Here is a 144,179-nt window from a genome sequence, read left to right as displayed (position 1 = left end):
GCACACCACGTGATTTGCCCAACACACTGTGGGCCCAAGTTGACGATGTTCACGTGCAACATTTCTGTGAGCTGCAGCAACAATTCACCGTTTGCGTCGGTATAGCCATCTAACTCCGAGATGTGCCAATTGAAATCGCCAAGGATGATCAGCTCCTTATCACAAGCCACCATCTGCGCATCCCTGCAGACACACTCAAGTAGCTTGGCGTTCTGTTCGAGCTTGGAGGTTCCGACAGACAGGTACAGGACGCACACAGCGGTAGATATGCCAGACAGCTCTCCAGTGGCCCACATGTGATCAGTACATTCAGTTTCCTCAGCGCACCATTGGAGGCCACTACGACACAGCAGCCCGACACCTCCCCCTTTTCGACTGTGGCCGGTTCTATTGCGTCCCGCCCAGCACCACTCCGGGTTGATGGGTGGTTCTTCCAATTCCCGTAAGTGCGTCTCCACCACAGCATAGAGAGAGCACTGCTCGGCGTCCATCACGCGATATAGCTCGTCCCATTTCGGCGCGCGACGTGCTCCGTTCATATTCAGGAAGCCAATTCTGATGCTTCCTCTTCTTCGTGGACGGTGCCGGCGGAGAGGCCGGGTAGGCCTCATTGCGCCAGTAGGGGCCACTACGATGCCTTGTGGTGCCGGATCATGGCCCACGCCATGAGGAGCAGGTCGAGGTTGGCCCTGTGGCCCGTCCGGTTTGGATGGGGTATCGTCCGCATGCTGTCGCCAGCTGGAGGAGCATATTGTACCATTGTGCAGCTTCAGTGAGTTGGCAGGATCGCAATGCTTGTCATTACTGCTGGCTGGGTGCTGCACTTTGGTTATCGCGTAGTGAGGGCCACTCAGAGCGCCGGCCATTTCTTGGCCATTGCTTCGTGTAGGGCAGTTTCGATAAGTTGGATCAGGTTGTTTTGGCGCTTCCAAGGCCGGCGTCGCTCTTGGTGTTGAGGACGTCCAGTCGATGTGGGGTTGTTGTCGGCGGACGATATTCTCAGTGGTTCCCGTGCATTCTTGGCCTGGTGTACTGCCTTATTCTCTTTTTTTTTGGGGGGGGGGGGGGGCGGCTGCTCGACTAGGGGAGCGCGCCATATCGGTACCGGAAGCTTCCGCCTGTGGTTGTCACGTTGCCCTAAAAAAGGTCCCGCTACTCTGGCACATTGCTGACTGCTTGCTTGCTCTCCGCACTGTAGTGGATCCCCCCTTACGTAGCCACCCTGCTGGGTCTGCCTGGGTGAGGTCAAGGAAGCGTTTGCCTGATTTACGGCACCACTTCTTGAGCTTGGCATTTGCGAATATAGCCGACGCCCGAATCTCCCTACCCCGGTTCGCCAGTTCTGGGATCAAGCACACAGTGAGATCTCCCGCCCGACCGGGCCACTTTGACTGTAGGGTCTGTGCAATGTCCTCTGGTTTCCCTTTAAGCACGTCTTGGACACTCGCGTGGAAAACGTATTTGCGTGGCACGTTGCGCGTATTGTTCTCATATTCCACAGCATGTCCAACCGCTTCCTCTATTGTGGTGTTTCTGCCATGTAAGAACTCAATAGCGCCTGGCCGGCCAACTTCAGCTACAACTGCTGCTGCTACTAAGCCGACGTTGCTGTCGCCCACGACTATGACCTCCTTGGGTATCCCCTCTGTAGGGCACTCTTCTGTGTTGCGTTCCCGGTATGCTCTGGGTCGTCGCTGGGAGTTGCTCCTGCGTCTGCCCTTTCGAACGCCGCTCTTGTTTACTTCTTGTTTACTGAACGTTGTGGCGGTAGAGTACGCCATCTTGAAGTGTGAATACGCTAAGGGAACTGTCGGCAAGTGACGAGTCCAGGCGGTCAATGATGATACGCAAGGACGGGTCACGGCGCTGCTCGTCGGCGACATGGAGCAGTGGAAAAACAGAACACAGGCGTCAGTGTCAGACGCAGAGGTCGCGTCTTCGACTGGGTAGCGAGAGAGGCAATCTGCGTCCTGGTGTTGGCGTCCCGACTTGTAAGTCACTGTGTAGGGATATTCTTGTAGTCGGAGGGCCCAACGACCGAGCCGGCCAGTAGGATCCTTGAGCGACGAAAGCCAACGTACAGAGCGCATGATGGTCTGTGATTACTGAGAAAGGCTTGCCATATAAATATGGGCAGAACTTTGAAACAGCCCAGACGAGAGCAAGACATTCGCGCTCGGTAATCGAGTAGTTGCGCTCTGCAGTTGTCAGGAAGCGGCTAGCGTAGGCTATAACGCGGTCGTGTCTGTATTGGTGTTGCGCTAAGACTGCGCCGGTCCCGTAACCACTGGCATCGGTTCGGACCTCTGTAGGTGCGGACGGGTCAAAGTGGGCCAAGACCGGTGGATTGGTGAGAATCGTGATAAGGCGTGAAAACGCGGCAGCCTGCAGAGGGGCACCCCACTTAAAAGGCACGTCTTTCTTCAGAATTCAGTGAGGGGTCGAGCGAATGCTGCGAAATCTTTCACAAGCCGTCGGAAATAAGAACAGAGCCCCACAAAACTCCGGACCTCTTTGACAGACTGAGGTACAGGGAAAGCCGTTACTGCTAATTAATTAATTAGGGGGTTTTACGTGCCAAAACCACTTTGTGATTATGAGGCACGCCGTAGTGGAGGACTCCGGAAATTTAGACCACCTGGGGTTCTTTAACGTGCACCTAAATCTAAGTACACGGGTGTTTTCGGATTTCGTCCCCATCGAAATGCGGCCGCCGTGGCCGGGATTCGATCCCGCGACCTCGTGCTCAGCAGCCTAACACCAAAAGCCGTTACTGCTCGAACCTTCTCCGGGTCGGGTTATACTCCGGAAGCATCGACGAGATGGCCTAGCACTGTAATATGTCGGCGCCCGAAGTGGCACTTTGATGAGTTTAATTGGAGCCTAGCCTTGAGGAAGACGTCAATGATAGCTGCGACGCGCTGAAGGTGCGTCTCAAATGTAGGAGAAAACACAAGGACGTCGTCGAGGTAACAAAGGCAAGTTGACCATTTGAAACCTTGAAGCGGAGAGCATCATCCGTTCGAACGTGGCGGGGGCATTGCATAAACTGAACGGCATAACCCTGAATTGGTAGAAGCCATCTGGAGTGACAAAAGCGGTCTTTTGGGCGCTATAACATAAAGCTATTCGAAACTTTTCTGTTCCAATTATGCAATCAGCCCTCCGCCATTGTTCAAAAACTTTTTTGGACCACCTCCGCTTCACCTGTCTGTCACGCGACGTCACGAAAACCGCGATAGCTCCCCATCTGATATGACGTGAGCACACTGATTATGCATGACTGTAAAGAACAAAAGAAAAATAGTTGTTTATGATTCGACGCCTTTTCGCCATTAGCGCTCGGCTATTGGTCAAAAGTTTTGGGGGGACAACCACTTCACCTGTCTGTCACGCGACGTCACAAAACCGTTAGAACGCACCACGTCAAAGTGACGTGTACGCGTTAAAGATGCATTAATATTCCGAACAAAACTGAGTTTTCTTCTGAATTGGCACAGGCTGGCCCGTTCCGAAAGGAATAAAAGATGGCTGCCGCTGATCGCTCCGGCACTGGCTACTCGCCCCTGCTGGAGAGCATGGGTTTATTTGCGTGTAATAAAACTCTTTGCGTGGCCGTGTAATGTTTTCGAGAACTTTCGGCACGTTTACGACCTCGTTCTGCCAACTCTTCTTTGCTGAGGATCAGTTTTAGCGTCATTCTTAAGCTTCCGTTGCATGCCGCCGCGATTGTCGACGAGCCACCGCAAGCTAAGTAAAAGAAAGCGGACCAATCGCAGACGCCGGCACCACCCTCTTCATCCGGTTATCGATATTCAATCCACTGGCTCGGCCCCATATAATCCCTCTCCACTAGAGCGTGCTGCTCTCCTCTTGTCAGCCAATTAGATAAGATTAGCCCAGTGCAGGAAATGTTATTCGTTTTTAAAGCAAACAAAAGTGACCTCCTACAAACGAGGAGAGCGTTATATTGGTATACTCAGACAACCCTGCGGGTCACCGCCCGATGCTTGCGTCTGTGATTACGCAAATTTGACGTCAGAAGATTGGAATAAAAACATATTGGAATAGTTTTATGTTATAGAGCCCCCAAACTCTCCTATGTTATTCACTGCGTGCTTGGAAGCAGTATTCAAGCTATTAAACTGGAAAAGCTTAGGAGTAAGAATCGACGGCGAATATCTCAGCAACCTTCAATTTGCCGATAACGTTGTTCTATTCAGCAACAATGCAGACGAATTACAACAAATGATTGAGGACTTAAACAGAGAGAGTGTAAGAGTGGGGTTGAAGATTAATATCTTGAAGGGGCAGCACAATAAGACGAAGACAAAAGGCAGGAACACACAGGACAGCGCTGTGTTCCTGCCTTCTGTCTTCGTTTTATTGCGCTGCCCCTTCAAGATGTTCAACCAGTACCAACTCGCCCAGATGTCGATTATTCTACAGTATATGAAGATTAATATGCATAAAACAAAGATAATGATGAATAGCCGGGCAAGGGAACTAGAGTTCAGGATAGCCAGTCAGCCTCTAGAGTCTGTGAAGGAGTACGTTTACCTAGGTCAACTAATCACAGGAAACCCTTATCATGAGAAGGAAATTCATAGAATAAAAAGGGGTTGGATCGTATAAGGCAGACACTGTCAGCTCCTCACTGGAAGCTTACCATTATCACTGAAAAGGAAGGTGTACAATCAATACATTTTACCAGTGCCGACATATGGGGCAGAGACTTGGAGACTGACAGAGAAGCTTGAGAACAAGTTAAGGACCGCGCAAAGAGCGATGGAACGAAGATTGCTAAGCAGAATGTTAAGAGACAGAAAGAGAGCGGTTTGGATCAGAGAGCAAACGGGTATAGACGATATTCTTATTGACATCAAGAGAAAAAAATGGAGCTGGGCAGGTCATGTAATGCGCCGGTTAGATAACCGTTGGACCATTAGGGTTACAGAATGGATTCCAGGAGAAGGAAAACGCAGTCGAGGACGGCAGAAGACTAGGTGGAGCGATGAAATGAGGAAATTCGCCGGCGCTAGTTAGAATCGGTTGGCGCAGGACAGGGGTAATTGGAGATCGCAGGGAGAGGCCTTCGTCCTGCAGTGGACATAAAACAGGCTGATGATGATGATGATCCGAATCACAGACCTCTCGACGGGCACCTCGAAGAAATATCCCCAAGCGCCAGATATTGAAGGCCGTGCTTTTGTGTCTTGCAAGCTGCGGAAGCAAATTCAGCAGTTGAATCTACATCATAGCCGCCTGTTATCTCGACCGGGTGAGGTGGGTCTTCACCACAGGAATCGGGAAACGACAACGAAGTCGGGCATCGTGAATATGAAAAAAAATGTAGAAAAGATTGTATTCACTTCATTGGTACATGGATGTGACTCTCATCTGAGTCTCGAGCGGTTCCCTTTAACACAGGGGCCAGCACGGTCTTAAATAACCCCTGGCGGTCCTGTGGTCATCGCCGTCTTCTTCCGGAGCCTGTGGAAGTATTAGTGCTTTCGTCGTCCATCCTTTTGTGTCCGCTCGGGGAAAAGGGTGACTCCGTCTTGACCTTCGGTTTGTCTTTCTTCTTTTATCCTTTTGTGTCAGATCGTGGAGAATGGGGTGGCGTCATCTTGACCTTGTGGCCTGTCTTTCCCTTCACCAATCCTTTTGTGTTAGCTCGGGGAAAAGGGTGACTCCGTCTTGACCTTCGGTTTGTCTTTCTTTTTCTAACCTTTTGTGTCAGCTCGTGGAGAACGGGGTGGCGTCGTCTTGACCATGCATGTGGCCTGTCTTTCCCTTCGCCCAACCTTTTGTGTCAGCTCGTGGTAAATGGGGTGGCGTCATCTTGACCTTGTGGCCTGTCTTTCCCTTCACCAATCCTTTTGTGTCAGCTCGGGGAAAAGGGTGACCCCGTCTTGACCTTCGGTTTGCCTTTCTTTTTCTATCCTTTTGTGTCAGCTCGTGGAGAACGGGGTGGCGTCGTCTTGACCATGTGACCTGTCTTTCCCTTCGCCCATCCTTTTGTGTCAGCTCGCGGAAAAGGGTGACTCCGTCTTGGCCTTCGGTTTGTCTTTGTTCTCTATCCTTTTGTGTCAGCTCGTGGAGAACGGGGTGGCGTCGTCTTGACCTTGTAGCCTGTCTTTCCCTTCACCCATTCTTTTGTGTCAGCTCGGGGAAAAGGGTGACGCCGTTTCGGAGAAGCGGACAATTATGTTCACATGGGGAAGCCCGTTTGAATGCTTCGCACACCTGGCAGGTCTATCATAACACGCCATATGGTCAGTGGGCCTATTCAACTTGTCCTGGGCTGTCCAGGACGGCCCGAGATGCTTCATATGCAACGCTCGTTGGCTGAAATTAACGTTTCGAGCAGTCCGGGACTGTCATGGACGGATGATTCAACAGGCCCAAGCAGCTCCCTCTGAGTGGACGGAGAAAATTATCCAAGAAGGTCAGTTGGCCATTATGGTAAACTATGACGAAATAATATGGGATAACATTTGTTTTGTTGTTATTTTTGTTTGCCATCAGTGAAGCACAAAACTACAGGTCTTTCTCGCTTTTTTCTTCTTTACTACCGCGTCAAAAATGGGCAACTGTTGGTTTGTTCACCGTGGCGACGTTTTTGGCTACCAATTAAAGCCTTTGCCGCAGTTGGCGACTTTATTGGCTACTTTTTGGAATTTTTCGGCAACTTTTTCTCCCACACACCTGACAACCCTGATTCGGTTTTTCACGGACACGACAAATGCATCGGGGGGGGGGGGGGGGGGTATTAGAGGTATACAGCTTTGCTGTAAACATTGTCCGTATGTGATTTCCGGGAATTATTGTCATAAGTGCCCTTCGCTATCGAGACATACCAGCAAGTATTCAATTCATTGATCAATATATGGTGGAGCGTAAAAAATGAGAAAACAAATACTGAGCCCCCGGGCGTTCCTTCGAGAACATGCGCATTCGCGAGGCTGCTGCACGGCATGATCTCGGCCGTTCTACTGTAGTTTTCGTCAAATTCAGGTTCTCAAGGTTTCGTCGCTTGTCACGGCTTGTTTCGTAAATATATTAACTGGTTACATGTATCTGGTAAGACGTAATTGAGTTAGAGTGAGCGTTACCGAGTAAACGAAGCAGTCGTTAAATCACAAAAAAATCCAAATATTTTGTTGAGAACAAATATTTAATTACTTGTACTTCGTTACGTTCAAGTCTGATACTCACTCGCGAATACATTGACTCCTCCCTTACTCATTTCACAGGCGTGAGATAAAGCGTTAGTGAGTGACGAAGGTGTGTGGGTGGACGCGAGTCTATATGCATGTGAGTGAGTGAAGGTGAGTGAACGCAATTGCACGCGCGTGACTGGGTGCCGGCAAAGCGTGAATGGGAGCGACTATATCGAAACGCGACTAAGAGTGAGAGTGAGTACGAACGCTAGCCCATGAGTGTGACCGCACATGAGTGCGATCGAGTGAGCATAGGTACTCCGAAAAAAAAAATCGTTGAGTAATTATCAATATCCACATATTCTACCGACATGTATGGTGGAATCCGTTCGATCGCTCGCTAAAACCCAACGTGTGGCGAGACGGAACGGAACCTTGAAAGTCTCAAGCGACAGACGAAAAGAAGCGAATGTTTCCCGCGCGGAGAATGAGCAACAGCTTGTTTCATTTCCTCACGTCCTTATTCGATGCGCGTTTGTCCTGTAGCTTTCTCAGCCGTTGAATTTGATGCGCTGAGTAGGCTGTATGTATATCGATAAAGAAGAAACAAAGAAAGTGAGGGCGAATCGGTAGCCCGAAAGAAGTTTCCCAAATGAAGAAACGTTTGCTTTCTGCAGTGCAACCTTGAAGGATACTGCGGGGAACGCAATCTTTCTAAAAAGCAAGGTTGCTTAAAGGAGGATGTACACGTTTCGCTTGTAATATATATACATATATATATATATATATATATATATATATATATATATATATATATATATATATATATATATATATATATACGGCCGTGTTAAAACCAGTGTGTTATTTTGCTTGAACCGCGCAGCAGTCTACAATTGCCCTGCAACGCGTGCACCCTGGCGCCTTGCATTGTTAATTTGGCGTCGACACAAAGGGACCAGCCAGAATTTAAAGAAAGGGGCGGACAATAACGCTGTATGCTGTCTATCGAAACTGAAGAAATAACGCGTTTTTGTAACGGGCAGGCGTTGCAAAAAAAAAAAAAGTAAGTATGGAATAGTAGGTTACGTATTTATTTCACGACCCCTCCCCCGCCTCTTTTATCGATTGAGAAACAACCTGAGCCAGAACTTGTTTAACAAGTCGGAGTTACAAAAGCACTTCGTAAATAAGTGAAAACGAGCAGCCATTGCCAAGCCATTTTCGCTTTTATAAATACAAAATAAGCATGCTCTCACATGAAATCCCCTAAAACGGCATACAAAGGTAAGATGGTGCATAATAGGTAAGGCTACAATATATATATATATATGTATATATATATATATATATATATATATATCATCATCGGCCTGGTTACGCCCACTGCAGGGCAAATTTAGGCCTCTCCCATACTTCTCCAACAACCCCGGTCATGGCTATATATATATATATATATATATATATATATATATATATATATTATAGTGCAGCAATGCATATAGAGGGTGTGTCAAGACTGCCGCGCGACTGGGCGCTCGAGGCACTTTGTGTGTTTCGCGGGCTTCTTTCACGCTCGGAAAAACACTTTTATGTAGCACGTATTGAGCAGCAGAAAGCTATACCGGGCGTTTTTCACGTTGCTCTACAATTTTCTCATGGACACTTTTCATCTAATTAAAATATTTGAGAAGTTCATTAATTAAGACTAATTATGTAATTAGGCGGAATGCAAAAAAAGATTATCTATCTCCAAGCGGCGGCAAACAACACTAACTTGGTTCTGTCAGCTACGTGCCATTTGCATGCATTTAAATCTTGGTGCACGATAGTTGGAACACTGCGTATGCATTAAAGCTATGACATGTGAGCCGAGCTATTAAAATAAAATATATATTGCGAAGTCATTGTAAGATTAAAATCTAAGGCTATTGCCTCACTAATGCCTCACCCGGGCCCTTGGTTTCGAGAATTTTGCTGCGCCAACACGGTCCACATACGAGAAAATGTTCTGAAATCCTTGCCACTCTGACACACCTGCGCTCAGGTTTCGGCGTGAAAATGTAAGAAAGGAATTGGCAGACTCCACTGTAGTTTACTTTTACGTAAAGCGAGGCATTCGTGATTTCTAGAGAACTGCTGTACGAATAATGTAACCGTTGCGTAGCGAACGGTTATGTAGAGATTATATGCTGTATGTTGTTTATATTTATAGTAAGTAAGACAGAATGTTACCATTGGCAATATATCAGTTTGAAAGAAAAATAAAACCCAGTGCACATATCCAGTCGTTCCTGTGGCACATAATTTTAAACTACAATGTCACCGGGATCGGCCCACCAAAAGGGCGAGATACCCCGCCGGCCCACTTGCGACAATGTGGCTGCAGTCGGAGAAGAATGATTCGCATTAAATGAAAATGTGCGGTCATAATTTGTCCAGTAATAATAAACTTTGTTTTTCCGCTAAATGAATTAAGACAGAGCTTCGAAACAACACTTTAGCAGCCTAAAGATTTAGCTTTGCCCCTAAGAGTCCCTTTTAGGTATACGCAGGCCGTCACGGCCTTGGAGGGGTCGCCTGCGCAGCATGCGTCGACATGGTCGCGTGTAAACGACAACCACGAAGTCCTAAAAATGACGGCCTCTTTACCATTTCCTTTGCGCTTTATCTTTTGAACGCGCACTTCTATGTCCCGTTTGTCGCCTTCGCTCCCACAGCACATCCGACCGTGGCGAGTCGACCGAAAAGTGCGACGGGCATACGCGCATGGATTACAAAAAAAAGAAGGAACTGTCGTGGCTTTTAAGCCTGGCTCGCTGTTTCCGCTGCGAGTGCGCTAAAAGGGTAGGACCGCACGGATGCGCACGCCGTGTCGGACGGTTTCACGTGCCAGGCACTTCCTGCGTGCGCGCAACTTTCCAAAGAGGCTCTCCGCATCCCTTCGTGCCGCTCCTCTCATTCTTATGTTGTTCCCTTTTGCACACGATGCTTTAAGCGTGATGTACGGGGAGTAAGGCCTTGTCCTGTAAGCGTGACATATCTAACTATAAAAAAATTAAGCGAAGTCGCGTATTCTTAACCACCTAACTAAAACGCGCACACTATCAAAAGTGATGTTTTGTTAACCGCGTTATGCTCACAGCGTTGTTGCTCCATCTCCTTTTCCTTGGCCGGTACAAACGTTTTCGAACGCGGTTTTGTCGTCTACAGAGCTGTACTGTGCGTTCGTCGGGCTTGATATAAGCATGACCGTAGCTGACCCTTCTCCTCGCCTATCCCTGGACAGCGTGTGCGCTCATCTTAACGGACCTGTTGAGGACCGCCCGTTCTCCTTATAGTACGCTCCGTTCCCTCTCTGTCACCTGCTATATGACTGCTTGCTGCGTAAAACGAAAAGCAAGTAGAGAAAAAACGTATGCAAAGAAATTTAAAACACTTCTCATTCGCGTGCCCACGTAGGTCTAGCAGCCTTATTCACTGCGGAGAAGATGTTTATGGCTGAGCTATTGGGCTGCAAACAAGAGCAATATACACATCGGCTGGTTATTAGCACCACAACGTGCCGCAAGTGGGAACAAAATCAGCGAGTGAGCGCGTTTTTACCTTGCGCTGCCGGCGCCAAGGGCTTCTTTGGCAAGCGGCCACCCGGAGGTCTTGGACGTGTCCGGAATATCGGCCACGGAGTCGCTCGCAAATTCCATTGCCCAACCGCGTCGCAATCGACAAGTCCGGGAATGCACCTGACCTCGCAGTCAGCCGAACGCTGCGACCTTACACAGGACGAAGACGAGTTCGCGCGAGCGCTTACAGCTAGGCGGCGCTTGCATCTGGCCGTTTCACACCCTCCTCAATCGAGCAGAGCTCAGGCTTTCTCTGCAGCATGCAGGGACCTAAGGGCGATATGCATCGACACTTAATTCCTGCCGTCGAAGGCTAAATAAGTGCGTATAATATAATCTGTGTTATCTTACGGCCACAGGGTTGCAATTAAAGGTGTGTATTAGGGGTATGTGCTGGTGGAAGAAACGGTGACGCGATACGAAAAAAAAAAAGAGAGAAAGGAAAGGAAACCCCAAAGGTCTGTAGATTATCTTCTTCCGCCAAGTGTATACTGTCACACAAAGCCTCTTTTTTATTTCTTTTTTAAGGTATACATGTTCGCAGTATTGTTTCGGTTTATGTAACCGTTGCGTGCGACCAAAATAACAAAAGCACCGAAATCGCTGCGTTCTAACTTCTATTTCAATGTGAAAATGGAGTTGTATGACGACGGGGTGAATGGAAAAGAAAGCAAGGCGCCTTTCCCTTTGTTCATTTTCTTACAGGCGCTTAGTTTTGAGGCTAGAGCACAATTTTTGTAAAGTTACGCCTCGATTGCACGTAGCAATTTCAAGTACAATTAAACGCAAGACGTGTTCTACTTTGTATCTTCCCCTTCGCGTTTCATTCCGACGTGACAGCACATTTTTGCGGAGGTTAATTGCCATATATCGAGAGCGCGCGCGCAAATGCGTCTAATTACGTTTCCACGGGAGCAAGCACGTACCCAGGATTTTTTTTTTTTTTTCGAGGAGTTGGGGGGCCCAACCCAAGGTAACTTTTCTATGCAAATGAGGTATGGGGGTTTGTCCTTCGCGGTTTACGCACCTTTATGTCGGACGCTAAGATACACCTCTCCTTTACTTGGCAAACAAGGAACCACATCAAATGGACTCGTGCAGGAAAGAAACGCAGGAAGGACACTGCCAAGAACAAGTAGTGTATTGCCAAGTATTGCCAAAAACAAGACGAGTATTGTTATTTGGGAATTTGCATAGCGATGCGTGGCCGCCAGTACCGTACAGCCGCGTATAGCGCAGGACTCATGCGGTTCTAAACGCACTGCGCCCACCGCAGAAGGTTAGAAAAGTGCCCACATAGCTAAAGTAGAGAAGTGCCCATACGTCGGGCGGCTCGACTGATATCAACCGGGAGCTGATAGAATCATGTATGACATGATTAAAAACTTACACACAGACACACAGACGACATTTCTGGCACATTTCAACCCTATCTGGGCTGGCGCATACCTCCCATCCTCATGGAAGGAAGCTATTGTTATTCCCGTCTTGAAGCTGATAAAGACCCTTCCTTGGCGGCAAGTTATCGCCCGATAGCTCTTACAAGTTGCCTGTGTAAGCTATTTGAAAAAAATCATTAATCGTCGACTCATACATTTTCTTGAATTCAACAATATACTTGATCCCTATCAGTGTGGCTTCAGAAAAGGGTGGTCCACGACTGATCATCTTGTGCGCACTGAAGGAAATATCCGTGATACATTTGTACACAAACAGTTCTTCTTATCGATATTCCTCGATATGGAGAAGGCGTATGACACAACATGGCGATACGGGATCTTGCGAGACTTGTCGGGAATGGGCATTAGTGGAAGTATGTTAAACATACTAGAAAGCTATTTGTTCAAACGTACCTTCCGCGTGAAAATCGGCAATGTATTGTCGCGACCTTTTATAAAAGAAACTGGTGTACCCCAAGGAATTGTGCTTAGCTGCACGCTCTTTATCATGAAGATGAAGACGCTTCGTGCTTCATTACCGCCAGCCATTTTTTATTCCGTTTATGTAGACGGCATACAAATAGGCTTCAAATACTGCAACCTTGCAGTGTATGAGAGGTAAGTACAACAGGGCTTGCACAAAGTGTCCAAATGGGCAGAGGAAAACGGATATAAAGTGAACCCCAACAAAAGTTCTTGTGTGCTTTTCACAAGAAACAAAAGGCTCATTGCAGATCCCAATATCGAAATGTATGGGCAACAAATACCTGTGAATTAGCATTATACTTAGGCATTATACTTGACCCTAAACTAACTTTTATTCCACACATAAAGTAGCTCAAGGTTAAATGTTTAAAAACAATGAACTTACTGAAAATTTTATCCCACACAACATGGGGCAGCGACACGAAGGGTTTAATGAATCTTTACAAGAGCCTGATTCGATCACGATTGCATGGTGCCGTGATCTATCAATCTGCCGCCCCGAGCGCGCTAAAGATGCTAGATCACGTCCACCATCTAGGGATCCGAATGGCCACTAGCGCTTTCAGAACAAGTCCCATTGAAAGTTTGTACGTAGAATCAAATTAGTGGTCACTCCATCTGCAGAGAGCATACATCAGCCTAACATATTTTCTGAAAGTTCACTCTAATCATCAACATCTGTGTTCTAGTACAGTCAACGATATGACATGTGTTACACTCTTTCGTAACCGTCCCTCTGTAAGACAGCCCTTTTCACTGCGTGTGAGGGAGCTTAGCGTTGAAATGGATGTCCCACTTCTCAAACATCCAGCTAAGCTGCTACCGCGTTGGAAGTGGCAGCTGGTGCAATGGGATATATCTTTTCTACAAGTTACAAAGCACGCGCTCCAGAGATCGAAATCCGAACGCATTTCCTGAAACTCCAGTACAAGCACTCCTGCACGGAGTTCTACACAGACGCATCGAAGTCACATGACGGGTTGTCCTATGCAGCCGTCGGTCCATCCTTCTCGGGGTGGATGTACTGCATCCGGAAACAAGTTTCTTTACGGCTGAGGCCTACGCGCTATTGTCGGCTGTGAAGTATATAAGGAAATCAAGACTCCACAAATCAGTTATATATACAGACTACCTAAGTGTCGTGAAGGCCTTGATGTCATTCTGTAAGCACAAAAATCTAGTACTTAATGAACTCTATTCCGTCCTGTGTAAAGCGTATATATCTAACCATCATGTCATTATATGGTGGGTGCCTGGCCATAGGGGCATCGAGGGTAACGTTCTGGCAGACCAGATGGCCACGTCAACTGCATCGCATGCTGTTAATCCTACCGCTGCAGTCCCTAGCTGTCACAGATCTGAGGCCTTTCTTACGAAGGAAACTGCGAAACCACTGGGAACGCTTGTGGGACGTGGAAAAAAATAATAACCGGCACGTGATAAAGCCACAATTAGGTTTCTGGCCTTCTGCTACAAGATCACGCCGAACAGATGGCCTATTCTGTCGTCTCAGAATAGGACACACATTTGGCATCCATAATTTTTTACTCACTGGAAATGAACCTCCAACCTGTGGTAGATGCGGGGAGAGGCTGACCGTCCTCCACGTCCTCTTGGAGTGTCGGGAAGCCGAATCTGAGAGAAAGAAACATTTTCCCCTAGCATACCGGCAGCACATCCCCCTTCATCCTGTAATGTTCCTCGGCCCGGAACCGCTCTTTGACACCAACACAGTCCTAGGTTTCCTGAATGATGTTGTGTTACATGTTATTAGCCCCATACATCAGTAGCGCTTCCTCTCTTCAGAGGATGCCGCTGTGATAGTTGTTTCGTATAGCACGTGCCTCTAGGCCCTTGTGTTTCAAGGGCTCTGGTGAGGCAGTAGAGTTACAGCCAATTTGAGCATCTGACATATTTTGTATATCGCATAATTCTTTCGCATAGCAGCGGTGGCGTAGATGTAGAACACCCGCCTCGCGTGCAAGAGGTCCGTGGTTCGAATCCCGGTGCCGCGCAATTTTCCACCGGATTAAAAAAGAAATCCGCGTGTTGATAAAATTGCATAAACAGGCCTGGAGTGCGACCTGATCCCGGTGACCAGAACCGGCAACACACTCCCTCACCAGAGCAGGATTGGCCACCCTGATGCAGTACTTGGCCACAACCTCCTATTTGAACACAACAATCAAACCCCGGCCCTCAGTCCCCAGCAGCTCCGAAGCAACTGACCACGGCGGCGGTCAGACCTGCGACGCAGCAGAGGGTGCTAAGAATCCCTGGCTCCAGACAGGCCGCCATTGGAATCTGAATCTGGCAACGTTTATCGCTAGAACGTTATCTAGTGAGGCGAGTCTATAGATATATATAGCAGTGCTATTGGAGGAATTAGAGGGCAGTAAATTGGATATAATAGGTCTCAGTGAAATTAGGAGGACAAAAGAAGCATATACAGTGCTGAAAAGCGGGCACGTCCTGTGCTACCGGGGCTTAGCGGAGAGGCGAGAACTAGGAGTCGGATTCCTGATTAATAAGGATATAGCTGGTAACATACAGGAATTCTATAGCATTAACGAGAGCATGGCAGGTCTTGTGAAACTTAATAAGAAGTACAAAATGAAGGTAGTACAGGTCTATACGCCCCTACATCCAGTCATGATGACCAGGAAGTCGAAAGCTTCTGTGAACACGTGGAATCGGCGATGGGTAAAGTCAAAACAAAATACAGTATACTGATGGACGACCTCAATGCCAAGGTAGGCAAGAAGCAGGCTGGAGACAAGGCAGTGGGGGAATATGGCATAGGCACTAGGAATAGCAGGGGATAGTTATTAGTAGAGCTTGCGGAACAGAATAATATGCGGATAATGAATACCTTCTTCCGCAAACGGGATAGTCGAATGTGGACGTGGAGGAGCCCGAACGGCGAAACTAGAAATGAAATAGACTTCATACTCTGCGCTAACCCTGGCATCATACCAGATGTGGACGTGCTCAGCAAGGTGCGCTGCAGTGACCATAGGATGGTAAGAGCTCGAATTAGCCTAGACCTGAGGAAGGAACGGAAGCAACTGTTACACAAGAAGTCGATCAATGAGTTAGCGGTAAGAGAGAAAATAGAGGAATTCCAGATCAAGCTACAGAACAGGTATTCGGCTTTAACTCAGGAAGAGGACCTTAGTGTTGAAGCAATGAACGATAATGTTATGGGCATCATGAAGGAGGGTGCAATAGAAGTCGGTGGTAACTCCGTTAGACAGGATACCAGTAAGCTATCGCAGGAGACGAAAGATCTGATCAAGAAACGCCAATGTATGAAAGCCTCTAACCCTACAGCTAGAATAGAACTGGCAGAACTTTCTAAGTTAATCAACAAGCGTAAGACAGCGGACATAAGGAAGTATAATATGGATAGAATTGAACATGCTCTCAGGAACGGAGGAAGCCTAAAAGCAGTGAATAAGAAACTAGGAATTGGCAAGAATCAGATGTATGCGTTAAGAGACAAAGCCGGCAATATCATTACTAATATGGATGAGATAGTTCAAGTGGCTGAGGAGTTCCATAGAGATTTATGCAGTACCAGTGGCACCCACGAAGATAATGGAAGAGAGAATAGTCTAGAGGAATTCGAAATCCCACAGGTAACACCGGAAGAAGCAAAGAAAGCCTTGGTAGCTATGCAAAGGGGGAAGGCAGCTGGGGAGGATCAGGTAACAGCAGATTTGTTGAAGGATAGCGGACAGATTGTTCTAGAGAAACTGGCCACCCTGTATACGCAATGCCTCATGACTTCGAGCCTACCGGAATCTTGGAAAAACGCTAACATAATCCTAATCCATAAAAAAGGGGACGCCAAAGACTCGAAAAATTATAGACCGATCAGTTGCCTACAAAGCATTTACTAAGGTAATTGCAAATACAATCAGGAACACCTTAGACTTCCGTCAACCAAAGGACCAGACAGGATTCCGTAAAGGCTACTCAACAATAGACCATATTCAAACTATCAATCAGGTGATAGAAAAATGTGCGGAATATAACCAACCTTTATATATAGCTTTCATTGATTACGAGAAAGCGTTTGATTCAGTCGAAACCTCAGCAGTCATGGAGGCATTGCGGAATCAGGGTGTAGACGAGCCGTATGTAAAAATACTGAAAGATATCTATAGCGCCTCCACAGCCACCGTAGTCCTCCATAAAGAAAGCAACAAAATCCCAATAAAGAAAGGCGTCAGGCAGGGAGATACGGTCTCTCCGATGCTATTCACAGCGTGTTTACAGGAGGTATTCAGAGACCTGGATTGGGAAGAATTGGGGATAAGAGTTAACGGAGAATACCTTAGTAACTTGCGATTCGCTGATGATATTGCCTTGCTTAGTAACTCAGGGGAGCAACTGCAATGCATGCTCACTGACCTGGAGAGGCAAAGCCGAAGGGTGGGTCTAAAAATTAATCTGCGAAAAACTAAAGTAATGTTTAACAGTCTCGGAAGAGAACAGCAGTTTACGATAGGTAGTGAGACCCTGGAAGTGGTAAGGGAATACATCTACTTAGGACAGGTAGTGACTGCGGATCCGGATCATGAGACTGAAATAATCAGAAGAATAAGAATGGGCTGGGGTGCGTTTGGCAGGCATTCTCAGATCATGAACAGCAGATTGCCATTATCCCTCAAGAGAAAGTTTATAGCAGCTGTGTCTTACCAGTACTCACGTACGGGGCAGAAACCTGGAGGCTTACGAAAAGGGTTCTACTTAAATTGAGGACGACGCAACGAGCTATGGAAAGAATGATAGGTGTAACGTTAAGGGATAAGAAAATGGCAGATTGGGTGAGGGAACAAACGCGAGTTAATGATATCTTAGTTGAAATCAAGAAAAAGAAATGGCCGTGGGCAGGACACGTAATGAGGAGGGAAGATGAGGGTCATTAAGAGTTACGGAATGGATTCCAAGGGAAGGAAAGCGTAGCAGAGGGCGGCAGAAAGTTAGGTGGGCGGATGAGATTAAGAAGTTTGCAGGGGCAACATGGCCACAATTAGTACATGACCGGGGTAGTTGGAGAAGTATGGAAGAGGCCTTTGCCCTCCAGTGTGCATAACCAGGCTGATGATGATGATGATGATAATTCTTTCGCAATACATCTTAATGCTCACAGAAGCCATCATTTGTCATCGCCATAATCTTACTACACATAGATTTTACGCACTTTATAGCGACTAGATTTTAAAAGTCACTTTACAGCCACGTCACATCAACTTCATAGAAGTCATAACTCCACTATAAAGTCATTAACACTGGCGTGGCGCTCCTTGGCCATACCTGGCCCTTGCGCCACTAAACACCACACATCAATTCATTCATTGATAACTATAGAAGCGTCATTCAATACATACAGACTAATTCTCCACTTCCGGCAGCGTGTTCTCTACTTCCTTTTTAAATAAAAAGGTTTTGATCCGTAAATATTTTCACAAACAACACAAACATTTTTGCTTTTCCGTCCTGTTTGGTTCTTCCCTTGGTTCTTTCCCTTAGTATATCACGTAATTTCTGAACTGCTTGCGACTCTTCTTTCCGCTGCTAATTTTGCACGAAAGTGCTGTACAATTAAGGAAAAACCAGACGAGGTAACGGTTGACATTCATTTGCTTATCGGTTTATCGGTTACTCTGAAACGAGATAATTCTTCACTTAAATTTCCTTCGCGATGTGATAGACACGGATTTATTTTAGCTGTGTTAAACTATATACCGTTTACAGCGCTTAGTTAGCGGGTCACAAAAGAGGAGGCGCTACAGGCTCCGACGCCATGCGACGCCTTCTCAGTGCAGCCCAATGCCTGCGTTGGGTGGACAATGCGTTTTAGCAAATAAATGGTTTTCTGTCATAGATGAATGATTATTTTTGCTGGTTAGGCTACTCAACTTTGGAAAAGGTGTTTAGCTCCGATGCGAATGAGATATGAACAGTTAAGAGCGTTTAGATAAAGACAATTGATTGTCATTTCGTACATTTGTGGTGTGGCCACACTGCCACGCTTCTTAAAGATTTGGCGTCCGGTAATGCGCATTTTATTAACCGGTGGAGACGTCAGGGCTCGTACGTACGCGTAATCGCAATGGATTGCGTGTGCAGTCATATCGGTAAACCAAGATCTGCCGTGTAAATACATTTTCCTGCGTTGCATCAATTGCACAGGAATTAATCGGGTGTTGTTTCACTGCAAATTTTGTTCTGAGCACGTAAATCACAACAAAATATCCTTAATCGACTGCACCTTTCTTGGAGCAAAAAACACCATGCCACTTTGGGCGCAAAATTTTAACTACTTCTATCCTTTTTTAATCCGAATGACTAACCCAGCGACCGCTAAGATTTACGTATACTATAGTATAGTTTTCACCGTTCTCGCTGCTTATATGCATCTCCGGGGGCCACCAGTCCCTTGCATGTTCACAATAACCGATAGTTGCACGAGGCAATGAAAACAACAGACATTTTTAATGGCTCTGAAAACATTATCGACTGATTGTTCGCACATAACCACTGTCACGAAGGATTACACAGCACTGATCAGTGGTAGAGATATCTGCTTTTACGAAACAAAAATAGAAAAAGAAATACGTGCAGTCGGATATCGCTTCATTGGGGGACGCACCCGCATCGACATGCAGTATTCGCTGTGCGCCATCATGATAAAATAAGACCGTGTGTAAGTTATCTCCAGCACTAACGTTCCGCTTGCGCATTAGTTTAAAAGCGGTGCATCACTGCCGAATAATAATTCAAACAGAAATCGAGAACAACGCTTTCTGAATTTTTTATATACGTCGTCCGATACCGGGAAGAGGAGCCAGAAGGCGCTCAATGGTGGCGTGGTCACGTGTTCAAAGATGACAGCGCTCTTGCAGCGGCGCTATGAATGGTCTAGATTTGTTCATCAATGTGTTTAGTTAGGTCTAGGATACAGGTATGTCTTGGTCGCATTAACCATTACCGTTAGCTTGTTTTAGCTTAATGAGACTATAGCTTCGTGTTTGTTTGTTTTTTTCATTTCCGTATACAATTAGGCGCTTATAGATTTGAACATTACATCTGGCCGTACCATTCCTTACTCTTGTACACCCTATGTTGCAGCTGTATAATGCTATCGCAGAATGTTTTATTATGTTGCCTCAGCAGGACATAGCGTAAAGTAGCAAGAAAGCTTGGCGACAAAATAATTAAGCTGGCGGTACTTTCCAGTACCATATATAGGTCAATTGAAATGTGCATTTATACACCATATCACCGAAAATAAATTGTTTCTTACTCGTTTGATGGTCATGCGGCTGCATTTATGAAAGAAACGCAAGAAATTCCGATGGGAGTTCTTGAGGTCGTTACGTTCTCTTTGTAACACATGCTCTTTGTTTTTATTGTTCGATAACGGAAATACCGTGGGACCACAATATTAAGTCCAATCTCATGACTGTAATCGTTAGCTTTATTCTTTACCGAAAAATTACGGCGTTACATATCAAATGGTACATATATATATATACAGGGTGTTTCAGCGAACACTTTAATTTTTTTTTATTTCCTGTGGCAGATAGCAGAAGTGTGCTTTATGAGCTGTTCTACTTGAAGAGGCGGACATTACTTGCACCAGAGATTGAAATACATAATAAGCTAATTAACAAAAATCACTAATCAAGTTTCTAACTAATTACTTTATGGAACATATTGCAATTTGCAAATTCTAGCGGGTGAGACGGTGTATCCACTTGAAAAGGATTGTGTGAGTGACGACTGGTACAAGGGAGAAGAATACAAGATCAACGTCCTCATCCGCAGAGTGTACAAGATAGCACTGGGTCTACCCGAGTCCACCAGCACGCACTGCTTGCTCCAGCCTGAGCTTCACAACACGCTGAGCGAAATCGCCGAGGCACAGCGCACTTCACAACTATAGAAAGATTAGCGGGCACGAGAGTGGGACGCCAGATGATGGAAAGTCTCGGCATCCGTTACCACGCACAACAAGGCCAGAAAGTCGCCGTTCTGAACGCGATCAGACAAACGCTAAGAGTCGACCCGATTCCACGGAACGTCCACCCGGAACACAACCGGGGAAGAAGAGTGGCCAGGGCCAGAGCTCTCCTACACAGCCACGGAGACGAAACGAGGACACGGTTCGTTGTCGCCGCGGAACACGCAGAACGCTCGCGATTCGCGGTTGCGGTCGTCGGTTCGAGTGGCAAAATGCGCATAACGGCAAGTGTAGCGTGCGAGCGCGCAGAAGAAGCGGAGGAAGCGGCGGTGGCATTCGCCCTCACGGATCCGACGTGCACCACGGCTCTCTGCGACTCGCGACAAGCGGTCAGAAACTTCGCCAAAGGATGGATCTCACGGAGAGTGGCCCGAGTCCTGAGCACTCGACAAGTCCAGGGGGAGGTAGATTTTCAAACCAGAATCCAGTGGTTCCCGGCGCACATGGGAGAAGTATCGAAGACATATCGCAACCAAAACGAGACAGCGCACGCCAAGGCGCGCGAGCACGCGAACCGCACCGGCGACCATGGGACCGCACCAAAGACTACTTGACCAGCTACAACGAAATTACCAAGGCCTGGCCCGTCGAAACTTCCCTCCGCACAGCGACAAGCTGGACAGGGCGCAGACGGTGGCCCTCAGACAAATGCAGACGCTCGCATACCCAAACCCGGCACAATACCACAGGCTCTACCCCGGCACATACCCGACAAATATATGCAAGGTCTGCCACCCTGATATAGCCACTTTAACTCACATGCTCTGCGACTGTAACAAAAACCCCCACGGTGCTAACTCCGGAACCCTTCCGCCGCGGTGGGCCGCTGCCTTGAGCAGCCCCAGCCTGGGCGACCAACTCTGGGCCGTCCAGCAAGCCCGCGAGGCGGCGGCGAATCAACACCTCGACGTCCCCGCGTGGGTGACCTAAGGCCCCGTCGGCGAAATTTAAGCTCTGCAGGATTATAAATAAAGTTGTTACCAACCAATGACGACACCGTTTACGAGGTATGTGCCGTCAAACCTGCAGTAAAAAGACACTGTCATTTCACTTACTTTCTTTACAAAACGCCATTTTATGCAAGGCGGGTCCACTTGGAACTAATTCTCAGGATGACACCAGTTTCGAGATATTAATGCCCGAACTTTGCGGAGAAATGCATTGGCATTCAAGTTACTTTACTGGAACGCCAATACATCTCTCCGCAAAGTTCGGGAATTAATATATCGAAACTGGTGTCGTTCTGAGAATTCGTTCCAAGTGGATCCACCTTGCGAACTCCCCGGCTAGAATGTGTAAATTGCGATATGTGCCATAAGGTAATTAGTTGAAAAGTTCATTAGTAAATTTTTGTTAACTAGTCGATTATGCGTTTCAATTTTTTGTGCAAGTAATGTCCGCCGCTTCGAGTAGATTAGCTCAGGGACAAGAACTGTCCTATCTCCAACAGGCAATTTTTAAAAAATTTTGAAAGTGTTCGCTCATACACCCGGTAGAGATACAGGGATATAGCAATTTGATGTGAGCGACATGCTGGTAGTCGATAGCACATAACAGCCTCATTTATTTGACGGGGAATATTTGCGATGTGGCTCGTTCTAAGCGCGAGAAAGCGAGATAAAGCATCTCTTTTGCTGCCGGCCGGCGCTTGTCGCAGCTGCGTGATCATCGATGCGTCCTTTTAGCATTCTGCGCACGCACGAGGGCGACAAACGCATCCTTGACGCGCGCTGAGCGAATCTCTTGCGACATTCCGAAGAGTTCTGTCCCCGTCGAGCCAACAAGTTCCAAGAAACACTTTTTCACGCGCTTTGGCGCGCCTAACGCGCCAAAACATCATTTCTAATATAAGGACGCAGCAGCTAATCGCTCTACGCTTGGCAGCCGCAGACTCGTCCATTATAGGAGTGACCCGGCTCACTGGTAAACCAACTTTTTTTTCTTTTACCTCGTCGCATTGATGCTGCTTGTCCAAACGCCGGTTCTCGAAGACAAATTTGACTGTCATAATTTGAACAACCTTTCGTAATCTTTTATTTCGTTTTCTCCTCTTTTTACATTGAGATAGGCCGGCAATTAGGTACACACGATATAATAATAATAATAATAATAATAATAATAATAATAATAATAATAATAATAATAATAATAATAATCCTACTTCATGTCTACTGCAGGACGAAGGCCTCTCCCTGCGATCTCCAATTAACCCTGTCCTGCGCCAACCGACTCCAACTAGCGCCCGCGAATTTCCTAATTTCATCGCCCCACCTACTCTTCTGCCGTCCTCGACTGCGCTTCCATTCTCTTGGCACCCATTTTGTAACCCTAATGGTCCACCGGTTATCTAACCTACGCATTACATGACCTGCCCAGCTTCATTTATTTCTCTTAATTTCAACTAGAATATCGGCTATCCCCGTTTGTTCTCTGATCCACACCGCTCTCTTCCTGTCGCTTAACGTTACGCCTAACATTCTTCGTTCCATCGCTCTTTGCGCGGTCCTTAACTTGTTCTCAAGCTTCTTTGTCAGTCTTCAAGTTTCTGCCCCATATGTTAGCACCGGTAGAATGCATTGATTGTACACCTTTCTTTTCAATTATAAGGGTAAGCTTCCAGTCAGGACCTGACAATGTCTGCCGAATGCGCTCCAACTCATTTTTATTCTTCTATGAATTTCCGTCTCATGATCAGGGTTCCCTGTGATTAATCGAGCTAGGTAAACGTACTCCTTGACAGACTCTAGAGGCTGACTGGCGATGCTGAACTCTTGTTCCTTTGCCCGGCTATTCATCATCATCTTTGTCTTCTGCATATTAACCTTCAACCCCACTCTTACACTCTTACTGTTAAGGTCCTCAATCATTTGTTGTAACTCGTCCGCAGTGCTGCTGAATAGAACAATGTCATCGGCAAACCGAAGATTGCTGAGATATTCGCCGTCGATCCTTACTCATAAGCCTTCCCAGCTTAATAGCTTGAATACTTCTTCCAAGCACGCATTGAATAGCATTGGAGAGATTGTGTCTCCCTGTCTGACCCCTTGCTTTATATTTGTCTTCCTGCTTTTCTTGTGTAGAATTAAGGTAGCTGTAGAACCCCTGTAGATATTTTCCAAGGTATTTACGCAAGCGTTCTGTACGCCTTGATTACGTAATGCCTCTGTGACTGCTGGTATCTCTACTGAATCAAATGCCTCCTCGTGATCTATGAAAGCCATATAGAGAGGCTTATTGTACTCTGCGGATTTCTCGATAACCTGATTAATGACATGGATGTGATACATTGTAGAGTATCCCTTCCTGAAGCCAGGGTGTTCCCTTGGTTGGCTAAAATCCAGTGTTGCCCTTATTCTATTGGAGATTATTTTGCTAAATATTTTATATAATACTGGGAGTAAGCTAATGGGCCTATCATTTTTCTATTCTTTAACGTCTCCCTTTTTGTGGATTAGTATAATGTTTGCATTCTTCCAGTTTTCTGGGACCCTTGAAGTCGACAGACACTTCGTAGAAAGAGCCGCCAGTTTTTCAATCATTATGTCTCCTCCATCTTTGATTAAATCGACTGGTATTCGATCTTCTCCTGCCGCTTTCCCCCTTTTCATGTCATGCAATGGCGGAGGCAAAAGGCGTAGCGCATCAGAAACAGGACAAAAGAAGAACACATACGACACACACGTGTTGCGCTAACTTTCAAGATCCAGTATTTATTGCGGGATCGCAGCATACATATATACCCTTCGCCCGCAATATATACATGCTGTGATCCCGCAATAAATACTCGTTGTTGAAGGTTAACGCCAAACGTGTGTGTCGTCTGTGTTCTTCTTTTGTCCTGTTTCTGATGCGCTACGCCTTTTGCCTCCATCATGATATACCAACAAGCCAAACGTGCAACTTTAGACAACTTGCAATGCCCTTCTAACTTCATCGCTAGTTATAGAAGGAGCCTCTGTAACCTGTTCATTACTGCTTTGCATGGAGGTATCGTGGCTGCTTTGGGTACTGTACAGGTCAGTATAGAATTCTTCCGATGCTTTTACTGTATATTCGAGATTGCTGTTGATATTACCCTGCTTATATTTCAGAGCATACATCTTGCTTTGTCCGATGCCAAGTTTCCTTCTCACTGATTCCATGCTGCGTCCATTTTTTTACTGCTTCTTCAGTCTTTCTCACGTTATAATTTCGAATATCCCTTACTTTCTACTTGTTGATTAGTTTTGGTAGTTCCGTGAATTCTAACTGATCTCTTGAGTTGGACACTTTCATTCTTTGTCGTTTCTTTATTAGGTCCTTTGTTACTTGGGAGAGCTTACCTACTGGTTGCCTTGGGTGCCTTACCTCCCACTTCAATTGCTGCTTCTGAAGCCAGCCTAGTTACGGTTTCATTCATTGCCTCTATGTCGTCTTCATCTCTCTGTTCTAAGGCTGCGTATTTGTTTGCAAGTGCCAACCTGAATTGGTCTGCTTTTACCTTTACTGCGCCTAGGTTAGCCTGTTTCTTCTCGATCAATTTTACTCTTTCTCACTTCAAGTTGAGGTTAACACTAGCCCTCACTAATCTATGATCACTGAGCTTTACTCTACCTAACCCTTCTATATCCTGCGCTATGCTGGAATTGGCAGAAAGTATGAAATCAATTTCATTTCTTGTTTCGCCATTAGGGCTTTTCCAGGTCCACTTTCAGTTGCTACGCTTTCTGAAAAAGGTGTTTATTATTCTAAACTTATTCCTTTCTGCGAATTCTACCAGCATCCTTCCAATAGTGTTCCTAGAATCGACGCCGTAGTTGCCAATTGCTTGTTCACCAGCCTGCTTTTTCCCCACTTTTGCATTGAAGTCGCCCATTACTACAGTATACTGAGTTTCCACTTTTCTCATCGCTAATTCAATATCTTCATAAAACTGATTTACGTCATCATCATCGCAACTGGAAGTTGGAGTGTAGGCTTGTACTACCTTTATCCTATACCTCCTATTCAGCTTTATTACGACTACTGCTACCCTCTCATTAATCCTGTCGAATTCGTCAATGTTTCCCGCTATGTCCTTCTGGATTAGGAATCCTACTCCGAACTGCTTCTTATCTGGTAGTCCTCTATAGCAAAGGACGTGGGCATTTGTCAGCACTGTATAAGCCTCACAAGTTCTTCTAACCTCACTAAGGCCAATGATATCCCAAACAATGTCTGATAGTTCTTCAAAGAGTCCTGCCAGGCTAGCTTCGCTCGAGAAGGTTCGGGTGTTAAACGTTGCAAGGGTCAGTTTCCATTGGTGGCATGTCCGGCTCCAGAGATTCTTAGCATCCACTGCTGCATTACAGGCCTGACCGTCGCATTGGTCAGGTGCTCCGCAGCTGTTGGGGACTGAGGGCCATTGGGTAATTGAGTGAATCATTTGGGGACGGAGTGGTCGAATACTGCACCAGGGAGGCCAATTCCTGTTCTGGTGAGGGAGTGTCTTATTGAAGCTTAGTCCATGGGCCTTCCTAATTTGGTTGTACCTGGATTAGTATAGCCCCACTCACTCTCGGCATATTTTGCCGGTGTCAGGCGTCACTCCAAGCCAATATGCAGGTAAATGGTAATTACAGGTAATATACAGGTAATTGGTAATCCAATATACAGGTAACTAAATGCCAACAGGAGTTTATAAATAACAAATTTATCGAAATTAGTGCGCTTAAAGTTGAGAAGAGAATGTCGTGGCGGATTAAAATACTAACATATGTAGATTGCTCACCGTACACCCGTTGCATGTAACAAAAGGAAATGTCAAGAAATATGCAGGTCGTATGTATACATTGCTTCTAATTTAGCTCAGTTAGTTTATATTTGAGGTCATTTGCCAAGAGGCAGAAGTAAAGACGAAAGAAAAGTTATCTTTGATAAGGGTATATGCTTCCCTGCATGACATTCACATTGTGCATTTTACATGTGGGAAGTCGACTTAGGCTTCCTGCTATGATACGAGACGTGCGATACTCTCCCACAGCCTCGAGATTATTCCTGTTAAAATAAAGACGGTTTAACCACCCGATTGGTTCGAAACGCGTCTAGAGCTTTGCACGGTTTTGGACATTGTACCTGGAAAATATAGTAAGTATAGATACCGAAATATTTCACGTTGTAACAACGCACCATGAACCAAAACTGCCCCGAATACTATATAGGCATTTAGTTTTTGAAATATAAGCATGTAGGCATTAACTGCAGTACCACTACTACGCGTGGCCGTTGCACGCATCAGAGGGTACAATTCTTAAAACTGGCGCATACAGGACATGCATATGAGTGATATATTTATAGGACACGTACAAAATATTTTTTTTTTTTTATTTACTGAATACTGCAGAATGGTTCGAGAATAAGGAAATACATAAGGTTCAAGATAAGAATGGTTCGAGAGCAAACAAAAACTGATAATCTGTTCTCTGAGTAAGACACCGGTGCCACCGTTGGTAGCGTTGTAGCTGTTCCCCTGCATGGCTTTGGCAAAACTTGTTCTTTTTTTTTCTTTTTTATGACCAGTTCGTATGACACTACATATATGATTACCTTGCTGCCATGGTAACATTATGCATAGCTCGGGTCTAAGTGAGGAAACAGTTTCTGTTGTTAACGGTGACGCCGAGGTTTTGTTTATTCAGCCCCCTTTGTACTTTTTCATACACTCTATTAGGGAGTTTTAACTTTAGACCCGCCGTGGTGGCGTAAATTGTGGCTCTGGCGTTGCGCTGCTAAGCCCAAGGGCGCGAGATCAAAATCCCGGCCGCGGCGGCCGCATTTCGATGGGGACGAAATGCAAGAGCGCCCGCGTGTATACCGTCATTGGGTGCACGTTAAAGAACCCCAGGTGGTAAACAATATTCCCGAGTCCCCCACTACGGCGTGCCTCACAATCATATCGTGGTTGTGCCACGCAAAACCCCATAGTTTATTTTTGTGGTGATTCTGGTAAAGCCGCCGACGAAGAGGAGGACGATTCAAGGTCGATCCAAGGACGATCCAAGGAGGTGCAGACAGAAGGAGACGGAATGGTGGCTAATTGATATTAAAGAGTTTAATATGTGAAGCTTGTGTTTGGAACTTAATAACTTTAACTTTAGCAACGTTCCTTTCAGAATCGCTCGGGCAGATTGCGCAGTTCAACTCCTTGATCGATATGTTGCTAGAAGAGGCGGACATTACTTGCTCGAGAATCCAAAACGTATAATTGACTTATTAAACAAGTTTGACTAATTCGCTTTTCAAGTAATCACTTAAGGCGCATGTTGGAACAAGCCTGTTAGTTCACAAGGCAGGAATTCTGAGGCTCGGACCAGCTTCTTGATGCGCCTTCTCAATTTGTGCGACTGAACGCCTTGGAGTATCAGATAAATGGTACTTACAGTGCATTTCGTCGAAAGTTTGAAGGTGCTTACCTCAACACCGCTGCTAGTTTAAGAATCCGTTTTGTCTTGAGAACTCACCGCCTTGATTTCGTAAGCTGCAATGTATGTGCTCTGTGTGCTTTCCGTGCTGGTAGACCCGTAGATGAGGCTATCTTGGCGCTCTTGTGTTCGCGTGTGTATCGTGCTTCTTGATACTTTATTCTTGCTCTTCCTTTTTTTTATTGTTGTTGCTTGAGTAAATAATTTGAGGTTTCGGGGAATCCGGCTTTGACGTAGCGTACGTTCCCATGTTTCTACACGTAATTAAAAAGAAAATATAAAACAGGTTAATTAGTGAATTTTCGTTAATCGCTTATTTACTATTTTGATTTGTCACGCAAGTAATGTCCCCTTCTTTGAGTCATCCAGTTCAAGCAATAGAACTGCGTTGTCTGGCTACGAAATTTTTAAAAATATTGTTTATAAGAATAAAACAACGGGGCCCGTATTCACAAAAAGTTCTTAGCAAGAGCTGTTCACAAATGCAGATGCTAGTCAATCCTGATGCTGCACGTATTATTAACGAATGCGACCGGCCAATGGCGAAAAGCACTAAACAAACAGCTTAGTGAATTCGACCCCTGGTACACAGAATCCATTTTGGAGAAGTAATGTATGTGGTTGATTTGAGTGACTCGATTTAATGACGTTTAACGTCCCAAAGAAACACTAAGGCTATGAGAGACGCCGTAGTGGAAGGATCCGGATTAATTTCGACCACCTCGGGTTCTTCAACGTTTGTCTAAATCTAAGCATGCGTGTAAGAGCGCTTTTGCTTTCTGTCCCCATCGGGACGAGGAAGCCGAGAATCGAACCCGGGACCTCAAACTCAGCAGTAGAAATACGTAGTAGAGCTACGTAGCCACTAAACTACTGCTGCGGGTAAATGTGAAACGCACGAATGTTCCAAAAGGCAACCGATTCGAATAGTTGCATATAAGGAAGAAAAAAACAAAAAGAACGACAAATTCAGGTTATCGGGAGCAGTTTTTCTTTTTAATTTATGACTAAACTTTTTCCAACAAATTGCGACTGTGTAACTTCCCAAACGGAAACGGATCATATAGGATGGTGCCTGCTACAGCGCACAAAAAATGCCGTTTCATATGCAGTTCGAGAACATGCCGCGACCACGGCGGTCGCATTTCGACGGGGCCGAACCGCACAAACCGATCGTGTACGGCACATGCATTGGGTGCACGTTAAAGGTCGCCAGGTGGTCAGACTTTCCGGAGTCCCCCACGGCGGCGTGCCCCTGACCAGATCGTGGTTTTTAAACGTAAAACCCCATACTTTAATTTAATTTAATTTAGAGCATCCCGTTTAAAAATGGAGAGCCCTTTTGTACATCCTGCGTAGCCCCGGTGCTTACTAACATTTTCTTAACCTGTATTGACAGCACCTTGGAGCCGATTTTAACAGGAAAGGGTGTACTAAAAGTGTTCAGGTATGTTGACGATTTTTAATAGTTTTTAACAAACTGGACGTGTTGACTTACACAGATGGTGTTAGCACTGTTCTAGACAGCTTTAAAGAGGAGGGACGGGGGTTGGTTTTCACGCATGAGCTACCCTTGCAGGGGCGATTACAGTTTTTAGACATTAACATTACCTTGGGTGAAGATCATGTATGTTGGCAGTACGCACCTCGAGCACAAAAGGAACTTCTTCCTTATGCGTCGGCTCATTCAAAAACCGTAAAACGTTCCATTGCTAAACTTTGTCTTGAGTCTGCTCTCGTGAAATCGTGTGACCATGCAATGCGTGCGAGCTTTGACAAGCAAGTTGATAGGTTGGTTTCGGCGGGGTTCCCAAGCACGGTTATCACAGCAGTGGCTGAAGCGATCTTGCAAAAAATCAAAGGTGCCATGGTCAAGAAACCGTGCGCACAAGAAAAAGTAGCTGCGAAGCCGGAAGTGGTTCCGTATGTACATAGGATAGCCCACAATATGAAAAAGGTGGCAAACAGACACGGCGTCCCAGTCGTGTTTTCGGCTCCTCGAAAACAAGCTCAGCTCTGCGCCCGCGTGGCGAGCCAGGGTACGAGGAGCAACTGCACCAAAAAACATGGAAAGCAGTTTGTAAACGTGCTGCACCGGTGTGGTATATGAAATACCTTCGACCTGCGGGAAAACCTATGTGGGCCAAACGGGCAGATGCGTGAATGACCGTGCAGCTGAACATGTGCGGTCGCTGAAAGAAGGAGGTGCGCATCTTTCGCTACATTGCGCAACTTGCACTGCGTGTGACCGAGCGGCAGAACATTCGCCACGAAAGCAATGCCAGTACTGCAAGAAGTGTGAACCACGGTTCGGAGAGATAAAGATTCTTGGCAGAAGCAGGGAAACAAAGGCACGTGAGGTTTTGGAAGCCTTCCATATAAAGAAAAGAGGAAAAAACTGTGTTAGTGATACTTCCGTGACCCTCTTCAAAAGCGAAATGTCCTATCTAGAACGGTTCGGCAGATGATGCATTATGGTCATTGTGCGCATGTCTGTGATTTTCCTTATATTTGCTCATTTTTCGGTGAATAAAGATAGATGAAGTTGGCGCTTGTCCTGTGTCGTTCTCCCCACTTGTGATCGTCTAAGTTGGCACTGTTCCTTCCTAATTCAAGTATGTACCATCTAGCCCAAATGAATGTTGTCCTGAACTATGAATATCTGTCACTACCTTTTTTAAGGAGTGTCGATAGTTCCTGGCTAACTTGTGAGGCGAAGAGCTGCTGGGCAGTGGTTATGCTTCACCACCGTTGCACTTTCAGGTGAGATTGCTTGCAAGGGCAATCATTGCAAAGAAGGGGAAATAGTGGGAAAGGTGACCCACTACCTGCTGCCTCCCGCATTTGCGATGTCACTGGCCTTTATTCCTCAAAAGCTCATTCAGCAACGCATGTAAGTACGTAACCGAAAACATCGCGAATCACTTGCCAGCGCTTATGTTTGTATGTGTGACTATGCCTGTTTGTGAAAGCACCGTCCTTTTGAAGGAAAGTTAGTGTGCAATAACAACAAATGATGAAATCATGAAGAGATTTAAGACTGTCAGTGCGGTATTTATTAAACGACTCTGGGCTATGTCTAAGTGCAGCACTTCACATATTATTTGACTTTTGTTGTACTACACGGGTTTTATAACGCTGTCAGGTGCTACTTTTGCCGAAAGGAAGGTTGAACAACGTAAACTGTGTGGATGCAACTAATCGTAGAGCAGGAAATTCACCAAGAGAGAGAGAGAGAGAGAGAAAGAGAAACAGAAGAGAGGAATGACAGGGAGGTTAATCAGACGCGCGTCCGAGAAATTTGCCAAGCTTGCGGACGACGTTTTTCTTTCTTTTTTTTCTTTTTCTCCCCCCTTGGCCGGGTGTTTTTTGCCCATGATCACGCTTTTTGATCGTCTCAACAGATTCATGTCAAATCGTAGACGAATCCACGCAGTAGCCATGATTAAGATGGTGCTTGAACGATTGCGACGTCAGATTTTCCTCTAGTAATTGTAGTATGAAACCCCATGAGTGTATATAACCGAACATTGAGCCGCCATGCTATAAGACGAGGGTTACACGTCTGCTTCCGCGCGGTATACGCGGCCGTGTACCGCGCCGTGTTCTCTTTGCCACGCTATGCGCCGACCCACATATTATACTTGTTTCTGCTCTTCAAGCACCGAAAGCTGCTTCACGAGAAGGACTCGCTGCGCCGTCGCCGTATTGGAAGCACTTCGCGATGTTCGCAGCCAGAGCGCGATTGAGGACGCCGCTGCCACACGCTGTGTGCGTTTCATCGTGCGCTATTTTTGCGAGCCGCGCGGTCTCGTACACGCCACTCAACAACAAGTCGGCTCTCTTCTATCAAAAGCCCTGCTGCACGTCGAACCACCCTACAGTAGCTGACGGGCTTGTTTCAAGCCCTTTCATTTGCTTTCTCGTGACGAATCAAGCAGATAGATAGAGAGAAATTCAAACAACACGTCTGCCAAGGGCACGCTTCAAGACTGTCCGGAAGTAAGAGCTAGTACACTACAAGCGGGTTCCGCGAATGGCCTTGTCTTCTATTATTTCTCGCGCGCCTCGAACAACGCACTGCGCTGTCGTCATCAGTCTGAACATAGACAAGTAAAAATAAGATGTCGAACATGCATTCGCGTTTCCAACTTCGGCAGCCTGCACAACTGTCACAGCATAAGTGGCGTAGCCGGGAATTATATTCGGGGAGAGAGCAGGGGGGGGGGGGGGGGGCACATTTTCGGCGTTAAGTAAGTAACGTTATTTCGCTTCATGCGTAGGAATGAGCAGCTCCACAGAAATGCAAGAAATGTGGAGACCAAAAAAAAAAGACCGCACACACGGACACACACAGTAGAGAATCATAAGCTAGTCTCGTTTTAGCACGGTATGCTATATACAAATCTTGTACTAGAACGTTCTGTTCGTAGGGTGTGAGATATTTTTTCAGACACATTCTTGAAATGAGAGAGGAATGCTAGTGGCATTGGGGGCTGCGGCTTTTCATTTTCGAGCAAAATATAACAAGAAACGTCTTCGACTAAATTACTTATAACGTCGTACAACGGTCTTTACTGGCACGACGTAACTGCCATAGGGAACGTCATTCTGGGTCGAGGCGTGAAGGCGCTTCCCTGTCCCGTCGTTGTAAAATCCCATGACTAAAGTTGCGATATCACGCAGCTCAGCCGCCCCAACGATCGAAACTTGTGACGCTGTTGGCCTTCCAAGCTAAGAATTAAAAAAAATACTACAGTGGAAGTCAAGACAGACTGAAATTCGTTGCGAAATTCTAAAAATTATTCGATTATTGAACATACTAGCGGTTCATTAAAGATTCGCAGACTTTGTTCTGTAGAAATGCTGTGAATAGGCACTCTCCTCTATATAGTCGCAGCATGCAACGATATGTGCCGCTGACAAGCACAAATGTTTATAAAGGTTGAAAATGCAACATACACATAACGGCTGTCAAAGATGCTGTTGCCGTTGTACACGCGTAGTGCACCACCTATAGAGGCGCCACTGATGGCCACCTAGCGAGCGCTTTCGAAAGTACGCTCGGGATGCAGTAGCAGACAACAACGCTTTGTCTACCATCTGTGAAGCCACAAGCCTTTGCAGAAGTTCCTCCAATCACCACTAGCATTTCTTCAGGCTGATCAACCATCACGAAAATATAAGCCTTGTCGTTACCCGAAGTGACAGGCTCGGAAAAGGAGTTGTTACGATAAGCCTGGCCAAAAGCTATCTTCAGGTGAAGCTCAGTGCCTTTGAAGTCACGCAGACGAAGATGTGCTCAACCTGTTTTGACGCGAAACGTCTTTCACTTCGGTCAGCATAGGGCACGGAAGGAAGAAACAAAATAGGAGAGGTCCTGACGTCACGTTTTGAAGCCGGAAATGCAGCCATGTTGGTGTGCCACCTCTCTTTGCGCCTCCAATCAGCTCGCCGGAGCAGATAGGCGCGAGCTTTGAACTTGCATTGCTACGAGCCACCGTAAGTGTGTGTTGCCAACGCCCGTCAGAACAAAGCCTACGAAACTTCCGTATCAATTTTAGTGAAGCGGCCGCACTCCTGTGTTTTTCCGTGGCACGTTGAAGAAGACGGCGTAGACTCGCACCGTGATTGCTTGAGTGTCTCTGCTGCCGATTGACACACACAGACCCAAAACACAACTGTCAAGCTTACACACCACGATCCAAAGTCAGCTTGTATCGCGAACATAATGTGCTGCGAGAAAGACACGGGCCGAAAAAACTTATCTCACTTTTCAGAGGCCTAAAGCAGCAGCAAGAGCTTCAGGAGCACGGTTGCTATGACAACGCAGACGTTTGGCGTACCAGTCTCAGTGCTCCTTTGCGAAACACAGCATGTGACTTCCACTACACTTTCTTCAAGACGTCCGTGCTGGCCGGGGCCCCCCTCTCCTACGCTTTCCTTCCTCCATGGCATAGGGAATCGCTTGGTAAAACTACATGTAACGAAAACGTGTCCAATCAAAATTATTCAAAACTTTTATTTGAGGGGGGGGGGGGGGTTTGCACAGGGAAGAACTGGGGTTCGGTGAGAAAAAAGTAACTCTTGACGTTATACTATTATCGCTTATATTTTTTCAACTGTACTACCCACACGCCTCACTTTGGTATCGTTGCGTAGAGGAAAGAAGCCTTAGTAGAATAGTTTGCTGGGCCAGTTGGTGCATGGTGAACATATAACGGTTTCCAGCAAGTACGGACGCGAGCACAAGTAAGTAGAAACGTTCAGGACAACGCTGGACCGAGACTTACAAATTGAAACTGCTATGGCACTTGTGGCATTTGTGACATTTGTGTTAGTGCCACAGCAGTTTCAACTTGTAAGTCTCGGTCCAGCGTTGTCCTGTCCCTTTCTACTTACTTGTGCTCGCGTCCGTACTTGCTGGAAACCGTTATATGTTCACCATGCACCAACGGGCCCAGCAAACTACTCTACTAAACTGCTTTTCTTCTACCTTGGGCTCCTTTCTACGTGTTTCCTGTTCTACGGATCCCGCCAGCATTTGTGTTAGTGCCATAGCAGTTTCAACTTGTAAGTCTCGGTCCAGCGTTGTCCTGTCGGTTTCTACTTACTTGTGCTCGCGTCCGTACTTGCTGGAAACCGTTATATGTTCAAAGAAGCCTCATTCTATCATGCATGTGTCGCATGCACAGATGGCGCCGTTGTCGCGCCGCGCATGAAGCAATCGGAGCCAAATATTGGGGGCGATCTCCACCACTGGAAAAACTGGTGCCACCGTCGGCGTGACGTGGCATGAGGGATCACGTAGACACAGCGGCATCGTCGGCTGCTCCGGAAGCGCCGAAGCAAGCTGAAAACGAAAGTTTCAAGTCCCACCTGCGCTGCGGTTCTGATTAAGTGGTGAGGCTTTCCCGCCTTGGGTGTCTGCTTGACAACATTTGAAAGCACTATAATAGGTAGTGGCTGACTTTGAAGGCGTGCAGCATGGTAGGCTACTGCTCGGTGCCGCAGTGCCGGACGTACGCAACGGAGCCCGGTGTCAGCCTTATTCACACGTAGCCGCAGGGCAAGGAGCTGCGTGCAGCTTGGCTGTCGAAACTTAGAACCGGCAGACAGCCACCGGCTACAACTCGGGTATGCCGCAAGCACAGACGCGAGGACGATTTCTGCTACGGCGCCGGGACTGCGATGCTCGGTGAGTAGCAGGAAACGCGCACTGGGAAGCCCGCCCGCGCCAGCTACCCGGCTAATGTCATGACGGTTTGGACTATGAACTTGTTGATGCTAGATACTGGCAAGTTCACTGGAACGGAAAGGGAGCAGTAAGACGCACATTAAAAAAAGGCCAGGCATATGGTCATGTTTGAATTAATGCACTGGATTACGAAAAAGAACCAGAGGGAAATCGCATGCTGAGAAGACCGATAAACATACAGTGCAACGCAACTTGAGAAATAACATTGAAATGTCCAAAAATTTAGAATACAGAAAAAGGTTGAATCGTCGCGACGGTACATCACAGTCGCCGTAGGCGTCGAAGTCTCTATAACGAAATTATTTTTGAACAGTTCTGATAGCCTCCACGCAAAAATGGTTGCTAGTGTACTGTCAAATGCTCATATGCTGCGACCTAAAGCTCACGGCACGTTGCGAAAACGCGCTCACAGCGAAAGCAAAACATTGTGCGCGGACATGCATGCAGACGCGCAGTCGGTCGCTGCGAACCCGTGCAATCGCTGCATTGACGCTTCATTCTGTTATGCTCCATTTGGTTATACAGACAGCCCACTACAAGAACATATTTCACATAGTTTGCTCTCAACATTTGCCTACCTTCCGTGCAAGAAGCCGGTTCGGGAGCCTCCATCGCGGCGATCGCTCACAGTGGCGTTCACTGTACGTATTCGGTAAACAGATAGAGTCTGTAAACGATTCTGTGCTTTCACTTTGCCCAAGATTATTATTTCGATAGTAAAAAATTGGCTGAAGGCTTAGCTTGGTTAAGCCTGGAAGATTGCGAAAGCAATACCCTTGGCTGCGCCTTGGTTCGGCTGATGGTGTGGACATGGTTGCCCTTTGTTAAACTTATGGCTATACATCATCCGACATAGCGCAAGGCAGCGCGCCGACCACTGCGAGGAGCCGAGCTGTAGCCCCATTTATCCTCCTAGCGTGACGTCACACCAGCGAGCGCCCTCTCTCGGTAGCGCCGCAGCAGGGGCGCGCAAGGCTTCGCCTCCACCATCGATGCCGCGAGCTGGGGCCCCGTCTCTCGGTCTGGCGTGACGTCACATGGTCACGTGACGCGCAGCTGTGTAAGGAGGCGCCACGACCACCGATGGGCCGAAAGTGCGAGCAGTATTGCTTTCGCAATAAAAAAAAACTTGCCTCGTTTTTGAGAGTTCTTACAGAAATGTCTAGGAAGGCTACCGCGTGGTGTTTTTATTGAGCGCCGTAAGCAAAACCTATGATGAGCGCGCCGCGTGATCCCTAGTTCTACGCATGGGAGGCGCTTCCGACAGATTGGCGACTCCGTAAGTCGATTCTCGCCCCCAACAGCCTTTTGCTCGGTGTTCGGAGGCATTCAGCTCGGCAGTACGCTTGTCAATAAGAGCGGGAGTGGTCGCGTTTGAGATAGCTCACTCAGCCATAGTAAATATAACCCATCACACTCAAATCTGCACTCATGAGGAGGAGGCTTACAAGTATGCAATCTGTTATAGAAATTCTACAGTTTCTTAGCTATGGCGCCCCCGCGTTCGACAAGTAAGATCCAAAAATGGCGTGAACAGACTCGGGGCAGCAAGACAGAGGAATGCCATATCGCGCCTACCAGCTTTGACCATGGCGGGCCCAATATGAAAAGGGAGCGAGCTCTACTGCAAGATGGGACTGCAGGACTCCCTCTAGCTGTATCATAAGTTAAGCATGCAAGCTTTGTAATGAGTGAATAAATGTCACTTCTGTAATTGGTAGTAGGTGTTCCATATCTGTACCCTGGTGCCCATACATCCTCAGCAGTACGAACAAGACGTTTCACGTACCCTACTGCGGCTCCGTCCCCGATACAACCTATACCCGATAACCTTATTTCGAGTGCCCAAGACGCGAAACTGCAAGGGCGGATTTAATGCTATTAGATCGTCGACCATTCCCTCCCCCTCCCCCCGCCCCACGAAAACAAAAAACAAGAAGAAAACCTTGGTCAATGGCCAATAGCGTAGTTGCAGATAAAAGCGCTTGTCGCTGTAAAAGCTTTCCTTGAAAATATCAATATCTTAAGTTTACATTAAATTTAGTGTCTTCTACACAAACGTCACAATGCTACGTATTATACATGTGCCATGTAACCATGTAAGTCCATGCTTGTCATATGTTGCTAAGTTTATGTAACATGTCATGTATACTAAGTGCTTCTTTTCATACGGCACGCTTTGTTTTAAAGGAAACTGTCACGTCTAGGCCCCTGCCATTTTTGCAGATAGGCTACATGGCTAGGCGGACATTCAAGCACTAGGGAAGGTTTCCAGGATAATTTCACTGATTACCTAAAATGCGGCAATCAACTTTTTAATTTCTCACTTTAGGGCACACGCAGTTGCGATATTGAAGCCAAGGAGTAGTGAAGCCCTGTCTGTATAGTAAAAATCCGAAGTTTCGAGATATCCGTCTCCGAAATCTGCTAAAAAATTTTCCAGTAAAGATCGTCCCGAACTCTTAAAGGCACGCTTTTGGGAAACCTAACTGGAAACCGAATGTATTTCGTAGCACATTTTAAGATCGTATATCTCGAAAATGACGCGAGTCTTGGGATTTCTGCTAAGCAGGAATGACTTCACTACTCCTCGACTTCAATGTCGCAATTGCAACATGTGCCCTAAAGTTAGTGATGAGAAAATTAACTAGCACATGTTCGGTAATTAGCGAAATTGCCCTGAAAATGTTTCTTGTTGGTGATGTCCGTCTATAGCCACACAGCCTATCTGCAAAAGCGGCAGGGGCTTAGACACGATCAAATTCTTTTAAAATAAAGTCTTCTGCGTAAAATAAAACACCTGGTATATATGTGTGCTTGCGTTTCGTCCACTCGTCAACCAAACTGAACTTCTGTATGCGCTTCGCAACTGTACATGTTCATCTTCTGTGGCTTCCTGGACTTATTAGCAAAACTGTGTGCTCATGGTGTCTGAATGTATGTATTGTTTTTTGCAGCAAAACTTTTCTGATTTCATTTTGTTTGCTATGCGAGGAGAATCAGCGGGTACGTGCTTCATAAAGGCGCCCACTATTCCCGTTGCATCACGAACCTGGTGGACTAGCGCGCAATCACATATATCGTATCACTTATGTGACGCACCTCAACACAGTTCCCGATTTCCTCTATGTGAGGAGCAGGTTAAGTTAGACCACAACCTCGTGCTCCGTTTACTTCGTTTTGCCGCTTGTACGGTTTCTGATCACGGGTGTTGCGCTGCTGCAGCAGCCGGCGGTGCTTTCTTGTGAATCACGCCCATCGAACTATTTTCAAAACTCGCTCGTCAGCGGCATCACTGAACCAGCATTAGCGTGGATAACTTCTCACAAATCACCTTTGACGCCAAGTCGCTGTTCTGGCAAGCAATTGAGTATTTTAAAGATGGAACCTCAAAATGACTGCGTGGTACCAGTGAAGAGAGTCCTCTAAAATGACTATAGCTGAGCGCATAATGGCAACGACAGATGTCTCCGGAACTATTTGCTCAGATTTTTTCCTAGTGCTCGCCTGAAAGAAACACACAGATACTGCTGTGAGAACGACTGCAGAAAATAGAAGCGCTTCACTTATCGCGCTAACTAAGTCCCAATGAAATTTAATGCTATATTCAACTGTATATAGTTATATGTTCTGTTATGTAACTATGTGTAGATGCGTTTACAGAAGTGCCATTTTATACACTCTTCTGTGCCTTCCTTTACTTGTGTCTGGAACTTCGCAAATGTTCGTGATATTTGACTGCCTTCAGTGTTCTTTAGTGATTTTCGTGCTTTCAGATTTGTTTTGCCCAGCGACGAAAAATAGCCGGCGGCAGTGAAGGCGCCATTCTCTCTCCTCTTAAAGAAAGAAAGAAAGAAAGAGAAAGCCCGCTTGAGTTAATTCAGAATTTTTATTTCTTCGCCCTCGCAGCGATAAGAAGAAAGGCTAGAGAGTTAATCTTAACGCCATCGGCTACCTCCCCACTGCGTGGATAAGCCAGCCATTTCATCAAATAAAAACCCGCGTCATATGGCTTCCTTCGCTTCCAGAAACGGTTACGAGCCCCAGCTGACTCCCCAGTAGGCATGTTTACCGAGCGTAGCTTAATTCGAATGTTTTTTTTTTTTTTTCATCTTGCGGATGCGGACTTGTGATACTGTGTATACGCATGAAACTGAGCGTTAAAAGCGTTAAAAGGAGGCTAAGAAAATTAACTTAAGCTGTGCTATCGAATCATGCTTCTGCAATAGGAAAACAGCCATACTTACCACAAAAAGAGGATCGATAAGCAAAAAAAGAACACACACACACGCGCACACACACACACACACACACACACACACACACACACACACACACACACACACACACACACACACACACACACACACGCACACGCACACACGCACACCGCACACACGCACACGCACACACACACACACACACGCACACACACACACGCACGAACGAACGAACGAACGAACGAACGAAAGACGTGTGGCGAAGCCGCCTTGAATTTCCCACACGAGGTCGCCGTGAGGTTATGGATTTTGTTATCCCGAGCCTGATTAATTGTTTATCGGTAAAGAATGGCCACAAGATATTTAACAGGGATAGGCGGGCTAGTTGGTGGTCGATATTGGAATGCATCATGTAACCGCACAAAAACAAGGGACAAAGAAGGGCCTGTCCGCGCCTGTCTTGTGTGTTCCTTCTTTGTCCCTTGTTTTTGTGCGGTTACATGATGCATTCCACAAGATATTCTAAGGCAACCAAATACTCAAACTAAAAATTTTGAAAACTTTCCCTCGGCCAAAATGGCCAAAATATGATAAAATACTTTGAAATCCGTGACGTCCCGCTGATGTCGATCCGGCGCTCAGGTTCAAGAACAAAACATTTGCCCTCATTTCATCCAATAAAACCAAACCTTTTTCCGCTAAATGAATCTAAATAAATACTTGCAGCAATAATTTACCGGTGCGTGTAAACCGATTTGGCGTTGCTCTTTCCCTGCGAGTTTTTCTCGAGAAAGCTAGTCAGCATGCAGAGCTGAGCGAAACCCCTTCATTGTTGAATTTCCTCTTTTAGCCTCAAGTTCGTCCTCACACCGCCCTCGCCCTCACGCTCAATACGTTATAGCCTTCGGCCCTCCCCCTTTCTCGCCTTCACTTTGTCAGCCTCACGATGCAGAGATCACTCTCACTTTCTGGCGCGCCTTTGTAGGCGCAGTTATGCACTTCTTATAGCGAGTGCATAACGCTGACGTGCGCAAAACAGTCGGGAAAAAAAGGAGGCAGTGGAAATTTCTCGTTTTCGACAGTGTGACGACAGCCCTAAAATCTAAATTCGACGCTGTTTACAAGACAGATACCAGCCGCCGTTTGGCCACCTCAGCCATTTGTGTTTTCTGTGCCTTTTTTCTTTCTTTTTATTTACAAGCAATTGAAGAGCTCATATGTAGTTGACGCACAGCTTGCATCGAGTGGTTCAGAGTGCATCGCTCTGTTACTGCTCGTGACAACATGTTCCGACCCGTCTTCGCGAAAGGCTACAGTGCTCTCATATATTGCTATTACAAATTTCGCTTCCAGCTAACTTGTCAGTTAAATAAGTACAATGAAATTTGCGGAAAATCAATTTACGCTGACTTTCTGCACTTGTCAGATCGCTTTGCACATTTCGTGCGGTCTACATCGAGCATAAAGTGAGAGCGCGCGACTGCAAATATTCGGCGTTGGTGCGCGTCAACGCGAGCGCGCGCCAGGTCCCGGCCGTGCGCTACCGAATTGGCGGGCGATCAGCGGCCGCAGAGGCGGCAGGCCCGTTCATCGTCGCGAGCGAGACGGCGCGCACCAAGTCTGCGCCGCTTTCCCTTTGGCTGTTGACCGCCGTGACACGAGCCGGGAGTCGCGAGTTCCGTGGCGGCATGCTGGGCCGCGAGCCCCTCTCAGCACGCGGACGGAAAAGCTGCGCATGATTCGCGGTGGAGGTGATGGGGGAAGGAAGGTCTCCGTCGTGACCCCCGAGGGTCACGCAAACGCGCCACCGTACGTGACCCAGATTCGGAGAGAGCGAGCCGTCCTACAGTTCTTGAGGAGCGCCGCTCGGCCGCCGCATTTCCATAGCGAGAGTGAAAGCCGACCGGATCACAGCTACTCCGGAGATGCTCTTCTACGCAGTGCTCGTCTTCGCCGTCCTCTTGGGCCTCGGTGAGTCTCCGCCGTCGCGGCGCGCCGATCTTGCGCGTTGGTCACTGCAGCTCGGCCGGCATGCGGAGTGCCCAGCTTTGGCTGCGGGGGCTCTCCGCTGTCTTTGCTGCTGCTCGCGGCACTTTGAGAGCCCGAGTTTTTGGGTTAGGAGGGAGCACGCACCGAACAGCGGTTGTCGTTTTCGCACACCGTGTGGGAACCTATGTTTCGGTTTCGGTTTTTTTTTTCTCGTTTCCAAGTATTTATTCTCCGTGGGTGCACACGGTGCTGAGAGCCAAGATGACGCGATAAATTGTCGCCGTCTGACGATAGTCTCGTGAAAAGCGAGCATAGCGAACGCGCATTCTCTTGTCGTACAAAAAAGAAAAAAAAAAGTAAAGAACACGCCTTCGCTTAGATTCTTAGATATGTTCTGCAGATGTGCGTAATTTCTATGTTGGGCCACTTAATTGGCAGTAGTACTTGCTCTTCTTCCACGGGCTCACAAGACCGCCTATAGTCGTGTGTATTTTATCAAAAAGCACAGAAAGACACTCTAAGAAAAATACAATGTGTGCTGCATTTTCGAGCGCTTACATTTCTTTCAGGTGATATAAACGCCTCTTATGTCTAGGGCTCCAGGTAGATCATCTGCAAAAAAAAAAAAAAAAAACGTGCAGTTATAGCCAGTTTTTTTCACTCCTTCGTAATATATGTCATAATAAAGCAAGACATTGCGCTGTAGTCAATTCATTACGCTGGTTCAGCAAAGTGTCATCTATTATTATGGAGCTCAGAAGAAGGCGGGACCCAGGCGGGCCTGTGACCCTTGTGTCCTTCTTTCTTTTCGGGTCCTATTTAGTAACCTCATTTGATAAACCTATGTAAAACATATACACAGATGTTTCCGTAAACTCTTTTATGCTGTTGCTGAATCGTTTATTAAAAAAAGCATAACGTTAGGTGAGTGATCGCACGATATTGTGCGATCGTGCACGTAAAAGGCAATAGCATAACTACGAAAATAAAGGTCGAGCTTTGCGTGAAAATTTACTCGAAGCCTCTTTCCCATTTATTTAGTACGAAGCATTCGACAGCAGCCTCCATCGAGTGATCTCTGTTGCTTGCCGATTTCAAGTCGCAAATCAGGCCTCTCCTCCAAAAGTGATTTGCGCATATCCTGCACGTCATTGCAAGCATGACTTATCCTATTGTTCTTCTCGTTCTGTTATATGAGTTATTTTTTTTTTACTAGACTAATTATGTTTACCTAACCCAATAACACCTTCTGTAAGTTTTACGTGACGCTATTACCAGATTATACCGATGCTTGTACAGTCCCTCTGGGCGAAAATTAGAAAGTTATTTCTCTACAGGTAAGTAGCAGTTAATCGTATACACTACATACCCTATCCATAGAGAGATAAAAACATGTTCATTTTTACATTGTATGAAGAACGATTTATTGTTCCTAACCGCCTCATATATTAGTGACGCTTGAGTGATAGCGCATTATCATGTGTGAAGGCAACCGTTCGAATAAGCGAGGCAGTGAGTACGAACATGCTTATTACAGGTGAAACCGCAATTGTATAATCCACTGCATACTCGATTTACACGCCTTATTGCACACGCAGAGCGCATGTATCCCCTTCAATCAAGGTGTAAATATTTGCGTAGGCGATTGATTTTTGCCAGCTCGGTCCATCAGTGTCAAGAAGAAAAAAACTGAGCTGCGGATGAATTGAACCCTCTGCTCACCAATACGACGCCAGTTCACTTTAGACTGCATAGTACTGCTATACAAAACCAGTTTACTAAAAGCGCTATGCCATGTTCGACAGGAGGTTCTACGTGCTCTGTTCCGTCAGCAATAGTGTAGAAACAGTTTCTACTTGCCTGCAACGAATTAACATTTGGAAGTGGTTTTTCTTTCTTTCTGTGAAGAAAAAAAAAGTGACGTGACTGATTGTACACTAAATTAAAATTTAATTGCTCTGTAACTACGAAGGCTCATTAGAACACGTATAAGGATCATCCTATACAATCTGGATTTTCGTCCAGTTGAGTCTGCAGCACCTTGTATGTAAAGTACGACGCAACCTAAACACCTTTTCTGACGGTGCATCATAACTCGCGACTGAAGGGGATATTGCAGAAACAAAATTGACTTTTTTCGTTGAAGAGGATAAAACTAAATCCCGTTCAAAGTATAGCACTGACTTCCACACAGCGAGAAAAGGCCATATTTTGAAGCACGCAGCGCGATACAAGCATCCGCTATCACTGGATTGCGGTCTCCAGTTTCCAATTGTATCAGTCAGCCTTCCCGTTTTCAGTGTGCCGACAGGCGGGGCGCCGCTGTTCGAAATTTGCACGCCGCGCAGAGCGCCTTCTCCTCACCCCACCACAACACATCCGGCGGCAATATGGTCGTTTATACTCAATGTTATACTCAATGGCAGAGCAGAAGGGTGGGACTAAAAATGAATCTGCAGAAAACTAAAGTAATGTTTAACAGTCTCGGAAGGGAACAGCAGTTTACGATAGGTAGCGAGGCACTGGAAGTGGTAAGAGAATACATCTACTTAGGACAGGTAGTGACTGCTGATCCAGATCATGAGAGTGAAATAATCAGAAGAATAAGAATGGGCTGGGGTGCGTTTGGCAGGCATTCGCAGATCATGAACAGCAGGTTGCCATTATCCCTCAAGAGAAAAGTGTATAACAGCTGTGTCTTACCAGTACTCACGTACGGGGCAGAAACCTGGAGGCTTACGAAAAGGGTTCTACTTAAATTGAGGACGACGCAACGAGCTATGGAAAGAAAAATGATAGGTGTAACGTTAAGGGATAAGAAAAGAGCAGATTGGGTGAGGGAACAAACGCGCGTTAATGACATCTTAGTTGAAATCAAGAAAAAGAAATGGGCATGGGCAGGACATGTAATGAGGAGGGAAGATAACCGATGGTCATTAAGGGTTACGGACTGGATTCCGAGGGAAGGGAAGCGTAGCAGGGGGCGACAGAAAGTTAGGTGGGCAGATGAGATTAGGAAGTTTGGAGGGTCAACATGGCCACAATTAGTACATGACCGGGGTAGTTGGAGAAGTATGGGAGAGGCCTTTGCCCTGCAGTGGGCGTAATCAGGCTGATGATGATGATGACATCTGTGGGCCCCTGACACCGGGCCCATCCGTTCTCTCTTTTGATGCGCAAGCTGTGTACGTTGGGAGATGCCAAATACGCGCTGTTAGTATCGCAGTGCAATAAACCGACACCTGTTTAGATAATAAAACGCCTGCGTGCTTCGAGCCGCGACCTCACGCGGGAACCGCTTAGAGCCGTTACAGTTCAAGGGAGGGGAGGTACGCGGGTGACGCAGGGAGCGATTAACATTTTCCCCCCAAAACATAACTTTAATGGAAGCTTCAGCATTCGTAGATGACGTCACACTCAAAGCGCTCTATTATCCATAGGAGCTGTTGGCTGAGCGCTGTTTCAGTGGTCAGACACCTTAAAGTGGGTACACGCAATGCTTGATTACAAGCTCGCTCGTGTTCGCAGGGCATTCGAGAAATTGTGGAGCGATGCTGAAAAAGCACGTGTAAAATTAACTGGTGCGCTATAGCTGAGTATATATTAGAGTGACTGATTGAGCGTTCACTATTCCAACGTCAGACGCCTCCGTATGCGTTTCTTTTTTTTTTTCTCCCTCCTATGCGCTCAAACGCTGTGACAAAGCTCTATAGCCTTCGCGGCCATTCTGTTTCTTCATGAGACGACTAGGAATTGTTAGTGCAGCCTGTCCGAGATTGCACAGTAGCCCATGTCTCACGATTCGGTCGCAGTATGCCAGTTCTTGCCCGCACCGCGTACTCCTTTGTGAGCTCTGACGTGAGCTCGGAGGGCGCCGTCTATCCGGCGCTCCCAGTCGCATGAAACGCCATGCTCTCAGCCAGCTCGAGGTCGATGCACGGATCGTTGCTGTTTAAGGCCAAGCTAAACCACATGTTCTTGCGATGCATGCAGGAATATTGAACAAGCAAACGAAAAAAAAAGAAAGGCCGTCAAGTTTGCACATCTTCAGGACGCTTTTTTTTTTGTATATATGCAGCAGCTTGTCATGCATTCTGTGAAAGGAAAACAAACCAGACTATATTGTTCTATAGCTCGCGAAAGTGACTGCGTTTGATCGTCGTTCGCGTTTCCGTTATGACAGATATCCATACCAGCTCGGCCCTGATATCGTTATAAGTAGGGATGGTCACAGTGATTAGTCAATTCTGGTTTCCATGTGCCACAACGATGTAGCCATCTAGCACGGTCAAAAAGCAGCACATGCAGATTATGAAAGGGACAGTTAGCGTATATACAAGGCTGTAGAACGGAGCTACAACGCAAACCTAAGCAGATTGCTTAGGAGAAACGTTTCACAGTTGAAGAAAAATTCATCCTGGTCCGCTGGCCCAGCTAGGCACTATTTTCAGGTTAAATCCCCGGAGCAGGACGAATTAATTTCCTGCAGTGGCGCGGATATCTACAATTCACTTACCGTAGATATATTTGACCGAAGTTAAATTCGGACGAGGTGAGACCGCGGTCATTTACTTATGCTTGTGAAAGTAACTTGATCTCTGCACAATCGAACTGAGCGGTGTGGGTGCGATTTACTTGTTGTCTTCTTGTTTTTTTTTCATTTACTGTTTTTTTCCTGCATGCAGCCATCGGACAGTGCGCGATTTCCTCCAGTAAGAGGCCGAATTCACAAAGCTTTCTTTTTTTTTTTTTTCAATCTTGAAAACTGTTCCTTACTGGCTGCTCGCGTTCGCTATCACTACAGACGAGCGACTGTTTCGACATCTGTCAATTCGTCACTTTAATTGACTCATTCACTGCGTTGTGGATACAGGCGAATAATTTTAAAGGGACACTAAAGTGAAAAATGATTTCTTCTGCATCAGTAAATTACCGTTCTACAACACCAAAAGCACCACTCTTACAACGATAAGACGTCTGGTAAGCCAGAAAAAGCGCAAGAACGAAATACGGGTGGCGACGCCTACTTAAGTTCCCGCACCCCGGGGCTGTGACGTCTTGGATGTTGATGGCATTTTCTATGGCCTACTAATTATATATAGCGCTACAGATTGACTACATTGTGTTCTAAAGGAACCAAGTATTAAACATGGCAAGTTTCGGGAACCTTTACTCAGCCAACGCGGCCCAAATGCGAAAACATACTTTGGAATCCTTGACGTCACGCTGACGTACGGCGCTGGGGTTTCGGCGCGAAATTCAAATACTGATACTTGGACCTTCATTTTCTCATCTAATAATCAAACTATTTTTTTAAATGACTGTCTGCAGGGCTCTCAAACAATGCTTCATTAGTCTAAACTGATTTATTGTTTCGCTTTAGTGTCCCTTTAAGCATCTCGTGCGCTTGAGAAACAACAAACAGCTGACATTTATTTGTAGGGACAACGAAGTGTTGTGTATCGGATACGGAATGCCGCTGTGAAATATCGGTTGTATAGGTAATGCTGCAAAAAGCTACACTTCCGCAATCTTTTCTCCTCAGTCATTACTTGAAAACGCGATTCCGAATTCCGTGTTATACATGACGCAGTAACTCTCTGTAAACACTTGGGCTGTGTTGGGGCGCAGCTTTTTATGGCCTTATATATGCGACACGAAATAGGTACGGCGTATGAAATGCAGTCAGCCGCAATGTTCGGCATTTACTTCCACACAACCCACATACGTAGCTCAAGACTGCCGTGGGAGCATTACGAATATTCGGGCCATGTATGTCAGTGTTCTAACTATTCCTTCTGCGAAGGCGACCGTGGCCACACGTATTTCACCGTCTGGCGGAGCTTCGGGGAAAAAGGAGAAAAGAATAGCAGAACAAACTCTTCGTGGCGCGTTTTCGCGCTCAGTCTTAAGTGTATCTGTCACTACCATTGCACGTCTGGCAAGAGCTGAAGAAGTAGGTGGTGCAGCAGTGCGCGTGGTGACACCAGCGCTTTCTCCGTGGATGCGCAACAAAACGAATTTGTCTCGTCTTGTGCGTACTTTTGTCGCCGCTTTCTTCGCAGAGAGACAAAAAGAACGCAACTTGGCATCTGGGTCATCCACACACGCATTTCCTGGAAGCTCATGTCGAAACGACGCTTCCCTCGTTCGTGCACGCAGGTCGGGGGCTTTGTACCCAAGTTCATTTACGATGCACGCGCCGCGTAATTTAACCCTGCGCTTACATGCATGCTGTATATACTCGCAGACACCTTGGTAGTGTACGTATATATACGCTGTCCGTGGTGTTCCAGCAACAAATTTCTGCTGTCGTCTTCGCGCACAGGTAATATGCGAGTGATGGAGGAATGACGGTACAAACAACGCATGTGGTGCCTATAAGAATACGTGACGTCAACACGCGTTCGCTGCGGCATGCGTCAGGTATAGTCACCGGAATGTCGCCACTTCATTTCTTAAATGCCGGAGGAGTACACAATTACAGGGCACAACCCATCTTTGGGCGAAGTCTGCCTGCTTCCAAGATCCCGTTGCGCTGTCTCATCAGTTTGCTCCTCGTTGCCCTGATCGCCTTCCAAAAGCCTGTAACTCGTAGCGTTGGTTTTATTATTATGATTATTGAAACGAAAATAAAATAAAAAGATGCAGTCACCCTATAATGCTGATGGCGACTCCACGAACATATAAATGTAAAAGGTAAAGGCAAGTCGCACCACAGTGAGCTTGTAAGCAAAGTCACAAAGTCACACAAGCGGCCGCGATGTAGACTGCGATGAACTTGCAAACAGATGAGGAAATGCGTGTTGCTTATTAGACGCCGTGCCGTGGACGCACAGGTGCCCATAGTGAACGAATAATAAAAAAAAAATTAAAAAATCGCGGTGTCGTTCGACAGCTAAGTTGAGCCCCGAATCATTCCGTACGTGACCGAGAAAAGGTATGCGCGCGGAGGCGGCCGTCTTCGGCATATCGCGTGCCTGAGCGGGATCCACTCGGCACCGCGGCGAGACTGCTGATCCTTGAGTAATGACGTTCTATGCCGTCGGCTGCTTCGTCGCGGAATGCAGTCCTCATTACTGGATCCAAGGTTTTGCAGCGCATATGTGGTCTCGCCCACGTAGTAGTACATGTAGTTCGTCTATTCTGCCTCATGACCGGTCTGGTCCGCTTTTTATCGACGCGATGCACCGAAGACGGTGTACGGGACGAAGTCAAGGTTGCGCGCGCTTCTTGCGATCGCCCGTCCACGCGTGTCACTGCGACGGGGAAAACTTGTTCCGAAACTTGTTCAGAATTAAATGAGGCAAGATCACAGCTGACTTCATGCATTGCGGTACACTTGTCTCTCATACACGTACCCGTCGGGCCCGCTATTCAATTATTACATCGCAGCGGCCACGACGTGACGCGGGAGAGATATGACGAAGAACAGAGGAGGCACATATAGGGATGTAGCTGGCGTCATGGGTATGTCCATTACTGTTAAGGGGAAAAGTACCCTAAGCGAGAAAGACAAGAGAAATAAAGAGAACGAGAAAGATACCTGGAGAGAAACTTCAACACAGTGTTGTAGTATCAACTGTTAGCGGTGGTTATATGATGTCTCAATGCGTAACTGCTATCGTTAGGTCAGGCGAGGACAATGAGAAGCATAATAAAGTGATTGTACGAGCGCAGAAATTAGCATCGCTAATGGTGTCATCACGTCGGAGGGGTGGCCTGCATGTGACGTTTTCCTTTAAAATTATCGAGCGCCGAATGGAAGCAAGAAGTGTATGTTGTTCCATCTCCGAACCAAGCAAGTGACATACCAACTTTTCGTATCACCTTGAATTGTTTGATGAGGCGCATTCCACCCGCGAACTGCTGCTGTCCAAAGAACTATAGCCTCTTAACCCATGTCAGTTAATCAATTCTTTCAGCGTGTGAACCGACTAATTGAATTGAATTCTGAAGTTTTACGTTTCAAAAACACGATTTGATCATGAGGCACGCCGTACTGGGGGACTACGGATTATTTTGACCACCAGGGGATATTTAACGTGCCCCCGATGCACGTGAAAAGGACGTTTTTGCATTCCGCCCCCAGCGGCCGCGGACGGGATTTGATCCCGCGACCTCGTGCTTAGCAGCGCAACACCATAGCCGCTAAGCCACCGCGGCGGGTTATGAACCGACTAGGGCAAGATTTTGTACTGGAATCGAACGCTATACTTTCACACAAATCGTTCCTAATGTTACTTCCAACGGCAAAAGTTATTTGCCTAACTGGTCTCGCGCCCTTACACAGCAAAGTGCAGGCGACCAAAATCGTACATAAAATGGAATGCTCGTTGTTGCGCGGAACCGTTCGATTTCTGATAGTGTGCTCTGTATGTGTTCCAAGAACATACCTTGCGGCAATGATCCTGCAAAGGATATGAGACGCCTGTCAAGATGACATGGAGTGTTGATTGAATAACGAATTACGCTTCCATCTGGACGGGAGATCGAGATTTGGTTGGAGGAAAGAGGTGCAGGCGAATATTGGCAACTAGAGAAGGAAACTCCTGACGACTAAACGAGAGTTAGCTGGGCGGATGGTTGGATGAAATCACGCGTAGTGAATCCTTGAAGTATAAGCGTCTTGGTAGATGGTCACCATAGCGTTGTGCTTTGTGAGGAGTGTACTATAAGTCCGAGTAGGCCATACCATCCGCCGGATAGTGGCCGTATATTCATTCGTGTTTTGCCGCCGTTTTTCAACCGGAAATCGTCAGCGTCTGCGCCGGAAACGTACGGTTAGGATAACAGTGCCTTTTCTCAGCCCTGCTGTCCTGCACCACTGCGACAGGCAGACGCTACTCAGGTGCGGAGGTATATTATTGTAGAATACGCGTATACGGTATGCAACCCACGCGTGGCCGGCACCACTTGGTCGGCGACGTGGGCGGAGCTTTTCAGCCGAGTTGGTGTTGCATATTTGAATGCAAGCTCTAAACGACGAGGGCGAAAACGAAAGAAGTCACACACCTGCACACACACTGAAGCGACGAGCGTTACTTACTCCTGGGCGGTGCGCAGCCTTGGTTTCTCAGCTCTGCGTCGATTCTCTTGGCAAGTTCTCAATACGCCGCGCGTCGCCGCTGCCTGGCGAGGTCGCGTAGAGAAGTTTCGTTTCTCCGCGCCAAAAGGTGGCTATCCCCCTCCTCTCCCCCTCCCTACTCAGGTGCTGGATTCTCTTCGTACGGCGCCTAAAACACAGTGAGATAAGTTGGCCCTTAGTTCCCGCTCTCAGTTCCCACGAGTGTGCGCACATTCTCGTCATTTGCGCTTGCGCGGCACACGTCATGCAAGAAGCGCGCGATGCAAGAATTAGAAGAGAGAGAGTGTGTTTCTTGCAGAACAGCGAGAATACGAGTGTTGGCGTGGTCTCGTCAACAGCCTGCCGACTGCGTATACAGGTGCCACAAGTGTTGACTGCTGGATAATTGAAGTTAAATGGGAGAGAGCATAATGAAGACAATGCTTAACCTTGTAATTGTGCTAGTGCAGTCGCTTCGTTCACGCGACGACCCTTGAGAAGAAAAATGCTCACCTGTGCAGGTACATCAATAAACGGAGAAATCAGAAACAGGACCTCAATGGTATTGTGAGCGCTAACGTAACGTGGGCATAATTGCACCTAATTATACGCACTGCCGGCCAAAAATGATGCGCGGTAACGCTGGCACGTGGCTCGATGCGTATAGCGGCGTCTAATGTTTACGCCGCGCATAAGAACGCTACGGGGGTCACGCACTCGCATGGGAGGCAGCTTTTTATTTCTGGCCACCTGCAGTTAAGCCATATATGTATGCCATGGACACGATAGCGCATTAATATACTATACCGCGGCGACAAGGAATTTCCGAGTACCTCCAAAATGGAACCACGTAACAGTTTCCGCAGCAGCACTTTGGCCGGCGTGGAGCGATCTAATCTATGTGTTGCCATGGCAGAGTCACACCAGAAATTTGCACGCTCAGACTTCTCGCGCCGCGGGGCCCCCCACAAGCGTGGCAGCGCACCAGGCAAAGCTTGAGCGCAGCGGCGAACTAAGGAGTTTCATTTCGTGAAGCGTTCGTGGAGAAGCTTTCGCCGGAGATGGCCCCCTTCTAGCCTGAGCAGATATCGAAAAACATCGACCGCTGTAGAAGACTTGACCCGCGAACGCTTTGTAGTATGCAGTCGGCGCATCCGGCGACCGTAAGATATATAAAAGACATCCAGGATCGCTTCTGTAAATGACCGGTCTGTGTAAAAGCAGGGCGCCCCCCTGTATACTGTGTCAGAGGTCCCTAAAGGTTTGCCAAGCTCCGTCTGAGGTATAATCCTGTTGCACGTACGTTGTTGGATAATTAGCAAATACACGTTTGGGCACTGAGCGGGACCATTATTCAAAACGGTAAATAGTGCTTGGCGCGAGGGGTCGAGTGTAAAGATGCCGAACGCCTTGCTGCACCCCTATTCTTTGTTTAACTGCACGCATTAGAGCTATAGTGCAGTGAAAAATAGACGGGGATATTAGGCGTATTAGTGGTAACTGGTGGGGAAAGGTAGAAAAAATTAAATTGTGGGGTTTTACGTGCCACAACCACGATTTGATTATGAGAATTAGTGGGTGACTCCGGAATAATTTGGACCACCAGGGATTCTTTAACGTGCTCCTAAATCTAAGTACACGGGTGTTTTCGCATTTCGCCCCCATCGACATGCGGCCGCATGCAGTGGCCGGGATTCGATCCCGCGACTTCGTGCTTAGCAGTCCAACACCACAGCCACTAAGCAACCACGGCGGATGGGGAAATATAGAAGTGTATGGACCAATGAGGTGGCGTTGAGGGAACTTACTTCATTTCTCTTGTTTTCGATTTGAGCTGCACGGTGTATTTCGTGATTTCAGAACTATATAGAACGTATGATAATGTAAATTGGTAGTAATAAAGTGTGCATTGGAAGAAATGTGCCGGATAAATATTTAAACGATAGATTCTTTGGGCCGGTGCCCCAGGAAGTTAACAAATTTGTGCTGATTGGGCTTCTTCTCGATGCCTTTGGCAAGGACTAAAACGTCTGCCGTTTGCAAACTACTCAGTATATCAACATAACTTCGTAGAAATATTAGCCGCATTTGAACGAACATTATTGGGAAGCTTAAGGTTATAGGTATGTTGGCGTCACTGTAAAAAAATGTTCAAATTGCCGTTAACGGCCTTTAACATGCTCCTTCGATCGGTGAATAAAGATTTAGAATTGTTGCTGTAAGCAAACGGCTACACGCTTCTGCTCAAACTTTGCGCGCATATACGAGAGACACTCTGTGATTCGAATTCCTAATATTTGTGTTAGCTGTTGTACCCATGAAATCTGTTGTCTAAAATTGTTTCCCAGTTGCCCAAAATAAAGCTGCACTAATGCAGACGAAATCGTTCACCAATAGAGAGAACTCCTCATGAGTATTCCAGCCTGCATAGCTTCGGTAGTTTGTGTACCCCGAAAAAGTGGCCAGTATGATACCATAGAGCGATGTCTATTAAATTAAAGACTAGCCTGCAGGCATCCGTATAAAATTTAAGTTGCTATAGTATAGTATACTGGAATGCTCTCCGTATGTATGCAACATATTTTTGGAAACTTAACTTGGAACGCACTGTCTATGTTCATGTGCGTAGTACAAAAGTGTTCCTAAAGTAGAAAGCAGAAACCGGATGTGCGGCGCAGGATAAGCTCACGCGCAAGCGGCTTCGGAGCTGCTATGTAAGCGCGCGCAACTGAAGCGAACGTGGTGTACATACGGATCCCGGCCCGCTTTTGTCAATATTTTCGAAGAGTGCTCGTGGCGTCGGTGACGGAACGAAAACCTAGGAAAGTCTAACCGCTAATAGGTGAAACCGTATGGCACCTTGTACAGGCTAGCGTCTGTTCGTCTCCTGACGACTGCAAACACCGTATTGAAGACGCTATTGCCAGCCAGCCGCGCGCTGGATCGTAAATAAGCACAAAAGCAGGAAAGCCATGTCTTGGACATTTTGATCCGTGTGCCAAAATCTTTTCTTTTTCCCCGTCTCTTCAAGGACGAAGTCGTTTCGACGATAAACACCATCTATGGTATCCGAGCTGTTATAAGATTTACTGCCCGAAGCGTACTTGCGCGCTTCACTAGATCCTTGTTCAGAGGTTGTTTATATAAGAACAAATTTGCGACATACCAGGGGCCACATTCGCAAACCCTTTCGTTCGCTAAAACTGCGTGATTGGCCGGCTGCCTTCGCTAACAATACATTCGATTGCGATTATCCATCTTCTTTTCACATGAAGCGATTTAAAGTGCGGCCTGCTCACCTTGACAGAGCGCAGCACCCGTTTCAGGACGGACGCCACAGAAATGAGGCTGTATATATCGGGCGTTTCTTTTAGCTGCATCAAATGTTTAAAATTTGCCTGTGGCAGATAGAAGAATTCTTACCCTTGATCTAAATTACTTGATGAGGTGGCCATTACTTGTACGAGGAATCGAAATACTTAATTTATTAATTACAATAATTACGCGAATTAACTTTTTAATTATCACTTAACGGCACATACTGGAATATACGGATTATAGCCGGTGAGTTTGCAAGGCGTATCCGCTTGGAACTATTTCTCTGGACTGCACCAGTTTAGAGATATTAATTTTCAGTGTCCGACGAAATGCGTTGGTGTTCCAGTTACTTTTGTGCTTTAATGCATAAAATAGGGTTTTTCTTTAAAAAGGTGACTAGAACGCAAGTGCATTTCGTCGGACACATTGAAAATTCATATCTCGAAACTGGTGCAGTCCAGAGAATTGTTTCCAAGTGGATACGCCTTGCGAACTCGGCTACAATTCGTACAGATTCAAATAAATGCCCTAAAATATTTAATAAGTTGATTAGCGTAATTGTGTTAATTGTTTATTTAAGCATTTTGAGTTCTCGTAGAAGGAATGACCACCTCATCGAGTAATTTAGATCAAGGGTTAGAATCGTGCTGTCTGCCACAGGCAATGTTTAACAATTTGGTACAGTGAAAAAGAAGAAAAAAACACCCTGTAGATGGATTTGCATCCCATTTCAGGATGAAGGTGCTCTGGCCTTCGCCTTCATTGCATAGCCATTAGTGCAGCTTGATCGTATGGTGGAATACGACCGCCAACGTGACTACGGATCGAACCTGTGACCTTGTGCTTTCCAGCGTTTGCATCGGTCTTTAAAAAACGCCAGCGGTCACGCACGCGGTATACGCTACGTTTCTCGCCAAATAAACAAACGACATTTTCAACACGTGAGGAACAAATCATACCAGAAACTCCTTTTCTTTATTTATTCATTTTTTTATTTATTTTTCTGCATGAAGTCTGACTTTTTTATGGTTGGCATGCTACACAACATTTCTGCCGGGTTCGTACATACATCCCTCGCACGCCTACGTGCCTTGGCGGAGACACAAGGTACGAAATATAGGTTACACTGACCTTTCATACAAACAACCGACACGGGTGACTCTTTGGAGGCTGTTATCAGAATCATATAGGCGAAAATAATAATAACGTGGGAGGTGAATTACGTTTCGTCCCAAAACTGCTGCAGCCTGGCGTAACGATGGTATACAGTTGAACGGAAATCCGTTTCTGCTGGGATAAAACCTGTTCGGGATTTGTGGTAAGCAGACTCGTTTAGCGTGCAGAACGCAGACCAAGCGTTGAGCTGCAGTTCCTGTTCTTTATTTTAGGAACGAAGCTACCCATTTGAACAACCGCGAAAGGAGACTGTGGAAAGAAAAAGAAAATAGGAAGAAACTGACCTTTAAAAGTTCGATATGAGAACTATCTTGAACTAGGGAACAGCGCGAAATACGAGGGCGCAGAAGGAACACGCAAGAACTACACGTAGCGCTCCTAACAACGGACTTCATTGAGACGAAGGGCTAGATCGCATCGTCAATGATATACCAAAACATGAAAGAATGTGAAGATATGATATGATATGATATGATATGATATGATATGATATGATATGATATGATATGATATGATATGATATGATGTGATATGATATATATATGGAAGCTCAATAAAAGGGAGGTCGCCAACTTGTGCCTTATCAACGCGCTCAAGAAGTCGTGCATACATTGTAAGCACGACAGCATTCAAGCTCAGGTTGCTAGGTTAATTGGCGCCGGGTACCCGCGTCACGCGCTCGCTTTTGTCGCGCGAAAAATCGTGAAAGAAATCAAAAATAGAAAGTTTGCCAAACGAGGAAGTAGCAATAGCGAAAAAGAAAAGCAGTTTCGCAAAACCACCGCAATACCTTACTTGCATACATTGTCATCCCCTTTCCCGCTTCCCCAGTGCAAGCTAGCCTACATGGTTAACCTCTCTACCTTTGCTTTATGACTTCTCTCTCTCCCTCTCTCATGTCACACAGTCTGAAGTGGATAGCCCAGTGCGCGAATGTTAGACTTTTAACCGCGCCGAACCAGTTGTCCAAATTATGTAACAGAGTCAACTCTACCAAGTATGGTTTCACTTGCACTAAGAAACAGCAGTCGCCGTTTGTTCCATGTGTCGCGAATGTGGTGTACCGCATCCCTTTGGCATGCGTATGTTGGCCAGACTTGCCGTTGTTTAAATGAGAGGCTTCGTGAGCACCATTACAATGTAACTAGAGCCATCAGTGGTCATCTAGGCGTTCACTGCAAGCAGTATGGGTGCTGTCGTCAATGAAAAAATGTGACGTTTCAGCCAAAAACCAAAACCACATGACGCGCGAAATCATCGGGGCCCACGGAACTGCAGCGTTGAATGAAAAATAAATGAGCGCGCCGTCTGTTATACTATCTGACAAAGAACTTGTGTACTTATCGGCTAACCTGTCATGAGACCCGCTTCCGTCATGCGCACGCAGCATCCTGTAAGGGTGGCCATGCCATGGCTTCACATTCTTTTATGTTTTTGTATGGCATTGACGATGCGCTCTAGCGTTTTTGTATGTACGTCCTTCGTGTCAATAAATTCAGTTGTTAACATTGCTACGTGTGGTTGTTGTTTGCCTTCTGCATCCTCGTCTTTCGCAATATTCCCTCGTTCAAGATGTTCGGCCAATTAGCAGACACGTTCACTCTATAGGAGAAGCTTGGGATTCGTTTTTCGCGTGTGAGCTTAATCAGTGATGGAGAGATATAGTGCAAGGGCCAACTCTCCTTGGATACTTGGGGCTGCATGCTTGGGTATCGAGCATGTTAGCGCCCCGTTGAGGCATGAAAACGAAGAAAAATTTCGGGGGCTATATTGGGGGATCGAAGCCTAGGTTCAATCTAGCTTCAATCGCTCGATCAACCATGAGGTCTGACATCTGGTACATATCGCAAACTGACGGCAGCGTCTCGCCCGTTTAAAAGGAAGTGTGACGAGTCCGTTCTTTTTTCAGTACGTTATAGGTAAATATCGCAATTCGACAAACAAATACTGGCAGGCAGAGGAGAGGCGAAGACGTTCTGACGCATCCTGTTGAAGTGAAGGTTTTTCACTATTGATAAAATGAAAGGAGAACCTTCAAGCGCTTTTACGGAACGCACATAAGTGCTGAAAGGGTGCACCAAGGAGTATTGAAATCAGGCTCGAAATTTTCTCACCCATTAGGCTGTCAAAAGAAGAGGGAACGAACAGCGCGCAAAAGTTAAGAGACGCAGTGCTGTCTGTGTCGTCCTGCACTTCGTCCCATATTTTGCGCTGTTCGCCCTCTCTTCGCTATGTATTAACCCCTCTGTAAACGTTTCTTCTTTTTCAAGTGAGCAGAGTAAGAACTGTAACTCAATTCCTTGACTTCTGTCATGCCTGAGAATCTACAGTACAAAAGACAATAGCGGTGGCGATATTGGTCAAGCTTGGCGCCTGTTCAAAACTCCTCGCATCTTCATTATGTTGAGTTCCTTTACTGTGCTAGAACGGAACATGCCAGTTGTTGGGACAGCTATTGCACTATGTTTGCTCGTGTTTGTCGACCCCAAAGCAGGCGTTTCGTCCCCCCCCCCCCCAAAAAAAAAAAAACTTATTGAGAAAATTTTGAAGTTAACTTCTTCATAATTCTCCATAGTTTTTCATACTTCTGCATATTTGTTTGTTCTTTTTTCGGACCATGAACGCCGGCTTCGAGGTCGACAATCCAGTTCAAACACAGTGCAATAGCTCTCCCAAAGAATGGCATGTTTTGTTCCAGCACCGTAAAGGAGCCTAACTTGATGAAGATGCGAGGCGTTCTGAACAGGCGCCAAGGTTAACTAATATCGCCGCCGCTATTTTCTTTTGTACCGTAGATTCTCAGGCGTCACACAAGTAAAGGAATTGAGTTATCGTTCTTACTCCCACAAGCATGCTGTGCCAGAAAAGACATGAGGCAGCAGGGGTGCACTTATGAGCAACTGTCTGTTGTGGAAGTTATGTCGGCGAAGTGTTGAGTCGCTGTATTGAGAGCTGCTTTTCTGCTATTGAATATGACTTGACTGGCAGCGGGTAGGTAACATGAATTTTCCGAATGGAATGCCACTTGGGACCGGTTTTTATATTGTCGTGTAGACCACGGCAGTGAGGGGTCGGCGTACAGTACGAGTCCGGTAATCGGCATACACATTTGATTTGCGACGATGATGCAATGTGCGGCACCAGAAAAGGACGTGCGAGGCCAGTCTTATTTTCGTGCTGCTGTGTCCGCAAGATACGCACTAACGCTGTGCGATCGCACCGTCCGCTCTTCAGGCCGGTGCCAGTGCACGACCAACGGCTACTTCCCGCACGAGACACAGTGCGACAGCTACTACGAGTGCAGAAATGGCACGGTGGTGCAAGGTTTCTGTCCCGACGGGCTGGTCTTCAATGACAAGTCCAGCTACGAGCATCTGCGCTGCGACCTTCCGTTCGACATCAACTGCCAGAACCGGCCATACATGCGTAAGTCTCCGCAAAGGTACCCGAGTATCCCTTAGGCCAAGCCTTGGTTTGATCCTCGCCCATCGTTATTCATCGTTATGCCAGAGACGAGGCCCCCCGTCCGGGTGTCAGGCCGGCGAGCGAAAGGAGCTTGCTGGATATTGTCGAGGAAATTCAGTCTCCGCCCCTTCATGGCGGTTCCCCAGCGTTGTACAGGCTATGCATGTTCTCCCCCCCATCTTCTCTCGCTTTTACCTGTGCATGCTTTGCCCTCGCTTCCTACAGTCATAAGATAGACGGAAATCGGGAAGCGTAACCAGAATGGGTGTGGGGTTGTTTACCCTGTACTTAGCGAAAGATAAAAGGTAGAAAAAAATAAGGAGAAAGGAAAAGTCCTGTCCGATGGCTTTGAAAGCATTCTTGTGTCTTTATTTTTCTTTTTTAATAAGGCACGCGGACTGCGTCACAGACTGTGAACATTATCGGGAACCGACTGCATGTGCGCGGACGATTACTACGACTATAATATGATGGATACATGTTCACATAACGTGGTAGTCGCTTAAGAGAGTATGCTAACAAACAATTTTTCTTGATTCGTTTCATTTAATTGAGAGATGCCAACCCGCTCATTACTGTGTTCTCTCTCTTACTCGATAGTGTATCAGCTAATTAATACATAATCATTTAATGCGACGAATACAAAGCATACGCTTTGCAGCACGACTTTGGGCTTGAAGCAGGCTTCCTCGCTGCATAACGGAAATGGTAGGAGGTGGTCACGTAGTATTACAGACTATTGACGCCTGGTCAGCCAGCTCGGTACGCCGGTGGCATGGCACACTGCGACCACTGAAGGCAAATGATAAATGTTGTGAGAAGATTTAGAGGTGTTTGACCTTTGAGCATGTGCCCTTTGACAGCCAAAATGAGGACAATTCAGTCTCTCGTCACGATGTAATCGAAGATTAAGAAAACGTATGTTCGTGTAAGTTGTAAATCAGTAAGTCCGAAGCACAACAAGGAATGCGCGGATGCTTTCAAATGTGAAAAGTAAACGCGCAAAAGTAAATCAAGTTGGAACAGACGATGTGGCTGCTTCCATGCTGGGTGAAGTTAGTGCGAAGTGGCCGTTGGCCCCTCTAAGCCAGATGCACATTTATTCTACGTACCCAGAACTGTATAGATAACGAGTTCTCATTTCGTATTTCGTTATCTAGCTACAGTTCACGACAGCCTTTGCTGCCTGCAGGCCGTGTGGTGATTCAGTGTGACGCATGCAGATTCAACAATTCCAGAGCTGTCAGAGCCGACGCTTAGTCAGCTTCTAATGGACAGGTATAACATTGTTCTGCAGGCAAGGAAAAGAACATGGCTATTGTGCACATCAGACAGAAGCTTGAGTCTCAATCAAGGAAATATATAATGTGTAAGGCGCAACGAAATCATGCCACAGTGCAGAAATGAGCACAATGTAGCGACCTGCTCTTAGCAGTAAAAGAAACCATTCAGCCTCACGAGCAATGACTGTAGGCTTGAAATAACAGTGTAATTCGTGTATGCTTTCAGCCTTTCATAAACGTTTGCTATTGGGTACGTTGCATATCGTCGACGCGTAAACGCACGCAATCTTGACGGGGAATGCTTTTTCGAGAAGCTGTGTCCTATATCGAATGCTAGGCGAGTTGGTCCGGAATCTTGATTTAATAGTACTGTTATTTCAATCTACACCGCGTTGTTACTGTGATCTATTCGCACAGAGAAGAATTTTGTGACGCGATCGAATGCTGACAGTGTCGGGCGCCGTAGACCCATCGTTTGGTTTGTCGCCCGCTGTACCATATTATGCGCGTCTAGAGACTTGTTGGTTGACCTCCGTACATGATAGCGTTTCTTAACAGGCTCCCTGGTTGAAGTTGCTTTCAACGACTTTCTGAATTTTGTGTTACATAAGTTTATCCGCTGCGCCAGCATTCGTACAGGTGTTCGTGTTTTGCGCCCTTATGTGACGCCGGCAAAACGCAACAGCGCACTGCGAATAGTCAATGCTGAGTTTTCCTAGTAATTAATTACCCAGCTCGAGAACTATAGTTTTGACAAACATATCAAAGCCCTTTGGTACAGAAAACCATTGAGCGCCGTGCGTTATTTCCATCACAGACACGTCCAGCACTTAGATTCGCACTGGGACATGATTACATAGGACTAAGATGATGCTAAACTGGTTGAGTTGGTTCCTAACTGTGTGAATTCGACAGCTGACCAGGCAATTAAACAAGAAAGCACGGAAGACAAAACAGAGAAACGATTAAAAGGATATTATAAACAGCAGCGAATAATAGAGATGTATTCCATTAGCCCTTTCAATGATTGAATTCCCCCTTCACACAATTTTCCTAACAACAAAAATCGCTGATAGTGCAAAAAAAAAAAAAAAATGACGAGCGCCAGCGGTAATAATAAACCCTTGCAAAGCATCGCAGAAAACCCCGTATACCCCATAAATCTCCTCATTTAATCCGAAAAGACATCACGGGGAACATACGAATTTTTTATATATATGCTCTCATATGTTTCATATGATATTATTGCATGTGGCGGTCATGGGCACACGGGTTTTTCGTATAGGAATGTTTCGGATCGAGGCTGCCTTCAAAATTCGTTGTACGCAAGTAGATTTTCCCTTGTATTACGTGAACAAGAAAGTTTCTGGTGAGTGATGTCCATTGTCTGAAAAGCAGCATGCCAGCGAAGCAGCGAACGTATTTATTTTTCTTCGTCGTCTTTTTGCTGACATCTTGCGATGTAGTATACACAACAGTTGCAAAGGCGAAAGGACGGCACGTGTTATTATTGCCTGCTCTTTATTTCTTGTAGCTTTAGTCGGGAGGTGTCTGACATTACTATATAAAAAAGGAACATGCCGGAAATGTGTACTTTGAAGAAAAGAGCAGACAAAAAAAGTGAAGCGTGCGTGTAAACATGTTGGTGAACGTGGACCCACAAGCCGATACTTCGGGCTAATTGCCAGAGAACTCGGCACCCAGTGCGCGCTTGCGAAAAATCCGCGGGAAGACCCTGAGCGGCGAAGGTCTTCGGGGGTATTTACTATACAGTGAGCGCAGTCCACGAGTAACGAAGCACAGAGGTCTCAGCGGTCACGGATGCCAAGCGCTTGTCCAAACCAAAATATGATCTCCCCTGCATGTTTAGGGTGAACGGAGAAGAAGAAACAAAAGGACACGATAGTGGTCACGCATCGGCTACACGAAGAAACCAGAAGCATCCGGTCTAAAGCGTACTAAATTATTAGAAAAGCAATGCTACTTAGCTCGCTTCTTGTTTGCCGGCTCGCGCTGGTGAAAGGGCAAGGTGCGCGAGGGAGAAACGGATGGCACGGTCGTGTTTGAATCAATGAGGTCATTGTTTGGGGTGGAAGCAAGCAGCGAGCAGGTAATGAATCCTGTGGCCTTGAACGCGCTGCGTGTCTTCGCTTTGTTTTGTAGCTGCGAAGGAATTCTGCTTCGAGTAGGAAGGGAGAAAGGACTCCCCCCTTTTCAGTGCGTAGCGAACACATGTGGGTCGCCCACGGCGGTCGAGTTCTGGTGGGCGTGCATGCATGGTTCTGCTCGCGTGGCTCGCCCTGAGCTTGGAGTCGCGCGTGTGCCGCTGTTGCAGAACCGGCGCAGGGCGTGGGCAACTGCCCCCGCCGCTGGGGCATGTACGCGGACGAGACCAACTGCGGCAAGTTCTACAACTGCGTGGACGGTCACGGTTTCCCCTTCGACTGCCCCGAGGGACTGGCCTTCAACGAGCGCCGCGGCATCTGCGACTGGCCCGACCTGGTGGAGCGATGCGACGCCGAAGGTAACCCGTTAAGCATTCTCTTTCAAATTATGCACAGACGTGCTCGTCGCATTTACATCCAAGTGCATCAGTTTCAACGCACAGCTGATTAACTTGTCCGCGGGGATTGGTGGCGGTGAATTAGGCTAAAAGGAAAGATGTTGTGCAAGACTTCCTCTACTACACCAAGACCATTCGTTCATCGTGGGGTCCGTACAGCATACCACGCGTGCAATAATCCCACAAAAGTATACAAACAGCTGGCCGAGATTGTGTGGTGACATATTTAAAACAATGCGAGGTATGAAGACAAGAGGCAAGGAATAAAACACATGACGCAGAACTGATTCTCAGTTAAAGTTTTATTACAAAAAAAAAAACGAAAATTCACATAGAAGGTTTCGTTTACGCTGCTCGGCGGTCGAAAAATGAACCGAAAGCGAACAAATCTGGACACTCAAATCAAGAGTTCGTTCATTTAACAGTTTAACGTTGTGGAGGAGCCGGCGACATACTGTACTTGTTGGCAACATTTCCTATCCAGAAATAATCAATCACTCAATCGATCGATTAAAAGTTACTGAGGGAAAGAAAGATAGCTTCGAAAACCATTGACACGTGTAATCATGATTAGGGGCCGCCCGAATGCGGGAGGTGATTGACAGGACGGTTGAATAACACAACCACCTTGACGAAAAAGAAGAAAATAAAAACATTTCGCATATTTGGTACAAGCAAGCCGCACTACTTTCCTGCAATTCACCAGAAAAGGAGTTGACCTATAATATGGCGTCTCAAGTGAGCCTCAGGACGATATTCTCATTCACGGGGAGACCATCCCGCCACGCAACACGAGATCTCATTCTGCGGCGTGGTTTAGACCTCCCAGGCCGTTAGGTGGGTGAGGCGATGCGGAGGCTCCGCGTGGGGCCGTGCGCTTGGCTACGATGCCTCCATAGGCCATTTGATCGAACCTGTCCGTACTACACAGCTCCTGAATCAAGTGTCACCGTTAAACAACTGAGGGCCGGGATAAAGTAACGATTGTATTCCGATGCTATTCATTTTCGCGCTTCGTCAGTGGTCCGAGCGCCATTCCATCCACTTTATCAACTGGATCGGCCAGCCGTGAACGGTGGATAAGAAAGTAATAGAATCGACCGGAAGGAATCCTTACGTTATACCGGGTCTGTTGTGGTTGTGCCAGGTGCCATATGTTGTAAGGACTATTTCCCTCCGATTCTATTCACTTCTTATCAACCGTTCCACCGAGTGGCTGATCCCGGCAATAGCGAGGGCACGGCTTAGTGTGAACCAGTGGCGAAGGGCAAAAAAATATTGGAGAACGCAAAAATATTCTACAAAATGCGGCACCTGGTCTAATAAGTGTTCGACGTTGCCACCTCAAATCAGTGTGCCTCTATATCACGAGGCCACCGGATTAAAATTCCTGGCAGTAGGATTCTCACCATCACGCCCTTTTGATGTACAGCGCAGAAACAGGGCTGCACATGTGCAGCCGACTGCAAAAGCTTTCGGAGCGCGGAAGTCACGGAATTTATTTAAATTTCTTGGCGAACTTATCGCCACGTCAGGAATTTTTTTCCGTTGTGCCGCCTTTTTGTCGCCATTTTAGGCTGCCTTATCCGCAATCATATTGGCAGTTTTCGCAGTTGGCTTAGTTAGGAAAAAAAAAAAGCATATGTTATGAGCAGCCTCTGCATTAAACTGCATTGGAAACGGCTTTTGCTGCTCTAGCAAAAAAAAAGAAAAAAAAGAAAAGTTGAATTCCAGTCCTTGATGGAGCTTTCCCTTCTGAGTTACAATTATGTGCATTCATCTTTTATCTATTATTTCTATTAATTAATTACTACGCTCTGACAACGTTGTATCACATCCAAAAGCTACGCAACATAACTCTGTTTCATATGCCAAGTTACTTAAGATAATGAAGCGTAAGCACGTCCACAGTTACAAGTTCGCTACTGCAGGGGCGGCGGGGACGGGGGCAGACAACGAAGCCTTCGACCCGGTCTTCCGCCTGTAAGCTCGCTACACGACTTGAACGCGCGAACGCGTCGCAGAAACTAGAATTGAGAAGTGTTACCCTACGCAGTAGTGATGCAGACAATCTTCTCTTACGATGATGCACCTCCCAAGAGAGTCGCCTGAAGTGTCATATATCTTGCTGATGAGCCCAAGGTTATCTATGGATGTGGTTCTATAGCGATTTGGATAGGTTCCAAAGGGCCGATTTAGTATATATAGCCACAAACACATGTATGTACAAGTATCCGGCCCATCACAAAAGAGTATCGAAAAAAAAGTAATAATAAAGAAGCTGGCCGTTACGTGTAACAGCGGGCTTCGTGGCGCTGGAAGTACGCTTTACACTTCCTGACATTCCAGCGCTGTTGTGGTGTGTTTAATAATGATGGAATTTAATGCTGTATGAAAGTTACTTGAGTGGTTTGGTGTCCCAGTGTATTGTTTGGTGTCACAGTCAGCTTGCAGGTTTAGTGCTCGAGTCTGTGTTCATTGGTTAGCTTTGGTGCGTTACACAGAGACCCTACAGGAAAGTCAGATTGCAGTTTCACTGTTCGTTCAATTTTGTTAACGCTGGAGGATCCTTTAAATCTCCAGCTTCACGTTCTTCTTACTATAGAGGGGCCCTGTAATTCACTATTCAGAACTTCATCAGCGATTTAGTGTGAAACTTTCTGAAAGTTTTCTGAAACTTAGTTGTAGCTCTAGAAAGCGACTACGTTCAAGTCGCTCTATACCACTAGAAACAGAATATTAGATCCATGAACGTGTCGCACTCCAGTCGCGAACGAGGGAGTAGCGCTGCTTGCGAACTGTGAGCGAAATTCATCTGCCATTAATGTTCCTGCAGCGTACCTGGGCTTCCAGTGTCCTGAGCCGTCAGCATACGAGCTACAGGACTTCGTGAATCCTCCGTACGCGCACCCGCGCGACTGCGCCAAGCACTTCGTGTGCGTGGCCACGTACTACGGCAAGCGACTTCCTCGTCTCCTCTCCTGCGATGCCGGCACCGTCTTCAACCCTTCCACCAAAACTTGTGACGACCCCGTCAACGTGCCCGGCTGGTAGGTTGCCGTCTATCTGCTGAAGCAATGACCTTCCTGGCAATTACAATACCTCTAAGTAAAGTCTATAGATGACGCGAAGGCTTTTACGCCACGTTTATTCCCGATTTGTTTCATTCCAAGTCAAGCGATGCATTGGCCAAAGGGAAAAAAGTGAATTATTGGGGAAAAAGCTTTTTTTCTCTCACTTTCTTTCCCTTCCTGAGCATAAAAAGTGGAAAAAGAAACAGAGTAAAGATTTACCCAACAAAATGAGGCGGTGTTGAGGTAAATCGTGTTAGGCTGGTATGCGTCACTTTTTCAGAATAGACGTGCATGTCAATTATCATTTCACCTGTAATATTTATGATGTCAAGTGGTGTGCGATATCGTCAAAGTTCATAACTTTCCTGAGCAGCAAGTTTGACATTCATCGCTTGTCGTTAGACGAAAGATCCGACGTTTACGGATGAAAAACGACACAAAGGTCAGTCCCAGCATGTTTTCCTCTAATTCACCGCGATTCAGCAAAAGCTAGCTAGCTTCCAAAGCTGAGTCAGACGTTCTGTATACTATCTTCGTGAACATTTGTGCCAGCCCGATGAACAAAATTAGCCCTTACTTTCAGGAATCACGAAGGTACGCGTTATTTACGAGACAGGCAAATGTGTGCAGCAGCAGTCTTCAATAGGTACGCCATAGTTTCTTCTCCAGATGCCAACTGAGCGCTTCGTCCCATAGTTTCGTTTTAGCTTTTACACCAGTGGCACAAAAATGGGACCATTGCATAGCTAGGAAAAATATCGCCAGTAGCTGTTCCATGTAACGTACAAGGCAGGCACGTACCCAAGAGGGGAGGGCCGGCGGGGGCCGCCCCCCCCCCGAAATTACGCGACATACCCTCCCTCCCCGCCCATGTCAACACTCCTCACACATATTCCTAAAGCGCCGACAAATCAATCTATTCCGCAGTCAATATATTGCTGCCTTTTACAGCAAAAGCTGTATGTGACTAACCTTCCGTAGTTCTTTCGGCATCCATCAACAGAAAACATCATCATGTGGGCCGATCCTGGTGATAGTGCAGAAATGGTCCAAGCTCAATGGCACATACCCCTGTGAGCCCGGAAACCTGTAACGCGCCCTTAGAAATCTTCGGAATGGGCCCATGTATGGGGAGTGCTTAACGCCTGCTTCACCTCCGCCGGGGCTCGGCCCGGCATTGCGCTACCTTCGGGATGGACCCACGTATGCGGAGCACTCAACGCCTGCTTCATCACCGTCGCGGATGGGCCCGCAATTGCACTATCTTCGGGATCGGTCCACGTATGGGGAGTACCTCATGCCTGCTTCACCTTTGCCGCGGGTCAGCCCGGCACTGCACTACCTTGGGGCCGACCCGCGGCGGAAGTGAAGCACTTCGCTTTTCGTTTGAGAGCTTTGACTGTCATCAGCTCTCGCTGCCATTTCATCTTCACAAGAGTACAATGGTTGTCAATTTCTTCCCTCTTTTTGGATGGCGGTAGTTATCGCCATCTCCTGGGGTGTGAAGGCCAGTTTTCTCATCGATTCGATGCCCGCGCGATTAACTCGAGAGGAGTTCAGTTGTCACCATCTATTCAACGATCACGTGCATCGCTGTTGCTTAGTTAGTTCAAGCTTCTTTGTTTAGGCTGATCCGGGGAACAGGAAAGGGATTCTGTTCGTAGTTAGCTGGTCTGTATGCTCGTGGAACGAGTTGCGGTCGGAAAAAAACGCCAGTTGCGTTTAACTTTTCCTTTTACTTCATTATTTCCTCGAGTGACGGCTCGCCGCGACGCTGGCATATCCTCAGAACCACATACCCGTGATATGGGTTAGATAAGGTGGCAAATAAAATCATGCGAAACAGCGTCCATCATCAGACCCTGCAATAACCGTTAAACCCAGAAGCAATATGACTGTCACCCGCTAGCTCGTGTAGCTTTTCCCTAATTGTACAGCACTTTTCGTGGCAATTGGCAAATGGAAACAAGAGTCGCAAGGAGTTTAGAAATTAAGCGATCTACTAAGGGAAAGAGCCAAGGCAACAGCCAAACAGGAAGGAAAAGCGAAAATTAACAAATTTAACTGTTGTTTGTGAAAATGGTTATGGATCAACATCTTTTTATTTAAAAAGGAAGTAGAGGAAACGCGGCCGGAAGTGGAGAATAATTCCGTGTGTTTTGAATGACGTTTCCACAGTTATCAGTGAAGCCGTCTGATGTAGCCATTTTGATATATGCTTATGTGGGGGTTTTTCTAACCTTACGCGGTGGGCGCAGTACGTATGGAACCGCAGTGTCCTGTTCTCTACGCGGTTGTACTGGACTGGTGACCACGCATCGTTACGCAACTTCCCGAATAACAACACGAGTCAGTTTTGGCACTTAAATTGGTAGAGCAGTAAACGAGGGATCCAAAAGAACTGTGATTGTTCCGCAAATATATATCATCATCATCATTATCATCATCATCATCAGCCTAGTTACGCCCACTGCAGGGCAAAGGCCTCTCCCATACTTCTCCAACTACCCCGGTCATGTACTAATTGTGGCCATGTTGTCCCTGCAAACGTCTTAATGTCATCCGCCCACCTAACTTTCTGCCGCCCCCTACTACGCTTCCCTTCCCTTGGAATCCAGTCCGTAACCCTTAATGACCATCGGTTATCGTCCCTCCTCATTACATGTCCGGCCCATGCCCATTTCTTTTTCTTGATTTCAACTAAGATGTCATTTACCCGCGTTTGTTCCCTCACCCAATCTGCTCTTTTCTTATCCCTTAACGTTACACCTATCATTCTTCTTTCCATAGCTCGTTGCGTCGTCCTCAATTTCAGCAGAACCCTTTTCGTAAGCCTCCAGGTTTCTGCCCCGTAGGTGAGTACTGGTAAGACACAGCTGTTATACACTTTCCTCTTGAGGGATAGTGGCAACCTGCTGTTCATGATTTGAGAATGCCTGCCAAACGCACCCCAGCCCACTCTTATTCTTCTGGTTATTTCCGTCTCATGATCCGGGTCCGTGGTCACTACCTGCCCTAAGTAGATGTATTCCCTTTCCACTTCCAGTGCCTCGTTACCTATCGTAAACTGCTGTTCTCTTCCGAGACTGTTAAACATTACTTTAGTTTTCTGTAGATTAATTTTCAGACCCACCCTTCTGCTTTGCCTCTCCAGGTCAGTGAGCATGCATTGCAATTGGTCTCCTGAGTTACTAAGCAAGGCAATATCATCAGCGAATCGCAAGTTGCTAAGGTATTCTCCATCAACTTTTATCCCCAATTCTTCCCACTCCAGGTCTCTGAATACCTCCTGTAAACATGCTGTGAATAGCATTGGAGATATCGTATCTCCCTGTCTGACGCCTTTCTTTATTGGGATTTTGTTGCTTTCTTTGTGGAGGATTACGGTGGCTGTGGAACCGCAATAGATATCTTCCAGTATCTCTACATATGGCTCATCTACACCCTGATTCCGTAGTGCCTTCATGACTGCTGAGGTTTCGACTGAATCAAATGCTTTTTCGTAATCAATGAAGGCTATATATAAGGGTTGGTTATTTTCCGCACATTTCTCTATCACCTGATTGATAGTGTGAATATGGTCTATTGTTGAGTAGCCTTTACGGAATCCTGCCTGGTCCTTTGGTTGACTGAAGTCTAAGGTATTCCTGATTCTATTTGCGATTACCTTAGTAAATACTTTGTAGGCAACGGACAGTAAGCTGATCGGTCTATAATTTTTCAAGTCTTTGGCGTCCCCTTTCTTATGGATTAGGATTATGTTAGCGTTCTTCCAAGATTCCGGTACGTTTGAGGTCATGAGGCATCGTGTATATAGGGCGGCCAATCTTTCTAGACAACAAATCTGCTGTTACCTGATCCTCCCGAGCTGCCTTCCCCCTTTGCATAGCTCCCAAGGCGTTCTTTACCTCTTCCGGTGTTACTTGTGGGATTTCAAGTTCCTCTAGCCTATTCTCTCTCACCTTATAGTCGTGGGTGTTACTGGTACTGTATAAATCTCTATAAAACTCTTCAGCCACTTGAACTATCTCATCCATATTAGTAACGATATTGCCGGCTTTGTCTCTTAACGCACACATCTGATTCTTGCCTATTCCTAGTTTCTTCTCCATTGCTTTTAGGCTTCCTCCGTTCCTGAGAGCCTGTTCAATTCTATCCATATTATAGTTCCTTATGTCCGCTGTCTTACGCTTGTTGATTAACTTAGAAACTTCTGCCAGTTCTATTCTAGCTGTAGGGTTAGAGGCTTTCATACATTGGCGTTTCTTGATCAGATCTTTCGTCTCCTGCGATAGCTTACTGGTTTCCTGTTTAACGGCGTTACCACCGACTTCTATTGCGCACTCCTTAATGATGCCCATAAGATTGTCGTTCATTGCTTCAACACTATGGTCCTCTTCATGGGTTAAAGCCGAATACCTGTTCTGTAGCTTGATCCGGAATTCCTCTAGTTTCCCTCTTACCGCTAACTCATTGATTGGCTTCTTATGTACCAGTTTCTTCCGTTCCCTCCTCAAGTCAAGGCTAATTCGAGTTCTTACCATCCTATGGTCACTGCAGCGCACCTTGCCGAGCACGTCTACATCTTGTATGATGCCAGGGTTCGCGCAGAGTATGAAGTCGATTTCATTTCTAGTCTCACCATTCGGGCTCCTCCACGTCCACTTTCGGCTAACCCGCTTGCGGAAGAAGGTATTCATTATCCGCATATTATTCTGTTCTGCAAACTCTACTAATAACTCTCCTCTGCTATTCCTAGAGCCTATGCCAAATTCCCCCACTGACTTGTCTCCGGCCTGCTTCTTGCCTACCCTGGCATTGAAATCGCCCATAAGTATACTGTATTTTGTTTTGACTTTACCCATCGCCGATTCCACGTCTTCATAGAAGCTTTCGACTTCCTGGTCATCATGACTAGATGTAGGGGCGTAGACCTGTACAACCTTCATTTTGTACCTCTTATTAAGTTTCACAACAAGACATGCCACCCTCTCGTTAATGCTATAGAATTCCTGTATGTTACCAGCTATGTTCTTATTAATCAGGAATCCGACTCCTAGTTCTCGTCTCTCTGCTAAGCCCCGGTAGCACAGGACGTGCCCGCTTTTTAGCACTGTATATGCTTCTTTTGGCCTCCTAACTTCACTGAGCCCTATTATATCCCATTTACTGCCCTCTAATTCCTCCAATAGCACTGCTAGACTCGCCTCGCTAGATAACGTTCTAGCGTTAAACGTTGCCAGGTTCATATTCCAATGGATATATATATATATATATAATTCTTCCAGAGCTAATTAAAAGAACGCTACTAGAAATCTTTAATTTACACTTTCGCTTGTTTACTTGTTCTTGGCAGTGTTCTTCCTGCGCTTCTTTCATGCGCGAATCTGTTTGATGTGGTTCCTTTCTTGCCAAGCAAAGGAGAGATGTATCTCACAGGCGTACCTGTGAGGTGCACCTTATATAAATTCTCTTTTGCGGGTTTACGCGTCTTTATGGCGAATGGTGGACATTATTTACATTTGTACTAGTAAAAGCCCCCTGCCCCCCCCCCCCCCCTTATTTCCATAGAAAGGTTACCTGGGGTTGCCACCCCCTCCCCCCCGAAAAAAAATCCTGGGTACGTGCCTGATACAAGGCTGAACACGATATCGCGTAATGGATTCTCTGCCGCGGAACGCGGAAGCCGCGTAGAAACGAAAAGAAAAAAAAAAAAAAAAACGTTCTTTTACCGTAATTTGGGTGCCCGTCCATGAACGCTCAGGTGGTCAAAATTAATCCGGGGCCCCACATTACGGCGTCTCTCATGGCCCTCGAGTTATTTTGAGACGTTAAATTGCCCCAGTTAGGGTATACCTCTTATATAGTACGCAAACCGCTAGCAGGTGCCAGAACGGACTGTCCTCATAGCTGGTCCTTAGCAACCGTTCGATACATTTTAATACACCGTGACGTTGTACCTCGGTATCACCATGGGCAACCCGCAACATAAAATTGACGACGTAACAACGAACGCGTCGTCCGCAGTAGCTGCTTTAAAAAAAAGAAGGCGAGAAGTTGCAAGTGCGCAGGCAATGCACCAGCCTCTCTTCACTAAAGGAGTGAAAGAGCACTTTAAGGTTTAACAGATGGGAATTCCAAAAGCACAAAGTATATCTGAACGAGTGAAAAAGCTGAGGTAAATATTGCACATGCATGGCAACGTTTTGCGTCAACCAGGGGAAACACCTCCTTTCATGGCCATCACCTACAGTTACTTTGAGATTGCTGTGCTATACAATATTTTAGAATATTGGTTCCGACCTCTTGACAGCTTTATAAAGTAGCTTTTTCGTGCTTTCTTAATTTCTTTTTCACGCCTTCAGAAATTTCAGAAACATTGCATTCCTATTCAAACCCCGCACATAACCCAAATTTGGCACGTTATTCTGTTGAATAGCGTAATTGGCGTTCGCCCTACCTTGGTTTGTCCAGAAGTGGTCTTTATCAAAAAAGAAAGAAGAAAACATTTAACAGTATTTTATTGGCAAAACTGGAACATGTTCACAGATATACCTAAAGGCGCAATGTTTTCATTTTTTCCGGGGTCCGACAAGAATTCCGAAGCCCATATATATATATATATATATATATATATATATATATATATATATATATATATATATATATATATATATATATATATATATATATATATATTTCTTAAAAATTAAAAAATTAAATTATGGGGTTTTACGTGCCAAAACCACTTTCTGATTATGAGGCACGCCGTAGTGGAGGACTCCGGAAATTTCGACCACCTGGGGTTCTTTAACGTGCACCTAAATCTAAGTACACGGCTGTTTTCGCATTTCGCCCCCATTATATATTTCTTGCACTTGAAGAAACTTAGTGTGACCTCGAAGAATTGTTCATTGAAGTGACGGCCTTATATGAGAATTTACAAGACCTAGCTCATAGTAGCAGACAGTTCGATTTCACAGCCTGAGTCCTCTCCCACCACCAAGAATATGGTGTCTCTCTTCCTTCGTGTAATTGTCGTATACGTCGCTATCACTAATGCTGCTTCGCCTTTCCGGCGAAACTGCAGCCTCTCTCTGTCTTTCTTTTTTTTTCTGTGAGTTCGTGTATAAGCACTCCTGCGCATGACTGCTGTTGATTCTGATTTCGAGTGAATCCGGCTTGGCCTCATTTCCGTTACTGAGTGAATTATACAGGGTGCCCCAACTATCAAGCACCAAGACTTAAAGAAAGAGCAGTTGCGTTACTCGAAGAAAACCTAGTGCATATTGTTTGCAGTACAGGGGAGTAGCCACCAGTAATACTCCCGTTCCTAAAATTTAATTCGTCAATTACAATTAATTATCTAATTTGAGAAGTACCGTCCTAATGATCAACGTGTCAATGAGGCATCTGGTCGACATCTAACTGCTGTGTTTCCAACGACGTACTAATTGCGTGCAAGTTTTTCCGACTGCCAAACAAACCTCACGAAATATGAAAAATGTCACGTGACTGCGATGGGCCAACCGCATCATAAAGCAACGCCCTCAAATAAGCTTTGCGACAGGCAAAGCAGCTGCTTTGCCTGTCGCGAAGCCGAAGGGACAGCGCATCACCTTGATAATGGTACAGAAGGGGCACCAACAACAGCGTTCGCGGCTTCGCAGCTATTTCTTCCTCTCATTACAACGTCACACTTATTATTCGTCTCTCAAGGCCGACTGATCACATTGATAACAAAAGCCCCTTGATAACGCGGCCGAAGCGCCACTCTGACCATGCACGAAACGCGAAAAGCATTGTAATAGGCATATAATGTTTCAAAATCCCGGCTCTGCGCGCGCACCGCATCAGCTATATGGCTATATTTCGTGCCAGAAACTTGCTTCGAACCACAGCTAAATTGAAGTGACGGTTTTATTTTTAATGAGAGTGTATACCTGCTGCAAAAACAGGTTCGTCGCAAAAACATAAAATTGAAATAAACAGACCGGGAAGCGACCCACGTGTAGAGAAAAGGCAAAACCGATGCGTTCAAGTAAATGTACCACTTCTGAATGACCCGGATTGGCAATCGAGACGTCTGTACGGAAAAAAAAAAAGAAACATCAGATTTCAGTTTGTCCTTATTATCAATGAATTCTAAGCGCTGTTGAACACCAGCTGCTGCCTAGAGGACGTTTTCGAATAGGTCTCCTTCCGCAGCTACACAGTACTGAGTCCGCGTTATCACATCTGTGGCTTTCTTGATGACCGACGCTGGAATTCTACGGCAGACATCCGTTATCCTTGCCTTGAGCTCATCTGACGTCCGTCTCGATCATGTAAACACGATCTTTCACATAATCCCAAAGAGAGAAACCGAGTGGAGAGAAGTCAGGTGACCTAGCCGGCCAATTTACAGGCCCGTGCATTCCAACCTAGTGCGCATGAGTCGCATCCAGCCAGTTTCGGGCTCGGCTGCTGGTGTCTGCTTGCTGATACCATACCATCTTGCCGACACCACATACGTCAAAGACGTGAATTCGAGACTTCGCTGAGAAACTCATCCACCACTTCAAGGATTTCTTTCGTCCACGTAACGCTGTCCAATCAGTGTGTGGTCAAAGATGAGACCGATTATAGCACCGGCATAAATTCCGAACCACACATTGAACGAACATTGGTATACTGGTGCCGATTGCGCTTTACCCAGTGTGCATTGTAGTCACTCCAAAAGTGTGCATTATACAAATTTATCTGCGCGTTTCTATGAAAATTTGCTTCATCTGTGCACATGATGTTGCTCAAAAAGTTCAGTGACTCATCGGCTTTTGTGAGAACCCAATTCGAGAAATCTAGACGATTCTACAGGTCCCTATCTTCCAAGCATTGGTGCGGGTTAAGGTGGTACGGATGTAGTGCCGTCGTTTAGAATCTTCCAAATTGATGACTTGGAAATTGGTACCTGGGCAGCAACGTCCCGCAGGCTAGCACGATGGTTTGAGGCAATAAATGCTAGAACATCCGGGCGTAGGTTAGAACTCAAAGATGGAGTCCTCCCCCGCTGTTTCTTGAAACTGCCGGTTTGTCTCAGGTTTTCATAATATCTGATGATAGTCGATGCGTTTGGTCTACCTCCACACTTCCATGACTGATATGTATTTGCAGCCTTCCTCTTGTTGTCATTTGCAGTTCCCAAGGCAAGGATCATTTTTAGCTTCTGCTCATCACAGAAAGACATGGCGACTGGGACTAAACAAGACGCACATTTAAACATTTGCACTGACGTTGTCAATTCGCTTTTGTGGTGATAGGTTTCCTGGCAAAAAAAAAAAAAGGAACCATCCATGAACTTTATCTGCGCTAAGACAACAGCTATCACAGCTTGTTTCCAGCTAACACCAAACGCGGCGTGTTACTTGGGCAGAAGCGCGGCAGATAAGGCACTAGCTCGAACACGATGTTTTACAGCTAAGCTGTACATGGGTAGCCGATTCGTCCATCCGTCCATCCATTGCATGTACACCGAAAACGTCCCCGGCGCAACCCGATGCGAATGCACGAAAGAAAAAAAAAGCGAGAGAGAGGCGCGCGATTGGCTGCGCCAGTAGTGACGTCACTGCTCTCCGTCGCAGCCTAGCGGGCGCGCTACAGTTTCTCTCCGGCTCTGAAAAGGGTAGGCCACGCGTCATACGTACTCTTGAGGAACAGGCAGCTTTCGATCAGCAATGCCGCGAGCAGAACCGGAAACGAGCTCGTCTACGCCGTACCGATGCTGCAGCCCGGGCACAAGAACAGGCTCGTGCATCCGAGCGTAAGCAGCAACTGCGTACCGAGGATCCGGCAGCCTACCAAGCCGTCGATTAATGAACCGTCGGGATTAACCCAGTGATAAACACCGGGGCCGCACGTTTCAGCTTCGCTGGTTAACCATCTGTACGAAGTGCTTGGGTGGTGATCTTTTTTCTTTATTTCCTTCATTTCGTTTTCGCTGGCGCTGCTTTATGATGCGGGTGGGAGCGCAGTCACGTGGTATTCGCCATATTTCGCAGGATTTATTTATCAGTCGGAAAAAAATTAGTACACAATTAGTACGTCGCTGAATACACCTCAGTTAGGTGTCCCTTCGCTATGCTTACAAATGTATCATTGACACTTTGATAATTATGACAGTACGTCTCGAGTTAGATAATTAATTACAATTATCCTATTAAATATCAGTACCGAAAACATTACTGACAGCTACTCCACTTTACTGGAAACAATATGCACTAGGTTTTCTTCAAGTAACGCATTGCCTTACGTTTTTAATCTTGGTGCATGATGGTTAATTGGGACACCCTGTATATATTTATGACCTCTGCATGCAAGTAACGATGTTTCCATACCTAATAAATGTTGTAAATTATTAGAAGTGTTTTTTAATGAGTCGTTAGCTTTGCTTACTGGAAAGAGAAGTGGTACTGACACACAGATCATTGACGTGCATTTCACACGCTGTTGATAAAAGACTCTGCCGAAGGGGTCACTAAAGTCTACAGGTATTTTTTTTTTCAGGATCAAAAAATCACGCAAAGCATTTTGAAGCGACGTGAACATACAGCAACATATTCATTCTCTAGACATAAGCTATTCATACCTTTAAAAATAATTGTTAATTGGCTACCTCATTCACTTCAAAAATATAATAAACTTTGTCCTGTGTATATATTTCAAGGGACACTAAAGCTAAACAATAAATCAGTTTAGACTAATGAAGCATTGTTTGAGAACCCTGCAGGCAGTCATTTCAAAAAAATAGTTTGAACATTAGATGAGGAGGAGGAGGAGGAGATAAACTTTATTAAAGAAGAGGTCTTAGGCGGGGGTTGGGGTGACGTTCCCCTCCCCGCGGTGGGCTCCTCTTCTAGGCCGGACGCCAGGTGGCCGAGCGACGATGTCGTTCGGCGACCTCTTCGGCCCGCTCCGTGACTCGGAGTTGAACCTCCGGGTCCGAGCTGAGCAGCGCGGACTCCCACTGCGATTGGGTAGAGAGCTGCAGACTGTTCGGCGGCTTGTCTTGATTACATGAGTATAGGATGTGTGGTGTGTCTGCCTTATGGTGCCCACAGAGAGAACAGACGGGGCTGAACTGCTCTGGGAACCATATGGAGTATATGTACGGATTAAAGAAAGTGTCTGTTTGGAGCTGCTGCCAACTGACTTGTTGTGTTTTACTTAGAGATCTATGTGGTTCTGGGTAGATTTGTCTTTCTTTCTTGAAGTGGGTAGTAATTTCTTTGTAGGTCGTCATTCGCTCCTTGGCCGACCTGAGCTCGGGGTAACGCACCTCCCGGTTAACTACGAATCCTCGGGCAAATTGGTGCGCCGCCTCATTTCCAGGATGGCCCGAATGGGCGGGGACCCAGATCAATGTGATCGGGCGGGTATTGGAGATTTTTTTAAATATTTTGATGGCTGATGGCTGAGTGGGCCCTTCCTTTGCAAAAATTTCGGATTGCGGTTTTAGAGTCGCTGATGATGTATTTGGCAGTGGTGGAGGTAATGGCTAAAGCTATTGCAGCTTCTTCGGCCTCCTCCGGAAATTTTGTTTTATCGATTGTCGCCGATGCGAGGGGAGAACTTCGATGATCGACAACTGCCAGGGAAAAGGCGTCTCTGTCCGCATGTTCTGCCACGTCCACATGCGCCGTGTCTTTCTGAACTCAAAATCTTTCGTGAAGCTTTTGTGCCCTAGCCTTTCTTCTGTCTGTATCGTAGTGTGGATGCATGTTTTTGGGCAGAGGATGGACTATTAAGTGTTCGTGCACGTGTCTTGGAATTGGCAAGGTGTGTGCACGGATTCCTTCATATTGTATTCCTGCCTTCTTTAGGATGAAATGTCCCGTTTCAGTGCCTGATAGTCTTTCGTATTGTGCGGTGAGGTGTGCTTCCATCATTTCCGCTAAGGTGTTATGAATTCCTAACTGTAGTAGTTTTTCATTTGGGGTATGACGAGGGAGGTTGAGCGCAATTTTGTAGGAGTGTCGAATTAGAGAATCCACGTCGTCCCTTTCTCTGACTGTGAGGGTGACGTATGGTGTAGAGTAGATGACTGCTAAGAACGAAGGCCTGGATTAGTTTCCTGGTCTCGGCTTCTTTAACTCCTCCTCGCCTATTCGCGATGCGTCTGATGAGGAAGGAGATTTGGTTGACGGTGTTTCTCAGCTTCTTAATTAGTGGGTCATTTTTTTGGTTTGACTGTATCAGCATTCCCAAGATGCTTAGTGTTTCCACTTCTGGGTTGGCTGCACCTTCCGCGTATATTTTGATCTCAGGCGCTTTATTTTTTTTTTTTTTTTGACGCTTTGGGTGTAGGATGAGAAGTTCAGATTTTTGGGGTGAACACGCCTTGTGCCTCATCTACTACTACATCCGCAGCTTGTTGTAGCGTATATTGTATCGTGCCGATACTCCCCTTGGTTGTCCAAAGGGTGATATCGTCCGCGTACAAGGAGTGTTCTAGGTCTGGGATTTTGGCGAGTTCGTGTGCCATTTTGATGAGGGTTATATTGAATAAATAGGGGGAGAGGACCGATCCTTGCGGCGTTCCTCTGTCTCCTAGAGCGAAGGTGTCGGATTTGATTGTGCCAATTTGAATTTTAGCCGTTCTATCGGAGAGAAAGTCCTTGATGGTAGTTAAACGTTCTTTCGCCTACATTCAACGGTGAAAGAGAATCTAGGATTGCTTTGTGTTTGACGTTATCAAATGCTTTGGTTAAATCTAGAGCTAGGATTGCCCTTGTGCTCCTTTCTTGCTCCTGAGAAAGGACCTCGTTTGCTAGTCTGAGCATCGTATCCTGTGTTGATAAATGTGGTCTAAAGCCGACCATAGTGTTTGGATATAAATTCTCTTTGTGCATGTGGGACTGCAGTCTGTCTAGTATGACGTGCTCTATCAGTTTTCCTATGCAAGAAGTAAGCGAAATAGGTCTGAGGTTTTCGAGCGCGAGCTTTTTGCCCGGTTTTGGGTTGAATTTACCGATGGCATGTTTCCAAGACGGTGGGAGTTTTCCTTCCCTCCAACACCCGTTCGCAAGGTCCGTGAGGGCTGTGATGGAAGCGTCGTCTAGGTTTCCGAGTGTCTTATTGTTAATGCAGTCCTCTCCCGGAGCGGATGTCGTGCGTATCTTAAGGAGGGCTGCTTGAAGGTCCAAGTATCAGTATTTGAATTTCGCGCCGAAACCCCGACGCCGCTACGTCAGTGTGACGTCAGGGATTCCAAAGTATGTTTTCGCATTTGGGCCGCGTTGGCTGAATAAAGGTTCCAGAAACTTGCCATGTTTAATATTTGGTTCCTTTAGAACACAATGTAGTCAACCTGTACCGCTATATATAATTAGTAGGCCCTAGAAGATGCCATCAAAATCCAAGACGTCACAGCCACCAGGTGCGGGAACTTAAGTAGGCGTCGCCACCCGTATTTCGTTCTTGGGCTTTTTCTGGTTTACCAAACGTCTTATCGTTGTAAGAGTTGTGTTTTTGGTGTTGTAGAACGGTAATTTACTGATGCAGAAGAAATCATTTTTCACTTTAGTGTCCCTTTAAGTATATTGTATATGTGCATGGCGTTTTGTGGAAATTGAAAACATCGTTGAAGTGAGACAATACGGATGAGACAGCCACCGCTGGTACTTCTAATGCGCTTGTTCTCCTATTGTCAGGATTTGCAGAAATAAAGCAAAGTATGAATTAAAATCCAGGCACGTCAGCGCCAACAATGACGCAGTATATATAAGCTATCAGCCACAATAACATTTTAAGTGAAAAGGTCGAGGCAAGTCAAAAGAAACCTCAAATGATGTGGGTGACAAAACTCTGGCAATGACACGTTAGGGTTAGGGGGCTCAGCCCCCCCCCCCCCCCCCCCCCCGCCCACCTCGGAAAACTCCGGAGGGGGCGCGGGCCCCGGAGCCCCCCCCCGTAGTCGGCGCCTTTGGGTATACGTCACGACTTTTGTTTCCTCTAAAGAAAGAGGCAACAGAGAAGTTCTCCCAGTGCCTAAAAGATTGGAGACTACATCAACGTTAGCAAACTACGCCCTTAAAGCGATAAATAGATGATATTACCTTTGCAGGGGATTCAGATGGTATAATTCACAGCAGTCACTGCTCTGTCCTAAATAGGACATTAGAATAGCTTTGCTTCAGCCACTTACCTGTTTTTGTGAACATTTTCAAATTAGGGCATGGCTCCTTACTGCTTGTTTTAGAACACTATTGCAGATGCACTTAGTACAGCTATAGTTAAAGAGTAAAATGCCAGTGGCGACAACAAAATGCACTGGGTGACTTGGATGCTCGAAGGAATCTTATGAGCTGTGTGGCGCATCAGACTGACCTCCACTACAGCCATCACTCTCGCTGATAAACTTCAGAGGTACTTATCTAAAACGGTCATCCACAAAAGACACCGCACTTCGTGCAAGCAGTTTTACTGCGAAAAGCAACTGTTTTCTGCACATACAGAAATGAAACTCATTTCTATACCCAGCACGTTTACTTTGGAATTACGTATGTACCAACACTGCAATGCCGCGTGTTCCGATTTTCTCCCTCCAACTTGCAAATTGGTCAACGGTAAGGACAAGCGAAATATAACCAATACTCTAGCCACATAATGACATCAGAATTATTCTTACCGAACAGTGGGCCTAATACAAAACAGCTTATAAAACATAACGGGGTCCTCATGTCTAAGTGATAACCTCTGTTGTTGTTTTTTTTTCTTTTTTTTCAGTGAGAACTACTACGGTGCACAGGAGGACCCTTTCAACAAGCGCCAAACGCTTCGGCGCCAGGGACGATAAAAGCGAACCATTTGGCTAGATCATTTTGATTGCATTTTCCTGACTCATTAAACTGTACACAGCGTTTTCCCTTCAGTCGCGCCCTTTTTCTGCGTGTCCATGGATGCACTGCGAAGAGCTGGAAAGTTCGAATAAAATGTGAATTTCATGAAATAAGCTGTCGTCGTTTCATCAGTGAGCGTATAAATTTTCAAGCCCACATTGATGTCGGCCAACACTTTCTAAATGAATAGTTCTCAGTGAAGTTCTAACTAAACTCTTACCGGAAATTCCTGCTGCGGGTGCCGGCACCGCATACTGTTCGTACGGGTTGTAAGCAGCCGACAAGGCAAGTCACAAGATCAATGTGGTCACTAGATCAAGAAGCGTCCTAAAACTTCTTATCACATCTAATTTCGAACACTTCTCTTCCCCTTTCCGCTGACTGACTTGCCTCTCAGCTGCCGCTCTACCTCGGAAGGTCCGGTGGACAGTTTCCATTCGACCGACCTCGGCGGAAGAGGAGCCTCGCGTTTCGGTCGTGGAAGGTATGATCGCGAGAGCGAACTCAAAGGAGACCACTTAAAGACAGCGCAAGTTTGAACATTTATTCAATACATGTCATGTATACAGTTTCAAGCATTTGTACGGTGTCTTCAACCTACAGAGAGCGAGTATCTTACGTTGCTAATTTTTGTCGCCATTCGACTCAAATGAGCGCGTCTCGGCGTACGTAGTATATGACCAGACATGATCACACCGCTCCGCTCTTCAGGTTAACGGTCGCAAAGAAACAACGCAAGGTGCATGTTCGCCATAGGGGAATTAAAGGTATTGCAAATGAGCGATACCTTTTTTTTTTTTCAATTCCGAGTGATTCCCAAAGGGCCACCGGATGACAACAAAAGTGTGTACGTACCTTGCGCTGTCCTGGAGAAGTTATTCACTAGATAAATTTTCCAGTAAGTCTACAAGTTTCTTCCGACCTCGTTCGCGCAGCCGCATCGTGCGTGAGCGAAACGACCAGACCTTCAGCCCACTAAAATTGGTCCAATAGAAATTTTCCACTGTATGGATCTTGCTAGGCGGAGCGAAAGCTTAATGTCAACTAAGGAGGTGACAATGTAGCCGTCAACCTCTGGCTCAGCGGATGAAACGGTGATTTCTCAAAATTAGTGGAAAAAATGATCAAGGATATGCAACACTTCGCGGTTCCATATCCAAACGGTGATGCTACTTTTATTGCCATAGCAATTATATGTACACTTCCAGCTGAATTTACACCGTCGCCGTAATGTTCTGTACAAAGTGCAAGTGCGATAACATCGCGTCGGTGCGCCGTATGCTATAGGTGCAAGCATACGGTGCTTTCGAGGGTAAGCCGAGAACGATAGTGGCTTGATGTGGCGGTGCATTCTCGCGCTCGCAAGGGAGGAAAGCGGGAAGGGTGCGCACCGATAATCGCGCGCGCGCAAGACGGGAAAGGGGAGGGAGAGGGTGCGGGGAGATGTTCGCGCGATAGGAGGGAGGGGGGGAGGCTACTGCGCATCCTCTGTTCTACTCCAGCTACAGTGGCTGAGCGTAGAGTTACTGTATATGCTACCAAAGTAGCAGAGTTGCGCGTAGGTCCGCCATCTTGCCTGGGAAGCAACCAAATCTATGGGGCGAAGCGGCGCTCCGTTCTTGCAGGCGACATGCCTACCATATCGTCGATGAACCGTGGGCACTTTTGCATCGCTTGTGGACCGCTTTTCCGCCTAATCGCAAACAAAGCGCATCGAAACAACTGACTGGATAAGGTCAAGAAAAAGGCGCTGCTCTTTTTCAGTGCGCGGCGTAAGATGCAGCGCAAATATTATTAGTTGTTTTTTGGACTTGCATCACCTGTGCACCTTCACGGAACTTTTGACCCAATAACGTATGGGCACTGGAGTATCTAGAATAGATTGTGTATTTTATATACGCCGATCAGATGCAGCATTCATGAACCTCGACGGTAACAATTAGATCGCACCGAACAGTCTTAGGGAATATATGTTGATGTTATTTTATGGATTCCGAAAATCCTACAAAAGAGTTCCGTGTGAGAAAGCTACATAACGAGGTAGTACAAGGTTCGAAATAATAAAGCGTATTAAAAACTGGATAAACGTTAGCAACTGAGGTAAACAATTAGATGCTTCAATATTTTTCATTCACTTGAATATTGCTTAATTGACACTCAGATTTTCTTTCAACAGAGATAAATGCGCTACTAAGAGTAGTGCAGTGCTTTTAGCATGTAAACAGCAACAAAAAGCACCGAGCCGCAACTACCTCTTTTTTTGGCAATAAAACCACCATGCAAATTTCAGAGAAAAAAACACAGTAGATGTGCGTGCGAATATTTTGATATAGTGAGGTTTATCAATTTGTGCACATATACCAAGGGAACGGTATTAAATATAATGAGGCCCATACCTGCGTATATGCCAAAGCTCTCAACGTGTAAGCAGTCTAAAATATTACTCGTGAATCAATGACCAATCTACTATTTCAACTCTGGTAACCCATTAGATTTGCTGTAGGAACATACCCACCTACCAGCAGGCACTGGATATCAGCCACACATGCAAGGGCCATTTCACTATATGCATTTTCACTGCAAGGTTTCCAACAGTAACTTTCTTTGGGAGTGTAGTGAAAGTTTTTCTCTTACAGGATTGACATAGCTACATTATAGGTAGTGCAAAACACAGTTAGGCCCTTACCGTATGCTAAATGACAACATTCATTCCTCTTGCCTCCTGCGTCACATAAGCAGTAGTAGATGAAATATCTTTACTTAGTAGTAACCTCTTTTATGTTCAGAAGCAACAACCCAACCAGTGCATTATCATGAAAGTGTGAGCTGGCTTTTTTGACAGTTCTGTGAATGCAGTATTGTGCATTCCATGTGCAAAACTGGTAATTTTAACTAAAACTTTTGTATAACTATGTGCTTTCATTATATTCAAAAAAATATCCCGACTTGCAGTAGCCTTTTATATTCCACCTGTGAATTTTTTAGCACAGCCTACAAAAGCATGTAGCCGTTAGTCAAGCAATTTCATCTGAACCGCTCTTGACGTAATAGGCAGTTGATTGAAAATTTGTTTGTTCAGGTGTCTTTACTTGAAGACCCTTCAATGGTTTTACAAAGGAAGAACAACAATTATTGCAGTAATCCAGTGCATTAATTCATAACACAAACATGACCATATGCCATGCCTTTCTTTTCGTTCCAGTGAACTTGCCAGTATCTAACATCAACAAGTTCATAGACCAAACCGTCATGACATTAGCTGGGCAATGGGCGCGGGCAAGCGTCTGTCTCAGTGCGCGTTTTCTGCTACTCATCGAACATCGTAGTCCTGGCGCCGTAGCAGAAATCTTCCTTGCATCTGTGCTTGCTGCATACTCGAGGTGTAGCCAATGGCTGTCTTCCGGTTTTAAGTTTCGTGAGCCAAGCTTAACGCAGCTCCTTGTCCTGCGGCTACGTGTGAATAAGACTCACATCGGGCTTCGTTGCGTACGTCTGGCACTGCGGCACCGAGCAGTAGCCTACCATGCTGCATGCCTCCAAAGGCAGCCACTATCTATTATAGTACTTTCATATGTTGTCAAGCAGACACCCAAGGTGGGAAAGCCTCACCATTCAATCAGAATCGCAGCGCAGCTGGGACTTGAAACTTTCGTTTTCAGCTTGCTTCGGCGCTTCCGGAGCAGCCGACGATGCCGCTGTGTCTACGTGATCCCTCATGCCACGTCACGCCGACAGTGGCACCAGTTTTTCCAGTGGTGGAGCTCACCCCCAATAACATGCTTTGTCGGGATTTTTTGGTTGTTCCTGCGCATGACAATTCTTTGGACTTTGGTAACATTTTGTTCCTGGAAACCTTCCAGCAGTTCTTCAATGCTCAAGCCAATAAAGCCTTCCTCTGACATCACACCCCTGCTTGTATTTAGTGTTCTGTGTGGTGAAATTGTCACTGTCACGTTACCAATACTGGTAAGTACTGAGAGCTTTTGCGCTTGATCTTTGTCATTCAGTTCTAGGAGGAGGTCCCCGCGAGACATTTTTGAGGCTTTGTATGTAGGTCCGATTTTTTTCTTTTAGACACTTGGCCACTAGGAATGGGGAGAGCTTTCTTACTGGTACGCTGTTTTCGCTGTGCAGTACGTAGAACTTGGGAAATGGAGTGTTGCTTCGAAAAGAGAACTGGAATGTTACTTCAGTGCGGCATCTTTTCAGACGCCGATCATAGACAACAGAGGCTTATGCTGCCACGAGAAAAATGTGTATGTTCGGCAACAGTGCCGACCGCCCACCACGGAACCCAACGCAGTGAAGCGGCAGAGCTTGTGTACAAGTCTGCACGACGCCAGTCGTACGCCATCACTATAACCAAATATGGTGTAACCAAGGTAGGATAGTCGCACAAGGTTAACCCTTGCCGCCAAGGAGAAAGGAAGTAAATGGAAGAGAGAAGACAAGAAAGGTGAAAAAGTGAGAGAGAAAGACGAAGATTTGAGGAGAGAGAGACAGGAAAAGGCGACTGCCGATTTCCCACAGGTGGGTCAGTCTGGAGGGGCCGTCTATGTGAAGCAGAGGCCAAAGAGGTGTGTTGCCTCCAAAAGGGAGCCATAAAGTTCCAAACACCCAGCATTGGCTCAATCCACAGGATCCCCCTTTCCCCAGACATGGCTAAGCTGCGCATGGCTACACGCGGGAGGGTCCAACCCTCGTGTGCTCAGGTATATGGTGTCGCAACACACGAAACGTCTGCTGATGCAGACGCCCCTGCAGGGGTCCCAAGTTCCATGAAATCAGTCAGCAGTATCCCCTTACGATCCAAAAAGCCCTGGCCATGACTTTGCCAGCACAGGGAGTTTGTTCGAACGTCTTTGAGACTGGAGACTTTGGGTGACGCCACCGTTGGGATTTTTGTTTCGTTTCGGGAGTGATATGAAACACCCTCGTTTCATCTCCCGTAACAATGGAGTCCGACAATCCTTCCTTATCTTCTCGACACTTCTGTAGAAACTGGCGAGCACAGTCAAGGCATTTCTCCTTGTGGTCTGATGTCAATAGCCTCAGTACCCATCGAGCACAACACTTGTGATACCCCCATTTTTCAGTCAAAGCTCTTTTCACTATACCATAAGAACTCCCAGGAATGTGAGCAACAAGTTCACGGATGGTGATCCTCCTGTTTTGAAGCACTTCGCATTGGACCATCTCGATAACCGCCTCCAAAACTGACGGTCTTCCACTCAGTTCTTCATCGTGGACTACCTTCCGACCGGCACTAAACTCCCTGCACCACTTTTGGATGTGTTGAACGGACATACACTTGTCGCCATACACCTCTGTCAACTGATGATGAATATCCACGGGTGGAGCCTCTTTGGCGTGCAAAAAGCAAATTACGGAACGAATCTCCCACTTGGCGGGATCAACAATGGGAACCTCCATATCGGACGACTGCCGAGCCAAGAATGAGCGGTACAGCGAAGCGCAGCCGGGGGAATCAAAAGTGGGAGAACATCCGCGCACAGCAGTGTTGCCGGATTTCACCTCGCACCTTCCCATGTAGCTGGAGCTCTTTGGGAACCTTACTTCTGGATCAACCCTCGTATGTAGTGTCACAGACGAAAATATGGTTGATTTCGTGTATCAAACAGGACCTTAATTCTCAGCGCCTAGCGTTATGTCCGACACCTCAAAAAGCGTTACAGCAAGTTGGACCTCCTGCGGTTCTATAGTAAATCGGATTACGTACAGTCAAGCTTCATTACGCACAATTCCAGCAGAGAAAAATTTGTTAACGAGGCAAGCCTTCATTTAGTACAGTACTAGAAAGGACTATGATCTAGCCTGAACTGCCAAAAATGCACATGCGCCACAGAAACAAAAGCATGTGTGCACCGCATGCACACATAAATAAGAATGCATATTCTTTAAAGATCCCTTTTGCATATTTTATCTTTAGGCAAAATAAATCAGCACTGCCAAGGTCGAGCATCATACTTATATTTGGTTCTTACATGACATTGTTATGAATAAAACAAGGAAACATCTTTTATATTAACGACTCTTGCGCATACTCTTAACTTTTTAGCCTTTACAATCCGCCTGCATTCCCTATATATTAGCTTGGTGCGAAGATATTTTTGTTATTGATATGTAAAATTCAAGAAAAAGTCGTTCGTGAGATCTGTGGTCCGAAAATACCTTCCTGGGTTTGATTGACCAAGCGAGTGCGAGTGAAACCGGCTGAGTAAAATTCTGCCGAGTTTGAGTTCGAATCATCCCCGCTGATTATAGTTCTGGTGAGCGAGTCTGAGTGAGCCCGGCTGAGTAGAATTTCGGCGACTCTGAGTCCGAGTGAGCTCTAAAGAAAAAATATAATTTGTGAGAGAGTCTGAGTGAGCTCCGTTTATTCTCCCGGCCTATGGTCAAGCGCCTAAAAGCAAAGCAGTGTGCCATGCTTTACAATAGCAATGGCACTAGACAATGAGTGTTGTAAACTAAGTTCACAGGTCGACCAAATAGCTTACTTGAAATTCTAGGAACCTGAAGGTTAAAGGAGGATGGTAGCCTTTTCAGCGCGAAGGTGAGGTGAGGACTGTACTTGCGTCATGAGGGTGAGGGAGGAAAAGAAAAAATGGGGGCATTTGCCCACCTTCGAGCAGCAGGGCTATTCAAAGCTGGGGAGAACTACGCAGGCGGCAACCAGTCGCAGCGGAGCGATCGGACAGGTAACTTTGTGCGGCCGCGAACACTCCACGCACCCACAGTGCTACGAAAATCTGGAAGGATCCTCACAAACCATTGTTCGCTGTTTGAAAGTGGCCATTTATGGCACACTTCTACAGCTCCAGCGCACACATCTCGTTCCTGCATTGGAGAAATAGAGAGGAGGCACTTCTAAGGGGAGGTAGATACTCCCTAGTCTTATCAAAGAATTTTAGTACAGTATGTACACATGTTTGGTGCAAATTGCCTTGGTCCACACAACTGCCAACCTTGGCTGTTCGTGGCATGTCAACTGCTGAACTCAACTGCTAAACTCAACTGCTATCTTGGTTTCTCTATTTCCCTATATATAGTTTTTCCATCCTCCATACTGCGAAGACACTCCAGTTCGAGGCATGAAAGCAACCTGCCCCCCCCCCCCCCCCCCCCCCGCAAGGTGTTTTTATACTGAGACGACAGATGAAACAGCAGTCCATTTTGCTCAACTGCCATTGGGCAGCAATTTGTATATGGAAAGCCGTATACAATTATGACATCTATTTCAGTTTTTCTTCATTAAAGAGCTCACATCATGCACTTCTTTTGTCAGAACTTGAAACTGCAATGTAAATGTGCTTTGCTGAACCACAGTAAAAATACATGGTCACCAATGGAGCTAAGGTGTAAGAAAATTTGTTTAATAATGACTTTTGTTATGTATATTTGCACATGCTATGCTTGCTAAGCATGCAACCAATGTTTACCAAAAAGATATCAGAGCAGCACGACCAACTCAGCACAATGACATGGGCTTGTGCTTTTTTGACACTGACTTGTGCTGTTTTTGTCAGTCCACAACATTGTAATTTGCTCCAACTGAGTTTGACTCCTTTAAATTAACCAAATATGGCTTGCAGAAAGAGCTCAGACAGTCTTTACCTCAGACAATGGACTTTACCTTTTTTTGTTTTGCAATAATTTGAACAGTATGATTTACAGTGTACAAGCAAACTATGAATATTGTGCATCACACAGTCCAGTGAGTGTACAGCTGCAACTTGTTCACAGCACAAACTTAAATTAATAAAAGGAAACAAGGAAATAGTTCAATGCTTTAAACCTAAGCTTCAATTTTATTACATGGTTGAGGGCACATGAAACTCGGGTGTTATTGTATGCTGATGCAACTCATTATGAAACATGGCTTACAAAGGCACAGTACAGTATGGAGTACAGTTTCTTGACAGGTTCGATGCACGCATAGAAAAGCATGTAAAGGGGCTGCATTACGTGTCAAGTCGTATGCAGTTAAGAAATTTGAAACTTATTGAATATTAATTGCATTTTCGAGCCTGGCATAACTTGCAGCCGTTCCTTGTAAAGTGAAATCGACTGTTAAAGGGAACAAGCAACTGCTGAGCTGAGTATGAGCAAGTTTCACTCTGTGACAATTCTCAAAAGACTTGGCTTCACAGCAGACAATCTGTGGTAGGTGGTGCTGGCTTTGCTCTGCATGCCTGTGTGGCACATAGGCTCTGCTTCCTCTGCTACCCACAGCTGGAGTGCCCCACATATGTCAGCAGAGCAGTTGAGTGTTCCTTCGAATGGTGTACCACACTGTAAATATCTGTACTTCATGTACAGCAGAACAATAAACAATCTGAGAGCTTAACAGTGTTGCTTAAATGCATTTGCACAGAACCCACTGAAAATTCAAAGCCATCAACTCAAGTACACCATCAACAAATGCTGCAGTACACAAGTCTGCCACATTTATTAATTACATTCAGGTCGTGCATAAACATAGTTTGATAACAGTATTATGTTCTGTTTACTCCATGGGCTGCCTATATTATCTGAAACACAGTTGAATGAAAAATATGATCTATTTAATATTTACAGAACACTGATAACTAAGGCTGTGCGAATACATGAATATTCGATTTTGAATCAAATAGTGAACATATGAATAATTCAATTCGTGAATTGAATGCCTAAGATTCGATTTCTCGCATTTGCAGATGGCAGATGGAATATGCAGACAAAAGAAGAAGGAGAGGGATTTGGGAACTTTTACCGTCGGTGTGCCGATAACCGCGCGGAGCGATGCCGAGTGACTTGATGCACATTCCCCACTTTTGTCTATCACGCAGATGGCCTTAACGAGCTGATGATAACCCACAGAAACCACCCGCCATATACATGAAAAAACCTTCCTGTTTTCTGCAAGAAAACTAAAAAGCAATACTTTCTAAATAGAAGATTGCCATTAAGCACAGTATGGCCCACTATTAAACTGAAGATCCCATTGGCATTTAGGATAACTTTGCTATTTCTTTAGCTTCAGAGGGAAAAAAGCACTCAATTCTATTTCACAGACATTCCATCAATAAAATATTTTTCAGACCTTCGTATATGAATGGAGTTGTTATCAGTGCTGGCATACTAATTTGGTGTTCTCTTTGAAAAATCGCAGTTTCGCCCAAAAGGCAAAGCATCGATTGCAATAGCAAATCAGTGGACAGCTATGCTAAATAAGGATAGTATAGTTTTATCGGCCGTATAAAGTTGTAAATATGGGCATACTAACTAAATTAACAAGCATGGTGTCACATGCACACAAGAAAACATGAACACATCTCACTCGATGACCGCAGAAACTCGCTGTCAAAACGCTGCAGTGAGTAAGCGCAGCAGCATGCACTCACAGTGCAACGAGCGCACCCACAGCAGCAGCGAGCGAAGTGAACTTCGTGGTGCCGCTCGCATCAACGCGAACCAAGCGAAAACGCAGCGCACGGCGGACGCTGTGCATTGCCGCAGATGGCTTTAAAGACTTCAAGACAGAGCGGCCTGGGCAGGTGCACGTGCCGGCCGCCCAGAGGAGAATGTGCCCCCCTCCCTACACTCCCCCTGGAGCCTTGCACGTGACAGAAGATGGTGCACTTCCTCCTTTTCATGCGTGAGATTGAGCCGCGGTCACTAGCTCCCCCTCGCACACTTTCACTCACACATACAGCATACGGCGTGCAGCTACGATTTTATCGCCCTTTGACTTTATACGGAACCTCACGGCGACAGCAATGCCAAAAATGCGCTTGGAGTGTCTATATAATTGCTGTTGCAATAAAACAGTAGATCATACTATGCATCTCAATTCATTGGTACGTAAGTTATTGATAGCTAGCAATATTCTTAAGTAATGTGATTAGCCTCCTAATTATGTGCACCTTTTTACTTTGCACAAAATTTGGAAGCATAAAAGATTGTGTTGAATTTCCTGATATTCAATATTCAATTCGATTCGAAATCTACTATTTAGTATTCACACACACCTACTGATAACCACTGATTGTGTTTTGCCCATCCTCAAGACTGTAAACAAGATATGCAACGAAAAATCAATACAATACTTGGAAAAGTAAAGCTTGTTATGGGGAAATCGATTTGAAATAGTAGTAAATTTTGTACACGGGAACAATAAGCCACAAAATAATGAAAAATGGTCAACAAAAAATTGCACTGTAAAACAAATATCAACAAGCAACAATATTATACAAAAATAAAGAAAATTACAGCTTACCCTGAGAAGGAGCCACTATAAGCCACTCACACATACTAAGCTTAAATCTACGCAACAAAAAAGTCATGCCTTCTTGATGCTTCCTGTGTGATGCTTTCTGCATAGCAAATGGAAAGTTGTCAAAAATAATAAGGCACCTAACAGCATAACCTCTATCCTCTTACTGTCCTATGCTTAGCATAGTCTTGCACAAATTATAACAATAAGTCACCACACAATATATACTAGTAACATAGTCTTTCACACTTCTTTTCTTCCACAAGGTCTCACAGTTTAACACTTAACACATCAAGAATGGGGCACAACCAGTTATATGTTCATGTGCTCATGCTCAGCAAATGTTGGCAAAGCAATGTTTCATTTTCTACCAAATACAGCGTGCTGTCTTCAAGCACTAGAGGTAGCAGCTGAAAAGCATTTTATTTTACGTTACTGACCTGCACTGCCTGCAGTGCATACACGACAATTGTGTGCCGACTTTCTTTATGTCACTAAAGATAAATATAACAAGGCAGTCTGCGTTTTAGAATTCTCTTATGTAAGGCAATGAACCTTCACTCCTTACAAAAATACAGTGAAGCTTGTGTGTACACAACATCCTGCTGTAAGAACTGCTTCCTGCAGTCATTGCTCACTCACAAGTTGAGTGAGTTATCGTGTAGACCAAGGGCACATCTACATTTCCTTGAATTGGGTAAAAATTCAGTCATGACATAATGCCTTGACCCTTGAGCATGTTCCCCTTGAACACCGTGCTGCAAAATGTCTACGCATTCCAAGGTCTTGCCGCAGAAGTCTGTACCAGCCTTTCACGTGCTGCAAAAATTCGATGTCCAAGTGAAAGCAGGCACAGGCACATTACTAAGTAGCACTGTATGGTGCCAAAAAAGATCTTATGCATTCACTGATGGAACAGCCATTTCACCTTTCGGCGCAGGTCCTGGTGCAGGCAAAATGCTGATTTGGTGCAGTACACTCTAAAAACAGTTGCACCCTTTAGGGTGTATATTTGCCGCACAACAATAATCGTCATCTGTCTTCCTTGTGTTTCCTTTCTTTAATGCTGCGAGCCCAGTACTTCCAAGTCACGAACAGCATGCGCATTATCAGCATGACAGAGCATTCTTGACAGGAAAGTAACGAGCGCAGCATTTTCAAGAAAGGAAACGCAAGCAAGACAGATGACGATTATTGTTGTGTGGCAAATATACACCCTAAAGGGTGCAACTGTTTTTAGTGTAGCAAGTACTTTTGGCGGAGGGTCCAACACACATGTGCTTACCATATACCAAGTAAATACTAAGTGATATAGTCGATATGTTGTGCAGATGGGTTTGTGCAATGCTTACCCTGCAAACGTGGTCAGGAAAGGACGCAACGCTCCTCCACACCGCGACGCACAAAGGGTGCTACGGCCAGGTTCACTTATACGGCACAGAGAAGGCAGCACAGACAGATAGTCGACAAACGTGTGTGTATTAACCCAGGATGCAACACAGTACGACCATCCCTGCTTGTGGGCAAAGGCTCACCGTAAGACCGATCAAGTATGCACAGCTGCACTGAACATGACATGGTTGTGGGGGACACGAACGCAGCTGGAAATCAGCAGATAGAAGCGAGTGATGCATCCCTAAAGAACAAGCAACAACTGACTTTATTTTTGTGTTTGTCCAGCCTCTATGGCTCGGTTGCGCACTGTCGCACCACTTTCCTTTCCCGCACACTCCGCTATAAGGTTTTTACCGAGTGAAAAAGGGGAAAGGGTGTCTAGCTGCTGCTGTGCGACTGTGAGGCCACCACAACATCATGCCATATACCCATGTCATGGAATGCCCATTATGAAATTTCGAATAGGCGGCAAAAAATTTTTGTGGCTGCAAAGAAAAAAAAATGTCGTCAGCACCACTGCGCATGCGCAAGGCGCAAATACAGCTTTGCGTTGGCGACAATATTCCAACGAAATAGCGCAGTGACACAAACTCAACAAAAAAGTTTTGCGTCAACGAACATGGCGGCACCCATCGAAGTGGCGGCTCTCACCATGCAGCACATTCGCTAATACCATTCTTAACTATGCACCACAGGCGATTCTGATCGCAGCGGTTCTTTTGCAAAGCCCCGCTATCACCCATAAACATAGAAAAAGTTTACCTTTAATCCTGGAATGTGTCGTCCTACTTCGGCAAACTGTGTGGTACCACGCGCATTCGATAAACACCGAAAAAATTTGGAGGACGCTTAAGCTTCACCTTTCAGAGTGTAACGTGGTAGAATTCAAATATCCCTGACTGCTTCTCATGCTTCCCGGCAACTGCAGCGTATGTAACCATGTTTACTGGGAAATGCTCGCGGCGAACGCTATGCACGAAGGCGGGCTGTCTGGTCGAAACGCGGCCTCTTGCATGGGCCATGATGCGGCGGAGGCAAGTGCCATCTGGGAGTGTTTCAAGGAAGCGGGCAGGCCACTCCGTGGACTCAAGATATTTACACATTGGTGTGCGCAGATGGCGGACGCCATCTTTGGTCTGTGCATCATAGGAATGCTGGAAAAGGGGTTTGTTTGAGTTTTCGAGTAACAAAATTGTTTTCTCATATATTCATATTACAATCTGAGAGCTATCATGTCTGTAGGTTGTGTGTAAGTTGTAGTTTACGAATTTTCTACGTATTTTAGCTTGAGAAATTCAATTACTTCAATGAATTCCTTGCGTCACATGAACGGCCTGGGTATGTGTGCTTCGAAAATCTTTTTGCTGAAACGATGGCCGATGCTGATGCGGGACGCCACCGCCGACGCCAGATTTTCTGCAACACTGGCTCCTTAATGCTATCGTGTTAATAAAGCGCCATCAAGGTGGTACAGCAGCACCACATTGTATGTCCATCAGAGAAAAATGCGTGAATGATGAACCGGACGACTTCAATAAGCTCAGAGTTTCTCACCACACAGTGAGAAACTATGAATGGGTCCCTGCTTCCTTTTGTGATGATAATGAAAGCGTGCTGTTGGTTTTGATTTCAGTTTTGGTAGCTGTGAAGCATAGACTGAAGGAAGGTATCGCTTTTATGCATGCTTTGGCACAGGCTTGGCACAATTTTCTGCTAAAATGCAGTTTTGGCGCAGGATGGCGCAAAGGTTTGCTCTCGGCGCAATTTGGTGTAATTGGCACAGCCTTTCCACCACTGTGGCTTACAACAATTCACAAAAAAGTTCCTTCAGAATTCAAACAGTCAGGATCTAGACTGCATTCCAAGACTGAAAAGAACACTACAAAACTCTACAAGCTTCAAACAAGACCAAGTGGTCACAGGGAGACATATAAACATAGAGCTGGAAAGGCAATGCATTACTTTCCTTCGGCACTCGTTTGTAGTGGCTGAACTCTGTACAGCTGCTGTGGCCTTTTTTTTATGTACTTTTATGGTATATAAATGGGAGTTTCCTTGTTCAGCATGCATCAGTCCCTTTAATGGTTGCGATGGCTTGTTTTTTTCATTCACATGGCTGCGTTTACTTGCGTTACAGAAGTATTGGCAGCAATTTTAACTGTGACAGGCACTTGAAACAACCATCCATTCACTGAACCAAAAGCCACCAAGTTAGTTGTGACTGCAGCATTCAATTTCTCCCATCATAAATAACCCCAGACTGTCCACACCAATAATTAGGCCAATGCCGGGTACTGCCACCATATTTGGCTGAAGAAGCTTGTCAGCAATCCTGTGTGCATTTCTTTTGATACCCTTAAGTTTGCCCTCTGCTGGAACCTGCGTCAGATCTTGACATATGTATGGCACTTCAATTGCTGCAACTGTATACACAGTGTCTTCATACTGACTACGAATGCTAACTTCGACAACTCAACATTCTTGTGGATTGGAAGTCATTTGCCCGAAGGTATTTAGACGGAGGATACTATAGCCATGTGATTTGAGGACTAATGTTTTAGACACATCTTCACAGATAAAATTTCTCTGGCTCTCTCTGTCAATAATTCCTCTAATGCAGCTGCAGTGCTGTCCAGAGTTTACCCACAGATGGAAGGTCTGCAGCAAAACTTCGGAGTCTATGCAGGGCAAACTTGTGTGCAGATTCTTGTCTTTTAATGCTGTAGCTGGGTTACTCCGCTTTGGTCCTCACGTTAGATCACACATGAACGACAGATGTCTTCCGCTACTCTTATTGCACTTCACTTTTCGTCGGCAATTCTTAGCCAAGTGGGCATCTAATGTGCAGCGAAAACAGCGGTTATCCTTGGTAAGCCTTTCCAGCTACTCTTCCTTGCAGAGAGACAAGTCACAAACTTTAACCGCATGTTGTTCAGAGCAGCAGAAGAAACACATCTTCTTCTTTGTTCATGAAATGGACAAAACAGCAGCAGTGGATAGCTGAGATCTGTTCTCAGTGGAATAATTTCTGCCTGGCCTGCCTCATTGTTTGCCCAGGCCACTTCTTTCCCAGCTTTCCATGTCCACAAGGAGATATCCCAGAATGTCTTGAAGTTCATTCTCTACAAGCACAGTTCCTGTAGTTGCAGTGGTCTCCAATGCAGAATCAGTGGCGACGTGCGCTTCTTTTGATAGCTTCATATTTGGTACCTGATGATGGTAACTCATGGCTATATCTACTGGCAATGCATTGAGTAGAATGTCTGTCTTCATTGTTGAGTGACTAGTAGGAGTGATCTCAAGTCCATTCATCCCCTGATGTGACACTGTACATAGTCTATAAGCTGGCGTCTTCCATGAACATCGACCTCAGCTGCAACAGGCGTTCTTGAACAATACGACGGTTGTTGCCAAAGCGTCTCATTAGAATGTTGACAGCATCGTCATAACAGTTTCCTGTTGCTTGCAAGCCATCTATGGATGCAGCTGCTACTCCACGTAAAAAGGTATGCAAGTACTGAAATTTGTCACTTTTAGTGAGGCTTTCACATTCATGTATGGAAGTCTTGAACTGTTCCAAGAAGTGTGGCCATTTGCACATCTCTTCATCAAAGCGCTGAAGCTATATCTTGGGAAGTATGAGAGCCGCTGCGCAGAACCCAAACTCTTTCCCAAATACTGGCTGATGGCATTGCCATAAATCATACAAACGTCTGCACACAGCTTCTCAATGTAGCCTTTCGTGCCTTAAAGGGACACTAAAGGGATATACTAAGTCAAACTAAAGTGATAGATTAGTGCTCGAGAATCTCTAAGGCGTCAATATTATTGCAAACAGGGTCTTATTAATAGAGAAATCGAGGTAAATGCAGGACATGATTAGAGACTCACCCGGGACATTCAAGCACTTGCCCGATGACAAAAGCACTCCTCAGTTAAATCCTGTCACTAGTACTCAACTACTCGTTGCAAAAAACATCCTCGTATTGTATTATAAGATGAAATAAAATGCTACTTGTCCAATTCCAGTTCATGTTTAGAAAAACGAACTCATTGAAATTACCGTTGACAACGATGCAGGTGGTCAAAAGGCTTCGTTTTCGCTCGACTCTGCGATGCCCACGCTTTCTCCATTTGAGTACTTTCCTATTCGCGTAGTGCTGCGCTGGTTTTGCTGCCTCGCAAAACTCGCACAAACTGCAAGTAGCAGAGAATTCAACTTCCATGTGATGTCGCAGGATGCCCTAACGGTCTACGGCACTTGACCAAAAAGAAGCAGCAGCCACGAATCCGCCGCTCTGACTTGGCTCGGTGCCGCTGTCTGTCAGGCACCATTTTACTCACTGACAGCAGCAAAGGGCGGTGATGGTGTATGCAACGTTGCCACTCCCCCGGTTAGGTGGCGGGAGATTTGAATTTCGAAAAAAGTATTCAGACCCTTCAGATACAATTTTCTCGTAACCTTAATCTATTCTTGGCACGAAACAAGTGTTGCGAGGTTTGTGCAATGGTATTTAAACAGTCCACACTGACTTAGTATTTGCCTTTAGTGTCCCTTTAAGATGACCTGGCTTCTTTTGTCCCATCTTAGTTCTTCATGACAGTTGCAAACTCCATGGAAAACTCTTCATCAGTACTGTACTACTTGTATTCCAAGTTGATCTTTAGTAAGTTAGGGTTGTTCGCTTCAAACTTTCAGTAAAAGCAGCGACCATTCCTAGTTCGACTGTGTCCAAGACTACTTTAGCTTCATGAATAATACGGCTATTCTGTTGCGGACGCACCATCCTCTTTTCTTTGGGCTTATTCATGCTGTAATTCCTTATGGCTTCACTCACCTTCCGTTGAGTCCTGAAGTTTGCAAGAGGGACTATAATTTATTAAAATGCCATCCTTTCGCTGTAGCGCTGGGATCTATGCTGTCTTATAGTAGGCACCAGGCGAAACTCTTCTTCAGCCTCGGTCAAGTGCTTAGCTTTCTGTCTCTGTCTAAAGCTTCCTGCTCCGGCTTGTAATCTGGCTACGCCAGCGTTCTATGAACATCCCGCCATAACTGCTCCAGCAGGTTGTCCTGGCGCTGGCACTCTTCTATCTGTTTTCGGCATCAGAAGATGTACAGGAAGTAGAAGCAGGAACAAAAAGGAATTATATTTACACCACGACTGTCACAAGCTATAAAGCCATAAAGGCAACGTTTGGTTTGGCTTGGTTTTCCTTCTATGATGGCGCATACCCACTGCAGGGGATTGGCCAAGGTTTCGGTGGTATAAGGAATTGCCGTTTATACTAAAATTGGTAAAATTGTCAGGAGGAAGTGACTCAAAAATAATGTATGCAGAACATAAGAAAATAACAAAGGAATTTCTCTGCTTCTCTCTTCTATCTGCGTCTTTGCTTGTTCCTTTTCAACCCTCAATCTGCCTCTTAGAGGAACAAGAAATACTAAACATCATGAATGTACATCTGCAGACAATAATTATTTATGACAAATCAGTTCTGTAGAAATCCACGAGATCGAGGAAGAGCCATAAGAGGGAAAATTGTCATCCATCTGAGGGTAGCACAAAGCTAGAATGAAAATACAGTATGGGTTTTTTGGAAAGAAAGGTTTGCAGGTGAAGCAAAATTCGTCCTGGTTCAGGCATCGAAACCAGGACGAATGCTTTTTCGAGGCAGTCCCTCTGCCATCTGTGCTAACCAGGAGGCCAGTAGACACAAGAATGAAACAGAATTAATCGACAACTCGAAGCACAGACGCACTGAATCAATTCTGCGGAATCCTGCAAGGTGAAGGAAGGTTCATGGAAAGAAAACGGTCATCCACCCGTAAGTAGCACAAAGCTACAAAGTATGAAGGTACAAAGCACAAAACATAGTGAGAAACCCATATTGTGTTTTCTTTGTAGTTTTGTGCTACTGTCAGGTGGATGACAATTTTCTCTTTCAATATAATTATTTACTTAAGTCACTGAACTATGCAAAGCGTCCCATCTAACTTCGGCCAAGGTATAAGAATATATTGGTGCACTATAGGAGGACACGACTAAAAGCGAGTTGTTGGCAACTATCAAGCAGGTCACTATTTTTGTATGCAACGTAATTACTACAAAATATTGGCGAGCCTGCCAGGATTTTGTCAAGGTCTCAGGGTGGTAAACACGATGCAAGGAACGTTTGAGTTAGGAAAAGCCTTTATGGGGCATGAGCATAAGAAAAATAGATATATCCAGAAAGCACGCGTTGCCAACCAAATGGCGAAACCCTAACATACGACAAACTATATACAAAGCTAGTTAATTGAAAATATTGTCTTAAGTACTTGCACACAACGTATTATGAAGTTGAAAATATTTACATAAAGTCTATCGACGTGGCCACGTCGCCTCGTCGTCGCTGCTTCCGACGACACGTCGTTGGGCCCGCTGATGTGTCATAGACTAGATGTCGCCGTGTCCGACGTTCGGTCCACAGTTGGCCTGGTCAGGGGGTCAGGAGGGTGGAGTGACCTAGGAGGGTGGAGTGACCTAGGCATCTGGATCGCCCGGTCAACACTCCACAAGCTGCGGATCGTAGCCGCAGGGAATCCGGGAAGCGGCGCCATCAGCCTGTAGCTGCGGCTTCCAGTGGGAGGTCCACTCAGCTCGCGGGTCGTGGCCGCAGCAGCTGAAGAACTGCTTCCACTGGGTTGCCGCCGTCTCCGCGATCCACCCATCCTGTTCGGCCTCCAGCCCCTTCTCCCGCCTTCGTCCCAGAGCATAGCTGGGCCGCTCTCTTCGGCGATGTGTCCCTTCTCCCATTGGCCATGTAGCTTCGCGTGCACTTTTGCGCTTCTGCTTTCATATAGTATTCTTTTTATTTGTACGCTCTTACTTTCTATCTTCCTTTTTCTTTATTTCTGCCACCGACCCCTCGTGTCTTCTTGTTTTCTTCTTATCTTCTGCTTTTTCTTCTTTTTTTCTTCCTTTATTGGCTCATGACAATGATTATGCCATCATTATCACACCAGTGTCATCAATGCATCATCGTCCCCACCTTGGTCGTCACACAGACGTCTTCATGCATTCGTTGTCATACCGTCATTATTACGTTGTCTTGGTCGTGCGATCGTCATCATTCTCATTGTCCTCATGTCACTCATCACATTGCCATTGTAGGTCACCTTTGTCATTCCATCAACACCATTCCTTCTTCCTCATTCTGTTGTCACTGCGTCATACAGTCGTCATGCCTCCATGCTCATGGGTAACCTCGGCAAGTGAGTGCCATAGCAGAGTGGAACAATATCGGAGTATGTGGCTTATAGCCAAATCAATTAAAGTCTCAAAATTGCTATTCACATTACTATCAACAGTCATCACTAGATGAGTTCTGCCACAATATTTTGTAATTTAATATTGAAGAAGCTAATTGGTCTGGACTAATTATGCAATTAGAATAAAAATTGCATTATTTGCTTTTTAAAGTGGCCAACAGCATGCTTTTAGTTGCCTCCTCCTACAGTGTACCAGCATAATTTTAAGCTTTTGGCTAAAGTTATAACTGGGACACATTGTATAACAGATGTTTAGTGTGAGGTCCATTTGGTAATAGTTATTTCAAGCCTCCCTCACCTGGTCGGAGTTCAAGACTTTTTCCATTCCAAAAGACATACTGCCTAGAAGCTCACTGCGTCTGAAATAAAAAAATAAAAAAAACCAGACCATTAAAATGCAGTAAACAGAGGCATTGGAAACAAGCTTACTTGTTTTCAAAATCTCGATGCCATACTGTCACCAAAAGACGTTTTCCAGCATCTTCTGCCATAAGCTCTCTGGAATAAAAGTGATGCACAAAATATTCATTCGTAAATGAGTTGAGACCCCACTTTAAGCTATAAGCTATGCAACAAACCACCGAAAGTTGTCATTAGGTTTCGTTAGGCTGTCATGGGTGATTTCTTTCTTCTTTATTTTTCTGAACAATTCATCTCTTGACACAAGCTCATATATTGAGGAAAGAATTGCAAGTAAAGAGACAGCCGTTGTAGCAGATATGTATGTCAATTGTTTGTGCTCTTAACATATTTTTGCACCATAAATAAGTTATGCATTATTTTCACTATATCTTTACAATTCTATAGCCACAGGAAACTAGGTAGAACAATGTGTAGAAACACGTCATGTGCATACAAAATAAGATCATACACTGTGATCATCCAATATGAACAGGAACACCAGATTTCTGTTCAAAGCCAGTAATGTTCCTTGTGTTTGCTCGTAATGAAAAAAGTTCCGAGCAGGGTTCTTCTAACAAGATGTACAATATAATAAATAGCAGTGAGTGAGGTTCCGATTTGCAAGTTTGCAGGAATAACAGTTCAAACACAGTTGAGGTGTTCCTTTTCATATTGACGAAGGGTGTACATAAACAAGCAGCTACAATTCCTTCTGCTTCACTGCTGGATTCAAGCATTCCTAACATATTCTTCAAGATAAACCAAACTAAGTAAATCTTAATCACACACTATATTCACTTAAAAGTACAAAAGGAGAGTGCTGCATGTTGTTTCTTTCCCTCATGCCATCTTGACATTTATGCTTATGCGTCATTTAAATGTTACACATTTAGCCCATAAGAACACTCTAAGTTATTTCTCTCATCACAGAGAATCAGGCAGATCATGGCAGTTCATTTAGACAGCCTTCCATGACATAAATATTACTTCAATTCAACTGCACCAATTAAGCAATGAAAGCATACTGTCATGCTGCAGTGATGGGGAAGAACACAGTAGCAAAAACTGTGTATCAAAAGACTAACTCGTTATTGAGTGAACTTGTGCCCCTGAAAGCAAGTGACACTAAAAGTACGATAGCGGCGAGCACAGTTGGCGATCGTCAAAAATCTGATCTGCGGATCAAGCGCAACAGCTTTTATACATAACTTGTCGAAGGTTCCAGCGTGATCGCGGGTGCTCGCATACCTTCCAGAAAGTACAACACTATTCACGTGGCACATACAATCTGATTACACAAGGTTCGATGAGTTTCACGATAACTTTCAAGTAAGTTCCAAATCATGCAGGCGCGTCTTGTGCTGAGCGTTAACTGCAAGTTGTTAGCGGGTAAAATGCAGTCTCCAGGAAAAGGATAAATAAGTACACATGTCAGTATTCATGTGGCAATATTCATGTCGGTATTCATGTATTCATAGCATCTGAATGTAACTTGTTCATCTAAGAACACCAACTGCACATGGCAAATTGTCCCCAGGCAGCGATGTCATGGCATATGAATAAACATAGGTTTCTTGAAGTTTTATTTTGCATAAATTAAACCTACACCTTGCGATTGAGCACTTATTTCATGCAGTAGCTTTGTGTACATTCATTTATGACAGAATGTTATATCCTTATATTATAAATTGACTGTGGTAATGATTCATACTGCAGCATGTGCATAAGCACACTTTAGCTCACAGGGGGTCCCTATCCCAAATGAAAGACATACATGGTCTTATGACATTAATGTATCACCTGGTGTTCCTCAGAGGTAAGTGTTAGGGCCCCTGTTGTTCTTGATTTACATCAACTGCAATATTCAAGACTTTCATAGAACTGTGCAAATGTGCGCGAATCACTCATTTACAGGAATGTCAAAGATGTACCAAATGTTTCTTCACTGCAACATGACTTGAAAAGTATACACAGTGCTGGTGCACAATGCAAATAAAAAATGTGTCTAAATCCTGATAAGTGCTAGCTTATCCATATTTTCATAGAAAATGTTTCTCTTATGGAAGTAACAGATAGCAAATATCTGAGCATTTATTTTTCCCAGTATCTAGCATGGTGTGAGCACATCAATTACGTAGCATCCAATGCGTATCAAATGCTAAATTTAATCACACAATTTCCGCAATGCACCAACAAATTTAAAGAAAGTTTTGTAATTTGCAAATGTTAGAACCCATTTTAAGTATGCTTTTCCACTGTATGTTAACTGTATGCAAAGCTATGCCACACTTTTTAGCAAATTGCAATTTTTACACACCTATCAAAGGTAGTTAAGGCTAGCCACTCTTTAGCAAAGGAAACTAAACATAAAAGATGTCTGTATTCTAAAGGGTAGTTTCAAAGGCCCTTCATGTGTGCTAAGCAATGAAAAAGTTTATTTTTATTGATAAAAAAGACATACTGTCATGGCAACAGTCATGACTTGCAACTGGAGTGCAAAAATGGGAAACGATTTGGTACTAATGTAGTCAAATAAGCAAGCTGTGCAATAGACTACGATGTTTGGCGCTTGCGACTGCTTTATCAACTTATGTAAAAAAAGAATGAACAGAAGGATTAGCCACTTTTCACGGTAATGGCTTAATAAGCGTGATAATGTTAAAAGTCATCAATTGTTTTCTATTATTCTAGTTCTTTATTGCACAGCCTAATGTGTAATGAAGAATAGGAAGCTTCATTGAAAAATGTTGATTCACAATGAAGTTATCAGTGTTCAGTTTACAAGAAATTGCGGAAAACTACAATTCGAGAAGAACAAACACACACGAAAAAAGTTTCTCAGGCACCATACAAATGTAGTTGCTGGAATTTCAAAAATTGCTTCTAACATTTGAACAAAGCAAGGCAAAATCAATTTCTGCAATGCATGTTTAATGTATGGGGGGAAGTGCTATTCTTTTGAGAAAAAAGCATTTCTAAAGGTAGTGACATACTCAATAACACTAAACCACTTTAACATTCTGTTTGTTAGCTCTCTTTTCTTGATGGGTGCCGTTACCATGCATTTGAGATTAGGGAAATTCAATGCCACAAAGGTGCTTTTTGAGGCTTCTTCCTGCGGACAATAGCCGAGTAAGAAAAGCTAGCCAAGAGCCCTAAAAACCGTTGCAAGAAGGAGCGCTCCACTCAATTTTTATCTTAATACTAGTTTCGTTGCGTGTTTATTGTGAGTTTTGCCCATTATTCCATCTGTGTATGCATGCAGAATTCTATCGCATCCCCTTACAATAATGCCTTTCATTAGACACTACAGGTTACCTGTATAAATAAATGAATGGTAGTAAAGCAACTGAACATGCACGTCAAGCAGGTAGCCATTGCCTGTCACCAGAGCACAAGGCTTGAATCTGTATTGTTTGTACTGACTGATTGTCTAAATAGAATAAAACACCAATTATAATTGGTGAAAGTGCTGCGTAGACTCCAAGATGTCAAGAATGACACCAGCATTCAATCACCTGCAGTGTCACTGGTTGTCACCTGCTCTGGTGCGACACACCAACAAGATCTGGTTTTCTTCTGTAGCACCATTGATTAGGACATCAAAGACTACCTGTTTTCATACAACTGGGTGAGCTGGCACAATAAGACAAGAGCACGAGACTTAGTCATATTCAACCCGATTGTTGTAGCCAACCTATGGTACTGCAGCCACAAGCATATCAGAACCTGGTCCGTCTTCAAGACCACTTTTTCACTAAGGTTTTCGACAACCCTGCTGTCCGGAACCTTCAAGCTGAACAATGTCATTGAAGTCAAAAATTTAAAAAAATTCTGGGGTTTTATATGTCAAAAGCATGATCTGATTATGAGGTACGTCATAGCGGAGGACTCTGGATTAATTTAAATCACCTGGGTTTCTTTAACATGCACCCAAAACCCCAATCAAAAGGCAGCCGCCACGGCCGAGATTTCATCTCGCAACCTTGTGCTTAGCAGCACAACGCTATAGCCACTAAGCAATCATGGTGGGTGTTTCGAACACAGTAGGCCAGTGAGAATTTCACAAGCTATATTGATGGTGTCTGATTTATGCAAGTGAATGGACCCATTGGTGCCCAAAATGGAAAAAATCAAGCACATATATTAAAGGGAATTGATGACATGATAACTTGCTTATTACCAATACTAACAACTGTCTCTGGTGTTTATTACTTGTGCCAAAGCTGCAACAAGCTTCGCAAGCAATGGGTTTTGGTTCGACATTCAACAGCCAAGCCAGCCCGACTCTCAGCAATGACTCGTTAACCTTGCTGGACAGATAAAGCAGTTTGTGCATGAAGAGGTGGCTTGCCAGTAATCTCTTCTCCCTTGCATAACTAAAACATTTGGCTACCTGACTCTTGTGATTCAGCATGCCATCAAGCAGCAGATGCCTGAAGTACGTTCATCAGCCCATGCATCGGTGCCCGAACCACTGTCACTTGCCAATGCCATTGTGCCTCCACCACCTCCAGTAGCTCCACCATTGACTTAAGAGGAAGCTTTAGCTCGAGTGCTCCTATCTAAAAACATGTAAAAGGAGAATTCGTTTTTCTCGGCAACCACTGCACCAAATTTGACTAGGTTTGTTGCATTTGAAAGACAAACTTAAAATCTAGTGACTGTTGGTTTCGAATTTTTGAGTTAGGTCGTGAAATTTTTATTAAAAATTGTCAAAAAACGAAAATTTTCAAAAAACGAAACTATCAAGTTTACAACTCTGTAACTCAACCACTAAAAATGATAATACAATTCTGTGGATTGCATCTAATAGTACATCTAAAGCGGACAAAATTGATATGTTACACATGAATATAAAAATAATTTAATCATAGAGAAATACAACTTTTGCAAAACCGTTGTAACCAACGTAACAAATTCACGTAAGATGTAAAATGACATATTGAATTTGTCCGCTTTGAATGATCTAATGGATGCCGTTTACAGAACCGCGATATCAGTTCTTGATGCAGAGCTATGAATTTGTAAACTTCGTGCTTCCATTTTTTTCAAACGGTCAAATTTTGGAAATCGATTTAAGAAAATTCAAGCCCTAAATCGAAATTCCGCTTCCAACAGTCACTAGAATTTAACTTCCTCTTTCAAATGCAACAAATTTCATCAAAATCGGTCCAGGGGTTATCTCATAAAAATGTTTTTGCGTTTTACATGTATTTGAATAGGCCGCGTCGGAGTTGGGCCCGAGCTAAAGCTTCCTCTTAAGCTAAAACTTTAGCTAGCACACCCCATGCACACACATTTGTTTGTCCTCAACCCTTTCGGTAAGTGCTTGTGCTTTTCTTTGCACAACCAGCGCCACTCATGTTCTTAGTGTTTGGTGTAATGGGGATTTTACTCCTAGCATTGAGCACCCAAGAGACGGTTAGCAGCACAAACAGCCATCACCAACAGCTCGGGCTCTAGTCTTGCGCATGATTAATGAAAAGCGATGGCAGTCCACCTGACCTGCATGTTACAAAATAAATAAATAAATAAATAAATAAATAAATAAATACCACAATAAAATCGAGCATATATTACATAGTTACTACATTTACACTACAGCTAATGTTTCCAGCCATCTCAAACGCTACAACAAGAGGCTTTTAACTTCTTGCTGTGCGTGGTCACATTATATACAACCATTAGACGCTGAGTGTACACTGCAACTTCTTTAATTGTGTTTTGTTTTTACCGCTGCCAAATTAAACATGGTCTCACCTCAACAATGGTTAATATGAATTACATAACATTAAGAAATTAATATAACAAGATCACTTGCATTTCAAGGCAAGCTAACATATTGTTGCAATGCGGAGACAAGCACAAATGTTGTTTATCCAAGGCGAATGCTGAAGGCACCAGCTGACACTACAACATGGCAGCAGAAGCGCCCCAGCAACAACACTTCTTCGTCATCGTCTCTTGTCTGCACATCCTGTTTTGCATCGCGACACTACACCACCAACGCAAGCGATTATGGCCCGGCAAAGGCATGCACGTAGGGCATTAAACGGGAGACATGAACATCATCAGTTCTTGGCTTTACGGACGACGGGCCCGGCTCTTTGGGAGCAATCTCGTACGTCATATCCGAAATCTGTCTCGGGATTCCGTAGGGGCCTGAATATCGCGACAGAAGTTTTTCTGATAGGCCCACATGACGAGATGGTGACCACAGGAGCACGAGAGAGCCAGGTAAGTACTGCACATCCCTATGGTGCGTGTCGTAACAGGATTTCCGGGCAGCCTGGGAATCGGTGAGGCGAGCACGGGCAATCTGACGGGCTTGTGCTGCCATAGAAATCACATGGCGAGCATAAGCGGTGTGTGACTGTGCGACTTGTGGAAGTACGGTGTCCACAGGCAAAACGGGATCATGACCAAACAGTAGATAAAACGGTGAGTAACCTGCAGTGTCATGGCGGGACGAATTGTATGTGAAGGTGACATATGGTGGAGCGACACTGTCCTGGTGGTCTGGAGAAACCTACATAGCTAGCATGTTGGTAAGCATTCTGTTCAGTCGTTCTGCAAGACCGTTAGTCTGTGGATGGTAAGCAGTGGCTATTTGATGTTCAGTAGAGCATAGGCGGAGGATATCATCATTACCTTTGACAAGAAGTAACGTCCGTGATCTGCGAGGAGCTGGCGTGGAGCACCGTAGTACAGGATGATGTTGTGTAGGAGGAACTCCACAACGTCAGTGGCACAACTTGTATGCAGAGCTCCCGTAATGGCGAAGCGCGTGGTGTACTCGGTTGCAACCACAACCCATTTGTTGCCCTTAGTTGAGAAAGGGAAAGGGCCAAGTAGGTCGAGTCCCATGCAAAAGAAAGGCTGAGTAGAAATATCGATGGGTTGTAAAAGCCCAGCTGGAGCCATGGGATTGGGATTCTGGCGTTGGCACAGGTCGCAAGCAGTAGAGGTCAGAGCGGTAGAGGTCAGGCCAGAACAAACGGCGGCGGACTTGGTCAAAGGTACAAGTAGCACTGAGATGCCCAGCGGTGGGCACGTAGTAGGGTTGTTAAAGCACGATGCATTGAAGGTGCCCCAGTATGGCCAGCAGTAGGTCAGCACCATCAGGGCGCAAGTTGTGTTTGTACAGGGCTCCGTCAGAAATACAGAAGAGACGAAGGGAAGAATCAGGAGTTGGCAAGCTTAACTGATCTATGATGGTTCGCAGAAAGGGATCACGGCACTGTCCATTTCCAATGTTAAGGAAACCTAAAAAATTATAGGTGCCAAAACCACTTTCTGATTATGAGGCACGCTGTAGTGGAGGACTCCGGAAATTTCGACCACCTGGGGTTCTTTAACGTGCACCTAAATGTAAGTACACGGGTGTTTTCACATTTGGCCCCCATCGAAATGCGGCCGCCATGGCCGGGATTCAATCCCGCGACCTCGTGCTCAGCAGCCCAACACCATAGCCACTGAGCAACCACGGCGGGTGTTAAGGAAACCTGAGATGGATGCTGGTGTCAGATTCGAGGTCTGTGGCTTCCGGTGGGTCAACAGGGTGGGTGGACAAGCAGTCTACATCGAGGTGTAAACGGCTGGATTTGTACATTATAGAGAAAATGTACTCTTGCAAGTGCAATGCACAATGCCCAAGACACCCGTAGGGTCCTTCAACAAGGAGACCCAACAGAATGCATGGTAGTCGGTAATTACGTGGAAATGGTGACCAAATAGGTATGGGCAAACCAGCGCTAGGCACTCTCACTCCGTGATGGAATAGTTGCGCTCGGCCATGGACAGAAGACTGCTTGCGTAAGCGATAACGCACTCTTGACCACGCTGAATGTGGGCAAGAACAGCGCCAACGCCGTGACCACTAGCATCTGTACAGATTTAAGTGGGTGCTCAAGGGTCAAAATGGGCTAAAATTGGGGAGCTCATCAAGAGTCTGACGAGTGCTGTGAAGGCTTCGGCCTGCCGCTGTCCCCACGCGAAAGTAACGTCGTTCTTTAAAAGCTCAGTGAGAGGGTGTGCAATGTCGGCAAAATATCGAACAAAGCGGCGAAAGTACGAGCTTAAGCCTATGAAGCTGCAAAGGTCCTTAACTGAACACAGCACACGAAAGTCTCGCATGGCTCTAACTTTGGCCAGGTCAGGTTGAATTCCATTGGCGTTTACAAGGTGCCCGAGAATGATTATTTCACGACGACCAAAGTGACACTTCGACGAGTTGAGCTGAAGTTTCGCAATGCGAAACAAAGCAAGGACAGTTGCGAGATAGTCACTGTGGGTTTCAATAGTTGGAGCAAAAATGATTACGTTGTCGAGCTAACACAGACAGATGGTCCACTTCAAGCCTTGTAGAAGGGTGTCCATCATTCTCTCGAACATCGCTGGGGCATTGCAAAGCCCGAAAGGCATGACTCTGAATTGAAAAAGTCCATCAGGTGTAATAAAGGCTGTCTTCTCGCGATTCTTCTCATCAACAGCGATCTGTCAATAGCCGGAGTTTGAGGTCAATCGATGCAAAATATTTTGCCTCATGTAGAAAGTCAAGTGCATCATCGATACAAGGCAATGGATACACGTCCTTCCCGGTGATCTTGTTCAGATGGCAATAATCAACACAAAATCTCCAGGTGTCTTTTTTTCTTGACCAGGACAACTGGTGAGGCCCATTGCGCTAGCAGAAGGCTCGATGACCTTCTTCAGCATCTTCGCAACTTCGCTTTGAATGATGCTGTACTATGCAGCAGACGCACGGTAGGGGCGGCGATGGACGGGACTTGTGTCGCTGATATGAATACAATGAGTGACTACGGCTACCTGGCCAAGCGGGCGGTCATCGAAATAAAAAATATCGCGGTAACTAAACAGAATGCGCCCAAGGTCTTCAGTCTGAGCTGGAGAGAGGTCGGTAGCGATCATTTTATCGATGCCATGGTAAGGTGACGAAGCCGAACGAGAACACGCATTGATAGGGCGGACAGAGGCAGAAATAATGAGCGCGAGTGGAGGTATCTCGTACTCGTGCACAGGTGTCAGACGGGCCACTGTCATGTTACCGGGAAGAACATGTGCAACAGACCTAAAGTTGAGAAAGGGAAGCCAAGTAGAATTATCGACAATGGTGACAATGGTACTTGGGAGCGCAATGCCATGCTGTAGAATACCATCGTCAAGCAGAGAGACGATGTAGTTGCCATCAGGAAGATGTGGTTGAGCTTTAAAAGGTACAGTAGTAGCGGCTTGAGGCAGCAGCCGGGTGAATTTGGCAGAACACAGGGACGGATGATCTGCATCAGAAACAAAGTAGCGGTCAGAAGGAAGGTCCAACTGCACGACACGTGTAGTGCAGTCTATTAGAGCACAATGGGTTGAAAGAAAGTCCAGCCCCCAAATTGGGTCATGCCTACAGCGCTCTAGCACAATAAATAAGATGGTATTTGATGGCCAGCAATCGTTAATACTGCTGTACACATGCCAACAACCGGTGGCATACTGCCATCGGCAACGCGTACTATGCACAGTAAGGCAGGCGTGAGAACCTTTCCGAGTCTTTTGCGAAGGGCTGCATTCATCACAGACATCGGCGCACCGGTGTTGACGAGGGACTTGACTGGGGCTCCATCCACCTCAATGTCTAATGTACTTCCAAGGGTAGGCAATGTGATCAGAGGATTTGCAGGCCGGGTCATTGATGCAGCGTCACCTCCGGGAGCTGCACTGACTAGTTTTCCTGTGGCACGAATGCGGGGGAAGAACAGCGGGCCTGCGGCGAACGAGACCGACGACCTAGGGGCGATGGTGACCGACTGGTTCGGAAAGGTCGGAGGTACATTCTCGTTATTCGTAGATGAAGGACGCACAGAGAAACGGGGAGCACCTTGATCTGGACAGTCGGACGGGAAGCTCCACCTTGGAGGCGATGACCAATGACGGCGGCAATGATGAGCGATATGGCCAACACACGCGCAATTGAAACAAATTGCGCCTATCGTCCGGTGTATTCCAGTTGGCTGGGTTACGACGGCGAGTTGGAACCGCTGAAAATTAAGAAGCAGCGTTTGGGCGGAACCGGTCCTGACTGACAGCGGCATCAGAAGTGGGGCAGAGAGACAGGAAGCCTAAATTTGCTATCTCTTGTCTGACAACAGCCTGTATAAACGAGACAGAACATGAGTTGTCTGGGTAATGCTGACAAGAGACATGGCTTTGAGCTCACGACGAATTAACCGCGTCAAATTTTCTTGTCCAGACAGAGGAGGTCCACGTGGCTGTTCCTCACACGAAGGCATCGAAGCTGTATTTGGTAGCCTGTTGAACTGCTGCATAATGTGGCAACTCTTTGTCAGTTCGAAATTGTGGCACTCTTTGATGATCGCATCCACCGAGTCATAGTTCTTGCAGACAAGCAGGTTAAATGCGTCACCTGCTATGCCCTTCAGGATGTGGCCAATCTTGTCGGTCTCGTTCATGTCTTTGCCAACTTTACGACAGTGTGAGGACAACTTGAATATATGCCACATAAGATTCTGCTGACGTTTGAGCACGGGTCGATAGCTTCTTCTTTGCTGCCAGGTGATGGCCAAAGGGCTTTCTGAAGAGGTCTAGAAGCGCCTGCTTGCAGATGTCCCAACTCATTATGTCGTGTTCATGGGTCTCGTACCATGCTAGCACTGTGTCTTGAAGGTAGAATATCCCATTCGCTAGCATTAGCGTTGGGTCCCACCAATTATTTTTGCTTACACGTTCATACCAGGAAATCCATTCTTCAACATCTATACCATCGATTCCATTGAAGGTCCCTGGGTCTCACGGCTGGGACAACATGACAGGAGGTAGAGTCTGTGGAATTTTGGCGCTTTGGCTGTTGATCACCAGGTCAGGGCTCATGCGGCGACCGCTGCAGAGCTCAGTGTTGGTACTCCACAAGTCCACCAAAATGTTGCAAGGCGGAGACAAGCACAAATGTTGTTTATGCAAGGCGAATGCTGAAGGCACCAGCTGACACTAGAACATGGCGGCCAAAGCGCCCAGCAACAACACTTCTTCGTCATAGTCCCTTGTCTGCACGTCCTGTTCTGCATTGCAACAATATGGTCACGTTGTAGCGATGGTGAAGAACACAATAGCGAAACTGTGAGTCACAAAACTCAACTTTAATTGGGTGTACCTGTGCCCATAAAAGCAATTGACACTTGAAGCACAACGATAGCAGCCAGCACAGTCTGCGATCGGTGATAATGATATCTGCGGGTCAAGTACGACGGCTTTTATACATGACTCGTCGGACGTTCGAGCATAATCGCTGGTACCCATGCTGCTTCCGGAAAGTACTACACAATTCGTGTTCCACACACAATGCGATTACAGAAAGTTTGGCAAGAACACACATAACACATAGAATCAAAAATAACATTCAAGTAAGTTCCAAATCATCCAGGCATGTCTTGTGCTAAGCGATAACTTTAAGTTAGCAGGTGAAATACAGTCCCCAGAAAAAGGAAGAAGTACACATGTCAATATATACTACTATACAGCTAGTCATCCATTTGCCAAATGATCGATAAAAACAGCATTTGAAGAATCAGTAATGAACACAAATGGACGTGGCAGTATTTTTATAACTAGTAAAAGAAGAATCCACCAGAATGTCAATCATTTTTGTGTTACAGTATATGAATAAGACCTAAGTTCATTTGACAATTTAAGAATCTCACACTCACAATGAAAACTTGTGGTCAAATTCTGGATTTCTACTTGATTTCACAACAGCTGTTCTCCAGTGAGCTCTTTTTAGGTGGTCTGGTTGGAGGGAGACCTAGAAGTTAAAGAACATTGTCGATTAAGCTATTACATGATAAAAATTAAGAGACTGCTTTCAACATCAAAACATTATCAACTTTTGCGACATAATAGGTATGCTACCTAGCTGCCTCATACAGAAAACAATAACCTCCAGCTTATGTTCTTTATCACAATAAAACGAAATTACAACAAATCAGCAACGGCCAAGCGTTTACTATAGGAGGAGCTTGTTGACAAGCAGAGTCGAAAAGCTTACTTCAACCAACAACATTGCTTTAGAACTAAGTTATAAGTCTTTATACACAAAAATTTGTCAAGGTCTGTCCATAGAATTACCAGCATCAATTGTGTATTAACCTGTGCCAACATATTCAGCTGATACAAAATTGTGAAATCAACAAATTTAGCTATTAACGACAGATGCACGGAGAAAAACACATGCACCATTGTATATCTGTAAACACTACCAGTAGACTTGGGTGCAGACAAATGTGGTCCTATTGAAATGGTGCATTTCTGAAACACTAATACTACTGAGGTCACTAAAAGGACTTGTTAGGTTTGGCTGTTCATATTTGAATTTTTTCAAAGGAAATCACAGGCACTCAACTAGAACTGACATTAACTAGGAGTGCAGTTTAAATCTGATGAGTCACTGAAACAGGATTCTACAGTAATTAATAGTGGTGTTAGAGGTATCAGTGCTAGAGTCAGAGGTTTGTTCTACTACCTTAATGTAAGCATTTGCAGATCCTCCTCGGGAAGTCAACAACTTAGCCGCCCTGATGACTGAAATAGAAAAACAGACATGTCACATGGTACCATTGCAAAACATCCAACAGAAGCAAAGCTATAATAACTTTTGGTGCTCATGCACAAGTTCTTACCATGTACAGTGACATGTCCACTGTTTACATAAGCAGCCAGCTTCAATTTTGCTGGAAAGTGAAATAAAGAGAAAAATAACATACCTTGGAAGATAACATAGTCTTTACAAGTGTAATTAGAAGAATGTTACATAAACGTAGTGCCACAAAAGTGCTCTTGACAGGCCTCTCACAAGGCCCCCTTAGGAAGTTTGGTAACACCCTGGAAGTTGTAAAGCAATGTCAATGAAGTGATCTACCACAAGAAAAAAAAAATGCCCAGCAATAGTGGAGATCAAAGCAAATGAAATACTGGAAGAATGGTGCGAGTGGAAGGTGCGAGAAAGCAAACTGCACTCCCTGCAGCAGAGATTCTCTCCCACTGTCTCTGCCAGTATGTGCAAGTGACATTCTTCCTCTTCCTTCTCCCATATGAAAGCCGAGAGCCCACATGCTTAAGTCACAATCATCACTTCTTTTTTTCCCCTTCTGTTCATCACTTCTTGCACAGCGCATTTCTTGTGGCGCTTTTGTGAGCTCCGCATTTCACAGGATTACTAGTTTCTTTATTGCTGCTGGCTATTCATGCACTGCAGGCAGGGAGAGTGGTTGCTCCTAGAAAAAGGGCACACACATTTTCATCTGAATTTTCAGCTGTGTTTACAGCATACATCAGTGTAATACTTTGCAGACACGATTGTCACCGTGTGATCTACACAATGGACTTGTCTGTTTGCAATGCCTAAACCTGGTGAGGGGCCCCTTAATATTCATGCTGCACTTGAAAGCATTTTTCAATTAACTCGCCCTATACAAGATTATGTACTCCAAAAATTTAGTTACTTGGAAATTCCAGCAAGTTCTGCATATGCCCTGTTTGTGAGAGGTGCCACTATGGTTTGAATCCTGCTGAGGGTGGGAAAATGCACTGGCTGCATTCTCACATGATGCTAAACTTTCCAAGGAATTCATAAAAAAGGGGTAAAGAGGGGTGTAGCCTAATAACAAAGATAGTGCACATGAAGTCTCTTGTACGAGGCAGGTACAACATACCTGTACGATAAATTCTCACCAGGCTGCAAGGAACTTGTGTGGTACTCCTTGTAACTATATGCTATTTTTTAAATGCATTCAAACTTTCTCTTTCATGTGTTTGTCCACCTTTCACATTCTTGCAGAACCTGTTAACACTCGTATGCAAGTAAATATCTCATTTTTACCAGTAAGACATGTCACAAATGCTTGATGTGTATTACTTCTGTTACTGCTATTGAAAGCTGTCAATATTTTTTTCACACTAAAAAAATTAACTAAATACTGCACACCAGAGTTTTTTTGCCTGTCATACATGATGCAGGTGCATCAATTTTACTCAAGAACAGTTCAGGGGCATTGTAGAGTTTGAGCTTGTACCTTGTACTTTGTCACACATTCATACACAAAAATGCACTTACCTTTACCACAAAACATCTCAGCGGACTTGAATTTTCTAGGAGTTTTCACCAGTTTTGGACATCTGGTTGGCAATTTGATTGGTGGTGTCATACCCATGCCTTTCCTGATTACCTCCTCAAGAATGTGCTGGTCATCACTTCCATCACTGTCACTTGAGAAGCATTCTCCTTGTGCATCAGATATGCAAGGATTTAGCTCAGATAGCTCATCATTGATGTCAACTACATCAGGTGCATCATATGGTGGTGTCCTCTCCCAGCCATCGGGTGGCTTGCGGCTTGATACACTACCTATACTTAAGCTAGATGAGTCAAGCTGAAGTCTTGCTGGACTTGTTGATTGCTGTATTTGGAATTTATATGCTTTATTTTGTTTCAGTTGGCCATTTTCAGCAGTGCATGAGCTTGACACATTTGCTTCATCTTGAACCATTAGGTCACAAGCTATTTCTGATTGGCTATGAGAATCCTCTGCATGGTGACTTTCTGCAGTCTGCCAACAACCTTCAGTACCACCACTGCTGTACTGGCTGCATGATTCTTGTGATGCCACGCTTCCCTGGTTCATTGTCACATCTAAAAAGGAGCTGTGATGTGATGAAGTTCCTTCATTACCTTGGCCTAAACTCACCCTCTTTACAAGCTTTATGAAAGCAGTTGATACTCTTAGTTTTGCAGGACTGCTGCTTTCTACTAACGATGGGAGTGATGCAGTTCGCTCCAGGCCAACCTGTGAACAGCTGTTCACAGTGTCAATATTATTATTTGTCATTTTCTTCACTGTTCCCACAGTGAGACATGACTGGTGATAAGACGCAATGCCACTGTCCACTTTAACTTCTTCAGTAGAGTCTAACAGAGAACCTGTAGTGCCAGATCTGCATGACGAGAGAAGAATGTACTTCAAAGGTGAAGCAGCAGCCTTCTTGCATTCTGCCTGCTCATGGAGACTCTCCACTGATCGTGCCTTACTCGGCTGTGGATTTGAATTCACTGATAACAACTTCTCAATGCTTGCTTTTACAGCTTCCTCAATGACCTTAGTTATCTCATCCTGGCACTGAAATGCATGCTTGTTGCCAGTGCTGCATTTAGCTGCCTGGTCCGAATTTTTCACACACGAAGGTTTGGTGTGCATTGAATATTGTACTTTGTCATCAGCAACCTTTAATTCCTCGTGTGTCTTCTTGAATTGGCAGCATTCACAATGATGACTCAAAGCAGCAGGTTTCTTACCATTCTTTGACAAACAGTTTTTAAGTGCTTGATGTCCCACCACACGTAAATAATTAGTATGAAAGTCACCCATCCTCCCAGGTGCATGTTTGCCAGCTGCATTAAACTTCATAAGGCACCTTTCACAGCTGCAGTTCAGAACTGTAGCCTCATCGTCAGCCATAACATCAGTTGCTCCAGTGCTGCAGTTTTTGTTCAGCTTTTGTGCCCTTGATGTACATTTAATGCTATAGACTGGGTTATGCTGAACTTGCGGCCTAACAGCTCTTTTTGGCTGCTGCTGAAGTCTTGAGGTAAGTTCCTGTGAGGGCGTGCCGACTTCAGCACACAATCTCCTGCGCCTCTCAGGAGGCACTTGCTGTTTTTGTGCTGCTCTTGAAAGCAAAGAGAAGTCTTGACTTGCTTGATTGCTTACAGAATGGCCATATTTAGAGATAGCACTTTTAACTCCATGAAGATTTTCTGTGGCAGCTGGAATCTTGGAAGTGGCTGAAGGGGCTGTAGTTTTTGCAAGATGCGCCTTGGCGTGCACCAGCTTTGCAAGGTAAGTTCTCGGTGGAACTTTAGGAGCACAGTCAACAGACTTTGGAACTGTTTCCTCCATAGCAAGGCGACTTGGTTGGCGCTTGTGCTGCGCATAAGGCAAAGCATGCTGTGCTGAAATGCCACTGCTCCAATCACGATTGCATGATACCCAATCCCTAACTCTTTCATGCTTTTCATTCCACGGTGGCCCCATGACTGGTGATATTATCAGCAAATCTTGTTCATTGCAAACTTTGGGTAACTGCCCCAATTCTGTAGATGTTCTAGGGAGGCCTATATTGTTGACTGCTTTTCTCCAAACATCTTGCTCTCTTGCCATACTTCTTCTATTTTTCGCATGCCTTGCGGCACTCAACACAATTTCTGAGGCAAGATTACCATCGGAACTTCCTGCTGAACTTTGGTTTCCATAGTGTTTGCATTTTGCAGCAGATGGTGGAGCAAAGTTTTCTTTGTTAGGAGAACAGCAGCTGTGGTTCAAAGAGGACTGAAGCCCTCTGTGATGTGCCTGCATTTTTTCAGAGATAGGAATTTTACTTGGGCTTCCAAGAAGTTTGCTCCTCAGAACACATGGCTTCTTTGATTTTTGTTCAGATGTGCTCCTTTTACTAAATGCCTGTACCTTTGCCTCTTCAGCCCAAATTTTACGTATTGACATCAGAGATGCTCTAGCAACATCTTGGCTTTCACAATTGCTTTTCTCCCCTTGCTCTCCGCTCTTTTTTGAACTAAGACTTCGGCGGTAAGAACGAAGAAACTGCTTTGTTTGGCAAGAAGCCGTCCCGCCTTCCTTCTCCTCGGGCACTGATGCATCTTTTGAAATTCTAAAGGACCGCAACCAGGACGGTATCTTCCTTAAAACAGGAGTCTTCTGGCTTTCCATTCTAAAGGATTAAAAAAAGAAAAATCAAGAGCAGAATTAACTTTTCACACAGGACTTTCTTCTAAAGTCATACAAGAAAACAAAGTTGAATTCAGAACAAAGCAACAAAACTGCTTCGAAGAATAATTGCATACCCATGACAATGAATCAGACAGATTCACAAACATACAGATATCCTAAATCTATGTGTCATGCATATATACTGAAAGAAAGCAATGTGAGAGAAAAGGCATAGAAATGTTACACATATTCGTCAGATTATCACCACTTGAAAGATGCTTCCTGATATGGATGTCAGTTAACTTCACTTCCCTTTGCCCATTCACAACCACGCAAATGCCTGCTCAGCAACACCTGCCACACTGGCTGTTCAGCTGCTGAGCACAAGGTTGCAGGTTTGGTTCCAAGAGAAGACAATTACATTCCAATGGTGTGATGAGTAGCAGTCAAATGAGGAATGTCACTTTAAGCCAACATTTTGACCAGGGGACTTGTCTTTGTCAGGGTCCTAAAAATTAATACCATATAATGAAGATGTCATCTATGCAGTGGAGATAGGTACCAGGTTTTGACAGGTATGATTTTAATAGTTCCAATTCTTGCTGTCCCATAAAAATATTGGCATATGTGAGCGCAAAAGGTGTTCCCATGCTGGTGCTGAAAATCTGTAAGTAGTAGGTGAAATCAAATTCAATATAGTTAAGAGTGAGGACAAGCTTCTGTGAGAGGTAGACGCTGGAGTGGTGTGCTTGCGTGCTATGTTTGACTGATTTAGGGACCGCTTCAATTCCTTCAGTTATAGGTATATTCATGTACAGTGCAGAGGCACCCAAAGTTACAAGAATGGACTGACTAGAGAACGTCTGCATTGAATTAATAGAATATATAATTTGAAGGAAGTTGGGTGCATCCTGAATAAACGATGGAAGGATGGAGAGTATGTGTGACAGGTAATTATTTAATTACGACCATATAAAGCCAGCCGACAATGAAGCCAAGGAACGCAAAGAGGTGATTAGTAGTGGTTGAAAGTGAAATGTAGAAAATAATGAAAAGGGGGGGGGGGGAATGAAAGTGGATGAAAAGATAACATGCCACCGGTGGGAGCCGAACCCACAACCTCTGCACTACGCATGCATTGCACTACCAATTGTGCTATGGTGACAGCTATCAATTCATCCACTAACTTGGGTATCTATGTTTACTAGACCTAGCCCTGGGCGTGTTGGCCAGTGTCACTCAGAGCCACGGTGGGCGTATGGGGAACACCCTTTTTTGCCCCATGGCGTCACGCAACACTTGAACTTAGGAGAGCAGGTACACGGCTAATAAAACCCTCTGTGCGACCTAATGGCATCAAGGCTGTCAGATTCGAGGCCTTGGCTATAAATGAATGAGGAAAAGAGAAACAGAGGGGCTCGATTCTTGTTAATCACAACCACATAAAGCCAGCAGGCAATGAAGGCAAGGAAAGCATAGAGCTAATTAGCTGTGGTTGAAATCGAAAAGTACAAAATCGTAAAGAAAAGAGCAAATAAAAGTGGACAAAAAGGTATTTTGTCGCTGGTGGGGACTGAACCCATGTCTGTATTATGGAAAAGACACTCGCATTGTTCCGTCATCTACAGTCGATAGAAATACAAACAAGACAGAAGTTCAAAGGAAGATAGAAACTTGAAATGATTTGTAGTAGTTGAACAAGGAATGCCGCTTTAAGCCAACGTTTCAACCAGGAGCCTTGTCTTCATCAGGGCGAAGTCCCTTTGTTGAGACCTCGGCTGAAAGCAATATTCCTTGCTCGACTACAACTCATCATTTGAAGTTTCCATCTTCCTTTATACTTCTGTCTTGTTTGGATTCCAATGGTGTCGAATACAAAAAATCCCATATACAGCCGGACCTTGATATAATGAATACGAATATATGAACTATCATATAACAAAGTAAATCTAAAATGTTTCTCACCAACATCAGGGTGCTACAAATATATGCCAAAAATGAATTATTGAACAACAAGCGAAGATATTTTCATGTCGGGTGCAACTTCATTTTAATGAGGTTCGGCTGTACCAAGATTTCGGAGCACACTGAAGAACTTCAGCTGATCAAAATAAATCTGTAGCCCTCCGCTACCATGTCCATAATACTTCAGATGTACTTTTTGAATGTAAAACACCATCACATTATATTACTATATTGCTCAGCAAGGGCTGTAAATAAAGCATTTGCGATTAGCTTTGCTGGGCTGAATGTAAACATAACTGGGAAACTAATAAAGAAGTGCAAGCAGAATAGCAATCTAAAGCTGTGTTGGGCAATCTTCATGCTCACTCCAAAATCTGCACATGCATGCGAGCAGCATTTGGGAATACATTCCACCCTAAATATTCCTGCTTCACCAGCAAAATGATGCAGTTTCCACCAAGGTTCGCTCCCTTCAATACATAGTGCTATCATTGAGGATGGTGCAGATTTGGCAACCCGCTTTATCTTTGCACAAGAAGCAGCTGACTTTATAGTTAGTGGTCTACTTGGTGCGCGATTGTCACCAATACCAATATTTTTGGTTTTTAGTTCATTAATATTCAACATACTCTTTAAATTTCCATTTGAGGCCTAGGCCAGCTAATGTGACAATTCTATAATCCAATGCCCTTTTGTGCCTTGTCAGTGACACAGGCGGCACCGTGCAGATATTATCATTGGTATCAGCCAGCCATGAACCGGGAATAAGAAAGGAATAGAGACCAGCAAAAGGAATCTTTATAATACACCAGCCCTAATTTCTAGTTTATTAGGGAGCATTCCCTATCAAAATTGCCCTTTTTAGCAGAATATTCCGAAAATGTACCACTTATATTTTCTTTTTCTTCAATGATTTTCATAAAACTTAACTTTCCTTTTCACAACAAAGACAATATTTCTAGTCTTAATAATGTTAAGGACACTGGCTGTTTTTTCAAGGAACCCAGAACAGGGGGACCAGTTTTGCCAAGTGGCAACCCTTTATTGCCGTAAAGAGAGGGTCAAACCTTATATCAGATGTGTAAAACAATGTAAACTTCAAATGCATAGTAACACACTTTCACTTAGCCATGACCACAAGAAATTTTTATTTCACTTCTCATTCTAGTTGCATCCAATTTGTTTTAACGGATGCAAACATGGCCTACCATTATGCATGCCATTTCTATATTATACTCACACTGCTTGTGTGGAATGTACTAAAAAATTGCATAAATCTTAAGCAAAAGTGTTAAATTCTTTTTTCTTGCAGCAACAAGCTTTGCAAAATGGCAGACAACTTATAAGAGATCAGCAATAGTACCAGTGGTAAAGACTACAAGCACACCCGTTTCTGACAAATTATGCAGATCCAATGTACATGATGAAATATATGTAAAATGAAGCTTTCATGAACTGGTTAATTAAATGCTATAAAGCTAAATTTGATGTGGGCAAGTGTGTTATCCTATGCAACATGTAGTATCATGCAACGCTCATGTTTATACACCACACAGGTCGCAATTTTATTGTCATGCAATGCTTATGTTTATTCACTAACTACACTGTTCACAAGCCATGCCAAAATGCATACAGCAATTCATGCAAATGCACACTATGAAACATCAACACAGTGGTGTCACAAGGACGAGGGAAGAATGGTAAGGAGAGGTGTATGCAGGGAGAAGTATGATACAATATTATTCAGCTCTTTCATTCCACGAGTTTTATCCCCATTGGTGCTGGTGGGCAAGGTTCTGCTTTTCTTTGCCACATAGTGAGAGTAAACCTGAGGATGATGAAGTGGTCTGACAATGATGACATAACAATTACATGGCATGATGCTGGTGGCAAAATGGAAAATACAGGTGAATGGACAGACACAGTAAACCTAGTATCGAGCATTTAACTTTTGTTGCAGTAAAATGGATTAGCTAGGACCCAAAATTATTCACCTCTGCAATTATACAGCTGATTTCAATGAGAAGCTGGCTAAAATGATCAGCAGTCATGTCATGCCGATTATGCCGCTTCTTGTAGGTGTGCTGAATCTAACAATCAGTGGGCGTGTTCAGTCCTTGGGATAGTGACCACCCGGGAATGTCAAGTGCTGATGGCTCCCCTTCTGCCATGGAACAGTCTAGGTGTCCGCTTTGAGTAAGACAGTTACACTAACAGCAAATTTCTCCCCCCCACGTCTCCCATACAAGCTATTTTCTTCCCCACAAGAGAAGCATTTGCTTTTAAATGAAAAAATCATATTTGCCAGAGTGGAACTAAAAGACCTCACAAAGCCTGGATACCTGAGCAATGGCATGAAGTTTAGTGGTGAAAGCCCTTTTTACACAGTTACGAACCATGAAATTCTTTATGTACTGTCATTAATAAAAGGAAAATCAAGGCCATAATCTGCAAGCTGCTGCTCTTTTCGCAAGTGTTCATATGCTGCTGTACTCAAACATTCCGAAGAGTGATTAAGCAACACAAAAGCTTCATCTGGGCAATTTACCATCACCACTTTCCAGCTGCATATCCATTTCCACTTGCAAAATATGCCAGCTGCTTCAAGCACTCTAATTGACAAGACATGTCCCACTGTAAATGTTTGGGAGGCAACATCAGAAGTCTGTTTGTCCTTATTCATTGGCATACATATAAGATTTACAAGAGCTGGATACTGTGACATTACTGACAAAGTTGTCATTTTTTTACACTTCAGAAGACTCACTCATCTTATGAATTTTCTATAAATTGCCATATGAAATAACCAATTAGTTGAATTCCTATTTGCCAATTCTCACCTGGCAGCAGTTCATTTTCGCTGGTTTCAAAAGGTTCTTATTGGTTACATCTGCAAGGGCAAATAATTTCGTTTGGCAAGTAAGCCCACTTTTTCCACCTAGATTACCACCCTGACCAGCTGCCAAATCATCACTAGCACAGCACAGACACAAGATATAGGTGAGTGCAAAACTAAAACACTCCATAACAACTTTTGAGCCATACCACAACACATGAAGCCCAAGCTAACCTTGAAGGGCCATTGAAACACTTTTTGATCACACTTCATTAAGAAAGTGTTCCCAATCTGTAGACAATGCTACTGTGAAGATGAGAGCCAAATATACTGCTGCATGCAGTATAAAGCCTACAATTTCGCACGATAGATTGTTTGCTCTCTCCTGCTGCTTTCGTGGTTCTTGTTCTTTTTCTGCCATATGTTATATCAGCAATGACATTACAGAGAACATGACTGCCCACAGATGCCAGCCACTGGGCATTTGTGGATGACTATGAATAACTCGCAACTTTCAGCTTGCCCATGCTTCCAGATCTCCTAGGAGACGGTGAAGTGGCAGTTGTTAACCATCCCGCATGCCCATCCTGTCACTCTCAGGCAACTTTGTCGGATGCCAATCTCAAAGGGTTACCGTAAGTGCACCATGGAAAAAAAATAAAAAGAACAGAAGGAGTGGTATGCAGAGCATTACTATCAGCGTCACCCCAGCTGAAAGGAACCAATGAGTTAAGGGGAATGTAAATATTGCGCTCATTATATTGCTATTCATATTAGGCCTTTTTCAAAAATTTATTCAGAAGTATACTCATTGAAAGAAAGCCACTGCACTAATTCCAGCGGGTTTCTCAGGCTTCAACAAGTGTTTCAGAGCACTCTTAGGTTCTAAATTCTTATAAACTTGTTTTTCACAGCAAGTTTTCATATGCAGCACTAGTTGTGCCAAAATGAATAAATGTGTGCTTTCCCACTAGAGGTGTGGGCTTTAATAACAAAAGCACACAAGTCATTGTTACACATTAATGTCAGCATCATGAAGAGTGACATGTGCCAATTGCAGCATGAGTAATGTATTGCTGCAGATCATGCACATCATACAAAAAAATCTGACAGCCTGAATGCTCTGCCACTTTAACATCAGAGTGGTTCAGAGCTACAGAAACCCTATAACCATAAAAAATGCACGAAAAGATGGGGAGAACCAACAGATGCAGACGATTAGGTCTATTGGTTATCCCTGCCTCCTTTTCATGCTTAGTTGTGGATTACCAACTAACCCCTACGCTTTGCTTAATCTCAAATTTCAGCACACGCAGAAAGCTCTTCGAGCTAGCAGCCAGATCATGCAACTCCCTTCAGGGGCTGCTGCTTTGTAATTTGCATTTCTTTACGGTACTTTTTCAAAGAAGGGTTTCCTGCTACCCAAAGTCAGATCTGCCAGCAGGCATTGATTAATAATAGTCAGTGAAACCTAACCTTGAAGTAAGAGGATCCAGTACGAGGCATAATATGTGCTATCTTGCAGTCATTAAGCTATCAAAAATGTAGTGGCAGCTTCTGCACCAGTCTAACATACACGCAGCATAACAACATAACAATGCATCTAGTGTGCTGTTCTTTTTGACAATTTAAATCTTTAGCACAGCCGATTTGTTGTTAAAAATTCAAATTGCCAAATGGTCACGCCAAGACTCTCTAGTGGCCCACCTGAGTGCATTGGCATGATCAGTAGGTAGTTTTGGATGCACGCCGCTGCCCTGTACCAGAAGTTCAGGAATGTGCAATAAACATCTGAACTCGTTTGTAACCTTGTTTAACATTATTATGTTGAGTGCGCTCCACGTGCATGCAAAAGTATAATTCTTCTAAGTCCCCCTTAGGTTACTCCTACAAAGATGAGATGAGAGAAATCGTGTTCAGAGATTCCTGTGCCGGTTAGAGCCGGCGGATCAGTTGAAAAGAAACGGCAAGGAGACGTAGCTGGGGAGAACAATGTATGAAGGCTGGTGTGACAGTGGCACATAAAGATCTCTGGGGGATTGGCAAAGAATCGTAGAGCACAAAAGAAGAAATTAGACATACTATCGCAAACAGCGCGAGAACGAGCCAAGCGCCCGTGTCGTGTGTGTCCGCTTAATCTTAGTCCAGTCCTCGTACCATATGCCTGGCTAACCACCATTATGAAGAAATCGGAGCACATTTAAATGTAAACTAAATAAAACGTAAGTTAAGATCCAGTCAGCACGGTGCGCAACTTTAAATTTGCAGCGTCATCGCACATGCTAGCGATAGCTAAAGCCACGGGCAAGCTCATGGCCTGAGCATGCAGAGCATTTTCTCAACGCAGAGGACAAAGAAAACATTCAAAACCTCCCCGGCGCAAAAAAAAAAAAAAAAAGGAAACACAACCTCCACAATCCAGAGTTAAGAAAAACACACAAGTGACGTTTGGCGACAAGGAACAATCTTACGCTCTGAATTACCAACCGGAAGCAATGCCATTCGATGCAGCAGTTCTCGCTTCAAACTATATTCCGGAATTTTCAAGCGATGATTTACTTTTCCGACACTACATTTCAACTTCTGGTGCGCTTACGCAATTATCACGCATGGTCATGCAGTGGTCAAATCTGCAAAAGTTTCAGCATTTAAATTTTCGCCCGGTCTATGTGATTGGCTAAAACAATATTATAGCAGTTGCGATGGCAGCGCCTATGTGCGCTAAAAGCAAACAGCTGTACTTAAAAAAAATCTGCGTAATTAGAAAAAGAACATTTCAACACCGTCAAAATTAAAATAACGCATTATTTAATAAAATTTTTTTGGCAATAAGTGCTGACGTGCGCGTGATATTGGCCCCGAGAATGACCTACAGACGTTGCCTACAGGGGCAGCGCTGCGAGTGCCGCTGGCGTCCATGCGCTAGCGTGACGCCAGGGCGTATTTCTATCCTTCAATTCATAAAGTTTCCTACAAAAAAATAATTTTTGTGGTTTCTATTTACACGAGACGTTCGTTTGAGAGATCGCCAGTCGTTTGTGCGCAGGCGCGAGTAAGAGTGGGCGCGAGAGAGAAAAACTGGGGGCTTTTGTTCTTTTAATATATGACTCTGCCTAGGCACTACTAAAGCCCCTCCATACACGTTTCGGTGGCGCGTGGATGGAGGGGCTTTAGGCACTACGGAGGAGGTTTCTTAGCGCGTGTTGCATGCGGTTGTCCCCTAGACATGCCAGCCATAGAGTTTCCTACTTTTGTAGGAAACTCTATGATGCCAGCATTGCGTTGTGCAGTCGAGTTTGCGCGCCGCCTCTGGCTGCCCGCGCGGTGAGGCAGTGGGCACGGACGCCCCATTTGGTGATCGCTGTGTCTGAAGGGGTAATTAAGGTTCGGACTGCTGTCGCTTTTTTCGTCGCGACGATAGACTGGATTTTTTTACAAGCATTGCTCCAGGAGGGCAAATTGAAGTAATGGACGCAGGAACAGAAATGAACGCACGTTTATTGATTTATTCGTTTAAAGGGACACTAAAGGTTACTATGAAGTCAAGTTCAAGTGATAAAGCAATGCTGTAGAACGTCTAAGGCGTCAATATAATCGCGAACAGAGCTTTAGTAACCGAGAAATTGAGGTAAATGCATGATACGATTTGAGACCCCCCAGCGACATTCCGCGGTACTAGCCCGTTAGCCCTATGACGAAAGTACTCCTCATCATAATTTATGTCACTAGTACTCAACCACTCGTATTAAAAAGATTAATTCATTGGGTTATAAGACGGAAGAAAATGCTACTTGTCTAGTTCTGTTCTATCCTAAAAAAAAAAAACACACACACACATTTTGACGTTACCCTTCAGTAGTATGGGTGGTCGAAAGGTTTCGTTTTCGCTCAACTCTGCGCGCTCAACTCTGCGCCACGCGCGCTTTGGAGTTTCAGTTGTTTCGTTATCGCGTCGTGCTGCGCTGGTTCTGCTGGCTCGCGAAACTTGCATTTGGAACAAGCAACGAGAATGCCACGTCCATGTGATGTCGTGGGATGCGCGAACGGTCCGCGGAACTTGGCCAAGGGCAGTTGTAGCGGCGAATCCAACATTACTTATCACTGTGTGCCAACGAGTGAACCTCTCCGATCGAAGTGGTTAAGTGCCGTACCTCTGCCACAGCGCGTTGGCAAAGAGCCGAAAAATCGCATAGTGTGCTCGCTGCACTTTCGTTCAAAGGATTACGTGTTCAACGCCGACTTACTGAAGACGTGTGGAGTGCCTTTCAAAGCAATGCTTTCCCGTAGCGCTGTTCCGTCGGTCTTACCTGCATTCTCCGAAGCGCAAGAACAACCGCAGGTCGAAGACGGAGCGAGGCGGTGAGCGCGGCATTTGGTTTTCACGAAGGAAAAGCTACAAATGTGCGAATATGTACAGCCATGACATAAGTTGCCGTCGTAGTAGTACGCAACAACGCCGGCAGCGCGAGCCCTCAGTAGCAGGTCACGATCATCAGTGCTTAAATCGCTGAAGTCGAACCCTGCATCGCGAGCCAATGTGTCGTTGTCAGGGTCGTGCATTCCAACGAGCGTCAAAGTTGGCGTCATAAAATAAAGAACCAGCTTATCGTCGCGCGCTTTCCCTTCCGCTAGCCGCCATAGTTCCGCTTTCGTGCTGCTGTCGGCTCTGTCTTGGCTCTGTTTCTGGCCGCGCGTTTGTGTTTTGCGCAGAAAAGCCGTAGCGCCGTCTGCGGGCGCCGTTTTACTCACCGGCGGTGCACTATGAGACCATGACGATCAGCACTCCTCGATCGGAGGGCGGGCTACTTGAACTGCGCTAGAGGTACGCGGACGCTTCAGAACGCATTTTCTCTTAAAATAAGTCTTCTTTGCATGAAACAAGCGTTTCAAGGTTTCTGGGATGGTATTTCAACAGTCCACGTTGACTTAATATTAACCTTTAGTGTCCCTTTAAGTAGTCAACTCTGGCGTGACGTCATGTCACTCAGGCATTGACGCATGCGCTCGTGGGGTGCGTGAATTGCTGACATCACATCAATTCCTTCCCCTTAGGAGGAGCTCTAGAAACGGTCTGGCGCCTTGCGGCGCCGGTTTGATCTGCGAATTGGAACAACTGCCAGAGGTCCAGCATTGGCAGTACCCGTGTCGTGCTCTTCCGGGACTCCAGTGTTGGCAGCTCCCGTTTCGTGCTCATCGCTAGCCGAGGAGTTGGGGCTGGTACCCGAAAAGCCCGCCAGAGGGTCTGCATCTTCGTTTGGTGAGTTGGTAAGTTAATTAATGAACTTGGCCCTCTGCCCTCAGAAAGAAAATTCTGGAACCATATAAGCTGGCTGGGTAAAGCGAATCACAGAAAGCAGGAACAGATTCACGATGCCGAAGGAAATTGTTTAGAGGGAGATGACGCTGTGAACTACATTGGTTCAGTTATAGCAGAGTCATTTATAGCGTTCTCGATCACCTTGCCCCGGGGTTGCCCCGAAACCAGAATGGTGCGCTTTGCCCCGCCGTGGTGCCGCACTGCGGAGGGTCAACATCGAGGACAAAACTGCACCCAGTGCAGGGTGCTTGCATGCAGCGCTACTTTGCCCCTGGCGCGCAAAACGTGCGCGAACACGCGCGCGCGCATATTTTATTGTTTATATATGCTGAGCATCTGCGGCAAGCGCTCGAACCTTGTCAAACTGCGTGCTCCGACATACCTGGTTGCAAGCAAACACCAATGGATTTTATAATTAATCCTGACGACCCGTTCAATAAACCTGTCCACTTTCGGCCGCTCTTCACCACACTGTTTTTGGATGAGGTCGAGCAGCATGTCGTCTTCGCTGTCAGACGAACTTGAAGAATGCTTATCGATTGCGGCAACTAGCAGCGCTTCCTTTCTCATTGCCGACAAATCCACTAGCTAACTCCGTCAACTCCGTTGCAACGTACCGCAGCTATCGGGCCAGAGCGTCCGCGGTTCTGCAGTCGGCAGTACGCGCGCACGTCGCGCGTCCCGCAGTGCTTGCTGGGATTGCACTCCGGCGCACGGCCGATTTTCTCGGTGCGAGACGGGGCAACGGAAAACCGCTCCGACAGGGTGCGCTTCCGGTGATCGAGGATGGTCAGTGCGCACCGGTGCGGTTGATCGAGGATGAAAGTGCGCACCAAGGCGCCCCGGTGCGCACCGGTGCGGGTGATCGAGGACGCTATTAGGAAAGACGATAGGGTAATCGCCCCAAATGAGGGAGCAACACAGGATAACATTATAGAAAACAGCTTCAAACTGACCAATCTTAACTGGAAAAAGGCGGAAGCAAATGTTCCAAAATGCACGTCCGCGGGGATAGACGAAATTCCAATCAAGTTAATTAATGAACTTGGCCCAAGAAGCAAGGAAATGCTGATAAAAGCATTGGAGGCAGTCTTAAAGGGACCCTGAAACGATTTTGACCATTTTTTACAAACGTACTGAGTCGTTAGAGTAGGTCCTTCTGATCATTAATTGACACATCTAAGTGCTCCGCGTAAAGCGTGTAATTTATTATAAGGTTTTAAAAATGCACATCGCTGCCGATCGGAACACGCTGCTCGGCGGAATTTTTAAGCCGCCCCTACCCATATGACGAAAATCACCCATATGACGTCAGTGGGGCGAGCTATCCGATTGGCTGACCAGGGCGCGTGATCAATAATTTTTCCAACTTTATGGTAAACAAATGATCTTCGTAATAGTTGGAATGTTAGTTCATTTGTTTTTATAAACAGAAAGTAACATAAAGAGAATGCACAAGAACGACTTTTCAATACAATTAAACACTTCCGGCACACAGCAAGTGTCGTCTGCTTGTGTTACAACGTACTCCATTTTGACGAGAGCTCCGCGGTCAGAGTCGGTCTCAGTCTTTTCGCGAGCACTATGATTCGACTTTGTTGCTTTGTGGACTGCAAACGTAGCGACTGGCAATATGTCAAGCTGCGACATCGTGTCCGGCAGCATACGAGCGAGCTGGCTGCTGCGCATCGGACTGCCGCTATCCGATCGGCGCCAGGGTTTGCGCGTTTGTGGCCGTCACTTTACACCGGAAAATTACTAACGCAATAGCGTTTCGCGAGTCCGGTATTAGGGCAAATGCAAGCGCAAGGGGACAGGGTCTGGCCGCTTGACTGTGCCGTAACGGGATGAGCCATGGGATGAGCAGAATCGCAAATGCGAATGGTCTGCACGGTGCAGCCACCTGGTGGCACAGAGCTCAACCATACACAGTAGCAGTATGATGTTCTAGAACTATAGTAGCAGTAACGAAGTGTATTCTTCTTTGGCTGCTGGTGTGTATTTTTCGCAGGAGTGTAATCATCAACACTTTGTTTTTATAAATGTTTAAAATGTTTTACACTTGGTTAGAGCAATATTAGCGCTTTGTTTGGCTGGTTAAGCGCTGCGCCAACAAGTGGCTGGACCGTGCAGACCGATCAGGCCGCACGTACGTCTACGCTAAAGTTCCTTCATCAGCTTGAGTTTATGCCTCCAGTCATTTGCCGAAATGACCAGCTTGCCTGTGGTTACCGGAATACCAGACACGTTCGGCGCTACGACAGAATGCTCGCAACGCACGCTGCTTCGATAGCTCTCGCTTGGGGTCGACGGCCAAGCGGCTAGCGGAGAGGTTTCACGCGGGCGGGGGCGGGCTCCAAAACAACCGGAAGTGGACGATGTGACGTCGCATCGTGACGCGAAACCAGTGAAGGCGGAGCTTAGCCCCGATCGCTCGGCGAACGAGTTGAGGAGGAAAAGCATGACTAGGGAGGAGGGTAACTTCTAATCGCTTGAAGCTCCATTAATACGTAACGCTTCACTTAAATTGTGGTGTGAATGTTCTACTTAAGCTGTACCCTACGCGTCTACAAAATTTGTCCGAACCGTTTCAGGGGCCCTTTAACGAATAAGTAAATCTCTCACAGCTGGAAACAGAGTAAAATGAATTTTATTTATAAAGGGAAAGGTGATAAGAAGAACATAAAATCCTTCCGACCCATTACGATAACATCAGTTATATATAGGCTGGCGATGCAGGCGGTGAAAATAAAAATGCAGTCATGGGTAGAAAGTAATAGAATACTTGGAGAACTTCAGAGCGGGTTCAGAAGTGGTAGGCGCTTAGATGACAGCCTGTTCGTGCTTACCCAGTGCATAGAAATAGCTAAGGCGGAAAATAGACCTCTGTATTTAGCCTTTCTGGGCATAAGCGGTGCATACGACAACGTCAACAGGGTACTCCTGTGGAACATATTGAACGATGAAGGTATCGGTCATGAGGTAATTGATTTTCTACAGGAAATATATCGAGAAAATAGTGTTGAAATAATATGGGAAGGAATTAAGAGTACGACAACTGTCGAGGTACACAAAGGATTAAGGCAAGGTTGTCCTCTATCACCGCTGCTGTTCATGCTTTATATGATAAGTATGGAAAGAAGGTTACAACGAAGCAATCTATACCTCAATCAATAACCTGTCGTGCAGATTAGGCGGAAAGGTTGTTGAGCAACGACTACCGGGTTTAATGCATGCGGACGATATCGTACTGTTAGCAGATAGCCAGAAAGATTTGCAAACTCTGGTTAATTACTGTGGAGACGAAGGAGACAGTTTAGGTTTCAGTTTTAGTGCAGCTAAGTCCGGTGGGATGTTTTTCAACGATACAACTGATCAGGCGCTTACAATACAAGGCTATGAAATACCCCGAGTGGCCGAATACAAATATCTCGGGGTATGGATAAGCAAATGGCAGATGTTCACGGAAAAGCACGAACAGTCTCTCATAGCAAAAGGGCGAAGAGATGCCGGGATAATGAAACATAGGGCATTATGAGGGTACAACAGGTGTGAGGTACTGAGAGGTATTTGGAAGGGAGTAATGGTGCCGGGGCTTACTTTCGGGAATGCGGTCCTGTGTTTAAGGGCAGATGTTCAGTCGAGACTAGAAGTAAATCAGAGAGCTGTGGGAAGATTAGCACTAGGTGCCCACGGGAAAACCACAAACGAATCAGTACAGGGTGATATGGGCTGGGCATCGTTCGAAGCACGGGAAGCTCAGAGTAAAATCCTATACGAAAAACGTCTGAGGAAATTGGACGATAACAGGGGGGCAGCTAAGGTATTTAAATACATATACAGAAAGAGCGTTGACTCACAATGGCGGAAAAGAACTAGGAAGCTAACCAGTAAGTATGCCAGACACGAGGACGAAGAAAGACAGATCAGTAAACGACAGGTTAAAAACGCGGAAGGTAATAATTGGATAAATTCAATGGAAAAGAAGCATAGTGTTGAACTATATCGATACTGGAAACAGCAGATCAGGAAGGAAGCGTTTTACGATAACTCAAGAGGCAGTGCCCTACTCCTTGAAGCTAGGTCAGGATGTCTTAGAACGCGGAGCTATAAAAAGAAATTTAACGAAGAAGAAGACACATGTACTGTGTGTGGTAAATATGTAGAAACAATGGAACACCTCACACTAAAATGTGATGGTATCAATCCCGATGTCGATGCGGCCACAGTCACGCTTCCAGAGGCCCTATGGTTCAGAGATAACAATAGTCATGTAAATAAACATGGGGTGGAAATTCGCAAAAGGCGATTGGAGTATTGGTGGCTCAAACGCAAAGAGGTGACATAAGGTTAAAAGGGTAGGAAGACGTATTTAAAGAAAATCGCGAATTTTAATAACACACAACACAGGTAAACAAAAATAAAAGGCAAAATAAAAAGCTGAGCATGGTGGCAACTGCCATCACCCCATTTCAAAGGGGACGCTCCTAAGTGGGGGGGGGGGCTTATGGGGCTTCAGCCGCCCCTCCCCCCCCCCCACTTAGGAGCGTCCCATCACCCCATTTCAAAGGGGACGCTCCTAAGTGGGGGGGGGGGGCTTATGGGGCTTCAGCCGCCCCTCCCCCCCCCCCCCCGAAATTTTTTCGCGCTGTCCATGCGCCGCCGACCAAAACAACGCCCGGCGCCGAAAATCATTCTGGATTTTGTCTAGAATGTCTTTCTCACGCTCGAAAAGACATCTCAGCAAGTACACTGCGAACTGGGGCTGGATTTCGCGGTACCGCCCATGCACCGAGAGTCACATAACGCAAGGAACCCCATCATCCGAGCACAAAATTTCAAGGGCGTTTAATGGCGAGCGCGCTTGTCGCGGCATATTTCGGAGGCCGCGGAATCTACGGAACGCATGGATTTCAATTCTGAAACTTTATGAGTACAAAGCTCTCAAACTTTTGATGCGAAAGATGCATTGACATTTCTAAAGTCGTGCTTTAGATTTTCAATTCTGGAACTTAATGGGTTTAATGTCGTTATATACATTTGACGCCAACATTGACTTTTCTGAAGTCGTACATCGGAACATACAACGAGACAAGCGAAATCAACACACTATCAGACAAGTTGACAAAGCACGCAGCGAGGTCCTATGAGACGTAGCGTTGTGGTGGTTCATTTGTGCCATCATGTCACAGAAAAAAATGTCAAAATTTTTTTCACCTGCGCCAAAGCATCCATGTCAAGACACTAAAGCTAGCAAAGGTAACTACGTTCTTCTTTATTTTTTTACTTTGACTTTTATTCGCGAGGATACATTGAGCCTCTTTAATACCCGCGGGCTGCCAGAGCCAGCCAGAGCGCATGCGTTTTTCTCGTGTTGCCCCGATCACCGCGCGGCGCACTTCGGTGCACGTTCGTTTTTCTCTGGCCGAGTGGATTTCCGCCTGACAGAGTTTTGGACACCTTCTGGCTAGCAGACGAGAAAAAGAAACAATGGTCGCTCGCCGCCATCACAGTGGGGACTCGACGCACTGCAACGCTTTCGCTTGAGCGCAACCTCTTTGGAAAGTCTTGTCTCGTTGGTATAGGGTATAATGAGCAGTATGCGTGGGGTTCTCTGTGGACCAAACGTCTCACGCTTTCTTCGATATTCCTTGGTAGCCACATTAGGTGCCCAAAGTAGACATTCGATTGTGGCCAACGCGCTTGCCTTTGCGTATTTTTTTAAAATTTTGTTTTTAGACTTTACGACAGCTTGCAGATACGGCGAGTGAGGCGCTGCACAATACCGCAAGGACCGCAACTATGATCGTGCGGCTTGGGCTTGTGCGGCGTCGGTGGGGTGGTTCCGTTTAGTACACTCTGGTTTCGTTGTTACTATGGGAGCCACAACTTTTTTTCCTGGATGAGTATTTGCTTTTGCAGAAGAACAAGCTACTATAGAGTGTGCATGTATAAGCAGCTGGTGCAATTTGTATTGATTAAGAGATTGGCGACGGTGGCGATCAAGTGGGTACGTGCCTTATGTTGAAGCGGCGTCCTTCTCCCGACCTGGATAGCGTGCAGCTTCTCCTTTTAAACGAATTGTATAAGCGGAAGAAAACAAAAATGTTTATGTAGCTCCTAAGCCGCAAACGCTGGTGGGTACGCCCTATTAAAACATAGCTAAAACTGGCGCGCGACATTATTGCTCCACAGAGCTACGAACGCGCGGTAAAACAGGAAAGCGCCTATTTTGACGGCGCTTTGTTTCGTCACACATTGCCCCTCCCACATCGCGCCGATCGATGCGACTCGGCGACGGCGCGAACTTGTTGGAATCCAGTCGCGGAGAGCCCAGTTGGTTCTTTATTCTATGGAGAGCCCACGACGTCGCGGCGGTCGCTGAGCGACAGAATTCGCTGTGTCGCTGACTGAAAATCGCGCCATGTGAGACAGCCTTTACCAGCCAATTCCCATCCTATGTGACGACAATGAATCCACCAATGCCTTTGCAAGGTGGGAGGACTCCATAGTCTTGTGTGCGCAAGGGAGAAAAGTGGGAAGGAAGCGCGACGCCTTCCGTCGCGCGCGATACAACGGGGAGTGAAGAGGGGCGGGCCTTAGTATTATGTGATCTGTGAATGTGTGAATGCGCAACATGTTTATTCGCCTGTTTTGACGCATTATATGCCGTGACTTTTTCTTAGATACGTAGATTTATTGCACGGAGGAAGGAAACTAAGGAGAGGCCCTGACGTCACTCTTTGTGAAGCTAAAGTGAAGCCGGAAGTTTGCGAAGCCGGAAGTTCGCGTTGCTCATGGCGTTGCTTCGCCTATCGGGCCAGCTCTCCTCTCTTGTTTAGATTTCTCGCGAAACCACGCCGCGCTGCGCGCAACCGTGCTGCTCGGACGCGCGCGCTCCGCAGCAATACTAAGCAATCGTTAGCACGTTAGCATGATTCCGCGAAAGAGGGCAAAGTATCCCGCGGATATTCCTTCGTCCGTAGCTATTGCCGTGGCGCGGCACATTGCGTACAGCGTTGCATGCGCGTTCATTTCACAAACTTTAGTTCCTCCTGTCCCGCCTGGCCACAGCAACATCCGGGAGAGCACGGTCCAGATAACGCAGCGCAACAAAACACGGAGACCAACGCAAACCTGCCAGCACGGCGCCTTTACCACGGTACGAAACCTACGGAGCAACACGTGTGAGCGCACAGAACCAAAACAAAGCCGCCATTGTGGCCCGAAAGGCGTGGCCGCTACGGCAAAGAAATAAAAAATCAGCAAAAAAGAGGAGAACGTACTACGTCACTTCCTCCACACTTTTCTCCTAGCGCGCGGAGGGGGTAGGGCACGGAGGAAGGAAACTAAGGAGAGGCCCTGACGTCACTCTTTGTGAAGCAAAAGTGAAGCCGGAATTTGGCGTTGCTCATGGCGATGCTCCGCCTTTTGGGCCACCCTCCTCGCTTGTTTACATCTTTCGCGAAACCACGCCGCGCTGCGCGTGGTGTCGCGCGCGCTCGCGCAAAATCTGGCAGAGCACGGTGCAAGTAACACAGCGCAACAAGACACGGTGACTAACGCAAACCCACCCACTCAGCGCCTTTGCCACGGCCCGAAACCTACCAGAGCAACACGTGTGAGCGCTCAAAACCATAACAACGCCGCCATTGTGGCCCAAAAGGCGTGGCCATACAACAAAAATAAAAAATAAAAAAGCAGCAAAAAAATGAGAACCTACTACGGCATTTCCGCCACACTTTTCTCCTAGCGCGCGGAGGAGGTAGGGCCTCTCCTTAGTTTCCTTCCTCCATGATTTATTGTATACTTATTGCGAGGTTTTGTGTATACGTGCAGTGAACTTTGTTTCCAGTGGCACTTTTTTGCCCTTTATCAAGCTGTATCTTCGCATGTCTATATTCCATTGTATGTTCGCATTTCTAATGTACGAGGGCAAGTCAAATGAAAGTGAGCCAACCAAACCCTCACAATAATGGTTCTGTTCATTATCTGCGAAGCATGCGCGTAGCACACAGGCATCTCTCATTTACAAAAGTGGCACGCAAGTGGGAGGATAAAGGTTCTTTAATGCTCATACACTGGGTTGAACATGGTTGCGTGCAGTGACGTAGCTAGGTCGTCTGGCACCCGGGGCCCATAGGTCTTCTGTCACCCCCCCCCCCCACGGGTGTAGCCGGCGGAAAGAGGTGTCTTCAGACGTATATGACTCCCCCCCCCCCCCCTCCAACCGGCCCCTTGCACGCCCCCCCCCCCCCGTTGCTACGCCACTGGTTGCGTGAGAGAGAGAAAAAACGATGGGGGCAGAAGCGCGCGCAGCAAGCGGACAACACGATAAAGGGAGGAGGGAAGAGATAGCAGCGACTGACTGATGCCGCTGACGCCGATAGTGAGTCAACCCCAGCTGCGGAGTTGGTTTCAGGGACAACGCCGCCGATGCCGACACAAACAATATGATACCCTCGCTTCCGCAGCGCTAAGAACCAGGTCTAGCCGTGGGAAGGTGGTCACGTATTCGTCGACGTGCCGGGGCCTTCGTGAAATAACCGGCGCGTCGGCAACTGAAGAGCACCCTATCCGCCACACAAGAACAGGGGGGGGGGGACCCTTTCCTCCTCTTTCTGCATGGCGGCGACGGTGTTCTATGCAGTCACGTTATCTTGACTCTCTAGCGGCGTCAGCGGCATCCAGCGGTATCAGTCGGTCGCTGCTAGCGCTGGGGGGATGAAAGGGGGGCGGAGCTGGTTACGAGGCCGACGACAACGCCGACGACGACGCGAAACCCAGGAACGGACGCCAAAGAGCTGCGCTCTAAAAACTTTATTGCTCAGTTAAGCGGAGTTATGGCAGGTCTGGGTGGGGCCCTCAGTCCAGGGCTCCACTGGCTCTTGCGGCTCGCTGAGCTTGGTCCAGGAGGGCCAACTGGCTCCCCTGATCCTCGCTTGCGAGTAGTGCCTCCCACTGCCGTACGAAGTCTGTGACGCTTAGAAAAGGTGAATTGATGCTGCTTGGCCGAGCCGTACATTCCCACGTTATGTGGGCCAGCGTGGGTTTTGCGCCGCACCACGGGCAGGTGTCGGCGTAATGTGTCGGGTGCTTCTTGTGTAAGAGGTTTAGGTGTGGGTATGAGTTTGTTTGTATGCGACGCCAGTCTTGGGCTTGTCTTCTGTTTAGTTTGCAGTGCGGAAGGCCGTAGGTCCGTCTCTCCCTCCTCGGATTCTCTAATATGTCGCGCACTGCGGACAGTGGTTCCTCTAGGGTTCTGGCCGCTGCTCGGTCGTTGCTTCCTCGAGCTATGCGGTCTGCCCTTTCGTTCCCGTCTAGTCCGTTGTGCGCGGGGCACCATGTAATGCCGTGGTCCAGGTCCAGTCGTGAGCCGAGTATTCTTTGGGCACTACGCGGTAGCATTCCCCGCATGAAGAGTCGACACGCTGCCTGCGAGTCTGTAAGCACATGAGCCGACTGACCCTTAAAGTCGGCGTCTCGTATCGCCAGCGCTATTGCCGCTGCCTCTGCTGTGCATACCGAGGTAGTCTTAACCGTAGCGGTTATCGTGGTGATTCTATTGGTTGCGGCGATCGCGTAGAAGTCCCTGCGAGTGGTTGCACTCGCGTCCGTGTAGTAGACGGCCGGATCCTTGCCGAATCGCTTCTGCAGAGTCCTCGTCCTGGCCTGTCTGCGGCCTGCGTGGTACCTGGCACTCATATTTCTTGGTATAGGTGAGACATGGACGTGCTCCCTCAACTCTCGTGACAACAAGTCTGTTTCGTCTCCGCAGAACAAGGGTCGAGCGTTGTATCCCAGTCTTTGGAGAATAGAGCGGCCCTGGGGCGTAGAGCTCAGCCTTTCTCTTTGCGATATCAGAACTGCAGAGGCATGTTCTTCATATTTGTTGTAAATACCCAACCGCTCCAGGCGCTCCGTGCTGACTGTATTCGGGAGTCCCAGAGCAGATTTGTATGCCGTTCTGATCTAAAGCCACCGTGCAATCACCCCCAATACAATTGCAAAGGTTGATGAGCTGTTTAGACAAGAACAGGAGAAGCATCGATGAACTGGCAGAGCGTGTGAAAATCAGTCACGGTTCGGTTCACACCATAATTCATGAACATCTCGGTTATAGGGTCTTGTGTGCGCAATGGATGCCAAAGATTTTGAAGCACCGCCAGAAGACGGTTCTGCCTTGACTCATCTAATCCGGTATCACAATGAGGGTGACGACTTCTTGTCTCCAATTGTGACCGGGAACGAATCATGGTGCCACTACTATGAGCCTAAAACACGACGGCAAAGCTTACAGTGGAAACATTCGAATTCACCACCCCGAAAGAAAGAACAGGCCGTCATTTCCGCCGGAAAGGTGTCGACTTTTTTTTTTTTTTTTGCGATCGTCAGGGGCTATTACTGATAGAATATGCTAAACCTGGAGAGACTATCAATCGTTTCCGACATTGTGAAATGCCGGATCGGCTGCGTGTTGCAATCAAGAACAAACGACGTGGAAAATTGGCGAATGGGGTCACCTTGCTCCACGACAATGCCCGTGCCCACGTCGCTGATGTGGATAATACAAAACTGACAAAGTTCAAGTGGGAAACACTGCAACATCCGTCATACAGCCCAGACCTGTCGCCTTGCGACTTCCTCATTTTGGGGCAATTGAACAAACAGCTAAAGGGAACCATATTCATGTCGGACGATGACGTGAAAGAGTCAGCTACATACTTTTTGAAGCAGCAACCCAAGGAGTTTTATGATACGGGAATCACGCGACTCTTTAGTCAGTAGAGCGGATGTCTAAATGCTCATGTAGACTAATTTAAAATAAAGTACCCCGTTTGTCATATATTCGCATTGGTTCACTTTCATTTGACTCGCCCTCGTATATTTTGCAGAACTGCTTTTTATATGTGATCTCTGTTGCGGCTGTAATTTCGGTGCAGTTGATATAACCATGCATACAAGACCGGTGGCAGCTGCTCCTGAGCAATACATTGGAACAAAGGACAGCGTCATTGAGATTTTTCCGTGACCGTTGTGGGTGTACAAAAATGTAAACAAGGTTCTTGAATGACAAAGTTTCATTAAAATATTTGTCCTCAACTTATTCATTTCACGACCTTTGCATTTTTCATATCAGCGGCCTGTGCTACTTTGCTGGTTTCGAAATGATATAGTTCTAAAGATCGTGTGATATATTCTTTACTTATTAAATAGACAAAAAACATGGAAGCATTGATATCAGTTATTTCGGACACAATTTTTGGGACATATGAGTGTCTTCTTTTATGAAGAAATACATATTTTACTTATCTTGACAGTGTGTAGCATTCAAGAATTCGTTTGGAGCATCTTTCGCAATAGCAATGCAGTTATTATTCATGTATTTGATCCGTTGACAAATTCTATAAGGTGAAGGCCGAGCTGACGTGAGCCACTGGCTATCTCTGTTTGCTCTCTGATCTACACCGCTCTTTTCCTGTCTCTTAACGTTACGCCTAACATTCTTCGTTCCATCGCTCTTTGCGCGGTCCCTAACTTGTTTTCGAGCTTCTTTGTCAGTCTCCAAGTTTCTGCCCCATATGTCAGCATCGGTAGAATGGATTGATTGTACACCTTTCCTTTTAATGATAATGGTAAGCTTCCAGTCAGGAGCTGACAATGTCTGCCGTATGTGCTCCAACCCATTTTTATTCTTCTGTAAATTTCCTTCTCATGATCAGGGTTCCATGTGTGTAATTGACCTAGGTAAACGTACTCCGACTCTAGAGGCCGACTGACTGTCCTAAACTCTCGTTTCCTTGCCAGGCTATTGATCATTGCCTTTTTTTCTGCATATTAATCTTCAAGCCCACTCATACACTTTCTCTGTTAATGTCCTCAGTCATTTGTTGTAACTCGTCCCCAGTGTTACTGAACAGGACAATGTCACCTGCAAACCGTAGGCTTACTTACTCCTAAGTCTTCTCAGTTTAATAGCTTGAATACTTCTTCCAAGCATGCAGTGAAATGCATTGGAAAGATTGTGTCTCCCTGTCTGACCCCTTTCTTTATAGGTATCTTCCTACCTTTCTTGTGCAGAATTAAGGTAACTGTGGAATCTCTGTAGATATTTTTGAAGATATTTACGTAAGCGGCCTGTACTTCTTGATTTCGTAATGCCTCACTGACTGCTGGTATCTCTACTGAATCAAATGCCTTTTCGTAATCTACGAAAGCCATATAGCGAGGCTGATTGTACTCTGCGGATTTCTCAATTACCTGATTAATGACATGGATGTGATCTACTGTAGAGTATACCTTGCTGAAGCCAGCCTGTTCCCTTGGTTGACTAAAGTCCGATGTTGCCCTTATTCTATTGGAAATTATCTTGGTTAATACTTTATATAATACTGGGAGTAAGCTAATGGACCGATAATTTTTCAATTCTTTAACGTCTCCTTCTTGCGGATTAGTATAATGTTTATGGTTAATATACATTTGTTTAATATAGTTTGTTTAATTACGTTGTGTATGACGCCTGTGCCTTGCTAGTGTTTCGGCTGGTAGAGAGATAGTGATTTAAAGAAAGGACGCTTGATTGCAGCGATGACATGATTCGTTGTGCGAGAAACCCTCTATGCCCCACGATTATCCCAGCTTTTGTAGATCGAAGCGCCTCGCACGCCACGACCACCTTCTTATCACATCCCTTTATCTCCTTATCCAGACTGAAAAATTTCGTCGTGTTACTTCAGCTTCTGCACACATTTATTTCGATATAGCCTAGGCGACGTGTTTTGAAAAACCTGTTTTCTCTTAGCGACTCCTGGCTGAGCAGATTGTGCGCCCAGCATAACATCTCCCTAGTCCCACCAAGTACCTAGAGGGATATATGGCGCTCGCCGTGGCGCTTCGGGGAAAAAAGTACCTATAAACGTGGTATCCGCGAGCGGCGTATGGCGGCGCAGCGGTGGAGCACTGGGCTTGGGCGTAAGTAGAAACACGCCACCTGGAATATACTATAGTCGGATACAACTGAATTCTGTAGTGAAGCCCCGCCCACGCCCTCATAACCGCCAGCCACTGTTCCTCCGCGAGGCTGCAAATAGTTCGTACTTCAAACTTTCCTGTTACCTAAATAAGGCACAAAAATAAAGTTACAAGTGCGTAATTTTACACGTTTTTACTCGTCTATTATAGTGGAACGACGAAAGGCAAATTTTTTATTGAACTGAAATAAAATGATTGCTTCGCTGCAACTATTTACTGTCAAGTTTCACTTCAGTTGGCAGTGAAGTTTCACGAGTAAAACGGGCTCAGCATGAAATAAACTGCACCGAGGTCTTTTGAAGAGTGAAATGCTTAGACTCCATACACTTTATCCATGTCTGCTGCACACCTCATCGCTTCCGCCGATGAAAATACTCTTTAAGAACAGCAGACGCTGGGGAGTATCAAGTGCGACGCCATTTTAAAAACGTCGGATGACGACCACTTTCTTTGCTTCTGTGATTGGCTAGCGGAGTAACACAACGCCACGCGGTGCGTGTGCCTTGGTTGCCAACTGCTGTCTCTTTAAGTTGTATCCTACTATAGCATATATACTGTGTGCGGTAAAGCCCACTACAGTAAGGTGTCACTAGAGAGTATTTTGGTAAACGCATTCAGAACGTCCAACGCAAGTACTTTTTAGATGATTTTGTCTAAAAGTGCATAAAATGCTAAACGGCGTGTTAAAAGTGCGGTGACCGTAAGCCGTTGGTGTTAACGAACAAAAGACGCCACAAATGAATCGAACTCGTAGGAAGCAACTTAATAAGTTGGCGTCAGTGTTGAATAATTTCACACTGGAACTTCAACATCGTTTTCAAAACGGGGCACGCACACGACGCTTGGAAACTCATTCTTCTATGCTCGCGCAGCAGGCACTGGCAGCAGCAGGAGCGAAACGCCGGTGTCGCAGTATCTCAGCGGTGGCATAGTGCTAGCCACCGCACTGCGATCACTTCAGCGCACTCAGTGCTTCCGCAGTAATTAAGTAGACAGGCTCTAAATTTTCAGGCATCTCATCCCGTGCTCATGCCGTGCTGGGGACACTGGAAGGCAGGAAGTTTGAAAAAAAATGGCCACTGCCGCACGTAGTGTCTCCGTCGTGGGTTCGTATACGTTATGCTAGTTGTGTGCCGTTCTAAGCCGTTCTGTGCATTTCATCGTCATCATCATCATCATCAGCCTATTCATGTCCACTGCAGGACAAAGGCCTCTCCCTGCGATCTCCAAATACCCCTGTCCTGTGCCAACCGATTTCAACTAGCACCCGCAAATTTCTTAATTTCGTCGCACCATCTAGTCTTCTGCCGTCCTCTACTGCGCTTCCCTTCTCTTGGTGCCCATTCTGTCACCCTAATGGTCCAACTGCCATCTAGTCTGCGCATTATATGACCTGCCCAGCGCCATTTTTTTCTCTTAATGTCTATTAGAATATCGTCTATACCCGTTTGCTCTCTGATTCAAACCGCTCTCTTTCTGTCTCTTATAGTTATGCCTAGCATTCTTCGTTCCATCGCTCTTTGCGCGGTCCTTAACTTGTTCTCAAGCTTCTTTGTCAGCCTCCAAGTTTCTGCGCCGTATGTCAGCACCGGGAAAATTCACTGATTGTATACTTTCCTTTTCAATGATAACGGTAAGCTCCAAGTCAGGAGCTCACGATGTCTGCCGTATGCGATCCAACCCATTTTTATTCTTCTGTGAATTTCCTTCTTGTGGTCCGGGTTCCCTGTGATTAGTTGACTTAGGTAAACGTACTCCTCTACAGACTCTAGAGGCTGACTTGCAATCTTGAACTCTTGTTCCCTTGCCAGGTTACTTATCATTATCTTTGTCTTCTGCATATTAATCTTCAGCCCCACTCTTACACTCTCCCTGTTAAGGTCCTCAATCATTTTAAAACTTATTGTGCGCAACAAACAGGGACGAAGAATAGAAGAAACACAAGGACGAGCGCTTTCGTTTCTTCTATTCTTCGTCCCTGTTTGTTGCGCACAATAAGTTTTAAGATGAATTTGTTCCAACTAGGCCGACTCGCAGTCTTGCCTCAATCATTTGTTGCAACTCGTCTGCATTGTTGCTGAATAGAACAATGTCATTGGCAAACCGAAGGTTGTTGAGGTATTCGCCGTCGATCTTTACTCCGAAGCCTTCCCAGTTTAATAGCTTGGCTCTACCACTATCAGCACTTGGCTGGCGCGCCTGCTGAATTAATCACATCAGATAGCTTGTGCAGACTCTTTTTTAACCTTATTGTGAGGGGATCGCACAATGACGTGCGGAGGTGCCTGCATCTGCGATAGAGATTGTGTTGTCATATGTGCGTGTAGAACAAGCATGATGCTGTGGGTTGCAGCAGTATGCAGATGTACTTTGCAAAATTTTGTCAGAGCTCTAATTTCACCTGCGCTGTTTTTTGTCATCTATTTCAGTAACATCATTAGAGGAGCTACCTAAATTTCGCAACTTATTTGCCTTGACCCTCTGATTAGGCTGCACATTTGATCTTTCACTAGGTGGGCAATTATTCAGCATGGACCATTACTTGAATACATTTGTTGTGTGTATACATAGTGGCTTCTCAATTGTTAGTCAATGTAGATGCTCCGAATTACCTGAGGCTACAGATGCATTGATGAATTTGTTACCTCTACAAATCACTTTGTACTTCCTGGAAAAATCGGCATGTTAACACTTCCAAGACAAGGGGCCATGATCTCGTTTGATCACATCATGAGATACTTTCAATATGTGTATGGCGTATCATTCAAGGTGATGCGTTATTGGTGCGAGGTATTGCCTTAAGCCAATTATATTAGGGTCAGACGTAGATATATCAACAAAAGTGATTCACCCAGCCCGAGAAGCGTTGCTTGGTGATATAACTTTATCAGCAGTACTTTGTATGCCACCTGCTTACCCTGTACTAGATGACATGTCCAAGTATGAAAAACGGCAACATCTAGACGGTGCAAAATGCCGAACTTGCTTTTGGTTCAACAATATAAAACACTAACTATTTAATCAAGATAGTACATCTCATTTACCTTCAGAATGGATAACTGTTTTAAACTGATTATATTTTGCAGGGGGGTTCTCAGACTTGTTTGACAAGTTGATAAGTGCGTTTTTAGCCGCAGGACATCATATATTAACTCATTTGAAGGCTGACTGACTCTGCTCTGCAGTTTAATAACTATTTGCCAGGAAATATACTAATAATTTTAAACATGCATCACGTACATACCTGAAGAACCCCGTAATTTAAGAGAAAGGAGTGCTTAAATTTATTTTTAATGCGAGCCAAACTTATTGCTTGGCACATATTGCTAATGGAAGTTCCAATTGACACATTCTTGTTTCCTCCCTCGCCTTTTTTCCCTCTGCTGTGCAGATTATGCTTGCCTGTGTCTACAAGAACCCCCCCCCCCTTTTTTTTTGTGTGTCAAGACACAACAAGAACGTTCACGCGTGGCCTGTGGCAGCAAGCTTTTGTGGGCAGCCAGTGCTCTCCTGCGAAGGCTGGCCTGCTCTGGCAGCGGTGGCAACCATTTTCAAGATTCATGCATGACCACCTTTGCTGCTGTTTGTCGCTCTTGTTAATTACACTTTCTGTATCTTTTCTATAATTTATTAGGTAATAAAGTTTGTCACATGGTGTGAAATAGATGCCTTGCTGCATTTTTACTTGCAATCACGTTTTATGCACTGCATGAAAAACTCGTCGTATAATGTATCAAAAAAATAACAGCATATTATAATTTATCTTTCAGTTCCGGTAACATGCGAGGAATTCACTGATAGGCGGTGTGCCGAAGAACTGGCCATTATTTCTGCGTGATGCTATGCAAGCATATATCGCGATACCTTACAAGGGACACCCACAAAGTAAATAACAATTTACTTTTAAATGAGGCATGAACACAGAAAAGAAAACTGCCGGATAGAGTGATCCACGGAGTGTTTTTACGCACTCTTAAACAAAATTACACTCTTTGGGTCGTACCTTGCCACACAACGATAATCGTCATCTCTCTTGTCCGCATTTCCTTTCTTTAATGCTGCGCGTCCGTTACTTTCAAGTCACGAACGGCATGCGCGTTATCAGGATGACAGAGCTTTATCGACAGGAAAGTAGTGAGCGTAGCGTTTTCAAGAAAGGAAACGCATGCAAGACAGATGACGATTATCGTTGCGCGGCAAGGCCCAAAGGGTATACCTTTGTTTAAGAGTGCGGATGTGAAATACCCTTTATTTTTTAAGAATTCCTAGTAGCACAGCGTTCTGTTTCGTATACTCGTGTCATGCTATCCTGCCGCTTGTAACTGAAACCAGGACGTAATTTTTGCCTGAACCGCAGCATCA

At 45.6% G+C, this 144,179-nt stretch overlaps 2 protein-coding genes and 1 long non-coding RNA gene across 4 annotated transcripts; 2 read left to right on the top strand and 1 right to left on the bottom strand.

The window, feature by feature from the left end:
• Nucleotides 1–41,271: 41,271 nt before the first annotated feature.
• Nucleotides 41,272–80,593, top strand: LOC126544155 (protein obstructor-E-like). The gene is made up of 5 exons (XM_050191397.3): nt 41,272–41,640; nt 58,454–58,645; nt 62,303–62,491; nt 65,367–65,580; nt 80,368–80,593. Exons 1-5 carry the CDS (start codon nt 41,595–41,597, stop codon nt 80,435–80,437), a joined length of 711 nt encoding a protein of 236 aa, XP_050047354.1. The 5' UTR covers nt 41,272–41,594; the 3' UTR covers nt 80,438–80,593.
• Nucleotides 80,594–88,289: 7,696 nt separating this feature from the next.
• LOC126544139 (uncharacterized) lies at nt 88,290–124,180 on the bottom strand. The gene is made up of 8 exons (XM_050191369.2): nt 123,956–124,180; nt 114,003–116,668; nt 112,570–112,620; nt 112,413–112,471; nt 111,601–111,695; nt 99,893–99,961; nt 99,762–99,822; nt 88,290–91,575 (listed from the first exon to the last, which is right to left on the bottom strand). The coding sequence occupies exons 2-8, from the start codon at nt 116,665–116,667 to the stop codon at nt 91,462–91,464; spliced, it is 3,114 nt and encodes a 1,037-aa protein (XP_050047326.1). The 5' UTR covers nt 116,668; nt 123,956–124,180; the 3' UTR covers nt 88,290–91,461.
• Nucleotides 124,181–124,662: 482 nt separating this feature from the next.
• On the top strand, nt 124,663–143,473 carry LOC129380586 (uncharacterized). Of its 2 annotated transcripts, none has more exons than XR_008608745.1 (3): nt 124,663–125,827; nt 126,521–126,733; nt 143,209–143,473. It is a non-coding gene; the product is annotated as an uncharacterized lncRNA (long non-coding RNA). The 2 variants fall into 2 exon arrangements; XR_008608746.1 differs by having other exon boundaries at nt 124,663–126,290.
• The last annotated feature ends 706 nt before the right edge of the window (nt 143,474–144,179 follow it).

Source organism: Dermacentor andersoni, chromosome 1 (genome assembly GCF_023375885.2).
Source record: "Dermacentor andersoni chromosome 1, qqDerAnde1_hic_scaffold, whole genome shotgun sequence".
Lineage (NCBI taxonomy): Eukaryota > Metazoa > Arthropoda > Arachnida > Ixodida > Ixodidae > Dermacentor > Dermacentor andersoni.
The sequence above is the reverse complement of the archived record's forward strand: the minus strand, read 5'-3'. Positions and strand labels throughout refer to the sequence as shown.

What these genes read in the sequence shown, in the direction of transcription:
- LOC126544155 (XM_050191397.3), top strand. Translation starts at nt 41,595, where the DNA reads ATGCTCTTCTACGCAGTGCTCGTCTTCGCCGTCCTCTTGGGCCTCG. An exon ending in CGCCGTCCTCTTGGGCCTCG is followed by an intron (nt 41,641 to 58,453) that starts GTGAGTCTCCGC and finishes TCCGCTCTTCAG; the next exon opens with GCCGGTGCCAGTGCACGACC. An exon ending in CCAGAACCGGCCATACATGC is followed by an intron (nt 58,646 to 62,302) that starts GTAAGTCTCCGC and finishes CCGCTGTTGCAG; the next exon opens with AACCGGCGCAGGGCGTGGGC.
- LOC126544139 (XM_050191369.2), bottom strand. Translation starts at nt 116,667, where the DNA reads ATGGAAAGCCAGAAGACTCCTGTTTTAAGGAAGATACCGTCCTGGTTG. An exon ending in TGAGATGTTTTGTGGTAAAG is followed by an intron (nt 112,621 to 114,002) that starts GTAAGTGCATTT and finishes TTCACTTTCCAG; the next exon opens with CAAAATTGAAGCTGGCTGCT. An exon ending in TTTGACCACAAGTTTTCATT is followed by an intron (nt 99,962 to 111,600) that starts GTGAGTGTGAGA and finishes CTTTTATTCCAG; the next exon opens with AGAGCTTATGGCAGAAGATG.